The 127148-nt window shown below is 41.7% G+C and overlaps 6 protein-coding genes across 18 annotated transcripts; 3 read left to right on the top strand and 3 right to left on the bottom strand.

The window, feature by feature from the left end:
- Positions 1-24699: 24699 nt before the first annotated feature.
- Positions 24700-40680, top strand: NFYB (nuclear transcription factor Y subunit beta). 5 transcript variants are annotated; one of them, XM_054631934.2, is made up of 7 exons: positions 24700-24854; positions 33024-33117; positions 33594-33724; positions 35424-35621; positions 37371-37452; positions 39729-39808; positions 40030-40680. In XM_054631934.2, the coding sequence occupies exons 2-7, from the start codon at positions 33024-33026 to the stop codon at positions 40060-40062; spliced, it is 618 nt and encodes a 205-aa protein (XP_054487909.1). In that variant the 5' UTR covers positions 24700-24854; the 3' UTR covers positions 40063-40680. The 5 variants fall into 5 exon arrangements, with proteins under 5 accessions (XP_054487909.1, XP_077034575.1, XP_077034574.1 ...); XM_077178460.1 differs by lacking the exon at positions 24700-24854 and adding an exon at positions 24864-24882; XM_077178459.1 differs by lacking the exon at positions 24700-24854 and adding an exon at positions 25171-25611.
- A 6515-nt stretch (positions 40681-47195) lies between these two features.
- Positions 47196-66363, bottom strand: HCFC2 (host cell factor C2). Of its 3 annotated transcripts, XM_077178456.1 has the most exons (16): positions 66155-66363; positions 64245-64393; positions 63703-63863; positions 62456-62664; positions 61859-61943; positions 60700-60803; positions 59929-60117; positions 58686-58871; positions 58140-58243; positions 56973-57171; positions 55832-56032; positions 54596-54666; positions 53209-53346; positions 51726-51911; positions 51030-51315; positions 47196-50111 (listed from the first exon to the last, which is right to left on the bottom strand). In XM_077178456.1, exons 1-16 carry the CDS (start codon positions 66318-66320, stop codon positions 50086-50088), a joined length of 2460 nt encoding a protein of 819 aa, XP_077034571.1. In that variant the 5' UTR covers positions 66321-66363; the 3' UTR covers positions 47196-50085. The 3 variants fall into 3 exon arrangements, with proteins under 3 accessions (XP_077034571.1, XP_077034570.1, XP_054487875.1); XM_077178455.1 differs by having other exon boundaries at positions 50053-51315; XM_054631900.2 differs by having other exon boundaries at positions 50053-51315; positions 57012-57171.
- Positions 66364-66437: 74 nt separating this feature from the next.
- Positions 66438-83614, top strand: GLT8D2 (glycosyltransferase 8 domain containing 2). 2 transcript variants are annotated; one of them, XM_077178454.1, is made up of 12 exons: positions 66438-68143; positions 69639-69915; positions 71180-71301; positions 71807-71861; positions 73808-73903; positions 75108-75276; positions 76936-77053; positions 78417-78501; positions 81213-81325; positions 81760-81926; positions 82384-82496; positions 83044-83614. In XM_077178454.1, exons 4-12 carry the CDS (start codon positions 71843-71845, stop codon positions 83214-83216), a joined length of 1053 nt encoding a protein of 350 aa, XP_077034569.1. In that variant the 5' UTR covers positions 66438-68143; positions 69639-69915; positions 71180-71301; positions 71807-71842; the 3' UTR covers positions 83217-83614. The 2 variants fall into 2 exon arrangements, with proteins under 2 accessions (XP_077034569.1, XP_054488079.1); XM_054632104.2 differs by lacking the exon at positions 71180-71301.
- A 130-nt stretch (positions 83615-83744) lies between these two features.
- TDG (thymine DNA glycosylase) lies at positions 83745-93439 on the bottom strand. Of its 6 annotated transcripts, XM_054632102.2 has the most exons (11): positions 93093-93168; positions 90964-91063; positions 90703-90851; positions 89672-89901; positions 89127-89196; positions 88414-88549; positions 88252-88334; positions 88076-88170; positions 86423-86594; positions 86018-86146; positions 83745-85918 (listed from the first exon to the last, which is right to left on the bottom strand). In XM_054632102.2, the coding sequence occupies exons 3-11, from the start codon at positions 90794-90796 to the stop codon at positions 85779-85781; spliced, it is 1149 nt and encodes a 382-aa protein (XP_054488077.1). In that variant the 5' UTR covers positions 90797-90851; positions 90964-91063; positions 93093-93168; the 3' UTR covers positions 83745-85778. The 6 variants fall into 6 exon arrangements, with proteins under 6 accessions (XP_054488077.1, XP_077034568.1, XP_054488074.1 ...); XM_077178453.1 differs by lacking the exons at positions 90964-91063; positions 93093-93168 and adding an exon at positions 93325-93439; XM_054632099.2 differs by lacking the exon at positions 90964-91063 and having other exon boundaries at positions 90703-90796; positions 93093-93316.
- On the top strand, positions 93232-95347 carry UQCC6 (ubiquinol-cytochrome c reductase complex assembly factor 6). The gene is made up of 2 exons (XM_054632105.2): positions 93232-93562; positions 95167-95347. Exons 1-2 carry the CDS (start codon positions 93338-93340, stop codon positions 95260-95262), a joined length of 321 nt encoding a protein of 106 aa, XP_054488080.2. The 5' UTR covers positions 93232-93337; the 3' UTR covers positions 95263-95347.
- Positions 95348-98694: 3347 nt separating this feature from the next.
- Positions 98695-108588, bottom strand: HSP90B1 (heat shock protein 90 beta family member 1). The gene is made up of 18 exons (XM_054632092.2): positions 108428-108588; positions 107854-107953; positions 107145-107286; positions 106936-107052; positions 106232-106563; positions 105170-105281; positions 104356-104475; positions 103660-103776; positions 102876-103013; positions 102709-102786; positions 102561-102626; positions 102043-102312; positions 101579-101824; positions 101158-101294; positions 100709-100787; positions 100458-100613; positions 99816-99914; positions 98695-98960 (listed from the first exon to the last, which is right to left on the bottom strand). The coding sequence occupies exons 1-18, from the start codon at positions 108474-108476 to the stop codon at positions 98931-98933; spliced, it is 2388 nt and encodes a 795-aa protein (XP_054488067.1). The 5' UTR covers positions 108477-108588; the 3' UTR covers positions 98695-98930.
- Between the last annotated feature and the right edge of the window lie 18560 nt (positions 108589-127148).

Below are 127148 nucleotides of genomic sequence, written 5' to 3'. Positions count from 1 at the left end.
TTTCACCATGGGCTGCACCACAGCCTGCAGGGGAATCTCAGCTCCAGCTGAGATTCGTTCCCCTCCTTGTCTACTGACCTTACCATCTCCAGAGTTGCTCCTCTCACATATTCTTACTCCTCTTTTCTCTGTCTGCAGAGGAAATTACATCTATACAATAACTTTTTTCCCTTCTTAGAGGGAAAGCTTCTGGCATCTCAGAGATCATCCTTGTAACCTCCCATTACCAAAACCCAGACACACAAACCCAACAAAACACTTCACGTGGAAAGAAACGTGTGACATTACATCAAACAAGGCAATTTACCTGGTCAGTATTCTTGCTTACCACAAACACTTGCACTTGTTCAAAAGGTTTTAAAATTATGCAAACCTAACCATTGACAGTTTTGCTGGATGAGTCTTCAGTTGCACTGGTTGACTGCTGGGATCTGTGGCTGAGCGAGCGTGAAAGATGCTGTCCCACCAACACATGACAATGAAATGAATGTTGTAGACCAAGGAACTCATAATCCTAGTGACCACTGGGTTCCTCTGTGGCTCTGCATAAGTCCTCAGTGTTCCCCAGTGTATACAGTGTGTCATGTCTACTTCAGTACTCTGCCACAAAAGAAATAATGAGCAGCCACAAAGGATCAAAATAAAGGGAAGCAAGAGAACAGGATAATAACTTTGAGTCTTGATGTTTGAGGCACTGCCTCCCTGTCCCCAATTTTTTGCTCAGAGGACTTCAGCAATGACTATTTGTGTTTCTGTATTACTCTTTTACTCTGCAATGATATCCCCAGTGTCAGTTGGGGTTTCAAACACAGAAAAAAACCCTAAACTTAAGACTATTAAGTGGAAATACCTCTCTGAACTTATGAGAATGACCACTGTAACTTTAGAAGTTATGTCTTCAATATGGCTATCTGTAACAGCAAAAATTATTATAATAATGAGGATAATAATTGTTGCAGGCATTCATGGATCATTATGGCTTCAGAAATACAGCTATTAAACTAATTTGCTGAACAAGCTTAGGGAAGGAACCCTATTCTAACAAACGATCTCAATGTTTTCATTACATGAGGACTACCAGCTGGCAATTCAGGCAATTTGAGAAAAATCAAATTTAAAAACCCCTTGCAGTCCTGTTAATCATTCACGGTGCTTTGTTTTGCTTATTCTTTTGCAATTATGTTTTAATCATATTTCCTTTTATTAAGAAAATGGTCTTACATTGCTCTGGTGAAGATCCACTGAAGTAATAGAAAAAATTTAATTCCACTTTTTAGATGTTTCGTAAAACCAGTGCATACAAAAATCAGAATTACCCAGTGTCACTTATAATCAAGAAGTCTCACTGTAGAACAGTGGTATGTTCACCACCTCTACAAATCACAAAGATTATGTTAAATTAATACCAATTCCTCTAACTTCTAGAAAACCTGCAGTGTATCATCTCTTACAGTCAATGACTCAGCATGGTTCACTTGTGACTTTGTTCAAATACCTTGAGAATCAAATATTTTAAGGACATTACAAACACAAGGATGTGTCCGTATTAATCATGTAGCAAGATGTGACCTGTAAAACCTAAGACATGGGATCTTTCCTTTGATGATTTTGAATTGGTTTGGTAAATGGTAATTTCAAAAGCAGTTGTATACCTCACTAAACACAAAATTACTCCTACAGCTCTGGGGTGTGTTACACACTGGTATTCTCCACATGGCACTTTAAAACGTATGCTTTTTAGACATAAAAAGGGGGGATGCCTGGTGCTATCTATACCCTAAATCACTTGACACAAGGATTATTACAAGGATTATATATATTTAAAGATATGAGGACTTGGAGATTTTATCTCTTTAAGGATATGGACCACAGACCTGAAGTGAGACAGATTGTTTCTCCTATTTGTTGGTTTTCCCACGTTCTAAAGTTGAAATGTTTCCTGTTTGTAGAGTTATGTTGTAAGTTTGTAACTTCCAAGTAATAAGCCTGCGGCATGCTGTTTTGAGAACTTGTATCATTGGTAATCCCCCTGACAGCTCCTGGGAAAGAATGTTACAACTTCAACCATTTACGGTATGCATCACTGGCTGGGAGAGGCTAGGCATGTTGAGTTGGGTGAAATCATTGGTGTCATCATGATGCCTTGTGAAAGCTGCCCTAGAACAGAGGCTAGACAGAGTTAAAGAATAAAGTAGGTTGTTGAGAGCTTTTTGCAGGACAATGGGCATATGTAACATATGCACAGTCCAGCCTTAACAGAAACTGAGTAAGGTCACCATGCCCTTAAATGACATGAAAGGAGAAGAACACGCCCAAAAGCAGACAGTTCAGGATGCAAAGGCAGATGAGAAAACCATAGCAAGACACATGTAGAATAAAGACTAATTAAAATTAACTGAAATATTAAAATGTGCACGTAAAAACGATTTAACCAATCACGTATTAGCTTGAAGCGTGAGCAATAGAGAACAGTACAAATATAGTTTGCTTTTTGTAATAAATCGGCTTCACGTGATCATATTGGTCATGGTGTGATGTCCTGTTACTGATCCTCCACATATTTAGGTGCCCAAATGAGGGACCCGAAGACGGCTATTTCACTGCTGTGAGGGGTACAGTGACAACCTTCGGGAGGTGGAGAAGCCAGTCAAAAGTATCCTCACTTCCTGTCGAGAAGCAAAGGTGGAAAAAGAATCTGCAATTGAAGAAGAATTGTTCTCACCCTGATCAGGTGAGCGGCCGGGGAGGAATGGGGTTGAACCATGAAAGAGATAGGGTCCAGAAATTCCTTCAACATATCCTCTCTAAGAGAGGGCAGAAACATGATGCTTCCACTCTGAAGGGACTTATTTACTGGGCATGGGAACGAAACTTCATACCAGGAGAGCAGATCCCTTTTGAGGTATCAACATGGGAAGCCATGGGCAGCATGTTGTGGGACTGTATTTCTTCGGGAAGATGGGAGGCTAAAGAGGCATCTAAATAGGCTAACCTGTGGAAAAACATCGTAAAGGTATTATGGGTGATGAAGGCGGAAAAGAAAGCCACTGCAGCAGCTTGCATTGCTTTTTCCCCAAACTCTGATCCTGAGCCACAGGCATTTCCTGCTAGCAAGTTATTTTCAACTACATTAGACATTCCTTTGCACTGCCCAGGACCCTGTAGCCTGGTTCCAATAACCAAAGAGGAGCTCAGAACCTCAGGACTCTCAGATGAGAAACAGAGTCAGGAAGCAGCCTCCCTTGGAGGTTCCAGCTGCAAACCCAAGAATAAAAGTATTCAGGAAAAGGGGGCAGCTGATGGTGAAGTTTTAGAAATAATGCACTCACCATCTGAAGATGAGGCTGAAGAAGAAAAGACAGATTCAGGATCTGCCTCAGTAGACAAGGAATTAAAAGCTTTGGTAGACAAGTCGCAGAAGTTAGTAATTCAACAAAGCGATCGAGTTGCTCCCCAAAAGGACTATTCTTTTGAAAGGAGAGAGCTGCCAGCTATTTTGAGCTCTGAAAGGGCTCTTGAGGAGTGGAGGGGGAGGCAGATACCCCCCTCAACCATGGAAGTTTGGGAGTTAGAGCTAAATCCCGAAATAGAAACAGCACCAAAAAGAAAGTGGAAAAGAGTTATTACTGAGGCAACAGTTGAGGGGACATTCTCCCCTAGTACTATAGAAGCCTTCCCTGTGCTAACCCAAGCCACAGGGCGAGGGTGGGAGCCATTTGATTGGAAGATATTAGAAAAATTGAAAAGTGCCGTTACACAATATGGCTTAAAATCTCAATTAGCACAATCGTTATTACAATTCATTTTTACAGCAGATATCTTTATGCCAGCTGATGTTCAAACTTTGGTTAGGGTAATCATGCCTACTCACCAGCAGATTCAGTTCTATAAGAATTGGGAAGGGGCATGTAAAAAAGAGGAAGCAAGACATCAGGCTCAGGGGGACCCATTGTTAGGAATTACAGCACAACAGTTATTAGGAGAAGGTCCCTGGTCCACAACAACTGCCCAAGCCCAAAGAATTGATGAAGTTTTGCATTTAAGCCAACAACTTGCATACAACTCGATCCTTGCATTTCCTGATGGGCTGCATACTCAGGCTTTTAGACAGATATGTCAAGGGGGAAATGAGGACTTCAATAAATTCATAGACCACTTGCATAGAGCTATTTATGATCATCCTGACCTGGATCCAGAAAAATAGCAGAAGCTGTTTAAGATGCTTTCCTTTGACAACACTAATGACAAGACTCAGCAGATTTTAGACATGTTGCAAAACGAGCTGCATGGGTAGCTCAAACCTCTGGAGGACTTTCTCCAATCTGCAACTCCTGGAAGCACCAGAATGGATGTGGAAACCACAGTAGACATTACCATCACTGACTCTGCAGTACATCTGGTAGAGACTAATGTAAAGGGACCTCTGGCAGGTGTGCTTAGTGCTTTCCTGTTAGGAAGGTCATCTGCAAGCAAAAGGGGATTGGATATAATTCCCGGGGTTATTGATGTAGACTATCAAGGGTTTATCAAAATTATGGTTAGGTGTTGTGGTTTGTTCTATGTTTGTCCAGTTCTTCCCCCCGTTATTGTAATGGTTCTGCCCGAAGTTTCCAGAAATTGTCGGTCCCTGCACCCCTCGTTCCCAGTAAATGTCAATCCCTATACCCCTCCCACGTTGTCCTGGTTACCCCAATGTATCTCATCTGTTCCCCTCCCCTGGCTGCCTGCCTGTCATCCAGCACCCCTGCCTCTTCTTCCAGAAGCTTCTGGCTGGGGTGTTGGGTGATTGGTTCAGGGGCCAGGGCCCCACCCGCAACTGTTCCCTGTTGGTTGTTTGATGTTATCAATCTTCCATGTATCCTTTGTACCCCTCTCCCGATTTGTTGTTCCCAACCACGCCTATCCCCTATAAAACCTGAGGCTTTTCCTTGCCTCAGGGCTCAGACTCCAGCTCCCCGACCCACCAACACCCCTTTCCAATAAAACCTCCTACCCCACGGAGACCTGAGTCGCCCTTTCTTCTGCATCCTGCGGCTTTGGAGTCACTACCCGCGGCCATCTGCCCCAAAGCATACCATCGCTTGGGCACAGGGTCTGGGCTTCGCGCCTGGGCAGTGCTCTGTTGGCTGGAGGCTGGCTGGACATTCTCTTCTCTAGCCTGGGCACCTCTATCATCTGGCCACCGCTCCAGTTCTGGCGCCCAACGTGGGGCCCCTCTCCGGACAGCTCCTGACCGGCGTTGGGGTCAGTAGAGCTCGGACCATCGGCGCACGGACCCCACGGGCAGGATTTTAAATCCACCTGGACGCGGAACTACCCCGAGGTTGAGCAGACCTCAATCCTGAGGCGGCGCTCCCCGGGGACCCCGGACGGCAGCTCCAGCACCCGGAGTCGTCCCTGCTGCAGGACCTTCTCTGCCCCGGCTTTCCGTTTGTCACCCCCCGGACTGGTGAGTGTTCCATCACTCTCCCTGTCGCCTTTCCCTTCCCCTGGTGTTTTGTCACCATCCCTTTGGTATCCAGGCAGGGGCCGGTGGGTGGCACCCTTTTTTTCGCTTTTTCGTTTTTCTTAGCCGGTGCGGGGAGGGCTCAGCTGCGGCTGCTGATTTTAACATCTGATAGAGCTATGGGTGCTAAGCTCTCGGCAGCCCAGAAAGGGCTTTACTTCCAAGTTGCGGGTACCCTTGTTGGGGGGGGTGTTTCGTTTGATAAAAAAGAAGTTAAGAAGTTGATTAAATGGATCTCCTCTGAGTTCCCCGAGGTCTCCCCCGCCTTAGTCAAAGATCCTGCCTTTTGGCGGAGAGTCTCTAAGAGACTCTCGGAGTTGGTTAAGTCAGGGGACGCCTCGCTCTCACAATTAGCATTTTTATCCTCTCAAGTTAAAAACATCCTGAGAGCAAAAGGGGACTCAGAGAGACCAAGAGTTACGTTTAGTTGCAACCCCAGTTCAAGTTCGGCTCCCTCTACCCCTAACCCTCCTCCCCGTCACCCTAAAGGCAAGTCGGGGATTCTGAAGGGCGCAGCTCGCCCTTCCAGCCAGGCGCAGGAGGTTCAGCCGTCCCCTGGCCCCCTTCGGAATCCTCCGTCCCCCTGCCCTAGGAGTCCTGGCCAGACTCCTAGGAGCTCCTCGCCTTTCCCCGCTTCCCCTGTTCCCGTCCCGAAATCCCCAGTTTCTAAACCCCCGTGTTCGCCATCCCCAGTTTCTAAGTCCCCATGTTCTTGTCCCCCTGTTGCAAAGTCCCCAGTTTATCCCTGGTTGCCTCCAATGACTCAAAATGGCTCCCAGGGAGCGCAAGATGGAGGCAACCACATGGCTGAGTTGGCGGGAAAACCCCCTTCTCCTTCTTCCCAGAACCCCTTCATACCAAATCCCAACCCCTTCCTGCCACTCAGCCACTCCCCATGTCCCGCCTCTTCGTCCTGCCCCTTTTCTAGCCCTTCCTCCTTCCCAGACCCCTCCTTTCCCTCGGTACCTCCCATTCCTCCTCCCACCTACCCGCCCATCTTTCCTCCCCCATTTCCCACCGTAACTCCTCCCATGGTCCCTCCCAGACCACCTCCCATTGCTCCACCCCCTGTTGCTCCACCCCCTGCCAATCAGTGTGTCCCACCCCTTGACTCCACCTCCTGGGAGGGTCCCGCAACATCGGACCTCCCTGCCCAGGTTCCCAGTCACGCCCCTGCCTCCCTCTCTTCCGGTTCCCACGCTCCTCCTTCCGGTTCCCACGTTTCAGGGTCCGGGGGGGGGGGGGGGGGTCGGGAACCAGGAACCGGGGCCTGCTGCCATACCATCTGCAGCCCCGGTCATTTACCACCCGGAGGGAGATGGTGGGGTGCGCCGACAGTGGGTCCCCCTCAACCACGCCCAGATAAAAGAGCTGGTCAAGGTGCAAAAAGAATATGGCCGGGACAGCGAGTACTTCCAGGGAGTGTTGCAGGCAACACTCTCTGAAGCCGATGTCACCCCCTATGATATCCGGCGCCTCTTCAAGTGCCTGCTCAATCCCAGTGAGCGGGCCTTGTGGGAGGCGGCTTGGAAGAGGGGAGTGACAGAAGCTCTCCCAGGCCTGTGGGGTCAACCCCATACCGGGGTGGACCTCATGGGCAATGTCCTGGCCATCGACCAGCTCTTGGGGACCGGGGGCTGGGCAGATGGGTACTCGCAGGCGAGTACCATACCCCGGGAGGCACTCCGGGAGTCGGCTCGGGCGGCCGAGAAGGCCTTCCTGGCACTGCCGGGGGCGGCTCCTCTTCTCCCCTTTGCTAAGATCTTCCAGGGCGCAGAGGAACCATTCCTCGATTTCGTTGAAAAGCTGCGGAAAGCAGTCGAGCAGCAAGTGGAGGACGAAGTGGCCCGGGAGCACATAATCAAGGAAGTGGCGGCGTCCAACTGTAACAGCGCATGCCGAGACGCCATCCTCAGCCTCCCGGTGCACCCGCCCCCCTTGCTGCACGACTTGATCGAGGTCTGTGTCCGGAAGGTCCGAGCCGTACCACCTAGGGAGGGAGAGAGGAGAAAAACACCACCGCCCCGAGTCAGCACCGCCATGGAACCCGCAGAAGATGCCCTCGTCGGAGCCGCAGGACGTCCATCCGCTCCTGGACCTTCAACCGCCCCATGCCATCTGTGTGGCAAAGTCGGGCACTGGATGCCCGACTGCCCGCTGAGGCGGGAGTTCTATGAATTCAAGAGGGGGCAGGGACAAAAGGGGGTGGTCCCGCCAAAAAACTAACAGCGCAGCGCAGTTCCCCCCTGCGCAAAGACAAAAATAAGGCGGGACACGAAACAACACGCAGGGAGGGGAGAAATCAGGGACCGCCGTCTGCCAAAAGAGACAATTTCATACCGGACTTGACTTCCACCTATACTCCAAAACCGATACCGACTCTAACCACCTTTTCTGCCTTTGAACCCTTCAGGTTGCAGCTGACGGAGCCTCTCCACCTTAAGGACTCCAACTTTCGGCTCGTGTCAGTTGACCCGGAGTGCCCAGGTAACTGGGGGCGGATAAGGTGTAAGTACGTCGTTGTCGGAGACACTAAACACACACCACACGAGGTGAACATAATCCCGGGTCTCCTACCATCGGACCCGGGACGGTTCGCCGTGGGGCTGCACTGTGTCCAACCCCCCATTTTCCTGCCCAAAGGACAGGTGATCGCGCAAGCGATCCCTGTCCCTGAGATGACTTGGGCCATTGAACATCGACCGGCAGAAGCCACCTCTCCAACGGTTGCGTGGGCCCAAGTCCTGGGGCGGGAAAGACCCCATCTCAATTGTTATATCTCAAAGGGGGGAGAGGGCAAGCCCCTTCAGGGCTTGTTGGACACCGGGGCAGATGTGACGATCATTCCCTCCCGGGAATGGCCGTCACATTGGGAGTTGCAAAACGCGCCAGGTCACGTTCGTGGTGTAGGGGGCTTGCAATTGGCAAGACAATCGAAGAGCGTTGTGCAAATTACGGGGCCGGATGGGCAATTGGCTTCAGTACGCCCATTCATTTTGGACTATGCGGAACCCCTGTGGGGGAGAGACCTCCTGGCCCAATGGGGAGCCCGAATTGACCTTCCAGCAGCTCCCCAGGTTTTTCGGGCAGCGGTCACTGATGAGCGCCCTACCTGGAAGCTGAATTGGAAATCAGATAAACCAGTACAGGTAGTGCAGTGGCCGCTCAACAAACAAAAATTGGCGGCGCTCAACGAGCTCGTCAAGGAGCAGCTACTTAAGGGCAACCTGGTGGAGACCACGTCTCCGTGGAACTCCCCAGTGTTTGTGATCAAAAAGCCCAACAAAGACAAGTGGCGGCTCCTTCACGACCTCCGCCAAATTAATAACATCATTGAAGATATGGGGCCTCTCCAACCAGGGATGCCGTCCCCTACAATGCTCCCCCAAAATTGGAATTTGGCTGTGATTGACATAAAAGATTGTTTCTTCCAAATTCCTCTGCACCCGGACGATGCTCCGCGTTTCGCCTTCACGGTTCCCTCCATCAACCGTGAAGCCCCAAGTAAGCGCTACCATTGGCGGGTCCTTCCACAGGGCATGAAGAACAGCCCAGTGATCTGTCAATGGTACGTCGCTTCCTTGCTGTCCCCGATACGTGCAGCCACCAAAGACACCATCATCTATCATTATATGGACGATATCTTGGTGTGTGCCCCGACCAGCGACCTACTTACCCACGCACTTGACCTGACAACCGATGTGTTGATTGGTGCAGGGTTTGAGCTCCAGCATGAAAAGATTCAACGGATGCCACCCTGGAAGTACCTGGGTCTCGAAATAACAAAGCGGACCGTTGTGCCGCAAAAATTGGCTATTAAAACCAACATTAAAAACCTGGCAGATGTCCACCAGCTGTGTGGGTCTTTGAATTGGGTAAGGCCTTGGCTAGGCATTCCAACTGAAGACCTAGCCCCCCTTTTCAATTTATTGAAAGGGGGAGAGGAGCTTAGTTCTCCAAGGTCCCTTACTCCAGAGGCTCAGGCAGCGCTGGAGAAAATCCAAAATTCCATCTCGGCCAGGCAGGCCCACAGATGCCATCCGGGTCTGCCATTTAAATTCATCATCTTGGGTAAACTGCCACACCTCCATGGGGTGATTTTTCAATGGGACAAAACCATCAAAGGCAAGGACCGGGGCTCGGGGGATCCCCTCTTAATCATAGAGTGGGTATTCCTCAGCCATCACAGGTCCAAGAGGATGACACAGCCTGCCGAGCTGGTGGCAGAACTGATCCGAAAGGCCAGATCGCGGATCAGGGAGCTGGCAGGTGTGGATTTTGAGTGCATTCACATTCCATTAAAATTCGATTCGGGCCATCTAAAAAGAAAAATGCTTGATCACCTCCTTGAGTCCAATGAAATGCTCCAATTCGCTTTGGACAGTTACACCGGCCAAATTGCAGTTGATCGGCCGGCCCATAAATTATTCAATCAAGAATTCACATTATCTACCAAAACGGTTCAAAGTAGAACCCCTTTGAAAGCCTTGACAGTTTTTACAGACGCGTCTGGAGCATCCCACAAGTCAGTCATGACTTGGAAGGATCCTCAGACTCAGCGGTGGGAGGCCGACGTCACTGAGGTAGAAGGATCGCCTCAGATTGCTGAGTTAGACGCAGTCGTCAGAGCTTTTGAGAGGTTCTCGGAGCCGTTCAATCTAGTTACAGATTCGGCTTACGTAGCAGGTGTGGTGTCCAGAGCTGAAAATGCCATCGTGCAGGAGGTATCGAACATTTCTTTGTTTAATTTGCTCTCAAAGCTCGTGCATTTAGTCTCCCACCGAGAGCAACCGTATTATGTGATGCACGTCAGATCTCACACCGATTTGCCGGGGTTCATTGCGGAGGGCAACAGGCGCGCTGACGCCCTTGCCGCTCCCGTTCAAGCTGCCCCTCTCCCTGATTTATTCGGTCAGGCAAAGATCAGCCACCAGCGATTCCATCAAAACGCCCCAGGCCTGGTTCGTCAGTTCCATCTAACCCACGAACAGGCCAAGGCGATCGTGGCTACATGTCCCCACTGCCAGTCCCATCAGCTCCCGTCCATACCTTTGGGAGCTAACCCCCGAGGTCTATCCAGTTGCGAGGTGTGGCAGATGGATGTCACCCATTTTCCACCTTTCGGCCGCCTTCAGTACATTCATGTATCAGTGGACACTTTCTCTGGCGCGGTCTATGCCTCTGCCCACACAGGGGAAAGGGCAGCGGATTGCGAGAAGCATCTGCTTCAAGCATTCGCTGTCCTGGGCATCCCCAAGGTTCTTAAAACAGATAACGGCCCAGCGTACAAGTCCAGGGAGCTGCGAAGCTTCCTGCAGCAATGGGGAATAGAACATAAGACCGGCATCCCCTATTCCCCGACAGGCCAAGCCGTGGTGGAAAGGACCCACCAGAGCCTCAAAAGAGTTCTAGAACAACAACGTGTGGCCGTGAAGGTGGAGTCCCCCCATATCCGTCTCGCAAGGGCGCTTTACACTATCAATTTTTTGAACTGCTCGTTTGAGAACTTGAACCCGCCCATTGTGCGACACTTCGGGCGACACGAGCAGCTGCAACTCAGGGCCAGGCCTCCTGTCCTCATTAAGGATCCGGAGACCTGGAAAACGGAAGGGCCCTTCGACCTCGTGACTTGGGGAAGGGGATACGCTTGCGTGTCCACCCCCTCAGGTCCGAGGTGGATCCCAGCCAAATGGGTCAAGCCCTTCCGCCCTGGGAAGGCTCCAGGGGCAGAAAACGTAGGTCAGGTCACAGAAGTGTGTTGGCGGCGGCGGCGGAAACCCTAGGGGGATGGAGCCATCCACATCCTGAATCCCTCCCTGCCCTGGGCAGAACCAAGTTTGAGTTTATTTTGCGTTTCTTACGTTTCTCCCTCTTGTTTGTTTTAGTTATTTATTCACCGACATGGACCTGGCCCGTCGTACCATCGCCCTGGCAGCTATCCTCATTGGGTCGATCGCACCATCTGCGGACCCCTGGATCATCCCCCAGCCAAAGGCCAATGTCTGGCGCACCCTCGCGAGTGCCCTCGGCCAAGAGCACATTTGCCTCAACTTAGCATCAGCAGAGGACCCGATGTCGACCTGCCTCGTGGGGATCCCTCTTTCTCCCGTTCAGATTCCCTACCCTATTGGTCCTCCCCTTATTGCCCTGACCACTAAACCTCTCCACTCTTCCGTTGACCCCAGGTTCGTGTGGCGGGATGCAATTAACAACTTAGCTCCCCTAGACACCGAACCATCCCAACTCGAGTTGCTCGGCTCCGCCAATGCCTCTTTTTGCTTTCAATTTGTTTACTCCCCCACCCCCGGGGACAAACGTTTCGAGCACATGAGGCAGTTCAAAGATGAGTACACCGCCGGCTTGTGGTGCGACTCTGTCTTCCACATCTATAACCCTTCCACCTACGCCGGACAGCCACTGTCTCTGCCCCGGGGGATCTTTCTTATTTGCGGAGACCGAGCATGGGCAGGCATCCCCTCTCGCCTGGTCGGAGGCCCTTGCACCATAGGGCGGCTGACGCTGTTTACACCCAACAACACACAAATTCAAGATTGGAAGGTAAAGAGAGCGCAATCTAATTCGACCCGTGCCAAAAGAGATCTCAAGGATCTCGACCCAGATTGCGACTCTGAAATTGTTCATTGGTCCAAACCCAAAAGTGTGGCTGTCACCCTGTTTTTGCCCTGGGTGTCAATAGCCAAGTCTCTAGGTGAATTGGCCCACCTGGAGTGTTGGGTTGCTAAGCAAGCGAATTTGACATCAGCGACGCTGTCGGACCTCCTAGCGGACGAGGAAACAACGAGAAAGGCGACCCTCCAGAATAGAGCAGCAATCGACTTTTTGCTGCTCTTGCATAACCATCACTGTGAGGAGTTTGAGGGCCTCTGCTGCATGAACTTGACATCACGGGCCGAGGACGCGAGGGTGTCCATAGCCAAGATGAGGGGCCTTGTCCATGATATAAAACACCAAACATCAGACTGGCTGGGGGACCTCTTCCAGAAATGGGGACTGTCGGGCTGGGCGGGCTCCATTTTGAAAACGGTTTTTACTATCCTTTTAGTTTTATTTGTGGTTGTGATTGCCTGCTCTATTGTCTGGGGGCTGGTAAAGAGACTGATTTTACGAGCCATCGGCACTCCCGAAGTCAATCGCCTAGAAGTCCAGGGACAGATGAAGGACTGGGACTCCGATTCCTCGGAGCACTCCGACCCTGATGACTCCTGCCCAGACCCCTGTGACATAGAGCAAGCCCAGACTTCAGTTTAAGTTTTGCTACTCCCTTACCGTTCTTTTTCTTTTTTTTTAAACAAAAAAGGGGGAGATGTTGTGGTTTGTTCTATGTTTGTCCAGTTCTTCCCCCCGTTATTGTAATGGTTCTGCCCGAAGTTTCCAGAAATTGTTGGTCCCTGCACCCCTCGTTCCCAGTAAATGTCAATCCCTATACCCCTCCCACGTTGTCCTGGTTACCCCAATGTATCTCATCTGTTCCCCTCCCCTGGCTGCCTGCCTGTCATTCAGCACCCCTGCCTCTTCTTCCAGAAGCTTCTGGCTGGGGTGTTGGGTGATTGGTTCAGGGGCCAGGGCCCCACCCGCAACTGTTCCCTGTTGGTTGTTTGATGTTATCAATCTTCCATGTATCCTTTGTACCCCTCTCCCGATTTGTTGTTCCCAACCACGCCTATCCCCTATAAAACCTGAGGCTTTTCCTTGCCTCAGGGCTCAGACTCCAGCTCCCCGACCCACCAACACCCCTTTCCAATAAAACCTCCTACCCCACGGAGACCTGAGTCGCCCTTTCTTCTGCATCCTGCGGCTTTGGAGTCACTACCCGCGGCCATCTGCCCCAAAGCATACCATCGCTTGGGCACAGGGTCTGGGCTTCGCGCCTGGGCAGTGCTCTGTTGGCTGGAGGCTGGCTGGACATTCTCTTCTCTAGCCTGGGCACCTCTATCATCTGGCCACCGCTCCAGTTAGGACATTTTTCCCTCCTGTATCTATCCCTAAAGGATCACAAATTTCTCAGTTTGTTCCTTTTAAGTCTTGTTTTCCCTGTACAGGATTGAAGGAGTGGGGAACAGGCAGTTTTGGTTCCACAGGTAACCCAGAAATTTATTGCGCAATGGACATTACGAGAGGTAAACCAGATAAGCAGGTAACCTTTACACATCCCAACGGTAATTCTATTACCAAGAGACTCACAATTGATACCAATCAATCAAGCACTATATGGCCCAAAAATTGGCCAGTAGTCAATCCTGTTTTGGGAATTGCAGGGATTGGTGGAACCCAAGCATCTCGATTAAGCAGGGAGGTGATTACCTTTACTTTCCCAGATGGAGTGAATGTAACAACAAGACCCTATGTCATGCAAACTCCCAGAAATTTGTTAGGTTTAATTGGTAGGGATATGTTAAGTCAACTAAAGCTTATAATCATTACACAGCCTTTTTAGCAGTGGCTGGAGGACAGATCATGGTGATCTGAGTTAGTCTGATACTAGGACTAAGAATTTTTATTGATGCAGGCAAACAGTCTAAAAGGGCTGCTTGTATGTGGCAGCAAAAGGGTTCATGGAATCAGCATATAATTCCTGGGGAAGTAGGAGATACATTGCAAACCTTGGAGTTGAAGGCAGTTATTTGGGCCTTTGAGAACTGGAATGATTAGGCTATTAACATTGTTTCTGATTCACTTTACATGGTTGGCTCTGTACAATGCCTCAAAAGGGTGGTAGTTAAGGAAGTTAATAACAAACATCTGTATTCACTTTTTAGCTGACTACTGAGAAATTTGAACCAACACTAACAAGAGTGTTTCATTACTCGTGTTTGCAGTCATCAAAATCTCCCTGGTCTGTCTGAAGGTAACACTTGAGCCAATCTGTTGGTAGCCATTTGTCTGGCCAATGCCAACTTCCAATAAATTTCAACAAGCAAAAAATTCTCATGCCTTTTTACATCAATCTGCAAAGATGTTGGTTAAACAATTAGGTACCCCTCTTACTGATGCCACTGGCATTGTATGATCCTGCCCAGATTGTCAAAGGGGTGGCATTGGCTTAGGCACTGGTGTTAACTCAAGAGGTACCCAGCCTTTGCAATTATGGCAAATGGATGTAATACATGTAGCAGAATTTGGCCAGAAGAAGTTCGTGCATGTTTGTATTGATACTTTTGTGTTATATGGGCTACCCCTTTAACAGGTGAAACAGCATGTCATGTTGAGAAACATTTGTACAATTGCTTTGCAGTGTTGGGAATCCCTATAGCCATCAAGATGAATAACGGCCCTGCTTATTGTTCTTTAAAGTTTCAACATTTCTGTAATTTGTGGGGTATCCAACATGATACTGGTATTTCACACAACCCTACAATTATTGAGCATGCCCATCAGATGTTCAAGGGCATTCTGCAAAAACAAAAAGGGAGAATGATAGATCCCTGGAAGAAATGACACCTAAGGCTATCTTTGTACTTAATTATCTCAGAACAACAGGAGATAGGGATGAACCACCTATTCTTGTGCATCATGCCCTCATACGTAGGCCAAGTGAGGAATTGCCTAATGGTATTCAAGTCATGTTTAAAAGCCCAGAAACAGGGATGTGAGATGAGCCAGCAACAGTGAAATTAATGGGAAGAGGTTACAAGTGCTTACTTACAGATAAGGGAATTCGCTGGATTCCAGCTAAGTGGGTGAAACCTTACCTAAAGTCAAACCTGCCAGCTAATGCTCTGTCCAGAAGCAGAACATCGGTGACAGCACTGACTCCAGATGCAACTGAACCCTATAGTCCAGCACCTGATGGTTGAACAACAGTTGAACTTTTTTCCACAGCTATTAACAGATGCGGGCCAACTACCTGGACCTGGGGTTATGGTAACCAGTAATGACAGCTTACCACCACCACTTCCAATACAGGTCTTAAACCAAATTGAACAAGCTTGTTCTGTTGATGGCTATTTTTGCAAACCATGGATCAGGGTCCAGTGTGTTAAATGCAAACTGAAGTGGTGGCGACAAGTCCGTCAGGAAAATAATCTCCTTATAGCTCACAGGAAAAAGCTAAAATTTAGCTCTACTAATTTAGCTTGGAATAGATGTTTTAGTATATTTAATATGCTTAATGTTGAGCGCACACTAGAAATATTTTTAGGGCCTAGTCATAGAAGACAACCTCCCCCTGAACTCCTTAGAGGGATATTTTTACAGCATTGGAATTTTAACCAGGATTTAGCCCTTACTGAAACACAGGATCAGCAAAGTTTGCTTTGGATTCAATTTCAATTGGCAAAACAGGGAATAGCAAATCAAATTGTATTGCAAAGTCAGATTACAGCTGCAGAGTGTGGGAGAGAAATAGCAGTGCCACATAGCATCACGTTTCTGACAGTCAGTGGCATGAGGCCAAAGAATATTGGCTAAAGCATAGATGTGATCAGCAAAGGTGGCAACAATGGCAATTGTCCTGCAAATAATAGTGATGATAATCATTACGGTAATAGGAAAAACACAGGGATTGCCTAACACTGATCAGCAAACAAATATGTGGGTTACATGGGCTAATCAAACAGGGCAGGAATCAATTTGCTTATCATTGGCTACACCTTCTGATCTATTTCGTACTTGTTTAATTGGAGTTCCATTAGATTCTATGGAAGAATTTGGACCTTGGACTAAAGCCACAGTGCACAAAAATTTAAATGAGGCTTGGTCAAGTTGGTGCATGGTCCAATGGTGGAATATCCAGGGTGGACCAACATCTGCAAATTGGTGCGACACTTTTGGGATTTCAATGAACCCCCTGGGAGCAAAAGCTTTTACAATTGCCCAGGGATTGAATATCACCGGCATGAAGCCATAGGAGCTAGACAACCTGGCTTCTATGCCAGGCAATTACTGTCTATTTTTTGGGTATTATTCTGTGGGCTCAGATTTGTTTAGCATAAAAGAGGGATGACCAAAAAAATGATAGCACTTGGATATCCCCTGGTTCCTCATGGTACTACAATACCACAGACTATTGTAACAATTGGATAAGGCCTTTACCAACAGAGCAAGGTGCAGCTAAAATGCTACCTCCTGGGGTTTTCCTCATTTGCGGCGATAGAGCCTGGCCTGCAGTGCCCCAGAAAGCGTTGGGAGGACCATGTTATTTCGGCAAACTAACATTATTTGCCCCTAACATCCACCAGATGCTTAACATCAGTCACAAGTGCCAGCATTCAAGATGTAGTGTGCATCAGCTGGGCCCTGAATGTAGAGATGAGGCACAATTATGGGACTCACCATCAGTTATATTGGCATAATTTTTCATACCAGGAGTAGCCTCCGCACAGGCCCTCACACAATTAAGCCGACGAGTGTGTTGGGCAGGGAAACAAATTAATATCACATCCACAGTGTTAGATGAACTCACCACTGATGCTGATAGCATACGCCGTGCTGTGTTGCAAAATAGGGCTGCCATAGATTTTTTATTCCTCGCACAAGGGAATGGGTGTAAAGATTTTGAAGGGATGTGTTGCATGAACCTCTCTGATCACTCTGAATCAATTCACAAGAAACTTTCGCAACTTAAAGAAAACACGAAGAAACTTACAGTTGTTAATAACCCTTTTAATGAGTGGTTAAAATCTTGGGCATTACTGGGTGGCTTAAAGACTTAGTTCGCTTTGGCATTATGGTTTTTTGCATTATTTTAGTAATTTTGCTTATTGTACCCTGCTTATTACAGTGTGTGCAAAGAATAACTGTATGTACTATTAATTCAGTCTGGCTTGTGCAAAAAGACAGGGGAATTGCTGAGAGTTTTGTTTGCAGGACAATGGACATATGCAACATATGCACAATCCAGCCTTAATAGAAACCGAGTAAGGTCACCATGCCCTTAAAGGACATGAAAGGAGAAGAACACGCCCAAAGCAGACAGTTCAGGATACAAAGGCAGACGAGAAAACCATAGCAAGACACAGGTAGAAGAAAGACTAACTAAAATTAACTGAAATATTAAAATGCGTGCGTAAAAAGGATTTAACCAATCATGTATTAGCTTGAGGCATGAACAATAGAGAACAGTATAATGTCTCTGATAATGTCTCTGAATAGATATATAGTTTGCTTTTTGTAATAAATCGGCTTCACTTGATCATATTGATCATGGCATGATGTCCCGTTACTGATCCTCCGCAGTATTAGAAGGCCTCAATGGATACACCTTGGGTAGCACAAGAGCCCAGCCAGGGCTACGCCAAAGATGAACCCAAAATGGTCACAAAATGGATGACTAGTCATGAGGTCTCTCTCACTTTTATAAGTTATGGTCCATTCGCATATTTGAGTTAATTGTCCAATTATAGCTGTTGGTTATGAAGTCCCAGCCTTGTTTTTCTCTCTTCACTCCACCATTGTTTATGCTCTTGGGCCTGAAACTTGGATCGGTTGTCCTTGGTCCCAAGCTAGGAAAGGAATTTTTTTGTGCAGCTACTCTGTGAAGAGAGCTTATCATCCCTTAATTTGAAGCTCAAAACTACACACTAAAGCAGTAAAGGATATCAAAAATATTAAAGCTAAAGCCTAAGGCATCAATCATGCTGTCTTGTCATCCTGTCTGCAAGGCACCTGCAGAGGAATGACGAAGAACACTTTGCATTTTTTAAAACAGAAAGGGGGAAGCGTAACAGTCATAGCTGGTCTATAGCCTCCCAGATAATTTGGCATAACTGACACCAACTCAACCAGCCTGGCTTATCAGAGAGTGGAAGTAAACAAGCCCCTGGGCACAGTACTTATAGGTCAGATTTCAATTCAAACAGGGGACCTCAGCCAAGCCCTCTGAACCACAAATGGAATGCATCCATATCATTGGCCAGTGGAAATTTGAAGCCCCTATAAAAGGCGACCAACAATAAAATCTGGCTGTTGCTGCATGATCTCAGTGTGTTCTTGTCACATTCCTATCTCCATCATCAGAGACAAATATTAATGTAATTGAAATGCCACAGGTCATTTTTGCAAGCTTAGATTCATTTTCTTACCTCCAGATCTCACCTCAAAGTTTGGCCTCTTGTTTAAGCTCTGGATCTAAGATCCTTCTGCAGCCAACATAGAAAGATAGGCATATCCAGGAGTTAACCCATCCTTCTGAAGAAAGGCAGTTCAAAGAGTGACCCTATATCCAGTCCTTAGTCTGGACAAGTTCAAGAGAAAAGAATTTCAGCTTTCATGTTTAAGCTGACAGAAGTCATTTATGTCTCTGCCTACACTGCAAATGCAATGGTGTCAGTCAGTATGTTAGTGAGAGTTCAGGGCCATGGGTAAGATGTTCCCTGTGTGACTAAGTATAAGAGAAGAGTTTTATTTTCATCATGCTGCTGACAGAATGGTAATGTACACAGGCCTTTGAAGCAGTGCAGTTTAGGGCCCCATATCTACAAGAAGGAAACTACAAATATTGACAAATGCCATAGCCTCTGGAAACCTCTGATACCTCTAGGAAGTCCTGAATTCTTCCATTCATGCTGGGTTTGGCTGAGAATGAGTTAGTTTTTTTTTTCCCTAGTAGCTGGCACAGTGTTTTAGATTTAGTATTAGAATATTATTGATAATATATTGATGTTTTAGTTGTTACTAAATTGTGTTTTACTTTAAATCAAGGACTATTTGTCTTCCCAAGCTGTGCCAGTTAGCAGGGGTACAAGGAGCTGGGGGAAGCACATAGTGAGGACAGCTGCCCCAGCCTTGACAAAGGGATAATTCATACCACAGAATGCCATGTTTAGTAAATAAACTATGGGCAGTTATCCAGAAGCTGCTGATGACTGCTTGGGGTCAGCCTAGGCACTGGTCAGTGGGTAGTGTGCAACTGTGTTGCACATCACTTGTTTCTCTGGTGTTTTATTCCTCTCTCTCCTCTTCTTTACTACTACTACTACTACTAGTATCATAGCATTTTATTTTAATTATTAAATTGTACTGATTTCAATCCATGAGGTTTACTTTTTTTGTTCACATTCTCCTCCCACTTGAGGTGAGGGGGACTGAGTGAACAACTGTGTGGAATTTGCTGACTGGGGTTAAACCATGGCACATGCCAAGAAAACCAAGTGATCAAACCTTGCAATTCAACCACATGGACACAGTGTGAAAACATGGGCATTATGTAAGAAAATGTTCATGATCCAGAGAAAAGCTTAATTCTGTAGGCCACCAGGGCTCCTGCTCTGTAAACCCACTATGTCAATGCTGACAGCCTCAGGACTTTCATAACTGTAACTTTATAATCAGAACTGGACTGAGCAAAAGTCCACATTTCCTTACTTCCCATCTTCATCTGACATGCCTTCTGTGCTCCCTCTGCAGTACCCAAAACAGAGCTGTAATGGAACCCAGCTTCCCCACCCCTGGGAGATGTAGGATTTCACTGCATAGCCATTAAGCAGCTGCTTGTTCTCTTCCGAATAGGATTAAATAAGACATCTTTCACCATATTTGTATCACTGAGAAATTTCAATCCCACATGTAATGGGGAGAAAATCTAAAACATAACCATAGAATGCAGCTGAATGCTAGTGATATCAAACAAATCCATGTGAATGACCCTTGCAAATGTGTAATAAATATAGTTATGAAAAATTAATTTGAAGTTTTACCAGAGCTACTTAGCTTTTTCATTTTATACTTTATATTACTTGTCATAAGGTTTGAAAAAGCTAAATTACTTCAACCTTTGCTATTCAAAATAAGCATTGATTTTTTTTCTGTTCTGTGTTTTGAGAAGAGACAAAACCAATGCTAATGGTTTTATCCAGGAGGTTGTAATGGCACAGTTGAAAAGCGACCTCTTCTCAGACTGCATCACAAAATAGTGTCATTCCTTTCTTGAAAACAAAGAAGAGGAGATATTGTTATAGTTTCACCTCCACTTGTTGCTGTATTACTCATGGACAAGTTAAAAGCTTCTGCCAAGATCTCTTCTAGTCCTTCAAGTGGTTCTATCTTGCATGTGTACTTTGAAGTTCCTATTGCTTGTGTGGAATGTCTATACTTGATGTTTTAGACATGTCTTAACATATAAATTACCTGATTATAAGTCAGTGCTATTCCAGCTACCTTTCAAAGGATTGCCGCCAGCCACATTTAACCCCACTGGGCTGAGATTAACTAGCAAACCTAAGCTTCAAGCTGTATCTTTGCATCTATTTGCTTGACTACCCATTCCACTGGTGAAAACAGTAAGTTGGTTTTCCTTTTTTCTAAAGGAACAAGATTTAGGCATTAGGTACAGCCTATCTGTCTTCGCTCCCCCAATAAATTTTGAAACGTTGGTCAATTTTAATAAAATTTACTTAGTGGAATATGTGTCAACAAACTACATTTCTGTGCATCCTGTGAAGGAAAGACAGTTGAGCAGTAGTGACGAAAAGGCTCAAAAATTAGTTCAACTCTCCTTAGGGATTGCCATATAGCAGCTTGATCTCAAGAAGCCTTCAAAACAATAGTTTCGCTTGTCATTTCTTACCTCTGGTACTCCAACCTCCCCTGCTTTCCCAGTATCTGAGCCATTCACAGTTCAGCTCAAGATAGGAAAATGATACTGCTACTAAATTAGCAGATGGGGAATTGAGGCACAATATTATTAAAATTCAGACTTTCACAGACATTTATGCATGTCTCAATTGAAAGCTGATGGCTTGGATTTACAGTAATTTCCCAAGGTCATACAAGAAGCATGCAATAGGCCTGGGAAATTGCATCCAAGCTTGCACTTCGCTCTTTGGACCATACTTCCTAAATGGGATGTAGTAATTTCAGAATTGCACCTTCCCAGCCCCCACTTTGGTGGACACCAGTCTGCTGTGAATAAACACATCCTTTGGTACTTGTGGCATGAGCATCAAAGCTAGCTACTCTTCTGGATCTGCCTTTCAGGCACACTGGCACAGTGCACATGCTGTACATGTCTCCCCTTCAGAGCTGTGGGGATCACAAAGCACAAAGGCCACCTGAGCACACAGCTCCTTCCAAGTGTAGCAAAAATTTTACTGTTAAAGGGGGAACACTATCTAAAAGGAAGGCATGTCTAATTAGCAAAAGAATTTTTCAACACAACAGCAAGCTACTGATCATTAGAAAAATAAAAATGTCTTGAACTTTTAAAATTCCACCTGGTTTCATCCCACTCTGACTTGGTTAATTACCTGTAGCTAATTTCTTCTGGATTTCCACATTTCATCTTTTTCAGATAGCATTGCTTAGCTCTGTAGCTTCAAGCATCTTTTATTTAGGATCGTTGAATACAAATAAGAATTCTCCAATTGACAAAAACAAGGAAGACAATGAACATTAGAATGATCACTATGAAGTATGAATACCAGTTCCTGATGCCCCATGGAATTCACAGTTTGATGACAGACCTATTTCCAGTCTATTACACTAAGAATTTCACAGTTTTGAGAACTCTGGAGAAAGTTAGATGAACAACTCACCCACCCTACATCCAATGCTATTTCTACAAAAATCAGAATTTCTTATTTCAAGTGCTTATTTTCCCAAATGTCAGAGTCCACAACACAAGTAAGGCACATTCTGGAACAAGCTGATATGTCTGTTCTGTTATAAAGAAACATACTTGCTCACCTTAGCTAACACCTACTAAGTAGAACAGAAAATATCCGAAGATTTTTATTTCCTCACTGAAAATTTTAGGCACAGAATGACAATTTCAGGAAGTAGATCACTGCCTCACAAAATATGGAGCTTGAGAATATACTTAGCATAGGAATAAAATAACAAACCGATCGAAGACTGAGTTACATGTGTGTGATAAAAATTTTTACTAATGGAGGAACACAAAATAAATGTGTGTGTGACAGGAATTGTTACTAATGGAGGAACACAAAATAAAATAATTGTAAATGGAAATGCTATCTTGGATCCCCTGGCTCCAGCTGGCTGACAAGTTTAACCACTGAGTGCTGTTCTGTCACCAGTAACAGTGAACACTTGTTCCCATTATGCTGTCCTAAAGAAAAGTGCTGAGTAGAAGAGGTTAAGTAGTTTTTCTATCAACACAACATTGATAAATATCAGTACAAAAACCACAGGATAAACAATATTTTCATTTCAAATTTGAAAAAAATGCAGTAGAAAAATTTGAGGACTGTGTTTTCAAGAAGATTCAAAACTAGAAACTAGCAGCTCAAAAAAAGGGCACTCCCTACTCTGTGCCCTGAAATCCTGCACACTGGTCAGCATTTGTCTTTCTAATCACGTGTGAAATTCTGGGTTGACATGACAAAATCCACCCAAAGATCTTAAGAGTGCACAGATTAATAGTGTATTGTCACAGCATTGTACTTAGTGAACACAAGCTATAAAATAGATAAAGGGGAAAATGCATCCCCTAAGGTCCCAAACTTAGTGAATATTCTTGCATTACTTAACATCTTCTGGGCATTTAAAAAGAAAAAAAATTACTAATTACTTCTCACAGTACCCATGAGGCAGCATTAAGCTGCATATAGCATTTGCAGTAAAAACCCATAGCCATGCAAAATTCTTCTTGCTTGATGTTTCAATTTAAACTCAAAACAATCCAAACACATGAACATTTGGAGTGAATTGAAATCTTTATGATATATCAAAGCACATGAAACTAATGTTGTTCTGTGAAACCATGTGGAAATGAGTTTGCTTTGTGTAAACCCTAGTACCAGAAGAGAGTTAGGAAAGGTGTGTACTGTATTTATCAGATATTAACCAGAAGAGGATGCTAGTAGAAGCTACTGTGAAATGTGAGTTTCATACTAGTTTAGTTAAAATACTTAAGACCTTCAAATAATGAAGCTTATTAAGAATTGCACAAACCAAAAATATTCTTATTACCTCCATTGAGAGATTGCACACACACATGTTGGTGGCATATGTGTGGAATGTCTTTGGCTGCTTTTTGGCCCTTTCTGATTCTAATTAATGGAGGGACTGGTGGATTATGAAGTGTTTCATACAAATGCTTCACAAGAGAGGTTTATAAATCTCAGTGGAGAAGTCAGTCCAACTAATATCTTCACTCAGCAGCCTGTATTTCTTCAAAACAAAGCCTAAAAGTGGAAGAAAAATGTTCTCTTTAAGCCCTGTATCACCAGGGGGAAAGGATCCTTTTTGGTTTCCAGTGAAATTTTACTTTTTTTGGGGGAAAGGGGAAAGTAATACACACCCACAGATCCCCTCACCCAAGGTTCTATTCCACCAAATGGTTGGTTGGACCTCGGTTCCATGAGCCATCCCTCCTCTTTTTCAGGCTGCACAAAATGTAGGAAGTCACTGGGGAGATAACCTGTTCTTCTCTCAGCTGGTAAATCTTGATGCAGGTGGAAGACAGATTAGAATAGATCTAAGGAATTCTCACAACAATGGTGCCTGCCTTGCTGACAACAGGGACCAGGCTGGTGAGGCAACAGGGGCGTGAGGCCAGGGACAAGGCCAGTGGGACACAGCTGGCCACTCTCCCCCAGCCCCCATCTCCCAGGACAACAAGGATGACTGGGGGACTGGAGCATCTCTTTTATGAGGAAAGGCTGGAGGAGCTGGGCCTGTTCAGCCTCAAGAAGAGATGACTGAGAGGGGACCTCATCAATGTCCATCAGTATCTGGAGGGACGGGGTCACAGGATGAAGCCAGGCATTTTTGATGGTAACAAGCAAGTAGAACAAGTGACAATGGGCAGAAACTGATGCACAGAAAGCTCCACCTGAACATAAGGAAGACATTCTTTACTGTGTGGGGACTACACACTGGAACAGGTAGCCCAGGGAGACTGCAGTCTCCCTCACTGCAGATATTTCAGAACTGCCTGGATGCAATCCTGTGCTTGTGCTCCAGGATGACCCTGCTTGAGCAGGGAGGTTGGACCAGCTGTCACACTGTGGTCCCTTCCAGCCTGACCCATGTGTGATTCTGTGAGACCGACGCCGCAGGACGAGCTGCCCCTGGTCAGAGGCCCCTCTATACAATCGCCAGCAGCAGCCCTGCGGGACCGAGCCCTGTGGCAGGGACAGCCCTCTGTGGCAGCCACGGCCGCCGCTGTGCCCCAGCCCCGCGCGAGGGGGGGCGGGATCGGCGCCCCCCGGCCCAGACGCTCCATAAAGGAGGCGGGCAGGGTCTGCCCGGCGGGAGGGGGCGCGCTGAGGGAAGAGCCGACACGAGTGGCGGGGAGGCGGCGCGGAGGGAGGGCAGCCCGGCTGCGGGAAGCGAGGCTCCGCGCTGGGACTGGTTCCTTCGCAGCCATTTTCCGTCCAACCAAACAGCCGATTTGCGGAGGGAGCCAACCAGGGCCGCACTGGAGGTTTGTGCCTGGCTCCGGCCAATGATTGGTAACCGGTTGCACTGCAGGCTCGAATGAAATGTCCGTCTCCCTCCCCGGGCCCCGGCGCTGCCGCCACGCCGCCGCCGCGGGCACCAGGAAGTGCGGGGCTGCCGCCCCGGGCCCCGCACTGGCCGCGCGTCGCTTTATGCGGCCGGAGCCGCAGGGGCCGCGCGGCCGGGGAGCCGAGCGGGATGGGTGGGTGGGCGGGCGGGGAGGGGAGCGGAACGGGCGGGCAAGCAGGGAGGGGGGTGTTGGCAGGGGCGGCGGGGCGGCTGCCCCCGCCGCTGTCCCACTCTCTCCGCGGGGCCCTCCCCGCTACGGCGTCATTTTGCGGCCTAGGGCAGGGGCGGAGGCAGCAGGCGGAGCTGCCCCGCGGCCGGCCGACACCCCTCACCGCTGGCTGAGAAGCGGCGGGTACTTGCGGGGCGTGCGGCCTCCCGCCATCCCTCCGTCTCCGCGCCAGCCGCGCTCGCTGCGCCCCGGGGCCGCGGCTTTGTGGCAACCACGCCGGGCGGAGCGGGCTCGGCGCTCTTTTGTGTCCGCCCACCGAGCCCCCTCCCCTCGCCGCGGGAGCGAGGGGCCGTGACCCCCACCACGCCCACGGTCCCTAGCCGGGCCATGAGCCGGGTAGCGGCGCTACCGCGGCCCGGGCTCTCCTCCCGGTACCCCCCGCGCCGTTGTCGGGACCGAAATTTCCTGAAAGATTTGGCGGTATTTGCAGGATGAGGAGCATAGGGTGAGGATCTGGGATGTGGTGCCAGTACCTGGCTGGCATTGCGGGCGGGAATGTGAGGCCTTGGTGTGCTGCACGGGGGCCCGGCAGAGGCGCCCGGCCGCCCCTGGGCAGGTGCGGGCAGCGCGGAAATCACAGCCAGGGTGATCAACAATAAAGTTGCTGATTAACTGAGGACTCGTCGTCTTGTCTATCGTGACCCCTTGTTTACAAATGACACGAGTTACCTCTCGAACAGATGTGAGCTGGGTACCAGGAAGGCTCAGAGGCCGTTGGTGTGTAAGTAGGAAGGTGTCGTCGTCGTCTCCGTCCCTTCCCGTCCCCTCCCTCCCCCCCGTGCCCCAGCGCTAACTGCGTTTGCATCATTGAAGGGCATGAAATCAGGAAATGGGATCGATCAGCTTGCAGTGGCGCAGAGGCAGCTGGGTGGCTGTCCTGTGACACACATGACAGATGGGAGAGAGACGGGACCCTGCCATTATATGTCTACATAACTTTTTGGTGTGTGGGAGGTGTTCTTGGGCATACCTATGTGTGTTAGCCACTGTGCTGCCTCCAGAAATTATGTAGTTGGTGATCCTGAAGAGTACTGTCGACATATTGACAACAATCCTATAGACAATCATACTGGAAAACTACAAAAATTCATGTGTTCTAGTAATGTTTCTGCAGCTATGATATATATTCTGCAGTACAACAGCAGTAGAAAATCAGTTTTAGCTTTACCAATTTCTTTGAGGCTTAACCAAAAAGATGTGTTCTGAAAAGAGCTGTCAGGTAAAAGCCACCTAGTGTGGTTGGGTTGTTTTTGGGATGGCAAAATGAATGATAACAATGATCTGGACATTTTTAGGCAATGAGGAACACAGAAAGCTGTATTTCAGCCTATTCATCGACTCTATTACATGTAATAACTTTTCCTTGGCAACTTGGTAGATGGCAGTTATTGTCAATGAGAGAAAAAAATTCAGCTTTCTCAAAAACGGCTCTGGAAAATGGTTGGAAAAAGGAAAATGGCAAGTGCCACTTTGGGCAGTATTCAGTGTCTGGCTTTAATTGGCTGGCAGAAATGGAGAAATGGTATCTATATATAATCATTAGCATACTGTTCCTAAACAATAAGATAGTGATTGTTTTCTGTTTTTCTTTGCTTATGTGGCCTGTGGCATGACAGTTGCAATGTAAAGGCAAGATCCATCTGCAGTTCTCTAGGACACCCAAGATGGCTCGATCTGAACCTTTCTGAGGCCTGTGTGAGTTGCTTTTGCGCTATGCATTGAGCAGGTGGTTGTACACAGTCTTGGCTGTTGGGATTTACAGCTATGGCATTATATTGGGAGAAGTTAGAAGCACTGGGTGTTACTCTTTAGACTTCAGGATTTGACCTCCACACAGTTCAAAGCTTAACTCTTATTTGTGGTAATAATTAGATGAAGGGAGGCAATGTTCAGAAATTGAATGAAAAGTAATGTTTAAGATAATGTCAAGATATGAAACATTAAACACTGAAACTTTGAAAGTCTGATACCTTCTTTTGTCAACATTTAAAAAAGGTTTGCAAGGTTCTTCCTTTAGTGCTTTCAAATATAAGTCTAATGGTGCTCCACCTTTAAAATTTTGCTTAGAAAGAAACTTGACTTAGTACAGAGTTTTGCAGTAGTGCTTTGAAGAAACTTAGTATTTGGAAATTGATGTTTTAGTGGCAGGATGCTTGTAAAAAGAGCAAAACATTACTATATATATGCATACTAAACAATATGGGTAAATAACATTGGTAGAATAAAAGCAAGTGTCAGCAAATTCAAGAGTTTTGGCCAAAAAATAGTCTGGTCTGAAACTAGTTCAGTCTGGTCTGAACTAGTTTTGTAAAACTCCTACTTGCCCTGTTGCTTTAGAGGAAAAAAGCTGCTTGGCATACTTGAGTTACTACCTCAACAAAGGAAAAATTACCTACTTATAAATGTTATCAAACTTCTAAAAGGAAAAAGACAGGATTTATGGATTGCTGCTTTAATAAACAGATAAGCTTAGTTTTTTACAAAAAAATACCAGAAAAGTATCAAAAACTTACTATTGAAAGGTAATACGGGGATTTCCGTCAGGTTGCTGAAGGAAGGAGGTGATGGTGTGTTCAGCACTGCTTTCCTTTTCCAGCTTCTGCAAAAGCAATTAAACTGCCTCCATTCCTCTGCTCATCTTGTTTATTTTCTCCTCCAGCTTCTCTCTTCTACTGCCAAAAAAGAGAAAGTGTGGAAACTCGATTTCTCCTGCTTGCTCTGTATCACTGACCCTCTCCTTCTTGATGTGAAAATGCATGAGGTTTTAGTCCAGCCATATATATTGGAGCTAACAGTGCTTGTGGATATTAGCCAGCCTGGGAAGGAGTCACCAGCTGCTCTAGCAGAGCTGGATCCATGTGATGGGGGCCTGTGGTTAGTGGCACTGGAGCTTTTAAGATAAGACATAAAGTTGATAGACTGTTACATGGAGTGGGAAGGTGTAGAGGGGCCAATACCCTCTTTGGATTTCATAAGAGAAAGTTTCCTCCCCATGGGCTAGGGGAAGGATTCTGGTACAGCCCAGATGCTAATGAGCCTTGGTGACACTGTAGTCCTCTCAGCATCAATCTGCTTTTCTCAGTGTTACTCTGCTGTGGGGGGAAACACTGAATGTAAGGGATTAGAGAAGTCTGAGACGGAGAGAGAATGCAGCATCTGGTTTTGTTCTATGTGCAAAGGCATTTAGCATTATATTTTTATGTGTCTGCTGAAACAGTGTCCTGTGAATGCATTCACCAGTTGGTATTTCTTAAATATCTGCAGGTGGGAATTCAGTGGGAAATTAGGATCCCCAGAAGTCACTGAAAAATAAAAGGAAATTAAAGGTGCATTTTTAATGGAAAAATCTTTCTGCTTAACAGGCAAGGGTGCAGAAAGCTCAAATTAAACTTTGTGTTTCTGCTGTTATTAACTGATTCACAGCCTTACATCTCTTGTGACAAAGTGTGGCAAAATGAATGATGTGGTTACTACCTACAGCTTTAGTTATTGTTTCTGTCCTGCTTCTTTGGCAGACATGACTGCATGGAATGTGTACCAAGTGCTTCAGTTCATTGCATATCATTTTCCACTGCCCCTCTCATAGGGTAACAATTTTGGGAGACAGGATGGATGAATACCACATGAAATACTTAAATCACAAGAGGCCTTTGGTTTCCCTTCAAGAGGGCAGTTTGTAAGTCATTGCCATATAACTTCCTCGTTGTGAAAACAAAAATCATGTTTCTTCGAATTTCTTTTTTCTTCTTTGTTTTTCCTTTTATACTGATCTAAGTTTTAGTCCCTTCTTCTCAGTGCTAGCAGGCTTGGGCTTGTATTCTTCTTTAGTTATAATTTAGCTGAGCCACTGATATTGACTGCACTCATAAGGGAGCTTATAAGATTAAACAGGATGCAAGATTTACTTTGAGATACTGATGTTTTATTAGTTTAGTACAGACATATTATAGGAACGGTCTGAGTTATGAGCAGCTGACAGGAGCAAATTTTTTTTAAGCATCCTCAAGAATATACCAAATGTCAGTGTAGACCTGTGTGTTCATTCATGTGCATCTTATCACTGAACCTTCTTTGATGCTCTTGAAATTTTCTCTTATAACATATTTCTTTGGTTGATTTCCATGCATCAAGTAGTTTATATATCCTTAGTAATATTCTTTTATTATTAGAGAGAGAAAAACCAAACAGAAAACCACTAGCAGAAAGCATTGTGCTGCTGCTCTGTATTCAGATTTTAATTTTGTGGTGTAGTGCTGAATGTTTATGTCCTGTACTTGTTTACTCTCCCTGGTTATTGATAAAATCAGATAGTGGCATGGTCATTTTAGAGACTGACATGTCACTTCTGATGTGCTTAGCTCTCAGTCTTTATTCAGTCCAGGTGTATCCATGGAGGAGCTTCAGTGTCTTCCTAGCACTGGAAACTGAGGATAATGTACAACCTGTAGTAATTGCTTCCTGCAGATATGCACTGCACTTGCTGCTGGAGGACTGAGGTGTTGGAAGCCCTCCCTTGTGCAATTTGGCAGCCACACAGAGGTAGGAGATGCTCTTGTATTAAAAAGCACTGCAATGTTTGCAGGCTGAAACTGCCATGCAAATGTGATGTATAATCTGCAAATGGCTACTTCTCCTTAAAGCAAGTTGTAACAATTTGGCAATCTAAAGCAAAATCTGAGAGGAAAATTCTTGCTCACCTGAACCTTTTAGGATTAGATCTCCCAGGATTTTGCCTGTTCTAGCATCTACTTCCATCTAAAGTAGCAGATCTTCCTACTAAATGGGCCAATATAAGAACTGTTGGCCTTTTTAGTCTCCTAGTGACTGCAGTTAGTGTAGGCGAGGTGTTGTTTCTATGCTATATTGCACTGCTGCCTTTTCCAGAGCAACTTCACGGACACAGAATTTAGTTTGTGTCATGGTTTTGGAAGTGTTTTATTGGTTGTTTGGGGTTTTTGTTTGTTTGTTTAAAGGAGGGGGATTAATTAGCAACAGTGTAGGGAGAAGAAGACTGTTTTCTCATTTTCTGAACATTGCTGTATGTGTTACAGAACTTGTCCTGAGCTTGACAATCAGATAATGTGGGGATTGACTGGAGTTTTGAACATCTGAAATTAAAACTGTAATGTGTGAGCATATAACTGTTTGTTATGAGATGGCTGGGATAGCTGTGGCCACATTTTCCTGCAAGGTCGTGTTTGTCATCCATCGGGCTCAAAGAAATACTTGTAGAGTGACTTGCATGGCACATTAATTACAGTTGCTATATTCAGATGCCTGGATCTAGATTTGAATTGAATGACAACTCTGGCTGAAATTCTTCCATCAACTTACTTCGATTGAAGTAATGTGCTGAGATCCCCTCCTTCCCTCACGGTGTGGTCAGCTGGAGGAGGCATGTGGAGCAGCTGGGCCAGCTCTGTCTGTGGTGGCCTTCAAGATGTGGCTGGAAAAAACCTTGAGTGCTCTGCTCTGAGCTCAGAGCTGACCCTGCTTTTAGCAGGGGCTGGAGTAGAGACCTCCCACAGCCACTTCCAACATGAATTATCCTTTGGGCCTGGATCAGGACCTGGTTATGCTGAGCATTATGCAGAAGGGTGTTAGTGCTGTCCCTAATCTCCTGTCCCAAGGTTGTCCTGGCAGCTAAAAATGTTTCTTCAAGTAATACCAACAGAAGTAATTTCAGTTGATGTTAAGCTGTCAGTACCTCTTTTCTTTATCTGAGTCAGATCTGTCTTTTTCTGTTGCAAGCCGTTTCCTGTCAATTTTGCTAATTACTATTTTAGATTCATAGTGCTGATAAATGTCCACACAAATGCCCAATAATTGTGAAATAATACATCCTGTAAGTAGATCTGGAAATATGTGCACAGAAAAAAATAGAAGCAAAGGTATTACCTTGAGGATGCATTAGTTTAATATGACCAAAATGTCTGTAGATGCAGCACAGGTTTGAAAGAGATTCAAGCAGGAATTGTCTTTTGAAAGCAAGCTGGGCTAATGAAAGTAAGATGATTTCTTAGTGTTGCTGGGTCTTGGCAATAAAGATTCAGATGGAGTAGCCTGCAGGAGAGGTGAGCAGAAACCAGTTAGTTATCACATCATGGCAGAAATTTGAAGAATATTGCAACCCTGGAGGAAGGAAATAATTTAGAAGAAATGTTTCACAGAAGATTGAAAAAAGAGAGGGAAAGAAAGATCAAGGTATTAAAAATACCTTGTATTGGGGCTGGTAAAGATTGAGATCCTAAATTAAATTCCATCAGGGATCAGAGAGCCGAAACTGCGAAGACTACCAGAAAACTCTAACATAATTTTGGAGGTAGCTTTTGGGATTTACCAGACTGCAATTTTAATTCTTTCAAAGTGCAGAAAGGAGAGGAAGGCACAATTCTCTTAATGATGTGTGATGTCAGTTTTGGTGATAATGACATGCAGGATTGTGATATCCTTGCATTGTCATTACAGTAAGCTGAGAAAGCAAACTGCAGACTCTTTGGGAGATTGAAAAGCAAAGTTAAATCTCCCAACAAAGAATCTGCAAAATGTGGATAAAGTGAATTTATGTTAAGGTTGGCACATGGAAGGTTAATGCCCAAAATACTGCCCTTCCTTTGGGTAGAGCTACTGTGTAAGAAGTGAACCTTCTTTTGCTTTGCAAAAACCCAGCAAAAGGGACCTGAAATTCTTTATAGAAGTGTGTGTAATATTCTGTTCAATGAAGAAGAGCTGGAATAGTCTTTTTCTCTTGAACAGCTCCTAAGGCTCTGTCCAGCTATTGTTGGAATGTGAGCAGCGCTTGCGTTATTTGTGCATCTCTGGCCAAATGTAACACCGGACATTGCTGGAAGGTTTCAAAGTGAAACTCAGCCCTGTGGCCACAAGCAAAGTGCAGATTAGCGAGAGGTTAAATGCTCATATTTCTGGGTAGATGTAAAAAAATCACAACATTGCTTCTCCCTCTCTCCCTCCCTTCTCTCCCTCTTCATGGATATGCAAAAAAGTGAGCTCTGTGGTCTCACTGACAACAACCATGAGATCCTTCAAAGACACCAAGGTACCCACACAGTGGGTGTGGGGTCAATGAGTGAAGTCAGCTGGGCTCTGTCTCTCCAGGGGCCATGTGTGTAGTTTGTCAGTAAGAAGGAGGGAAGCACAGGCTCTTTTGGCTTCCCTTTTTCTCCTGGCATTTAAGCTACCTATTAAACTGTGACTGCCCCCATCTCCAAACCCTCATGAAGAAGTCTTCTTGTTGGCCACCACATCAGAACCGTGAGAGAAGAGCACCAAAGGATGCCCAGAGAGTGAGGCAGGGCAGGACCAGGGAATGCTAAAATGTGACTCAGAAGGCACATAGGAGTAACTGGTGTCTCAGGGAGGATGAGGATGCAGAGCTGGTCCCGCGGTCTGGCTAGAAGTTTGTCAGTGGGCTTGACAAACCAACACGAAGAGTAAAGGTGAGTGAAGGATACATTCTGTGTAGGAACTAATAGGTAAAGCATTCAGTGAACAGGGGCTGGTGTAAGTTTTGAGGGTTGTTCAAGACACCTTGCACATTCTGGTCAGACTTTCACAGGAGCTATGTGCTACATAAACCAAATGATTCTGTCATGGCCTGTGCTTCTGTCCGAGTTTTTTGAAAAGCCTCACAAAACAGTTGAACTATTTCCACACAAAACAGTTGAACTATTTCCACTGTCAGTACAACTCATTAATGACGGTGGGGATGCTGTTCTCCAATAGCAAAATATTTATGCTTTGTATAAAGTGATCTCATAGTTTGTGCTGGGTTTGAGTAATAGCTGCACTTAGTGATGTAACAATCACACCTGAAAGGTTTCCTTCTTCTGGTTGTAGATGGATGGTGACAGCTCCACAACAGATGCGTCTCAGTTAGGAATTGCTGGAGATTACATTGGTGGCAGTCACTATGTCATACAACCTCACGATGGTAAGAAGTGAGAGAGCAAATGCTACTATTTCTCTGCATATGTGTGTATACATAAATTTTCTTCCAGTTCTTATATCATTCTCTGCTATCTTCTCTCAGGCTAAGAATTTGCCATTGTTTTTGTAATGCCTCACTGCATTTTCTACAGTCTGAAGGGGGGAGTTGGATTTTTTGATGTTGGTACAGAGACCTTAGGGGGATTTCAAAAAAATTTATGTTATAGGAAGCAGTTTGTATTTTGGCATGGCATTAATAATGGTTGTTGATCAGCAGCCATGTACACTTCTGTGCATAATGTGATTAAATGCTATCTTTATAAAGGTACCCTGATGTTGCATCTATTTTTAAAATTATTTCTATGATGTTAACACATTGTGTTTTCAAAGCTCTTCATCCTTCAGTATAAGATTTTAAACTGAATTATTGCCTGTTGTCTATCAAATATAATTTCTGTTAACTTTTCTTCATTTCATTAGACACAGAAGACAGCATGAATGATCATGAAGATACAAACGGTTCAAAAGAGAGTTTCAGAGAACAAGATATATATCTTCCAATTGCAAATGTGGCAAGGATAATGAAAAATGCCATACCCCAAACAGGAAAGGTAATACTGTTGTCTGGTAAAGACAGTGTGTTAATGAGTTTTACTCCTTCCTCTCAGTGAACTTGAGCTGATTAGAACAACATATTTTTCCGAATGATGCTGGTTTATTGAAGAAAAGCGTTAAAAAAGGAAAGCTAAAAAAGCCCCAGGAGCAGGAAGTGATTGAGACCAAGCCAATCACTAAGAATATTTTCTATGCAATTCTCCTGAGAGATTTAGTCTGCTTTCATTGAGGTGCACAAGATTTGGAATAAGTGAATAATTTTGGCTGAAATAGAAATTCAGTGCTCATCCTGAAGGGAAGAGAATGGTTAGCCTTCCATCGCCCAAATATTTGCATACCCAAATGCCAAAGTGACATAAGAAGTCTGCTTTATATCATGGAGCAGATAAGGCTAGATATTGAGAGCCTTGTTTATTTCTTACTTCTAAGAATAGACTTTTTAATCCATTCTGCTGAGCTGATGATTGTATAAGTACTTCATCATTCTACTGGTTTATCTTAAATCTTTGCAGGGCTCCTATGATTTGCTGTTTCTCTATTGTATTCCAATACAATTCCAGCCACAGTAACATTTCCTCCAGCTAAAACTGATCTCTTTGGAGATCACTCTAAATAGAAGCAAGACATTATTTACTCGCATCTGCTTGTATTTTCATAGTGTTCAGGGCTTACTGGAGATCTGGATGTTACATTTATAACTTTGCTGTGAAAAACTGTACCCTAGTTCATATTGTCGTAAATTTTTAGTGATCAAGATGAGATTTTTCTTTAGAATTTAGCATATGGGATGTGGAGCTATCTTGAAAAATAAGGATGGTTTTTTGTAAAAAACTGCAATGGAAGCTGCTGACTGATGACTTCTTCTAAAAATCTCACCCTACATGTCTGAAAATATCAGAGGAGCTAGTGAAGACTCTGCACACAGTTACTGCTTCAATTTTTTAGGTTCTTTTCATGTGAAGAATCTTAATTATTATAATCTTCTTATTGATTCTTGTCAGCTTCCCCCCGAGTAATCATGAGTAATACTTGCTGTAATTTTAAGTCAGGTAAATTACTTTTGTCCAGCTGAAAACTGTAATCAAATTTACTTACTTCATTCTTGCCAGGGGCATATGTTGCTTCATTTGAATCCTCATTTGGTAAATTTATACCAGAGCATGCATATACATATATATATATATATATATATTTGGTAAATTTATAATAAAGCATTAGAAAGGCTTGCTGCTAGATGTATATTCTAGTCCTTGAATCTAGGCAGGATAAAAATACTTGTCAGTTCTGAATTTGTGGGAATGTGATGGACTGAGGTTGGAGCTACCAGGTCTCTTAAAAAGAAGAGGAAGTGGGCTGTGACATTGTGATGAACAGGTTTGAAGAGACATAGGTAAGCAAAGCAAGAAGCATCTGGGTGTAAGAGCTTGTATAGAGCTTAGGACTTCAAGAGATCCTGGTAGTTGGCTGTGCTGCTTGAAATAGTAAAACATGGGTAAAATCACGTTGCAGCTGGTCTTATGTAGAGGAGTGAGGACATCCAGTGGTTTGCTGTGCAGGTGTTGCCTAAATGGGTATTATCATTGGGCTTTGGGATGTTTCCTCTATTATCTGGTGTACTCTTTGGGAGGTTAGTGGTGAGTTTTTTAAAGTCTTCTGTCTTTATTAATAATTTTATAATACTTTTTTCCTTACTAGATTGCTAAGGATGCAAAGGAATGTGTACAAGAGTGTGTAAGTGAATTCATCAGCTTTATAACATCAGAAGCAAGTGAGAGGTGTCACCAAGAGAAAAGAAAGACCATCAATGGAGAAGACATTCTCTTTGCCATGTCTACCTTGGGGTTTGATAGCTATGTTGAACCTTTGAAGTTATACCTCCAAAAATTCAGAGAGGTTGGTATATATGGGTATTTGCTCATTTATTTAACCAGGTTGCATTTATCCTTAGCTCTCTGTTGTTGTAACTGTACAATGGCTAACTTGCACAGTATCTCACAGCTCTTGGTTAGGGAGTAATGTAATGTTTAAAAGCATTCCAGAGAACTCTTGACTCCCAGAGGATGTTGACAGAAAAAGGAGGAAGTAAGCATTTTGATTAGACTTGCTGATTCAGAGTAGTTAAAGCTTTCAACTGAATAAATTCTCTAATATATTGGTGGTAGTAAATTGCTCTGCTCTTTAAGGTGCCTATTAAGAATGTTTAATTTGATCTTTGGGTTCAGTCAGTATGTACTGACTGCATCCTCTGAGGAACTGGCCTAACGTCTATTATTTGTCTGGACTTCAGGTCTGCAAAAGAAAAAAGCTGTTTTTCTCATTTTGGAATAATGATTCACATGGAAAACTATCTGCTTCAATGGGGTTTTTTAAATTATTATTTTAGCCTGTCCCTCAGTTTGCTTTTGATATGCAGTACATGCTAGATATGTGATCCAAACAGTTAATTTAATTTATCCCTACTGTAGCAGAAAGTGACTTTATTCCTTTCAGCAGTTTAGACCTTTTCAAAAAAGGAAGTTGCTTCTGCTTCGTTTTTTTTTCTCTGGTCTGCCTCCTCCTGTCTAAATTGCCAGACCAGTAGATAAGGATGCTCTTCTGAGTTTCTTTGTTTTGTAAACCTAAGATTTTTTTAGTTCAGACTTGCTAACCATATTTGTTTTGCTGACAGCACTTGAAGCTTCCCTTTCCCAGAAGGTCATTTGCTGAATAACTGAGTAACAGGAGGTGTAATGTAAAGTTGGAGTAGTGCTGTGTGCTTTTTCCAGTTCTGTGTAGCAGTTGCACATGCTGTGATAGGGCTGTATGTGCTTTTAAAAAGGCAAGTATTGCCTAACTAGTTCCAGTTCTTACCGAATAAGTCTGAAGTGGGTCTGTGATACTTTCATTCTTAATTGATCATTTTTGCAGATTATAGATACTGTGGTAGCAGAGTAGTTAGATTGGGTTTTAATTGCATGGATGGGTTAAACAGCTTTGCTCATCAGTTTTAAATCTCCCTTCCAGCAAGGTTGTCTTCAGGGTGAAATACTTCAGTTTTGTAATTGAGCATTTTGTCTGCAGCAAGCAGTTGCAGAGAATCTTTTTTTATGCCCACATTATTTTTCTAGACATTCTTATGTAACAGCATAGAGCATCAAACTTCAAACTTGTAAAACTGCATGCAGATGACTTAGGGCCTTGGCTTTCTATGCTGATATCCTTTCTGGCTGTAGTCCTTGATGTGGGAGAAGAAATTCCACATCTTGGTTTTAAATGTCAGCTCTTAGTTTATGGTGATGGTGCTTGTGTGTGGTTGGTAAGCAAATGTTGAACATTCTTGGTAGGTGAGACTCTGTGATTTCTTGAAAATTCTCCTTCTGGATTACCACAGATTTTGAACTTTCTGCAGAAGGCGAAAAGCCTTTCTTAAAACCACACAGTCCTAGTTTCACAAGTTTTTGTTTCAGGAGTATGGTTAAGATGAAAAACACTCACGTAATATGCACATTCTCAAATCCCATAGAGTTTTACAGTTCTTGGGATTTCAAGCTCCAGCTGTTGCACGGTGACTCTTCTGCAAGTTTCAAACCTTGGCTAGAGTTCCTGGGGCTTTGAAAAAAATCTGAAGCTTTTTTCTGCTTTTTTTGTGCTCTCTCTTCTTAGGCAATGAAAGGAGAAAAGGGAATTGGGGGAACAGTTACAACTGCAGATGGTCTAAGTGAGGAGCTCACAGAAGAAGCATTTAGTGAGTAGTACTTTTTAATTTATTATGTTCTTACTACAGCTTTTGTAAATACAGCACTTCTGGCAACATTCTTACTTGAGGAATATATCTTGGACTAGTAATAGCTCATGTTAATTGTGAAAAATTTATAAATGCATATATTAGTCCTTGTATACACTTAAACACAGGTTGTAATGAAAGGTGCAAACAGTTTTTTTCCTTTTCCCCCAGTAGCTACATATTTAGGCCCCATCCATTCTACTTGCAAGACTCTTGGGGGGAAAAAAGTAAAACTGACTTGAGGAGCTCATCTTTGAGAAATGAGGCAGAGAAGAAAATCATCTTTGTCTAATTCTAAAGACCTTAATATTTCTTACATTCAAAAGAATGCACAGATTGGCAGCTAGAAGGTGTAGCCATTCAATGTAATTTTCTTCCTTTTACTGTGGATTAAAGCCTGACAGTTTTTTGGAATTTACACTGATTTTGTTTGTGCTGATTCTTGCATGTAGTCTCCACCTTAGCTTTTAAATATTATGGGCTGGTAATGTTGAACCTGATAGAAGACGAATTAGAAAGGACAGCTCTAGTCCTATCTACTGACAAGCTTTAGGTTTTTAAGTTTGTGATAAAATCACTGGTAAACCACCAAACTAGCAAAAATTCAAAGCCTGAGGGCTAAAATGACCTATTCAGGATTGGAAATACACTTCGCTCTCAGTTTGACTTTGGCTGCATAAAACAAGGCAGTCTTGTTGGGTCTCTTCTAGCCTGGAAGAGGAGCTTATAAAACTGGCTGGAAATTAAGAATCTAAATCTAAATATTGCAAGGGTCCCTTCTAATATTTAGATTTAGATTCTTAACTTCCAGACCTAGGAGCCTCAGAGTGCTCTATGAAAAAACTCTAGGTTGCTGTGACTTGAAAAGAGCAACCTTACAAATGTCCTGGCAGGATTAAGGATGCAAAGGAGCTGTTGCAGTATTAAAGAAAAGTAAAAAAAAAATTATGTTAAATAACTGATCATGTCAAGTGCTGCAGGTTTTTCCCTTCACAGGGGCAGTTATAGCTCTGTCTGGAATGAATGATGGTGTCACTGCAGCAGTAGCAGTGATAGCTGTCCTTCTGTGGCATAACACTCAGCTCTTTGTGGTGGCCTCATGCCAGGGCCGGGTCAGGGTCTCTCCATTAAACTGTGTTGGATGTGGAATGTGCATATTGAAGGGCAGTGAATTTTGGACCTGCCAGAGCCACTCTCACTAATCTTCATGCATCTCTCAGCCTGAAACTGAAGCAATTGAAATTTTGTTCAATGAAAGAGGAAGGAAAAAAAATAAAAACAACCCCAACCAACTAACCAAAAATCTAATTACAAAACCCTCAAACATCAGCTTTCAAATGAAAACTGTTAGGATTATGCTGTGCTTTCAGAATTTTGTATTGGTTATACATCTTGTTTATATTTAGTAACTACATGAACAAAACCTTATTATTTGTGTCCTAGGGGAAAATGTGCTAGAGTGACAACCTACAGTATAAATCATTGTGCTGCTTTGCTTTCAAATAGCAATTGTAAGGCATCTACTCTGAGCGCGAGAGCTCAACATACATGTTTGTGAAGGTCTACCTTGGAGCATCACTCCCTGTGTTTTCTCTTGGTATCTCAGAAGTACTTTTTACTCCTTTTGTTGGCCTCCTCTTTCCTGTGTGAAATCAGAGCTCTTCTGTGTGCCCTGAAGGACATGCTGAAGTCGACCACTACAATGTCAGGCTCTAGCAGTGCCTTTTATTTTTTGTCATTGCCTGTTCCTGTTCCTCTCTTCTGCCTTCCATGGAGCTGTATTATGGAGTCCCTGATGGATCCCAATTTATAAAGCAGCACAATGATTTAATTGAGTTCCTCCCCCATGGCTATGGTCAAGTGCTAACTTTGTGTTTAAACAAAGCTAACTGAATTCTTCAGGCTTGTTGGGATACTGAGCACTGGAGATGGCCTTTTCAGTGGCCAGGGTGGTGAGCTCCACTCCATTTGCCTGTGTGCAGGTTTGGACATTCTGCTTACTCTCAGAACAAAATCAAGTTGGATTTTATGTATTTCTTCTGAATGGGAATAAACTTGTTCACCTGTAACACTTGGTAACAAGTGTGAATTTACCAGTGTAGGATGGTAACTCAGGAGATTAATGGCTCTGTAGACCTGGAGTGGACCACAATTATTTAATGGTGACAGACACATCAAATAAGGCTCTGTATATCAAGCATTCCTGCCTAATGTTTTTAAAATGCTCTTTCTTTCAGCTAACCAGTTGCCAGCAGGCTTAATAACCACAGATGGCCAACAGCAGAATGTTATGGTCTACACAACATCATATCAACAGGTATGATCCTGTATCTTGTCCCCTACTCTCCCTTCTGCTGCTAAAATCCAAACACTCATTCAGCTGCTCTGTTCTGAAAGATGAGAATTAATTTTATATAGTCCTTTGGTGGTGGCTGTCATGCCATTCCAACGCTGAGAATTCATGGCTGCTTGCTGTGAACTGCTCTGCAGCTTCAGAAAATGTGCAGTGGAATGTAAGCTTGCATTTTCTTTCTCTAGATCTCTGGTGTTCAACAAATTCAGTTCTCATGATTTTGAAGAAAATTTTCCATCTGGGAACATGAGACGGAAAACCTGTGCAACTCTAACGAAGAGGCAGTTTTAATGACTGGTGAAGAGATTTATCTCTTTGTATATTAAATAGCTGTAATGTAGCTACCAGAAGCTTGACTAATTGAGGTGTGAGTTCTGACTCAAATCTTTTTCATGATGATTTTAAAGAAATAATTGGATTTTAAAGGTATTAAAGTATTTTTGTTTTGTACAAGAGTTTGTTGCTCTGTATAACTCCTGTATGCATTGTATATTGCAATTTATTACTGTCAGAGATTTGTAGACAGTTTCTTATTTTCATATTGAATCATGTTACTTTTGTAATTCAGGTAAACAGCTGGGTTAATTCATGCTTACCCTTTGAATAAAATTGTAAGGGTAAAGTTCATTTTTGAATGCAAGTTGCCTTTATTATAAAGATTGAGTTAGTCTTGGTTATGTAACTTGTCTTGCATGACAACCTCAACTAACCTGACACGTCAGCTTATTTATTGAGATTTTGAAAGGGACTTTTCCTCATGAAACTAGCAGCTCAAAAGCATTGCTACAATTGTTTTTTCTAATGTAACTTCTGAATTAAAGGTTAATCAAAACCAATGAATGCTCTACTACATTTAGAGGTTTAGAGCTTATCAACAGTGTTAATGAAAGCACTGACTGTGCAATGCAGGTTTTCTTTTTTTAAATTTTTTCAGTTGCATTAATTCTCATTCAACTTACTTTGATACTTTTAAGGTAGTCTTTCTGCTATTGAAATAACTCCTCCTTTTCATGTATGGTTTTTAGAATCCCAAACTTAGAAATCCAAGGGTAGGGGGGATTTTATAGTCCTTGTGGTAAAAGATCTCATTTTAACTTTTTACTGAAATATTTTAACATTTCTTGTGAGCCTGTGGCAACTCAAAAGTGGTAGTGACTTTCTGTGTCTGGGCTGCATGTTGTGTGGGTGTGTATGGGCATGAGTGGCTGACAGCTGAATAAGTGATACAAATCTGAAATGGAAGACAGACTTCAGGTTTGCTGTCTCTTTCTTGGTTTTGCAATAAACTCTACCTAGGTAATGTAGTTCTGTATATTTAGTGAGCTGTTCTTGGTAATGTTGCTGTTTCTTTAATAATTGGATGGGTAATTTTGTTGCCATGTCTTAGCCTATTAGGGTAGGGATGAGGGTTTTAGTAATAATTTACTCAGACTGGATTTTGGGACCTTCCGTATTTTTACTGTTTCCAGTGGACTGAAATGTAATATATTTATTATCCTTCCACATACCTGTTATTAATTTAGGCAAACCACACCTTGAAACTCTTGTCATATGATTTCTTGCTGGTTTTGTCTTTTCTTAAAAAAAAAAAAAAAAAAAAAAAAATTCAATATTGGGAAATTAACATAACCTAAAATATCCCAGCTCTTTAGCTAAACAAAAACTTCATGTGCAGATTTGAGCAGTGTTTCCTACCAGTCAGCATCCTGCTGGCAGAGCCTCTGGAGGCGATCCAGTGTATTCAGGGCAGTCTGCAGGATGTTCTGGGCTTTGTGGGAGCCTGTTGTTCTTCAGCAGCTATGAACAAATGGAGTTTCTCATTAAATGTAAAACTGAATAACACAATCCCTGCAAGAGCCCCTTCTGTTTCTATTCCATTTATTTCAGGCCAGCATAGCCTCTTCTTGCTGTTCCCAGATTTGCAATGGAAAAAAGCTGTGATACGAACTAAGGAGAAGCTAGGAAAGATTTGGCATTTTGATGTATAGAAAGTGGGTTGAGGTGATCCCACACACTTGCAACAAGCAACATTTTTCAGGCTCCCCTCTCTGCTGTGAGTTTAGGTTGATGTGTGTTAAGTTTGTGGTTTGTATTCCATCATGTGAGCAATGAAGCTGATACTTAGTTTTTCCTTTTTCTTTCTTCTCCCTTTGAGGGCCAGGGACAAAACTGCATAACCACAGCAGTAAAAGTAATAGTACAGCACTTTGTTCCATGTCTCTCTGAAACCTTTCTCCTAATAAAATTTTGCAGGGTAGCCATGGTACGCCAAATAAAAAAAAATGTGGTCTGAAGAAATACTTGCCTAATTTTATTGTGCTGCTGTAGCAGCAGCACAACCAGTGCATTCTTTATATTTGTTCAACAAATCTGTGTTCTCATTTTGCTCTGTTTGGGTGTTTAAAATTTACAAGTAGCTAAGACCTGAACCAAGAATGACCATTCTTGCTACATCTCACCTGCTTCTACAACACTCCTGTCTTTAGTCCTCTGAATGTTTTTTTGAACTAAGATACCCCCAAACTGAGCTTGAGTTCGAGACAGCTGTGGCAGCGTATGTTAAGACTTGGAGAAAGGCTGCTTGAAAAGCAGTGATGTTCAAAAATCTTTTTCCAAGAACAGTGACTTTTTAGGTGCCTTTTCCCAAGACAAGCAAGTTTTACCACAGTAATTTTTTGAAAAATGCATTTTTGTGTAACTTGATCCTTCTGGTATTTCTTTATAGGGTGTGTTTGGTATCTTTAAAAGCACAGAAATGCTGTTATCTCTAGTCCAAATGCAGTTGTGAGAAAAGCTGATTTAGATGATGTTCTTCTATATCCAATTTTCATTACAGGCAAAATGGGAACTGAGGCTCTGCCTTTCCCAGTCTTGTTGACATACACGTGCATGGTTAACTGTTTTATTTGTTCCCTCCTTCTGATCTCTGCTGAATGCTAAAATATGTGGCTGGATGGTACAGCAAGAACACAGATGGAGTTCTGGCATGAGGTGGTACGTCCTAAATACCTACTGCCCCATGTTTATATGCCTGTAACTAAAAATCAGCCTGAATTATATGGGCTATTCTTTAAAGAGCTATCTTCCTTGAACTGCACTTTGGATCACTGTGAATGCTATGGGATGATTCCTATTGTGGAATTTGAGGATGATGCTCATGAACATGTTGTAGGCATGGAGAGGTGATTTCTCTCTAGCCTTTGGCAGGAGAGGAAGCATACGGGCAACTGCACACACAGAAGAGATTGCTCAGTACAAAGCAAGGGGCAGAGCCAAGGGCTAGTGTTTTTCCTAGCACCTTGCTGTCATGATAAGGGTTGGCAGCAGCTTTGCTTATAGCTATAATATTCCTCATTTTGCAGAGCTCTGAATGTGATTAATGGTCCAGGTAAATCATGGAGGCTCGCTGCCTCAGTTACATTTACAGCAGTAAGACAACTTGCCTTTAAGTCACTGTATTACCAAATGGTGCAGGGTTGATGATTTTGGGGTTTGATTTGTACCAAATAGAAGAAAGGAAGTTTTTCACTGAAACTAGTAGTGAATTTTCTTGTATTTGTAGGTGAAAAAACCTCCAAAGCTGGATGTAGATTTTAAGACAAGTAATGCTATAAGGAAACTATATATGCAGTCCTATAAAAAGAAGTTTGATCTAATGGTTCCTCTTATTTTTCCTCTGTTGCTGGTTTGCTGAAAAGAGCAGTTGTGGGAGGATGCCTTTTGGGTGTGGTACACTCTAAGACATGGACCTAGTTGAAAATACCAACCAATTTTTCCTCTTTGAAAATCAGATATGCTGTTGTGGCAAAATAATTCTCACTTTCAACCTTTCAAAGGCTGAAAAATACATTTAAGCAACCAAATGTTGATATATTTGTTTACCTATTGATTTGTGAAATTGGCATGGTAATGGACTGCAATGTTACCTCTGACCCTCAGGATGTAAAAATTGAATGGGAAGCTCCCTGGAAACTGCCAGTTCAGCTTGCAGTGACATTCAAGGCCACGTGCTCTTGGGAGGGAGGGCAGTTTGCTGCTATGTACAATAGTCTTCAAATTGGTGCCAGCTGCACTGAGTTTATTAAACCCAAGTTCCCAAGGATGGCTGTGGAGGCAGGGCCAGAGTGATGCAGTGCACAGCAGGTCTGAAGGAATCAGCTACCCTGCTTTAAGAAATCTTCCAGGCAAATTTCTAGGCTCATTTCCTGGAATATTTTACTGCAGCATGCCAGGCTAGAAGGCCCATTTATCAGAGCAATGGCACCTGATTTGCTTATGTGTGAAAGAATTGAGGGTTTAAATCTGCTGGGCAGAGGAGCAGCTTTTGGGCTGCTAATTTAATGTGTGTGTGCCTGATACTTACCCTTACAGCAACATGAACAGCAAATAAAACCACCTCCAACAACAGAACCAAGACTCAGTTTATGTGCAAGGGCTGTGTCACTCAAAATGCAACTGCAGCCAAAACATTTGCAACAGTATATGCTATTTCTACTCTGCACCCTGGAAGAAGACAGTCCAGCACAGCAGAGCCCATGTCCCAACACTGTCAAGGGCAGCATGACACAGAAAAAGGATGCACAAGTTTGTTTCTGCACTGTTCAACTCTTCCTTGGCCCCAGCCAGGAAATCTAAACCCACCAGACACCTGAGCTCCCTGTGCAGTGTAACATCCTGGGAAAAGCAACCTGGTGAACAGGCAGATGCCAGGAGCCAGCTGACAGGAAAAGCTAAGCACTGGGGGAAAAGGGGAAGGATCAGAAATCTCACCTCCAGCCAGCTGGAGTGCATTTCTGCTACAAGGAAACAGGCTCCAGCACTGTGGGATGAGAATGTGGAGACTGGAGCCTGGGGAGGGCTGCAGTAGAGGATGAGTCTGCTCTCACTCTATCCAAAACCACAAGCAACAGCCACGTTTCACAAGCCAAGCAGCTGAAACTCATACAAAATGTTTCTGGAGTAGATGCAGTGGGACCAAGTTCTGTACACACAAGAAGAAATATTGACAAAACCTGGCCATTTTGTGTCATCTGGCTTGACAGCTCTCATGTTGTTTCAGATGGCTGAAATGTAAGTAGCTGAAACCTCAAGGTGTTAGATTGATATTTCAGGTTTTCTTTTTCAAGACAGTAATTTCAAAGAGCTGCTCCCAGACTCTAAACAGTTTCCTTCTGGAGCAGACAGCATTTAAAGTCTCTTTCCTACTCAGGCAAAATACAATGAAGAAAAAATTAGGAAATTGCTGCTAAAAAGAAGAGTTTGGGATATTTGTTAATACTGCTTAAAGGTACAAGATAACTGCTTGAACCTAATAACTTTTTGTTAAAAGAGAATTACCAGCACTGTGTGCAAGAGTGATGGTTACTCGTAAAGGCAGTTAAACATTTAAATGAGTGAATGGAAAGAAAAAAAAGAAGAGGATGCAAATAAACCAACATTTTGGACCTCCTAAAAGGTTTTGAACCTTTGAAAATGGCATATAGCCAGTGTGCCTCTTTTAAGAATTGCTTTGAAATAACTGTATATTGATAACTTCCATGTGTGGACAACAATATTTTATAATTTCAACAGAGACAGAAATAACTCTGAATGCTAGGACACACTGAAATGCTTCATCTCTTTTTCTCTTTGAAGATACCACATCCAAGCCTAAGTTTTCATTTTAAGGAGCTGCTGTACCAACTTAGCAATCACATCAGATATTAAAAGCAGATGCTTGTTAGAGGCAAGAATCCCCTCAAAAAAAACCAAACAACCACCAAAAACCAAAACAAACAAACAAAACCCCAAAAACAATCAAACAAAAAAAAGACTAAAAAAAAAACCCAACCCCAAAACAAAACCAATGACAGCAAACTATGCCCACTCCCAATCTGAGAGATATTTTTGTTGTTCCTGTCAGGACTGTAAACCCAACAAATACATTAAATACTTCAGGATTTTGAAGGATGTAGGGAACAGACCCAGTTGAAGTTGACCATATTTATAGATGCCAGATTTTCACCACTTAGCATAAGGCACGTATAAGGAGTAAGACCAAGGGGCCCAGTAGCTCGCATGGATCTCTTGGGCCTTCCTGCCATCCTAACTCCCCTTCCAGGGGCTTCAGGTGCTAGACATTCTCTGGCTGAGCCCCACCACCAATCATTCATGCTGGGATTCAGCTGGATGCCCACCCTACCCCCACCTGCCCCACATCACAGGGATTTCCTCTCTGGGGAAAGTGCTGGAGGTGCAGTATCTTAAAGCCTCTATGGATCAAGAGGAATTATTTTAAGCTCATCTTCCTGATACTTTAAGCTGACTTGTTGAAATTCTAATAAAAGGAATCTCCACTTCCAGACCAATGGCAAACACGTCAAAATGAAGATTTCACTATTATTAACAGAAGGAGGAACCCATTGCCCATACAGTGCCAGCAGTCAGTGCTCCACCCCTGTCCTGAGAATCTGGAAATCCTTCAGTGTCAGAACTGGAAGCCACAGAATAAAAGTCCTGATGTTTAGCTCACTAGAAATATTATAAAAATATCCTAGGGACCAAATAATGCTACAAAGAAAAAATAAATAAATCAGAGTTGTTTTTAAGATAAATTCATACAGCAAATTCAAATTTGCCTCTGAGAGAAAATAACTCCCACTCTTAAAATCTTATTAACAGAAAGAAAACAGCACAAGAGGATTCTTCACTGATGTTTTAGGCCTTCCCATTTGTTTTCCACTAATGCAAGCATCATAAATAACAAGACAACAACCATTATTATAATAGCTAGGAACACAATGAAGGAATCAATCTGGAGCAGACAGCTTTTAGCAGTTTATCGTGTGAAGTCTCTTAAGGAGACCTAGAAACAATCCAGTAGACCTTTCAGTTCATTTGCTCCTCTCTGCTCCCCCACTTCTTGCGGACATGAACACAATTCAAATCCTTAGTAGGAGTCTTCTGAGCAGACTTTGTGCTCACACATCTTTTTAACAAACTGCAACAAAGCAACACCAAACTCTTTGAAACTCATTGTCAGCAACAGTGACCCCTGTATAGACAGGGGAAGTAATGTCAGAATTTCAGTTCAGAAGGCCACAGCCTGCAAGGCACATAGGCATGGAAGGAAGTAATGGTGAGTGCACAGCAACTGTAGAAGGTGGGGCAGGGATACTGGAGAACCTCAACTAGGGAGAAAAGCTCATTACATAACCAAGAATTAACTTAGGAGACAATATTTATGGAAGAGTAATAGTACTATGACAGCTTATCATTAAACCCTCTTCCCCAATTTGAGAAATTGACTCTCTGCATCAGAAATTCCAAGTTTGTACACATACACCTCTGAAAAAACAGACACACTTCAGTATTTACAATGTGTTTGATAGGACAACCACTTTATTACAAAGAACAAACAATGCTTCAAAATAAGACTAATCAACTTGTATTGTACAAAATGTCAATTTCCTTGTAGAGGTCATGAAGTAGCAGGCTGTAAGATTAAGTTCACGTCAAATTCGCTATCCTGAAATAATCAGATAACAACAGTAATACTTACTACATCTTCAGAGTTTACGGCATGATCATGCGCTCTACTCCAAACTACATTCAAAAGATATTGCTATAATTACTTTGGAAACACAAAGTGTAAGTTATTCTTCACTTCATTTCCACTTTCACAAGAACATTCTGAAGATGAAGTTGTAGCAGTGCCTGCCATAACAGGGACAACTGTTCTATGCTTACACAGTCACAACTTCCCTAAGAAGTTCAGTAAACCTAGACATTTCTACAATACCGATATAGTAATCTGCTAGATTTCAGCTTCTGTTGCATGTCCTTTAGCAGTATCTGAAATAAATGGATAACATGGAGTCTCAAAGAGCTGGTGTCAACAATCTTCTAAACTTTAAAATCAAACAATCAATATTTGTCTGATATCTAGTTGATAGGCAAACAAGTGGGATTTAGACATTATAAATACAATTCTAAAAACAGACCAAAAAGTGTATTTTACAGTGTGTACCATAATTTCAGTTTAAAGTAAAACTGTGAGCAACTGAAGAGTTGCATATGATCACTATTCAACGTTACCCAACTTGGACAAAAAAGAAAAAGTGACATCTTATGTCAAGTCAGCTGAAAAAAGCACACTCACAAGGAAATTATACTTTCATCGAAAACGCCACAGTTTTACCCTTTGGTAGTCGACACACCCACTGAAAAAAGAAATTGTGCAAAGCATGTGAAACCAAGTGCAAAAAAACTCCACCCAGACACACCCAACAGGTTTTATTCTTAAATAACAACTCTACAATCACAGCTATCAACCAACAAAATCAAAGCCACAAGTATTTTCTCTAAAGGCTTCTTTCACAGTACTAATAAGAAAAACCAAGTTCTATTCTTCTAGTAGACAGTTCATTTGTATGGTACTTTTGTTATCAGACAGTATTGGTAGTGAGATCCTACCTGACAAAATGGGCCATTAAAACACAAATATCTTAAAGCCAGTTAACTTCAGGAAAAGTCCTATACATTCATATTATAAACACTGTTTAAAGTGAAACTCGGATCTGTCATTGTCATAAAAACATGATTCTTCTCTGGAGTCAAACCACATGTGTTACTCCTGTGCCACAATTAACACTATTATAGCCATTTATGGTCCCTAGCACTTTCTTCATGCTATTGGAGCATGTGATGCATTGCGATAAATAAGGCTGTACCAGCACTTTGTTATAACCCTGATTCTCAGGGCAGCCAACACTTGGCTGTTATATCTGCTCTGGGAGACTTGAGCTGCTAAATCTCTACTATTTTAGTGATACTTCTCCCACCAAACCAGGCACATCATTGATTTTAGTTTATATATTTACAAATGTTCTTAAGACAAATTTTACTGGAAGAGGCAAGAAATTCTACCTTGATGTATAATATTTTGGCATTTGGGGCAAAATTAAAGTGCAAAGTATAAACTTCATTGCACAGTAAATAATTTAGATTTTATTTTAAAATAAATCTTATTTAGGTGCCTCAATCTATTCACCTAGTGACCTTGTCCAACTCAGCTTTGGTAAACATAGTTTTATATACAGATACATAAATAGCATTTAAAATGTTTACCTTTATTTTACTACTGTGAACAATTTTTCTCTTTTCCCATAGGAATGGATCAACCTATTCCTAGAAGTAATGCTTGTTGATTTTATCAGCTAGCTAGTTAATGTAAAATGATGCATAGTAAAAGGGAGATACTGAACTTGATTGGTAGAATATATTGGTAAAGCAAACAAGCACTTAAGATTAACTGGAATAAATATGTTGAAAGTTGCCATATAATGTGTGCAAAATTGCTTACCATGTATTCTAAACTTTGGTTAAAATTTTCACATTGAAGTTTTACAGAAACATTATGGAAGCAACACAAGTGATTACTAACACAGGAATGAGGTAAGTTATTATTAGTGCAAAAAGCAAGCATATGCTAAAAGCAAAGCATATGAATTAAAAAAAAAACAACTCATGGATGTTGTAATACAAGACCAGAAAGGTCTCTTGTAAACACTGGTATTTACAAGTTTAAGATTTGTACAGCTACAAAATGATAATTTTAATAGTAGTGCATTTACAATGAATTTATGTTTTTTGTAATAAGGGCAGTGGGTAAGTTTATCTTTTTCCTTTTAAATTTTCAGGGGATATTTTTCAAGATTAAGATATTTGTTACAAATAGTAGAAAAAATCATTTCTTTACAAAAAAAGTATATATTAAAATATTTATACATTTTAAGTTACTATATAATAACTGGAAATTTTTGCCTTGTACTCAGGCACCAGAATGAAGAATGTGATATAGGGAACGGAAACCAAACCGAATTTGCTCATATCCCAAATCTTATGAATTATCTATGCAAGATCTGTAGCAATCCCGGAGACTCTACCTCAAACACTACTACTTGTGCCAATTCTTTTATTCATTTTTGATTTGAAACTCTGTGTTCTTTACATTTTTACTTATCACTACCGAAAAGAGCTGCTGGACAGAGAGCAATCTTCCACCCCACCATCTTGGATATATTTTCTATACGATACTCATACCTGAGCAAGGTTCTACAACATCGATGTGTCAAACGTAAAAAAGGTTATATATTTTTAAGATAAAAACAATGCAAAAATAAAATATTTGTAGCATTTACAAATAGTACAGGAGTTACATTAAACACTACATTCAAAAACTGAGATTTATTAAGTCATTTCTACTTGGAGCCTGATGTTTTCATATCTGCAAAGCAAAGGAGACATTGTTAAATGTTTCATAATTTCACATGGTGTACACACTCAAACATTTTCAAACAAACACTATTTCAGAGTTGTAGGATATAGATAATGGTCAAAACCCCTGCCAAATAAAGTGTTAAAACAGCACTGAATTACTGAACATCACAGAAGACAACTTCTTCATTGTTACGCCCCATCTTAGAAAAGGACATATTAGAAACCAAGCAGTGGAGCATTCAACAGGTGGGTCCCAGCCCAGCAGCTGAGGTCAGCTACCCCCCCACCACAGTTCCTTGCTGCCCAAGGGGATGGGCACTCTGCCCTTTCTACCTTCCTTTGTGCCCACAGTACCTCTTACTGAGCAAAGCCAGCTCCCAACAAAGCTAAGCCAGAAACGGGAAGGAGCAGGATGAGAAACTGGCAAAACTTGAGACCCCATATTGGCTTACTTATAAGGCAGGCCAAAACTGACCACGCTAACACTAATTTTAGTTTCAGTGGATCCATTCCCATCCCCAAATCATCATGAACCTGTACAAATTCAAGCCCAGGGACAAGTTGACAAAACCTTTTCTGGCTGTAACACAGATTTTAAAGTGTATATGCATCACAAAAATGCACCTGATATCACCTGATGGAATTTTTTTTCCATTCAGGAAGGTGAAAAGACTGAAAAAAACCCTGATTACACTGTATGTCATCTACATGATGCACATAACTGGATTGCTTCTTATTAGACTGAAAAACTTCTGAGCTGAAGTGAATTATACAGAATTATTCAGAAGCAACATCTAGAATTGCACAAAACTCCCATAAGGAACAAACGAACATTTCAAGCAGTTCACATGCAGTGCTGTGTTGGTTCTGGAAGAAATGCACAGCTCCTGCTCCACTCAAATGCTGTGTGTGACAGTGACTTTACCTTGGAGCCACCGAACCTGCGTGGCTGGGCCGTAGCCTCTCTCATTCTTGGCTGAAATCCTGAACACTATGGCAGGCCGGGAGGTGTAATCCACATGGGCATTGGAAAGCTGGGCAGCAGTCACTATGCAAGATGTTTTAAGACCACAGTATATCCTCATAAATACAAGTTGACTTGGATTTTCCTGTAGTTGCGTGGAACGGATGGCTAAGTAGGCAGAATATTCTAAAATATTTCCAGAGGGTGAAGCAGGAGGCTCCCAAGAAAGATGAATACAGTCTACACTCTGAAGAAAGAGAGAAACATATGATAGTATATGGCTAACCATAAATATCTAAACAATGCAAAAAACCCCCAAATTCTAAAGATTATGTGAAAATTCTAACCTATCATCACCACTCTGGAGATAAGATGTCTTTTGACTTTTTTTTTAAGAAGTGTGGTAAACCCCTATAGATTTAATGATCCAAGACTAGAAAATCATGGGGAAACTATAATTAGCTCTTAAAAGAATTATTTTTAGCAAATTTCTTAAAGAAATATTGAGCAGAGTTAAGTAAGTAAGCTTTGGACACTATTTTGTATGACAATTTTAACTTAAAAACAAAACTAACTATAACTAAGAGCTCTGAGATTACACCAGTGACGAGAATTTCACACATGAGAACCAGAATCAGAATTACCTCTATTTCTCACCTTGGTGATTTTGACTGTTGAAGGAGCTCCAGGAAAACCTGGAATGCATGTCTTGAATTCACTGATTTTACTGAAAGGCCCAACACCACAGCCATTAATTGCAGCAACTCTGAATCTGTACACTGTGCCTGGAAACAGATCTTGTTTCTTAAGTAATCTGTAGTCTGGTACATCTGCACCTTCCATCTGAAAATAAAGCAACATTTTTGGTAATTTTTCAAATATTATAAACACAATTAGCCTAAAAAGTGTTAAGCTGAGATTAATAAAGTTTAATTGAAACTGAAATCTATTTAATACTGCTGTACTTACATCAGAATTTATGAAAAGGTTTTGACTGACACAGTATTTCACATCAAAAGAGCTGATGTAATATGCAAAGTAAGACTACATGTCTAGACCAAACGATATCCCATTTTTTCAGTCATTTAAATTAAACTGTGCCTTGTGGTTATTTTTACTCAGGAAAGTTAAAACAAAGTAGCATTTACAACTACATAAGTTATGATTTAATTAACATAATCTTCCATCCTAAAAAATATTTTTATTTCAAAAGCAGTTATTTCTAACATTAGGAGCTGCAGTACAATTTGTAGGTAATCAAAATGTTTTTAAGGAAACACCCAGTAAGTTAGTAACAAACAGCTTTCTGAAACATTATGTGCTACCATACTTCCATTATTAAAATATGCATTGATGCATCACTGATCCTTACAGTGGAACCATTTTCCTACTGAATAATGTAAAAGAACCACAATTAATGTAAACACTGTACAATGTACTGTGCTCTTTAAAACTAAGACATAGAATATTTATAGTGAAGTGCTTGCAAAGGAAGGATTACGGTTTTTTTTGTTTCTGTCTCAAGAAGACACAATTTTTGTTTCTAGTTAATGAGGACATCACTAATTTACACTTTTACTGTCAAAACTGTTACACTTTTGCGAGTTTCACACTCATAATTTTCATGTATCCACTTACATGTACCAAATAGTAAGTCAGAAAGATCTAATAGAAAAACCACTACAGTTCCAGATCTACTTTTTTTAAACAGTCTAGCCTATGTCTTACTAGTATCTTTAAAATTTTTATGCAAAGATTCTGGGAATAGAGAAGAAACTGAAACATTTCAATGCTGGACTGAAATAACATATTAAGAAATTGTGGGGGTTTTAGTTTTTAAGAATTTTACTGGCTTGAAAATTTATAAGTTTAAAATTGTTTTCTAAGGCAAGAACAAGCAATAGCAAAATAAGATATTTTGTATTATCATACATAAATAACAAAAGAAATTCATCTAGTTTAGGAAATAGTAAAAAAAAGGTGAGAAAAATACATGAAGAAATACTGGTCATAAAATACAACTCCTACAAGCACCAGATTCTGCTGCAGTATTAGAAAATCCCATATTTTGTTGTGAACTATATAAGCAACAAATTCTGAAACAGGTATATGCAAGTTATATCAGAGAAGCAGCAGCTACCTTGCTATTGATGTTCAGTGTTTCCTCTGGCAGCAAGTAGAACTGGCTCACCACAGCACTGTTGTTCTTAAAAATTCCCACATCATACCACCGGCGGTCCCTGGTTTTCACCGGTGCTGGCAGCCTCTGGGGAGCTCTCTAGTATTTGAAGAACACATCATGTAGATTACCCACACTTCAATGCCATGGAAAAAAATGTCAAGGCTCTAGTATATGTAAGAGACAACCCCCTTTTATACCAGTATTACTTTCTTATACTTCAAATGAATATGCATGTATTATTAAAATACTGTGCAAAACCAACTGGTTCTTATACATTTACTCAGACTCAGTCTATCATTTAAAAAGTAACAGCTGGGATGTCGCATCTGATATTCTGAATGGGGCAGGGAAGAAGCTTAAATCTGTAGAACTAGGTGTCAGTAGCAGCATGTAGTTGAGAGAAGGTCTTGACTTTCTCTCAGAGGTCAAGAAGTTTCCCAAGGTGGTCCAACATCAGCAGCTCCCCCTAGGGCTCAGCTGTAGCTCAGCCCCACACGTGCTCTTTCTCAGGCACTGCGGAACTCGCCTAACCTGAGAACAGCCCTCTGCTGTGGCATGGGGCCGTGGGGATGGAGGGCATGCAAACTGCTCCTGACTGACCCAGTAAGACAAACTGGTTTTCTTGCTGGTCTCCAGACACCAGGGAGAGCACTTGCACAGTCAGATGCCCAGCACAGACAGGCCATGATCCTGCTAGCATGGAAATGGGGCAGGAGCTGCAGCTGCTCTTGGCAGAAGCACCCCCCCCCCCTTTGGTAGCAGCTGCTTCTCCCCATCCTTAGTTCCTCGCTTTTGGTGGCAACAGTGGCACCTTTGGTGGCAACAGTGGCAACTTGTGTATTAAGTTGTAAGCAGGTGAAATAGGAAGCAGTTACTTTTTCAGGCAGTATTTACAGCTTGCATAGTCAGTCCCCATCTCCTCTAGGGAAAAACATCAAGATGTCAGTTCAGTTATGTTTCAAATCTATAGACTCAGCAGCCAACACTAGTCTGATTTAATACATAATTCATTCTAAATTCAGTTGTGCATACAGGAAAAGTTTTTATATTTGCACATCATGCAGCAGAGACCATTCCACTGTGCCAGTTGATGAAAACAATTCAACAGCTGAAACATGAACTTGGATCTCCTCCCAGCTACACAACTGCTACTTAGATTCATATCTAACCCACAAAATGCAATTAGTTTTACAATAGAAATGTTTACCCCTGTATTATTCACTCCAAGCTCAAAATAAACACTGCTTTTCTTTCAAAAATATAATTAAAGGAAAACAGAAGAGCCCTTACAACTAATCAACAGAACAATAGGTATAGCAATTTGATAATACTTTTTCAGACTTACAGAAGAGTGTGAATCATTTCTCTGTCCAGTACTGACCCTTGTTGAAGGCGTGACATAAGCAGTTTCAGCAGCTAAAAACAAAACATGAAATCTTAAAAACATAAGCAATAGACAAAATTTAATACAAAACCCACAGAGTATGAAAGTTGACCTCAATAGCCATTTACAAATATTTGTTGCACAAGAATGTCTCAGACTTCTTTTGCATGCAGTTCTATTTATAACACAAACTAATTTTGGCTTCTATCAAATTTACAGAACAATTCTGAAAGTCTGGCACTGGAGGTGCTACAGATAATACAAACAGAAGGCAGGACTCAGAAAATCGTAAAAAGTGACAGCATTATGAAATCGATATAAAATATTTGTGAACAAATAATCTAAATACCAGATTGAAGCACATACTGGGGACATTGTATGAATAGTCTAAGTGTGAATTCTTAATTTGATTGCATTTTTTCTGGCATCGATACAGCTTGAATTCTGAACATAAACAGTTAAACTGTAAACAACCCTAACAAATGGGAGCAGAGCATTCATTAAATTTAAAATGAATCTTTAAAGAAAAAAAGATTAGGCACATGAGTAACACATGGGAGTGTTAGTATTCTATACTTGTGTTCCTGGGTTCTGCTCTTAAATTACAATACTGCTTGGTAAAAATCACACAACATCAATATGAGAATACAGTTCTTTAGTTAACACTCAAAACAGTAACAAGCACTGCCTGCGGATATTTATCAAAAACAAAACTTGAAAAACTACCCGTTTATGTTCTGCATTGCTGCTTATTTTGGTTATTTCCAGCAGACTGTGAAGAGGCCAGCACATTAGACCAGCAATGAGCTGGCCACATTTATTAGAGATGGTCAGGTGCTTAAAGTCAAAATTATCCAAGGTTACCATTTTAGTCTTTTGCTGACTAAACAGACAAGCACTGAATGAAAATAAATGTGCAATGAGCAGCAAAACAGGCTACCACTGATATTTAGAAAATGGACCTCTGCATAAATGAAGATTTGTCACTTAAAGGAAACAGGGTGATTTACAAATGCATAGAAGGAAGACCCTGATTTTAAAAGATGTATAAATCCAGGCTGCACAAGGTCTTCAATGCCCAAAGCCCTATCTACATCCCAGGTACTACTCAAGACAGGAATCCCACCACACTATAGGAACTCTGATGGCCTTAGAAATATATGGCTCAAAATACAGTATGTGAAACACATTTCAAACCTTCAGATTTTGAATTGAATGTTGTTAGTGAAGTTTCATCTTTAACAACTGCCCCATTTGTACTTGATGATTCAGTTTTAACAGCCTGCTGGGTTACCATAGTTTGTGTGCTGGAGACAGTACTGGATACAGAAGCATCAGGATTTACACTTTGTTTGTCCAAGTCATGTAATTCAGCTACATTTGCTGATGTCTGAGCACCTTAAAAAAGAAGAAAACATTAGCAAGAATTCAATATTGATAACACACCAAATCTCAACTTGATCTAAAGGATTTATTTTCATATAAAGCCTGAGTTTAGCTCAAAATTAGGTTAGAACAGATCTGATTATACTGATTGCTAATGCTTCCTTTAGGTTTATAAATTAACAGGAGTCTGTCTCCAGAGTCATAAATAGGTGTATGTTAACAGTTATTTTAAATTTGCTGGTTTTTATGTATTTGGTCACAAAAAAGTTAATTTGGGGAAAAAAACCCTACTAAAATAAAGCATCCACACAAATCAGTATCACAGATTTCTAAAAATCAATTTAAGATTTACCCCTGTAGAAATCTGTTTCTCACTTAGCAATCAGAACCAACATTTCTTCATTTAACTAAATTACACTGTAAAGAAAATAAAAATCCAACTACCTATAAAATACATTGAGATCAAATATAAACAGATCAGGTGATTAAGCCTGGATTCATTACACTGAACTTAAAGCACTTCAGTGACATGCATAAATCAGAGCCTTGCCATCTTTTACTTCCTCTACAGTCAGAGACAAACATGCTTGTCTCTACACTGCCTGAAATTTTGCATCAGCCAATAGCTAAAAGAGACACAGTGTTGGAGTTTGGAGTTACTATCACCATAATGTTGTAAAATGTCATCTGTCCCTTTTTACTTGATGCTAAAAATGGCTATTTATGTTTAGACAGATTGTCCATCATAATATTGAATATATTGAGAATTTCCTGTACCTTGCAACACTTCAAACAAGTTAAGATTTCAATTTTCTTTGTATCTTCTAAAAATATGTTCAGTAATAACTAACACAAGTTGGGTTTCTAAACTACAAAGGACTCATAAATAATTTTAAACTACAAGACAGAAACAATCTTATTTTATGTTTTTGAGATGAATTTTAACTCTCACTTTTTTTTTCCTCTATTTTTTTTCTTATAGTCATCTTACTTGAAGAAGTACAAACAGGCAAAAGAGAAGGGGCATTTGATTCTTTGAATCCTTTAGCATCTGTGTGGTTTTTCATAGTCTCCTGTGTAACCTTGTTTTCAGGTGCTGCAGCCTTTTCTTTTCCTTCTACTTTTAAACTGGATGAAAGGGCAACTTGGACCTAACCAAAACAACACATTTGTTAATGTTACAATGCAAAGTTCAGAAATTTCAACTGCAAACATGGCATGAAAATGCTTGCTCATAAACAACAATATAAACTCCTCCAATAATTCCTTCTAGTACTTTAAATTAGACCAAGAAATCAATCTCTCAATTCTTATCTTAGTCATTATAAAACAAAGACTCGAACACTGAGTTGACTTGGAAGACTCACACTAAATTATATCATTACATGGCATTTCATTGCTGTGTATATTTAGTCTACTGGGGGGACTTTGGGCAATGGGGAAAATCACAATTATAGAGGCTTTCAACCTTTGCTTTCCTGACATGTACTTGAGATATTTCTACTCTTAGTGAAATTTATGGTATTTCTACATGTGTTTTCTCCAGGAATACATTATGGATCCCATACAGATCTCAGACTTTACACAACTAAGAAATGGTCCAAAGTTCTAAAAATGAGATCCTTTAGCCAGAGTTTGTCCTCACTATTTCTGTTAAATTGGTGGAACGGAGGAACATGTACAACTGCACACCACAGATAATAACTAGATTTAACTTGCTGTAGGAACTTACAAATAAGCAGACTAGCATAAAACTAAACTAGCCTAACAAAGAAGTAATATGCCTTATTCTTTTTGCTTCCCACATTAATGTCACCAGCATTCTGAGAATGAATAGTATTCCTGTTGGTGTCAGACTCAGAGTTGGCACTGTGGAAGACAATACAGTTGCAATTCCCTCCTGCATTAACAAGAAGAGGTCTTGTAAGATTGTATCTCAATCATAAAAGCAAGAAGTATGTAAGAAAACAGACAACTACTTCAGCAGGTGTCTTTCTTTTTGTTTTGTTTGCCAAGACTGAAAAAGTATGCAAGGAGTTTTGAAACTGAGAAATGTTCTGGCAGTTCACTATCTTGCCACACTGTTTTGACACTGAAGCATTTTCCAGCTTATACTTACATTATTAGGAATGAGATTTTTTGTTTGGCTGGGATGATCCACCTTCATTTCTGCATAAGGGATGCTAGGCACTGATTGTGGACTCTGATGGAGAGAACAGCCACCTTGCAGGTAAACAAAAGCAAATTCCCATCAGTTCTGCAAAACTTAGTATTATGATGGTTTTAACATATTTCAGTAAGAAAAAGGGAGGCCAAAGTTGCCTGAAGGAAAACTTTATTGTAAGTCTGAAATGAAACTGTATGGCTAAATAGTCAGATAAAATCCCTTCCTCACTGTTTCCTTTCTCAACTTGTGCCTAGCATTCTACAAATATCTTCGTAATTCAGATACCTGGCCAAAACCAACAGAAACAAGTGAACTTCACTTGTTTGCCATATGGGGGAGTTTGCCATAATTATGATGCAGGCATTTGGAGAATAACCAAAGAAACAGGGTCTCTCTCTCACAGAATGGTTCTTTATAAAACAAACTCATATTTATTACTTATGCAACCCTCCAGTCTGCCTGCGCACGAGCAATAGTGTAATGTCATCTGACTGCTACCTTGTGAACTCAGCACTGATGTCTCAGGAACGCCAGTACCAGGAGTTCCAGCCACCAGTGGCACTGGTGAGTCAGCATGTAATTGAAGAAGATATCCTTCAACTGTAGGTACTTCGTCCCACTTCAATTGAAAAGAGTTGGTTGTAGCTCTGATCAGCTGTACCTGTGATGGTGCTAGAGGTCTCTCTACAGGAAACCAATAAAACACAGATGGCATGTTAGAAATTGCCTTCCCCTACCAGTTTATTAAATAGTTGCATATTGCAAGTAAAATCAGTCGCTCCTTTTTCACTGATGTACAATATATATGAACATATATTCAACAAGAAACCACTGTCAAAGGGGGCAAGTCAAGACAGAGAATTACAAAGTGTCTTTGTAGCTGCCAGTAGGCCTTTAAGTTGTAGCTACATCACTGTAGGGATTACAGAGACAGCAGATCGTTGTGTTTTCCTGAAATGCTGCAGGTAGCTCTTTGGCTCCTAAAGCTCTACATATTCCTCTAATTCACAAATAATTCCTCTTCCTTTTTGCTTGCTCTGTGTAGCTGAAGTGAGCTTTTACTCTAACTTCTTCTGCACAGGCGGTAACCTGGACATGACTAGCCAACGGCTTGCTCCTCTCACATGCCTCTATGCCTGACCAGGCTGCAGTCCTAAGTACACCCCTCCTCCGCTATTTTTCATTTTCTGAGGGAAAAATGAAACAGGAAAAAAAAAAAAGTTCTATTCTAATTCCCTCTCTCCCAACTCAGTGTCCTGCTATCAATGCAGCTACTGAGTGATTAGTGTCCAGAATTCCCTTCATCCCTAGGAACAATTTGGTCCTTTCTTAGATTGAAGAGTATCTTTTTGCAGTCCAAGAGATGAGGAAGCAGCAGCAGCAGCAGCAATGATCCCGAGAGATGGGATTTGGTGAAAAAAGTAAGTAGTAGCAGAAAAGATCACTAAAAAGAGGCCAGGAACCCTGAGGTTAGGCAAAACAGCCTTTAGCATCTTGTATCAACTGACTATGGCATGCAGTGCAGAATTTAGCACATATTTTTTTCAGAGGCTTTAAACAAGCCTTCCTAATTTTTTTTTATTTTAAGTAATAGCCTTTAAGCAACCAGCAGTAAAGCATGATTTAAAAACAAATTTTAAAATGTAAATACTCTTAAAGTTTGCTCATCAGTCATGCAAGCTTTCCATACGTTAATAAAACACAGAACATAGTACAAGTCTCTTATTTATTTCTGACTCACCAGTATCAAGGTACCAAAGATCTTTGCAGCAAACTTGATTGTTCCAAGCTTTTCTGTAACCATCTCTACCACTCCAGATATACAGACGAGTGCCAATAGCTACAGCACAGTGTCCTGCTCTTGGCCCTGGTAACAAGTTACTTTTGTCCTCCTGGCAATCTGAGATCAGACCTATCCATTCTGTGGTATCTAGTAAATGAAACTCAAAGCATTTAGTTTCTAGATGTTCTCCAAAACAAGAAATAAAGATGTTAACACTTAACTGCTCAGAAAAAAAAAGAAAATAAATCACCTCTCTTTTTTATAGACAGTTGCATTTAAAATGGAAATATTATGAAGAGAAGGTCACTTTCCAATTAGTGTGCAAGATAAAATCAATTCATACAGGCTGAATTCTGACCTCTGGTTATCTCTCTCAGGCAAATAGATCAGAAGTTGAGAATTCAGGGATAGTACTAACATGCTTAGAAAAACCTCATTTCAGAATCTGTCTCCTGTGTTCTTCTATAAATGAAAGAGTATTTACATTACTTAGCATTAAAGTTGTATTAACAAAGATTTGTAAAAGCAAACCTGCTAAATCTTCAAAGAAAAATAATAATTAAAATATTTATTTTCAAGTAATGTGCAAAAAATTGGCAACTTTTTTAGTCAGCCAGTATTACAACTATGTATCCTAAACTTTTCTCAACATCTTCAAAATAGTTACTCTACTCTGTTAAGAAAATATTAATTCAAAATACCCACTTCCAGAAAGGCAGAAACACTAACCCAAATTAAGGTAAGAAAAGGAACCGGTGCATTTCCATTCACCATCAGGAGCAGAAATTTCACCTCCTGCTGACTGTGGAACCCATCCACCAAAAACATACATTCTGAAATACAGAAAAAGAGGGAAGAGAGAAAAAGAAAAGAAAAGAAACACCAATTAACAGCTAGATGTGCTGTTCAAACTAGGAAAAAAAGGAAAATTTCCAGTGTGTTACCATTCTCGTTCACAGCAAATTTTATTTATATCTACTGTCTTTATGAAGTACTGTTGTGGACATCTACCTCCTGAAATTTCTGAGTAAGCTGACTGATTGAAAAACCCAACCACACAAAAAAGTCCCAGAAACTTCTCAAACAACTTTCTAGAAACAGCAGTTAATACTGTAACATTTAGCAAACCATCAAACTGCTAACGTTCTCCAAAAATACCACACGTAAACAGAATTTCTACAATCCTTTACTGCAGAGCCCTTAGTAAGTCAGGCTAAAATAAGATGACTAGCATCATATTAAATTTTGATATAATTCAGATATTATAATTTAAAAATACAATGCAGGCTACAAACTACTGACATTTTAAGTAAATAATAAAAAGCTAAGCTGTTGGATCAGAAGATATAAAGCTTTCATACTTCTTTACTTCCTTGCCTCTTTCTCCTCATGCCAGCTTGTAAATTGATACAAAACGGACTGAAACCCATGTTTTAAAATCCATTTTATCAATGCTACCTGCCAAAACAAACCATATTGGCAAGAAGCAGAGTAATGAGGGACAGACTGCAGAAAAAGTCGGGAATAGTTTTGCCTGGAACTAGTTTTACTTTTTGAGAAATTTTTTTGTATAGCTACCTAATCTGTGTCACACACATAGCGGCACTGAAGCTTACTCCTGACAGAGCTCAAGCCCAGCTGAGGCTGCCCCAGAATGCACAAAGGTGCTCCAAGAAGCCCAGAAAGCTGCTGATGGCTTGGGCAGATTGTCCTGCTGGATGGAAACACTGATGGATTGCTACCCTTGAGTTAATAGTGGCACTGAAACAGCAGAAGAAAACTATTCTACAGGGCTGATGTTTATACTGAGTATACAGTAGTGGATAAGCATCATCATTCCCCTACTAGGTGTACCTTTCTAGAGTTGAGCTTTTAACAACAGACATACTTGTTTCCTATTACATTGGCCGTATGGAGACTGCGAGGAAGTGGTACTGTCCCTTTGGTTTCTGGTCTTGACCAGGTCATGGTTTCTAAAAGAAAGAGAATAAAATTCTCAAGAAAAAAAAAAAAAAAAAAAAAAAAAAAAAAAAAAAAAAAAATCTTGTTGCTACATATTTCACTACCTGGATTTTAGGAGGGAACCTACCTCTAATACTCAGCAAAGCTAAATTTCACCTTTTTAAGACGGCTATTTTTAGAAAAAGGGTGCAATAGCAAGCACTTGGAAACTTCTTTTTAAAAAACTATGGGAAATACTGACAAACTAAGTGTTTATCAAAAACATAAATTATGGTTTCATTATGGTTATTCAACTTGGTTTCTTTAGAGTGTTTTAAAGACTATGGTAACTGTGTCATGTAGTACTCATAATCAGTGAGGATAATATATGCAAAAAATCTATTTAATTCCAAATATTACAAAAGGTTAACACTATGGTGTCAGTCTCAATAATATCTGCACCACAGCCTGCCATTAACCATTCTATACTGTAATTTTTCTCCTCAGCCAGTAAGCACTGACTTCTGCTGGCAAACCAACTCACCTATGTCAAGTTCCCAGAGATCATTAAGCCGACAGCCGCACATGCCTCCAAAAATATACATCTTCGGGCTTCCCACATCTTTTCTGCAGTACACTATGGCTGTGTGAGATTCTCGGGGAGATGGCAAGATTCCTTTGGTTACAGGAATACTCCAGCCAACCACACCAGATCCATGTTGCAGCTCCAGTTCATAGAAATCATTTAAATATCTAGAGTATTATTGTCAAAGTATGAAAAACTCACTTATAAGCATGACATCAAGTGCACTTTAAACCCTGACCACTTCCAGGTATTACAAACTTCTGTCTTGGGAGGGTGCAGAGTTCTAAACTCTCAAAACATTTGATGCATTGTGGGCAGTACCAAAACTGAATTCAAAATAGATTTTTAAAAAAATTAACATTTATAACTTGTTGCCTCTGAGAAAACATGCTCTCTTATTTGATACACTGTATTACATAAAAGAAACATGAAAACAACATTTATTGCAAAAATTGCTACATATGGACACACAATAAACCGCAAAGGAGGGGGAAATACATGACAAGTGGTATTAGAGAGAAATTTCTGCAACTCTTAAAGCAATGAAGGTGAAAAGAAGCTGTTGTTTTCTTGTGTCTTCAGGCTGGCCAATACACAATTAGCTATTTGTTGCTGAATCTATTAGCAAGTTGTTTTTAGATAATGGTCTTTGAATCTTGGCATTCACACCAGATACCTTTTGTTTACTGAGCTTGAAATTGCCAGTTTATAGCTCAGCGGATATAAGTGCTCTGAGATGCAGGTGAATGTCGATATAAAACTTCAGCATTATAGCACAGTTTCTTACAATAATGGCACCTTCAGCTGTTATAGTAAAAAATTTCCAGATGAATTTATAACTGTTTTTCACAACAATACAGAAGAAACATCCATCTAAGTCCCTGATGACTCATGAGACTCTGCTGATTGAGGTAATTCTAACAAACAAGCCATTCTTAGAAACATCACCCAAAATACCAGGAGAAATACAAAAGCCTACTCAGGTTGCCCTACAAAAGTGTCAGAGCTGTCACTCAATGTTCCATATTGTGGGATTAGCAAAAGGAATACTTAACCTTATTCACATGTAACCCCTTCACTGCACAAATAATCCAACTTTGAGCACCTGGTGTGCAGGCCAGCCTGCCTAGAATGTTCCTTTTCAAAGCTGTCAAAACAAGTAATTTGTTTTTAAAGCCTTTAAATTCAGAGACAAATCAGCATACCTGGGAACATTATTATTTGAATCTTCACTTTCATTTGCCAGGCCACCAAATAAATAGCACTTGTTACCGTACAAAGAAAAGCTGTGGCCAAGCCGAGGACAAGGTGGTGATCCATTTGAAGGAGCTTGAGGTTTTACTTTTTTCCAGAGCCATCGACTTGCCTTGAAGACAAAAAAAACTATTTTAAAATAATTTCATTGATAGTCTGTCATAACAAAGAGAATTCATATAATATTAACACTTATGTATTTTCTGAATTATTTTAAGGGAAGGCTGAGCTTTTCTTAGGACATTCATTAAAAGGGATATGTAAGAGCTAACCTTAATAAAATATTGAATATATTATACTTTATTTAGACTAGATGAAAGTCTCTATTTCAAAGTTATTTAGAATAAACTTTAGATTCTTAAGATGGAAAAAATCTTCTGAAGAGCAAAGATCATCTAACTTTCCTCTGCAGTTGGTAAAATAAAATGCGTTTCTTCATAAACAGATAAATATAGTAGTCCTGAAAATCAAAACATACTCATTCATTTCCTACCTGCAATTCATATAAATCATTGCTATATCTTCCATATTCAACCATTCCTCCAAAAACTAGTATTCTGGTACCATCACAAACAAATCCATGCGCTGCACAGCCTGGAGGAATATCTCCCCTAACAGCAGGAAGGAACCATTGATTCGTAACTATAGTAGGAAATAAAAAGCCAAAACCCAGAAAAATAGATTAGAAAAACATTTCAAACACTGAAACATGTATTTTTAAATACTTCTGCTTTCTAAAGAATTACCTTTTATCTGCAGATAACTACGGTTATTTGCTTCACACTAAGTTTTAAATTAATTCTTATTTTCTTTAATAACAAGAAAAGCAAACACCTCTATCAAACCAGTGTTACCCAGTATATGAATGAGCCCATGAGGTCACTGTAACTAAGTCAGTCACTTGCCAAGAATAGAGGCTAATGAGGAACACAAGTGCAGTTCCACACAAAAGAGATAACCACACTAACTCAGAGGGAGCTAGCTCTAGAAACAGAATTATTAGAGCTACAGCAGCATGGCACGGTGTCTGGACTTAATAGCCCTATTCAAAAACTAATTACACTGTTCTGAGACTCATTTTAATATCCACAGAGTGGGAGAGGAGAAGCACAGAGTCGAGAAAAAGCAATTGAGACTGATCCAGCAGCAGCATAGTGGTGCCTAAACTGTTCTGAAATTTAAGAATTACAGGGGACAATGTCTTCTTTTTCCTACACATTTTATGAGCACAAAGAGGAGAAGTAGAAAATTAGAAGCTTCCAGTGAACATTGCTGCGGGGGATTAAGATGCTCTCAGTGTGTGCCAGCTCCTCAAAAATCATCACATGCACAGCAAGGGCCATGGATGATATCCCACACTGGGGCAGTTCAGGTCATAACCCTGCATCTTAACCCCAGAACAAAAAATGTCAGTTTGGGCCAAGCACTCATCCAGAAACTGGAGCAACTAAGTCATGATGCTTTTTGTCACTGCTGTAAAGGGGAAACACCTTAAGCAGAAAGTCTGGGAAGAAAAAAAACAAGTCATTATAAGACTCACTCAAAAGGCACTCGTCAGAACCTCTGTTCTGATGGCATAACTATGTTAAGAGTTTTCTTCGGATTACTTGTCAGAACAGAAAGGTTAAGAGATTTTTTTCGTTCTCCCGTCAGAAATCTGATTCAAGCATAGTATATCTTGAAGGTATCCAGAAAAAATCTGCCTGGAAAAACTTCAAGCAGCCAACACTGTCTGACTGAGAAGCACAGATCAGTCACTGAACTCCCCCGTCTCGGCCCAAGCCCTGAAATTACACACAAGTTTTCCAGCCTCATCCAGCATTCAGTACAGTAACTATTTGGGCATCTGATCTTTCACAAATAAAATCGGTCTTGGGCAGCTTCCTGTTTGGAACGGCTCCCGATGCCAACACGTTCACTTTTCCAAACAAGATTCCCATTCCAGGGCACTCGGCTCTCGTGAGCTGCCGCCACCAGAGGGAAGGAGGGGGATCCGGACACTCGTAGGGACTAATCCCGCCTGCCGCCATTCAGCCGCGACCTGCCAGGAAAGAGAGACTCCGCATCCCTGAGCGACGACCGGGGACAGCAGAGCAGCCGCGATCCTTCTGGTCGCTTTTCCCCAAGCAAGGAGCACCAACCCCGCAGCGCCAGCCAGGGCGCAGCACTACCCCACGGAAGACCCCTGGCCCAGGCATATTTTCCGCCCCGCCATTTCGGCTCCGGGCAGCTCCTCAGCCCGGCCGCCGCCCCCTCGGCCAGGCCCCCCGCGAGCAGTGCCGGGGGACGGCGGGAGGCCTTGGGGGGGAGCCCCGGCGCCGTGCGGAACCCGGTGCCACCGGTGGTCGCAGATGGGACAGCCCCGCCGCTGTCTCCCCCGCGGCGGGGCCCCGCCCCGCGCACCCGTGTTGTAGACGTGCAGCTCGTCGGCGATGCCCTCGTTGCCGCCGCCGAAGATGATGAGCAACTCTCGGATGGCGACCGCGCGGTGCCCGTGGCGGGAGCGTGGCACCGGCCCCGTGAAGGAGGACACCCGCCTCCAGCTCAGCCCGGCGGCGGCCGCCGCCATCTCAGTGCCGTTCCCACAACGCACTGCGCGGCTGGGGCAGCCCGCCGGGGAAGGGGGAGTGCTGACGTGAGGGTGGCGGGTCCGTGTCCCGCCCCGCGGCCGCCTCCGCCGCGGCCCCGGCTCGGCACGGCCCCCTCCGCTCCTGCGGCGCCTCCGGGCCCGGCCGTGCTCCGGCGGGAGCCCTGTGATGGGGCCCTGTGCCTGCAGCGTACGCCGTCCGAGGGGTCTCGGGCAGCACGGGGGCGGCGTGGACTCCTCTGCTTGGGGTACCCCCTCTGCCGCCAAGCCCTCAGAAACGTTTTCTTTTTTTTTAAGTTATTTATTTATTTTTAACTGGCTAGTGGTAGGCGAGGCAATGCTGCTTCTTGCGAGGTGTGCAGCGAGAAAGAAATGAGTTCCTGTTTAAACACCGAAGGTTGAGATTAGCAACCGAGGTTTTGGTTCTACAGCTGGCAGCGGGTGCTCTGAGTGAATTCGAAGGTCTCGTTCTGCAGGAGAGAAGCTGCTCTTTCCTGTGTGAGGGGAGTGTTTTATAAGAATATAAACGTATGATGCTGAGGGGAATCCAAAGAAGGTGTATCTGGTGCTAAAAGTCTCTTCTCATTGTTCAGTTCTACACGGTAAATGATGATGCTGAGATATGTAATTGAGGTTGGACATTGGGAGGAATTTCCTCATGGAAAGAGTGATTAGACATTAGAATGGGCTGCCCAGGGATGTGGTGGAGGTATTTGAGGAAGAACTGGATGTGGCACTTACTGCCATGGTCTAGTTGACAAGGTGGTGCTTGGTTGTAGTTTGGACTTGATGGTTTCAGAATGCTTTTCCAACCTGTTTCTGTGATTCTGTGAAGGTGTTACTGCATTGCCAGCAATCCAGAGGGTTCTGCCAGGTGAAGCAGCCATTCCCAGTTCTGCAGGCTCATATGACTGCTGCTTAGATCTGTTCAGATTCACACAGAAAGGAAGGGAAGGTGAAAAAAACATGGGTGGATTTTGGTGAACATGAGCTTAATACAACTTAAATAGCACAACAAAATACTAATAGTTGTGGCCATCTGCAGAAAGCATATATCTGTATGTATAACTCTTCATTTAATTTTTGTTCAAGCAGAAGATAGAGTCATGTACAAAATCAGACACAGATAATACAGTTTGGGCATGTTTGAGGCACATAGTTGAAATCCCACATTTTTGGCTCCCACAAATCGAGCAATTGTCATTTAAAACAGTTAAGATTTTTAAGACTTTTATTGACTACTACTCATAAATCTGGCGCTGCCTCATGATAAAAATACAAAAAATAGTTTAGATTTGAAGATGTTTGTTGTTATTCCTTTCAGTAGTCATGAAATTCTTGTTACAAAACAGTGGTTTATCATTTAGAAAGTTCATTCCTAGAAGAGAGAGAGAGAATTCAAATAAAAGAAGTGCTGTAGAAAGCAAACTGCAAAAGCATTCCAGAAGAGCTTAGGACAGGATATCACCATGTGCTGGTTACCTTGATCCAAGATCCTTTTGAATCTAAATCAAACCTGTGGATTAAATGCTAAAAGATTAGGAAATGGGATGATTCAAGTCAAAATGCATGTTTAGAGTTGACTTTTGCAAGTTTCTCTTAGCTTTTAACTCTCAAGAACTCTGCCAACAGTTAGCTGTGGCTGTCCTGCGGTCACAGAGCATTGGAATGCCGGCTAGCAAGCTCCCTGTGACCGGAGGGACACACAAGAGAGGCTGCCCCTGAGCTTCTACCAAGGCCTTTCAGGTGGCAGTGGGTGTAGCGGCGTGGGTGACACTGCAACAGGATACCACTAGGATCCCAAGGTAAAGAGACGAAGGAGAGGACACTCGTATGCAGTCCAATGAAGCTTTATTCAGAGGATGGGCCAGGGAGGAGTGACAAGGGGATAGTGGTCCGGCTAGAGTTTTTAAAGGAGGCTACTTTAGGGGGTGGGAGCATCACCTAACCAATGGGAGAACACTTGGGGAGGAGCATGGGATCTAACAAGATCAATGGGATTAACATGGGGGAGGGGAAAAGCCTCTAGGACAAATCAACAGTTAGAACCAGGGTAATTGACATTGAACATTCGGGAACAAAAGGGGTGGATCTAGGTTGATGGACTGTCTCTGTCCCTCTGGGAGTCTCTCAGGAACCCTTGGCCAGTCCTGAGTTGGCTGACACTGGGGGTGTGCGGGGGGGGGCAGCCCCGACACGGCTGACAGCGGGGAGATACTCTCCTGTGTCCTGAGGGTACTGAGGGCACCTAGGCTAGTCGCCTTTGCAGCAGAAGAGACCCTAGAGACATCAGTAAAGGGCTGACTCTTAGCAGGGGTTAATCCAAGGTTTCATTCAGGGGCTCTGGGGAGCTCCTGCACCTTAGGGGGCCTCCTGCTGAGAGCCCCGGGACATGTGCCAAGGTTACATTTAAAGGGAGGTGGAAACCAAAAGTAGATAACATTTTACTAACCAAAAAGTGACCCTAAGGGATGGATATTGGGGGATAGACATTTAGGACAGCAAAAAGGGCAAGGCTTGGGGGGCTGACCCCTAGCCTCTGGCTAATCACTTGACATCCTGGACTGAAGCTTCTAGATGGAAGGGATGGGATGCTGAGTGATTGACAGCCAGGGTGGGGGTTTGGGGATGATCTCAGCAAGGAAGAGGGATTACACAGGTAAAGGGAGGTGGGTACAGTCTGGGATAAACCATTTGGGAAAAATATGGGGATACAAAAACAAAACTACTTCAAAGTATTACAAAGTATAAAAACACACTACAATGGACAAGGGAAGGGGATAGCGCAACTTGGATTGACGGGCCCATACAAGGGAAGGAAGGGAGGAGCAGGGAAACAGGCATGTTGAGGGGCAACTAAGTGGCAGGAAAATTTAGGGGTAAACAACTGGGAAAAACCATTATGAGGGGATAAAACGGGGGTACAAGGATCAAACCATTTTTCTTAATTAACATTGAACACTAACTGTTGCAATTGAAATAACTATAGAACTCATAAAACACACTGCCACATTTGGCTTTCTGTTAGACTTTGGCATGTTGTAGTCTGGCTCTGGCACACTAGTTTTCTGTTCACATTTACCATAAATAATGACTAAAAACATAACTTGCAGCTAGATTTTGGAAGTGACTTCTGGAAGGGTTTGTTTCCTTCTCTTTCCCCCACGCCTTTAAGACTTTTTGTCTTATGGGATTTGTTTGCAATCTGCTAGCTGAATCTCGGAGGCAAGTTTGCGAGATCTGGGGCTGTATCGTCACTCTGCACATCTGGAAGTGGTTTATGTGCTCTCATTCCTCCAGCGCAGCGTCTGGACTCTGCACTATTCCTCAGCAGCAGAGAAGGGAAAGAAAACCAGCACAACTCCAAAGTAAACTTTGAAGAGTTTGAAAAAGGAATCAAATCGTAAAACTGTTACTGTGCCCTGTAAGGCCCTTTTGTGGGTGACTTCAAAGGAGGATGGTGGTCGAGGACGCTTTGGCAAGAGTGCTTATGGCTGTGGGCTATCTAGGATCCAAGTAAATAACTACACAGCGCTTCAGGAGAGAAGAGTCCCAAATACTGTGCTGCTTTGAAGAGGTAAACAGACTAATTAAGCAGGAAATATCTGATCAGTAATGTCACTGTTTTTGAGCTTGCCCTTCTGCAGCCCCTTGTTTTGTTATAGGATTTGGCAGCTGAGTTAGGGACTGCCAGGTTCCGGGAAATAATATCTACAGTAAATGAGTAAATATTTGCAGGGGAACAAATATACCTCTCTTTCCTTAAAAATCAGTAGGTAATTAATTGGTGTTTCAGGGGCTTAGGAATGCTGGAGTTGTAGAATTCAGACTTGTGTGAGAGTCTGTCTTTGGATTTTAAAGTTTAAAACATGGTTCAGTTTATGTGGATTTAATAGTTTCTGGAGATAACAGGAAGCTGTGGCTGTGCAGCTTTCATCTCGCAGTGATCATCAGGATTATTTGTGGCTATTGTTACAAATGCTAATTCAAAGGTAGCTCCGTGGAAATCAGGGGAAGATTGTGATCAGCTGAAGTGGGGTTAGAAAATTAGTCCAAGAGCATAGCAGGTTCTGTTGTCCCTCTGCTTACCTAAATGAGTAAAGTTTTTAAGTGTAAAAGAAAGTAATACTTATGTGTAATGCATGAGAGAAAGGTTTTCTCAGCTGTGTTTTTTTCTGACAGATAAGCTTGATTTCCTCTGTGTAAATTAATGCCACATGAAGAGAATGGTCTCCTGGAATGTAGATAAGTAGTGCAGATGTGGAAGAACTTCCAGAGTACTCCTTTCTCACTGCAATTTAGCCATTAGCTGACTTAAATAAATTTGAATATAAGTGGTTTGTAAACAATGCCACATCTTAAATTTCATATATATATATTTTTGTTGTTATTGTTGTTATTAACTTGTTGGTCAAAGTAAAGACTAATTCAATATTCTGCCTGAAGTTGAGCACTAAGCAATTGGAAATGGTCAGTTTTGTGACTCAGATTTCAAGAATTCTTGCTGTTCTGTCTGATTTGTCAAGGAGCTAGAATAAACTTCACTTTTGTGTGTGCATAGAACCTATCTTAATCTGTGCTGTAATGTGTCCATATCTGTAGGTGTGGAAGCAGGAAAAATTGTTTTCTGTTCTATCCCTACATAGTGTAAAGGTTGGATCACACAGTTGGATTTTTCTCTCCCATCCAACTTCTGGTGCTGTTTTTTACTGTTGGTTGTTGTTATTTTGGTTATGTGCTTTGTGTTTTCTTTCATAACCAGTAGTTTTGGGTCCAGAATTCAAATGAATGTTGTATTTCTCATAATCCTGTACTTTAGGGATTATGTTCTGTCTTCTCAGACATGGCTGCTCTCAGGCCTGGACTAGAAGCACAGTTTTAGGGAAGGATACCTCCTTTTGTTCAGCATCACAAAAAATGTGCATAAATACAAGCTCACTACACCCACTGGAAGAATACATCTGTAAGAAAATATTTGCACTATTGTTCTGAAATTTTTTGAGGGTCTAGAAGACACTGCCCTGGTATAAGGTTCCCATATGTTTGGGAATGCATACTCCAGCAAGACATTAGTATTTGCTATAGTTACTATGTTGGAGGTGAAATCAGAGATAAATATATTTATAAATTGCATTAGTGGATGTTTAAATACTTCTTTGCACAGTATCTTAAAATGTACTAAAAACCACCTACTGATGTAGATGATCACATGGGATTTATGAAAATGTTTTTCAAAACCTATTAGTTGCTAAATTATTAATAAAAATATTTCAAACCCATAAAGCTAGTATTTGTTCAAAAACAAAAGGTATTTATAGAGATTAATTGCCATTTTACTTTTACCAGTTCCATAGTAAAATTTGATAATCCAAACCCTAGACCTTTATATAACTAACAAGAATACGCTTCTGGCATTAATGAAATTTCTCACTTTTATTTTTTTTTCTTTTAATTATTTTTTATTTTAGTTTACCATAAATCACAGTTCTCATCCAACAGGACACATGGCTCTTTTAAAGAAAGGTAAGAGAGATTAAAAACATTTGAAAGATGTATTTTTTAAAAGAGGACAGAAATATCAAATCCCATTTCTTATGCAACCGTTTTCAGAGTTGCATACAAATTTATAGTTCTGGTATTGCTAAATTATGCTTAACTTTAAGTATGCAGATAAGTCTTTTCCTGTTCACTGTGTCATATAAGTACCGCCATAATTCACATTAATTTAAAATTACTTACTGCTTTACTTCATGAGACTGGAGATTGTGAAATTTCTCACCAATACTGCAAGTAGCTGCTGTTTTCATGTGAATTCTGCCCAGGGCACTGAAGCTGAATTTTACAGAGCTCTGCACATTAATGCTTGATAAAGCCTCTCCTTTGGCCTTATCATAAAGCAGAGCACTAGGGCTCAGGAGCTCAGTCCCTGAGTAGGGACCGGGTGCCCGAGGCTAGCTCGCTCATGCCAAGGCCGCAGGGCTACCATCTAGCAAGCATGGTGATTATCAGCTCTATAGTGATTGCAAGCTCTCAGGATTTCAGCTCCGCTTGCTAGGTAGTGGTGCCCCGGGCTTGAGGCTGCAGCAGACGGAGAGAGAGGAGAAGGAGAAGGCGCAGGCTGTTCCACGGAGATGGCTTTATTTGGGGAGGTCCGTGAAGGGTCTCTGCTCTTCTTCTTTCTCTCCTAATGGGGTACAGTATGCTTCTTTTATAGGGTTGGAAAGGATCCAAGCTTGACCAATGGTAAGGGGTTAACATGACATTGCCTTATAGGGTTACAGAGGTAGGTTAAGGGGTGGAGGACAGAAAAACAGGAATTTTCTTTTGCTGTTTCAGCATTCCTATTGTTCATATCCTCCATGGTGCTTTTCCTAAATCTATGGGGTTTACTACAAATGCTGATCATACTCAATATTGAGGTGTTACCCCCAGAATTTTGGGGTTCTCATCAGCTGTAAGGGTCAGTGACTGAAAATGGACTTCTGCATTTATATATGTGCCTGAAATTTCTCAGAAGCCAGTGGGCTTTTGCCTCAGCTGTTTAAATTAGTGCAGGTTTGGTTTACCAATTTCAGTCTAGTCTTGTGCCCAGTTGTGGCCAGTTGGCCATTTTGATTAAAATAGATCAAAACTCTGTTCCCTTTGCTCTTTTGAACACCTTAAATACATTTTATGCTGGTACGAAAGTAACAAAGTAGTCTGAAACAAAGAACACCCATTTTGATGAGGGTAATGTATTCCTTCCCTATTATGCTTGGTGAACTGTCCCAACACCTGCACATGCTTGGTTTGTGTTGAATGACTTAAACTTGTACAAGACAGTCTTCTAGGAACTATGAATCAGAACATACAGTCAGGTATTTGCCTTGCTTTGATTTTATTGATTTAAATTACCCTGTCAAAATAAGTATTTTCAAATATTTTGAAACATTCCTGGTTTCACTAGCACGGTGGGTTTGTTTTTCTAGAATTTTTAGGGTTTTGCTCAAATACACCTTCGGATCTGAACATTGAAATAGATATAAAAATTCTCCTGTGTCTGAAGTTTCATCAGGGAAGCATAACAGAATGGAAGGGCTACATAAAAAGAATTAACTCATTAAGTGAGTATAAACAGACAACCGACTAGCCAGGAAAAAAACTGTTCTGAGCTCCTGGTTAAATTCAGAAATATGTGAATTTTCTAGTACGGATAACCCAAATATATTGTGACTCTTATGATTTAGTGAGCAAATTAACCATGAAAATCAGATTGTTGGGGATTATTTTAATAAGGGAGAATTATTGTTATGTTTCTAATGTTTCGAGTTTTTAAGTTGATCAAACAACATGAGAAAAACACAACAGATACAGGTTATCAAATTTTTCTATCACCTGTACTGGTTGCGAATTGGGGGTTTTTTCCTTAGTCAGATACTTGGGAATTAGCTGTTATAGTGATTGTTAACACATTCTCCCTCTTGTTTCAGTTAACCAGATCTTACTGTTACTTCTTGTCTTAACCGTGTGCGCTATTTTGTATAGCAAAGTTCACCAAGTGCCCTTGGCATTAAGAAATGAAACAGGTAAGTGACTCTCACTTCAGTTTCATTTATGTTCCTGTTTTGTATTCCTCATGTTTTAACTTGAACAGCACTTTTCACCTTACTGAATGTCCTGCAGTAGATGAACTACTCACACTGTTGCTTATAGTCTGTAATGAAAAGCATTTTGCTTCTGAATTACTTGAATAAAATTATAGGAGATTGATATTGATGACTAAGAGCTGTAATTCTGATTAAGTTTTTATCCAGCTGTCACTGACGTAGATGGATGCTGGAGTATATCCTTACTTGAGCTGAACAGATTGGAGTTGGCAAGTGGTAATAAACTTTGATCATGCCCTGCCTCTTTGGGAATGTTCTTGGCTTGATTATTCATTTCAGATAGACCATAAAATCTTCATATTTACAGCAGAAGTTTTAGCTGAAATTTTTATAGTGACAAAAACCTGCTAGGTTAATTATGTTGGACTAGTATTAAATGTAGTAAGCTATTTATATAGTATCTATATAAAGAGCTGACTCACTGCTGCCAAGGTAAACAAACTCTATCTTGATATAAATCATTTATTTTCAATATATTTTTGTTGGGGTTGTTATGACTGTAATTGTTATGTTTTAGTCAGTACAGTTATATCTGTTTAAGTTCTGTAAGTTAATCAGTGCTAATCAGGGATATAAATCTTTAGCAGGAATGTGACCTGATTCAGTGTAGTTTAGGGTTTTTTCCCTTATATCATTAGCAACTTCCTGCTGGTATAAATTTTTGCACTCTTCCTTTCAAGCCAGCTTGCCAAAGTGAAGCTCATGCAATTACACTGTCTCTTTGACTTAGCTCCTTCCTTTGATAATTTTGGAACCTATTGTTCAATTTGTACTAAATATAACTGAGAAGTGGAAGTCTCAAAGGTATTCAAACCTCTCCAGATTTCATATGAATAAGCAGCTACATGAAGGACAGGCTAAATTTTGCCCCTGCTGAGTAGAAGATTCTGAGAACTCTTTTATTTATTCTATTTGGAGGCATCCAACAGTCCAGTCAACCTGCAACTGGTTCTGGATTAGCAACAGCTCAAGCTGTGTGCCTTGCGAGATGGGAATGTGTGTAGGATGTGGTAAGGAAAAATGGAGTGGTGATAGAATGATTCCACTGCTTATGGTAGTACTTACTCATTTTTGTGACTCAGATCTGATTGTGGGTCAAACAAAATGGGTTTGTTTCTTGTAGTGGATTTGGAGAACCCTGAGGAAATGGGGGAAGAAATCCCAGTGGTGATCTGCGCTGCTGCAGGCAGGATGGGTGCAGCTGTAGCAGCAATCAGCAGCATCTACAGCAACACAGAAGCCAATGTTTTATTCTACATCATTGGGCTGAAGACAACCATCCCACACATTCGGTACACACCAGCCTTGCTTTGTTTTGGGCTGTAGTTAGAGCCATGTTGCTGTTCCTCCTAGCACAGGCATAACCACTTTTGGACTTCAGAGGACTTTTCAGGGAAATCTAGTAGTATTGGGAGCAACCCCCAGGATTCTGTATGTGATGGAAAAAGGACCACTTTGTCCTCTACAAGGCACTGACTCATGCAAAGAGGTGTGAAATAACCAGACCATGCCATGCCTGTTCTTAGGTTTTGATAGTTAGGCTGCAGAAGAATCTGTAGTGAGGTAAGGATACACTGCCGGCTTGTCACAATCCCACTTTGTGCCACTGCACTTACCTCTCTTCTGGTGCTGAGTCTTCAGAGCAGAAAAAACTTGCTGTTCAAAGCTAATTTCTGTTGATGATGTATTAAAGTTCTAAAAAGAGGCCCAAAAAGTACTGTGATGATTTTCTTTCCATTTCACTTCGTTCCTTAATTTCTCATGTCATTTCCTATCATGAAATAAGAATTCTTTCACGACAGGAAATGAAACCTCAGGATTTCAGTGAATATTCATCTCATTAAATTTCAGTTCATTTCACAGCACTTCATTACATTCAATTTAATTGTTTTCACTTAATTTCAGAATTTTCTTCTCCTCAATTTTACTGCAGTATATTTTCCTTTCCTTTCTATCCTTTTTGCTTTAATCCATCTTTTCTCATTTTATTTCCCTTCCTGAAATGAAAATTCCTCATTTCATGAAAGGAAATGAAATCTCAATATTTCAATGAATATAATTTCTTGAGGTTTCATCTCATTTCAATGCACTTCATTTCATTCTATTCCCTTTCACTTGTTTCACTTCATTACATAGTTTTCTTCTTTTTTCATTTAATTATATTTCATGTCTCTTCATTTCATTTCATTCCTTGATTTGTTATTTATTTTCCTTCATAAATGAGAATTCTTCATTTCATGAGAGGAAATTATATCCTGACATTTCAATGAATGTAATTTCATGAAGTTTCAGTTCATTTTGTTTCAGCATTCAAATTTGCAAACATTGTCTTGAAGAGGACCAAGTTGTGAATGCAAACTAAAACATTTCTTAGCAGTTCTCACCTCTGGCTACTTCACTTCTGTCCCCTTTGTACCCGCACTTTGTGTTAGGAGAGAAAATAAACAGTGGTGATAAAAAATCTGACAAAAAGATGAAAAGAAAATTAGTTTAGTCTAAAGAAAACATAATTAGGAGGTGATGTAGAAGTCATCTGAAAGAACATAAAGCTGTGAAAGGGTGAAGACTAACCTCAGCTTTAAAAGCACTATAGATAGGGTAAGAAATTATAATCTTTAATTATAGCAAAAAAACTTAGAAGAATATAGTTTATTGGAAGTAATGGTGAAAGATTACTTGTTTGGGCTACATATGGAGTCTCTGGTTTGGGGAGTGGTATGGGGTGTTTGTTTTATTGAGGTTTTGTGGGGATTTTTTGTATTTTAAGAACAAGTTTAACAAAGGACTATGTGCAATAGCTGTAGACATAAGGGATTCTGTCTTGGGACAGAATAGATCAAGTGAGATTTTAAGGTCTCTTATTATTCTCCTAAATGTCTGTGAATTTAATGCTGGAAGTACTTGCCATGTACTTGATATTTCTTTTATTACTTATTTTCTTTCCATCACAGAAAATGGATTGAAAATTCTAAACTGAAAGAAATTAAATTTAAGGTTGTGGAATTCAATCCTATGGTACTAAAAGGAAAAATCAGACAAGATGCATCACGTCCTGAGCTACTGCAGCCTGTGAGTCAATGAACACCACAGAATAAATTATTGAGGTTTTTAATACTTATTATGGGCTTAAAAATGTCCTAGATCTGTTCCATTTCATGGAGGAGGTGTGCATATATGTCTCTTCCAATGCAAGAGCCAATGACCATGAGATGAAATTAGTCAGAGTGACAGCATAAACAAGAGATGTTGCACACTTTTCATGCAATGATTACTGCATCTGTAGAATTCCTTGCTGAAAGGTCTGGTGGATGTAAAAATGTACAGACGTTCAGTTAGGATCGAAGTTCATATTTAGATCACACCTAGATCAGAAAATCCCTTGAGCTGAAAATAGTTGAAAGCTAGGAGAATACATGGAGCAACTATTCTGCGTGCTTGCTCTATTTTTATTTTTCACTGAGCATCCAGTTAGGACCACTCTGAAGGCAGGGGCTGGGTAAAATTATCTGAATTCTTATGGTTGTTCTTACATTCTCAGTCCCCTTTCCCTCTGCTCTGTTCTTCATTGCTGTTGTAGAAGTTATCCCATGTCTCTGTCACTAGTCAAATAATTCCTTTATAGTGAATTGATGGTACTATTAAATTTTTAAATGTTTGGTGTGATGTATGCTGTAAAAATGCACTAGGAAGAACATTGGCAGCAGGTCCAGAAAGGTGCTCCTTCCACTCTGCTCTGCACTGGTGAGGCTGCATCTGAAAGTGCCGTGCCCAGTTCTGAGTCCACCAGTATAAGAAAGATATGAGCTTACTGACATGGGCTACAAAGATGATTAAGAGGCTGAAGCATCTTTTATATGGGAGGCTGAAAGAGTTGAGGCTGTTTCAGTCCGGAGAAGACAAGATTCAGGAGGGTCTTATCAATGTGTGTAAATACTTGAGGGGAGCAACAAGAGACAATGGGCACAAATAACATGAAATTCCCTCTGAGCTAAAGAAAAGGCTTTTTAAAGCATGAGTTTAAAAGTCTCAGGTTGCCCAGAGAGACTGTTGGGTCTCCATCTGTGAACATACTCAGAACCCAACTGGGCATGGTCCCTGTCAGCCTGCTTGAGTGGGCTCGGCTGCAGCTGAGCCCACTCAAGGGGGTTGAACAAGAGGATCTCGAAAGGCCCCTTGCAGCCTAAAGGATTCTGTGAGGAAGCAACATATTTGAGTTGCATGGTTAGGGCCACAGTGGATAAGTAATAACAGCAATAATAGTAATAATACCAGATTTGAGAAAGCAGTAAAGCTATGGGAGAAGAAGCAAATGGTCACTGATTAGTGCTCAATAAAGAGAGAAATTCCAACTGACTTAATAGAGACAGAAGCCTAGACTGCTGCAATAAGCAGCTTTACCATTTAATCTTTACCTTTTCTTTCTCTTTAATAGCTGAACTTTGTTCGATTTTATCTTCCTTTGCTTATCCAGAAGCATGAGAAAGTAATATATTTGGATGATGATGTCATTGTTCAAGGTAAGCTGTTAAAAACCAGTTTCTAACAGAATTAAAATCCAAGTTATTGCAGCTTTTACAGCCATTTGGAATTATGAGATAGAAACTGAGGCAGCTGCTAGGAGTGTTGGGGAAACTACAAATAATCTGTTTGTTTAAATGAAAGTTTGAGGAAGAACTTACCTGCATATATTTTGAATAATTTTGATCAAAATTGTATGTGGGTTTCATTTTAATTGATTCTGGACAATTGCTAGAAGATACCATAGATTTCACTCAGAAGCTGCAATGTCTATTAAGTGTGTGACATGCATTTCTTTCTGGTATTTAAATTCCCACAAGTGCTACCAATTCCTTATCCAGAATTGCTGTTCTTGAGAGCAAGAGAAATTTAGTCAAAAAGTGGATGGAAGCTCCAAACATTCAAAATATGGTTTTGAGCATCTTCAGCTCAGAATGTAAAGCAATTTGCAGAATCACAAAGATTTTAGACTTCCTAGTCAAATGGGAGCACTTAGAAGGCATTCAAATCCTGAAAAAATATTTTATTTTTTTCTTATCATCTAAAGTGATCTCTTTTGATATCTTTCTAAAGATTAATTTCCTGTGAGTTTTTTCTGTTCTGTTTCCAAGTCGTTGGGGTTTTTTCTCTGTAGAGCTGTTGTCTTCATATTTGTTTTATCATATTTTCTTGTAACTTTAAAGCACTTTTTAACCAGAGTGTTGTGCTTTAACCCTGGTGGGCAACTAAGCAAAATTTCCTTTGGAAGGAATGAGTATAGCTACAATAAATTTTTGGGCCTTTATTAGTCTTTGCTGTAAGAACACTAAGACCAGTGAATTTGCACATGGCAAAAGTATAATTCTCCACTGCTTTTCTGCACCTTTTTATAGTTTTGTCTCTCTAGAGGCAGATTTCAGACAACCTGCACTTAAATGGGTCACTATTTGCTGCTTTGTAAAAGACAACTACTCTGTTCTGTCTCATTTTAATTTGCCATAGACTTCCTATCACAGTTCTCCAATACAGGCGTTTCCAGTGGCAATCTCTGCTTTTTTTGGTTTTGTTGTTCTATCTGTCATCAATGGGCAGCAGCAATATTTAACTCTTTGAAAGTTTCCAGGTCTTCATTTAGACTCCAGTTTCAAGAGCAGCTCCAGCTGAGCCAACCAGTCCCACGTCACCCCTCCCTGCACTTGTGTTCACCAGCACAGGGCTCTCCCTTTCCCTGAGGGTGTCAGCTGATGATAATTGTGGAGCTGCAGGATAAAGGTGTAGTTTCACATCAAACCTCATGGTAGGCTGCTGCTGACCAAGTGGCCTTTCCTGTCCCCATACAGCTCCTTTTATGTGTGTAAGCTGCAGTTGTGCAGCTGCAGAAGGAGCTGATTCAGCTGTTTGACCTGGCAGAAGACCAGCAGTACAAAAAGTAAAAGAGATAAAAGCAAAAGTAAAACTGGAAGCTGTAAGGGGTTGGGATGCAGGATCACTTGATTGCTGTGGGAGTGTTCTGCTTCCCACCTGCCTTGAAACTATCCTGGCACATCTTGGGTACCTGACAGTCAGGTGATGAGTGAGGTGCCAGGCATTGCAATGTTTCCCTCCACCAAAAAGGAGCTGGGTGGGCTGTGAAGCCAGCAGGGACGGTCAACAGACAGACACATCTCAATCAACCATTGCTGGGAATCCAGGTATCTTCCTAGGAGATAAGTACACCATAACAACAGGAAAAACCTCATCTGTGCAAAACACTGAAGTGGAACTTTTGTGGGACTTGAAGAGGCTCAGAAAAATTGCCTTTGCCCTCCCTCTCCATAGAGAAGGTCTATGAATGCATAAGTTTGTAACCAGGCTTTTTAACAGTCCTGTTGGCTTCTTCTGTAGCTGATTTTGGACAACAATATGAATGTATTGAATGCCAATGATACTATCTAAAGATAGACCTTACGTATCCAAATGCAAATTTGGAAATGGTCCCATATGTCCTGGTTTAGAGCAAATTTGGGAGAAAACCTCCAAAGGGGGCCCCTCCCTACAACTGGTTCGGGAAGGATTCCTCAGAGAGAACTGGAAAGAACCTGTTCATTTAACAGGCAAAGCACTCCCCAGCACACAAAATGAACAATACTGGATGATGAAACTCATTCACTGCTCTGAAGAGACGACAAATTCAGAAAGTCTCTCCAGTGGGTGGTTGCTCTGTTATCAGTCCCTCTGGGGCTGGAAAAGGCTGCAGAGTGGGTCCCGGCAGGCTGGAAAGTGTTCTTGATGTTTTCCCGGGTCCTGGTCTGGAGCAGGTTTGAATGGTTCCGAGAAGAGGGAAAGAAAAACAGTCCAGGGAAAGCTCAGACTGCCTCAGCTAGCTAAACTAACTAACTAAAAAGCAAAAGGAGCACGATGTTCTGCCTCATCCGTGCGCAGATATCAACAGTCCAGCCGAATGTGGAGGAGTGAGTGAGTGAGGCTGATAACAAAAACTTTGTGCTTCTTCTCCCTGCCTTTGCTCTGAGAGCCAGTTTTGAAGGCACAGAATAGAATATCCAGCATGAACAGAACACATGATTGGGGATAAAAGCATCATAAAGTCACCCTAGGACACCATATTACAAAATTCAATAGGGGCTATCCTTAAAACTGGTGTGTTTATAAGATATGAGAGCTGATGTTATCCTATCAGCTCTGCAGCAGTGCAGTGGGTGTTGTCTCATGCTTGTGACCTTTCTGTAATCAGGTGACATCCAGGAACTCTACGATACTAAGTTAGCTCCTGGACATGCAGCAGCTTTTTCAGATGATTGTGATCTGCCTTCTACACATGAAATTGTTAGAAGTGTAGGGATGCAGGTAAGATGCCATTCTGGAATTCTAATAACGGATTTGTTTGCCCATAAAGGTAAGAATGATTTTATGTGTTTTCCCCAAAGTGAAAGTTTTATATATATAGATATAGATAGCTTTTTAATAGTACAGGTAATTAAGGACTTTTTGTACTGGTACAATTGTGATGCTGCATGATTTAATGTGGGCTACCAAAAGACAAACATAACAAGAGAAAAGGCTTATCAAACTTCCATGGTACAATATTGTGGAAAAAGTAATTTAATATCTGGAAGTATCCTGCCTTACAGCCTTGGCATACAGAAATAATGACAGGTAACCACCATCTAGAAACATATCTTGGGAAAAGCATATTTAATCTCCTCAGTGAGAGTGAGGTGCATTTACAGGTATCTTTACAGAGATTCATAGGGGATCAACATACTTTTTTTATTTCTTAGAATACATACATGGGATTCCTGGACTACAGAAAGCAAGCCATTAGAGATCTTGGCATCAGCCCCAGCACCTGCTCCTTTAATCCTGGAGTAATTGTTGGTAACATGACTGAATGGAAACATCAACGGATCACACAGCAATTGGAAAAGTGGATGCAAAGAAATGTAGAGTATGTGTAGAAATCTAGCTTCGCACTTTACTTTTAATACTTGTTTAACAGTTTTACTTTACATTTAAAAGCTCTTACATTTTTTTTTAACTCCAAGCAGTCTTTCTTTTGAGCTCTTGTCAAGTGAAGTAACTCGTGTTCCAGCATTTCCATCTGTTTAAATCTGACCAATTCCAAGTGAAAATGGCCAATTCCATCTGAAAATGGCCACTTGGAATTTTAGTCTTGTGTTCAATCACAAACCACACTTAATCCTGAGGGACATTGAGAACATGTTGTTCTCATTTTGGGTGACCAACTTAGCCTAGGATGAAGCCACTGAATGATCTTCCCTTCCTGAGGCTAGCTTAAAGAAGGAGGAGTATTTCCTTCTTGCCAGATACTTATTTTTAATCTGCCTTTTGTACTAAAGATTCCTTGGGGTTTTGAACATATTCTTTTATGTTTCCTTTTGCAGGGAAAACCTCTATAGCAGTACCCTTGGGGGAGGTGTGGCAACCTCCCCAATGCTGATTGTATTTCATGGAAAATATTCCTCTATTAATCCTATGTGGCACATAAGGCATCTTGGTAAGTTGAATTTCTCACTGTTTGCAACTTGGAACTAAGATGAGTTTGTGAGATTCCAGTGCAAGACCTTAGGTGGCTTTACCTTATGTGCCACTTACATGGAAAGAACATGAAATACCTGAATATAGTGAGACTGAAAAACAGTCAGGTGCAGTAGAAGAAAAGGGGAGACCTGGCAGTGTTTGTTGTCCACATTTTGGAGGATGTAGTTACCTTTCACCTAGGGAGTGGTGAATTACCCTAGGAAAAACATAATGGCTTAGCTGGTATGGTAAAATGAATAGATTTTACTTTGTTTTTAATCCCAGCTATGCCAAGATGTTAAAAGTGTTGAGAGATAAAACTTGCTGAGAGATTTTGCTGATGCAGTATGAGGCATCAAGCTGAAAAAAGCTGCTGTATCATACAACTAGTTGTAAACTAACATGAAAGCATACCAATCAGATTTCTGAAAAAACTCACCTGAATTTGATTCACTCTACAGTGTCTTCCATTATCAAAAATTGCATTTTAAATTTTTTTTTTTTTTATTAATCTACCCATGTAGGTTGGAGTCCTGATGCCCGTTACTCAGAACAATTTCTTCAAGAAGCTAAATTACTTCACTGGAATGGGAGATACAAACCTTGGGACTACCCCAGTGTCCACACTGATCTCTGGGAAAACTGGTTTATTCCTGACCCCTTAGGGAAGTTCAAATTAACTCGTCCTGACAGCTGATACTGAAATACTGCATAACATAGTGTATGGGACGCATTTAATAGTTTGAGATGCAACATGTTGTATGATTGGTTGATTTTAGAAAACAAAGTATTTGTTAAAAATATGAATAACTGACCATCAGTTTTCTGTGCTTATGGCAGCTGAGGGAGGCTGGAGTGACCAATACACAGTTCAGATTATCTTGACTCTCACGTAAGGTGAGGAAACATATGTATTTGACAATGAAGTATTTTCATTAAACACTTACAGAGGTGAAATTCAGTGTTAGAAAGAGTGCTTTAATTTAAGGTCTTTCTAAGTAAGATTCCAGTGTCTTCTAATAGGAAAAAATCTACACAGGAGATAGCTGCGGTGTTATGTACAAGAAGTGTTTAGTTATCTAGCCCACATTAAACAGCCTGAATTGAAAGCCTGGGCAGATGTTACTGTGTTCTGTTGTGGGGTGACTATTTTGTGGCATCTCTGTGTATAACAGATCCTGTAGTGCACTTAGCAAGATGCAAAATACATTCCAATACACTGAAGTACAATTCCCGATTTTATTGTGAAACATTGATAGACTTAAGACAAATTAAGAACTTCTGTATCACTGTAACAAAAAGAGCACCAGTTTTGAGGAAGGACACAGAACTGCAGTATTTAGTGGAATGGTCATTGCACACTCAACTGTATTTTATAGCGAGATAACCAAGTGGGTGATTCCATTAAGGAAGAGACCTTTCCCTTACAATCAAACAGGATAGCCTTTCAGGACTTGCATCCTACTGTGCTACATATGCAGCAGTGCTAATTTCATGCTTCTAATTTTATTGAAAATAAAACTAAATTTAAACAAATCCCTGATGCAAGATACTTCAAGCACCTGCAGGAAAACATCCATGTAAACAGCAATACATGATTCAGTACACTTTAAATAACAGACAAGTCCTATACCTTTCTGACAATATGTGGAATAGCTTTTTGCTGCAACTAATAAACACAATCAGAATCATAATGCACACTCACTTGATTGAAGATTCTCAGAATTAACCCACATAATTTTGGAAGAAACTGTAAACACGGCTGCCTCACAACAGGCTGACAGTGTGTGATCTCTATAAGAGGTGTTACAGCAGGATTAGAACCTACATTAACCAGTTACACACAACTGACAACTGTCACTAGCTGTGAAGAGAGGATAAATCACACTGGTACAGGAATCTCTGACCAGCATGGAATGTGGAGATACTGTTTGTGTCTGTTTTCAAGTATATGAAGCACCAAATGTCATAAGATCATCAAAACTTTAGTGTTTTGATCAGCTTATTGCTTTTACTTCATCTTTTCCTCACATGATAAAAGAGGGAACGAAGATGAGTTAGGCACCAGGATTAATTTTATTTTTCTCATTCACTAATATTGGCCAAAATTGTGTATCATTTAGGTAAGTTCCTCAGAAGAGAGTTATAGTTTCTACAGACAGCTTCTTATTCATGGAACAGCTGTCCCTGTATTCAATTCAGTGTTTTTAAGTAGAATAAAGGGAACACCCTCTAAGAGGTAGAACAGATTGAAGAGAGCTTAATGTTAAAAACTGCTAAACTGAAAATCTATTTCACCCAGTGCTAATTGTACATGATGTAAATAACATAGCTGTACATGACTTTTAAAGAGAAAGCAGTCTTTCACTTCTCTGTCTTATTCAAAGGGGTTGGCTCCTGCTAAAGGTCAGGCAAAGGGACTAACTTTTTGGAAATGATGGAGTTTAATAACGCAGAATTCAAGAACTACCACCGCTCTTTGTTTTTGCTTTTTTTTAAAAGCAATTCTAGTTCCTTACATTGGAATTTAAGGGGGAAAGAGATGGAGTGGTAGAAAAACCTTATCCTAAGAGAGCTCAGCTAGAATATTTAGGCCCTGTCCTGTGTGACACAAGTTTTCCTCCCCAGTGTTGTGACTTGAGATGATGTCTTCACTCCCTTCATCCTCAATTATGGTACACTCACTGAACAGACAAGAGCTCTCTCATTCCACCCAGAAGACAGCACCCATAGCTGCAGAACACAACTTTCTACACTTTTTAAGACAGTAAAAGGCAGTCTTAAAAAGCACCATTTCCATAACTGTGCATGATTAAAAACACTGCTTCACACAAGGTAAGGGTACATTTTCCATTTTCCCCTCTGGATATAAAAGTATTAAGAGATACCCAAATATTGAGGCATCAGTAAAAAGTATACTGCTGCTGTTCCTACCACGTTGCCATTTATGGAATAAAATTAACACCCCAAAGAAATCTTCACAAATGAGAAAGCAATTTGTTAAAACGGAAGAAATGGTATACGTTAAATATAAAACTCATATACAAAAAAGGGCTAACTTTTTTTAAAAAGTTTGGACAGTTCCTTAAAATTATCTAGTTCATTGATTTCAGCCTACCACACACTTACTTTGGACTACAATAAAATAACTAGGGGAAATAATATACTATTGAGATGCTTCAGTTGGAGAACTGAGGTACCAATCTTGATCACTGCATTAAAACTGCAGCATGTGTGCATAGCCGAGAAGAAACAGCTCCTACACGCTGCTTCCCTCTTCTTCCTGTGTCATGCCAGCATTGAACTCTGGAATCTGGTCTGCAAAGGACTGTGTCATCCACTGTCCATTAGGAACCTCACTGAAGGACAACCCTTTGCAGTACTGTGGATTGCATCCTGCTGAACAAACAAAAATCACACAATTTTTAAAGGCAGTTGACACCATGGGCTCTTTGTTCCCCAGCAATGGCTGCAGACTGAATGCCCCAAGTACTTTACCAGTTCCATTTGAAGACAAGCTGCACTGGTCAGTGTCATACAGCGCACGGTCACAGTAAGCTCCTCCATACGCTGCTTCATAGCCTGGGTCATACTTTTCTTCTTTGACAGCCATCTTTTTAGCATCCTCTGCACAAACAGAGCAGCTCAAGCATTAATATTTAGAATAAAAACTATCAAAGAGGACTTTTATTGGAAAAGCCACAAATTCTACAAGATTCTACCTGCTCCCCTTAAAAAATGTAGGCTGTACTATAGAGAATGGAATCTATAATTCTATACCACACAGTTTAGTGAATCACATCTCCCCATTAAAAAATTCTTTATTTCTTTCTGCTTGGGAAACTGCTAGTATTGTACACTACAATACGTTTTAATGAAGTGTTAACAAAATAAAAACAATACCTTGTGCAAGTTGCAAGTCAAATGTGTACTGCACTTCCTGGACCTCCATGTTGGGTGCGATGCCTTTCAGTTGATCCCTTAAGTCTTTCAGCTTAATGTAATAATGGACTTTATCTTGTGCCCGAGGAAACTGAGCACATCTTGCACTGGAAGATGGCATAACGTAGCAGAGCTTGAGACAAAGACCAAGAAAAAAAGCATTACTGATCCCCGAGCTATGAGTTAATACTTAGTGCATTCAGAACAATTTAACTGTTCTAACTATTTGTACAAACTTCAACTAATGCCACAGGTGGTTGTGGAAGGGGCTAAAATGAGTTTTCATTTTTCTTGGCCAGCCATCTGTCTTGCCCTGAAGACAGGGCTGATTACCAGCTGCTAAGGGCGCAATTTTCACCAGTTATTTATGTGCTGCAGGAGAAGCAACAACATGTGTGTTACAAGAGAGCAGAGCATACTCTAGAACTCCCTTAACAAGCAGAGCTCTGAGCCAGGGCATAGAGGAGTACATGATAGCATGCAAAGATCCCAACGCAGTGAGGGAAGCACCACAGGTTAATTAGCCTGGCTTACTGGCAAAGTGCATCTGCATGATGTACGCCAGGGTGTGAAATTGTTGTTAAGTGTGGTTGGAGCCAGCTTCAGTGTTTCTACCTCTGCCTACAGCCCTAACTAAAGATATCAAGTTAGTTCAAGAAAAATAAACTGTATTCAATACTTCTATTACCATTCAGTCTTCATGAACAAGTACCAGTAAAGGGGATTATTTTTCTTACAAATACATCTACTGTAGAAGTCCTTAAGAGCTACCTAAGGAGCAATACTTTATCCAATGATTTTTCATGCTCTAATGGCAACACTTCCACCTTTACAGAAAGGCAGCTGAAACTTGCAGCACTAATAATTGAGGATAAAAATAAGAAGAAAAACAATCCAAACTTTTGAACTGACAAGGTAATGAAGCTTTAGAATAAGCTACCTTGGCAAGCAGTGTAATCACCTTTGCTTTAACTTGTTTATAAGAACACATTAAACAATCCAATTATTAATAATACATAGCTGGTCTCTTGAGATATTTTCCAGCACTAGAGTTCTATGACTAATGCACTCTTCATCAAATTGCTTGTTTTATCTTAAGCACCAACTTTAACTTCAAACTGCAGGAAGTTAAGGAGACCTAGTCTGACAGAAGAGCTTGGGCATGCCCAGATCCAGCAATGCTGAAGGGTCATGTGCAGTAGCATAAGGATGGACTTGCTGTTCTTTCTCCCCCACTATGGCACTGCATGGTCACGGTCAGTATCAAAATCCAGTAATACAAATACCCAGGGAATTGGACACAGGGGATCAGATGAAAATTATCATAAAAGCAGGCATGTATTACTTGTATTTTACGCAGTCCTCAGAGAATGCACCAACCTACGAACCATAACAAGCCATTTCTCAAAAGAAGTCTGCAAGGCTGAAGAAGCTGCATTAAAGATGTGTCCACAAACTGCATTACTCCCCCTTCTCTAAGTAAAAACCTTTCACACCTCTTGTACTCTGGTCAAACTGGTATAATCCCAAGTGTGTGCAAAGCCTGAGATTTCATTAATTTTTAAATAATCAATATGGAGTGCCCTAGTTTTGTTTCTCAGTCTCAATACTTACAGTTTCTGTATCTGGCACTTTGTGTGGCTGCAGCCCAAATTCCAAGTTCTTAACTTTAATTCCAAAAACTTCTTTACTAAAAATTTCATAAATACCTAAAATGAAAATATAGGATAAGTGAAAAAAAAAAAAGCTACTGGCAGAAAAAAATTCATTTAAAAGTATAAGTTCCTCACATTTTCCATTAAAAGCTGCTATACGAGGTTTATACTTTTGTAGCTTCTGCATCAGAATTCTCCCTCCTTCCCGAAACTCTTTGCTAAAAGACAAAATATTCAAAATTATAATCACAACTATTAATTCATTAACAAGCCTGATATTTCCTTTTATTATCTTACCTGGAGAGGTCTTTGCTTCCAGGTGTTGTCCTTTCAACCATGTTTGTAAATCCAATCCCATATTTATGTGGCAAGGTGTGGTCATCCATGTGGTTCAGCTGTTCATTACTTAGACCAGACATGAACAGACACTTCCCTGTGAAGTAGGAAGATAGATATGCATTTACCTTTTTCCAAGGAAAAGAAAACAGAGTCAAAAAATTCCACTTGACTGCTGCAGTACTGGAATGCTAAAGGAAGAATCTATTTTAACAAAGTATCAGTTAATTTGCGAAGACTACTGACCTATCCGAAAGTTTTAAAATAGCCAATATTACTTTACCTCCTCCAAAGGCCCCAGTGAACAGGAATTCCTTATCATGATCAGGCAAACCAGTCTTTTATTCTAGAAGCTCAGTACAGAGCTTTAGATTTTGTGATTCATTTAAGCAGTGATCAATATGGATTTGGGGGAAAGAGTGTGGCAAATACTATGTGTCAGCTTTCTTTGACAATTTGCCATTGCTTCTCCTTTCACTGGGCCTCTCTGACAGAACTCACTGTCTTGAACTCATATTTAGCATATAAAAATCCCTCTCTGAAGAAAAAATACCCAAAAATCAACAAACCAAAACCCAGGAGAAAAATAAAAACCATACTAGTTTAATTAAAATGCCACAAGTTCTAACAAAGTTCTGCAAATGTTAAAAGAAGAAAGAAAAACAAAAACGTACAAAAATGGTTTCCAGGTCCTGGGTAATGATGTCCTTTGTAAGCTGCCATCAGGCCAGGGTTTATGCCAATCTACAAAGATACCAGTCCATTTTAACAATGACAACATGGCTTGCTAGTCAAGAATTTAATCAAGTTACAGTAAGGATGCTTATTCAATTCTCACAAAATTACTGTTAATAAACAAAAATGTATTAATGGCACCTTCCATCACTATTTAAAAAACCTGACAATTTTGCAGCAGTGCCTCATTTAGATGTCCAAGGTCAAAAGAGCAGCTCAGAGGGTGCAGAGCTTCCAGGAAATAAAGCACCATGTTATGAGCTCTCATGAATCTGTACTAAACATGAGCCTTAGACTCCTCAGAAATTAGGACTAAGTTTTAACATAAAATGCAAAGCAGGCTCTACACACAGGAAACAGTTTATGTACTTTATCTTGCAAGATTTTGCCATATAAGCAATGTAGATGAGTAAGCAGAAAGAATGTAAATCATAACAGGTAAATACAAGACTTTTCTACCTAATCTTGAAATTGAATTACTCACTATTACAATATCCAGATCAAAGGTCAAAATATCTGGCAAAGTCTTGGTCAGAAGTTCAGCTTCAGATACACCATTAAAACGGTCCACTTTTCTTTTGACTTTAAAAGTATCTGTGATCTTTTCTTGTTTGCCTTTTGACTTGGCTGGTTTTTCTTTTTTAACAGCAGGCTTTTTGGGTTGCTTTGGCTCAGTTGCTTTGGCTTTTCTTTTCCTTCCCCCTTTTTTAACTTCTGAAACACACAACAAATACTCTTTTTGTACATTTCCCATGTTGCAGTGTGGATATTCAAATAGACTCAGCTAAATGTATGGACACAGAGAGAAAGCAAAGAGGTAAATTTACCTTCAAAATTCATTAATTTAAGCAACACACCTGAAGCTTTCTCATCTTCTGGTTCTTAAAAGTTTAGAGATTCAGGCAGCACAGGCACTGGCCATGACATGACCACCCAGAGATTGCTCTCTCTCTCTCTCTCTCTCTCTATCTCTATGTTCATTAATAATGTTGAGCTGTAGAACAGTGTCACTTTCCAACAGTTAGTCTTTGTTTAAATAAGCCACACTATACAAAACAATTCCTAGTAACCAATTCCCTACCTGTGATTACTACACAAACTAAGCAACCATTCAAACAAAAATATTTCAAATAAATTATACTGTACTTCTCTTGCAGAAAGTTAAAAAAACATAGGTATTTTGAAGCCAGAATCTTAAAAAAACCTTCTCTAACACAATGCTAAAACCCATTACTTCAGCTAAGATAATGCATTTACCTATTGAAAAAAAATCTGCTTTTCTTGGAACAAGATAATTATGTGAGACTGAACAATGTGCATACATTCACATGCATTTACTTCCTCTCTTTTTAATCGTCTGTTAGAACATGTTTCTTAAAGAATACAATTAATCAATACTTCCAAGGAAAGGAAATCCAATAGGTCCAAGGAAGCAATTTAAGAGCAATATTTTTTTCCCAATCAATCACGTGAGAGCGATTGATTCAGCTTGCTCACACAACCCAATCAAGCTACCTTTTGGAGGCTCCTGAGCAATGTTTGGCTCTGGAATGCCCTCTAGAGTTGGCTGCTCAGTCATCATTTCCATGTTGGGCACTGCAGTCATCATCTGATGGAATGGAAATGAGTAAAATGCTTGAGCTTGCTGAAGATATGCGTAATATCTTAGAGAGGAAGAAAGAAAGAAATAATTTATCAACAATTTAGAAACTTACCGATGTACCAAACAGAATGTAAAGGTCAAACTTTATCAAGGCTGGCATGTACTGCACTTACATTCTCTGATGACTCTGTTAACCCACAACATCAAAGCAGTCTGGCTGCTTAGCTGGTATCAGTTCACCCCAACATTAACAGCACAGTTCTCTTGTAATTGCTATGATGTGGAATTAACACAGCATTTGTAAGGGAAGAATAGAACTTTTATCTTTTTTTTTTTGTCAAATCACCATAGCACACATTTCCAAAGCAAACTGTCTATCAAACAGACCAACAATTTATAATGCATGTTGAACTAAAGCTCTCTGGGCTTCCAGTTCCCCAAATTTTAGATCTTTTTTATGTGGTGTCAGTTGCTTGATCTGATAAGACACAGAATGGATGAATCATTCAGGGCTATAAAGCATTAAGAATACACACAGGATTTGTCACTATGCAGATTATTAAACAGCTTTAACAAGCTGAGTGGCAGATGTCCTGCTATCACACACTGGATCCCAACACAAGTATTGCACTTATTCCACATGGCAGTGTTCACATATACAGAGATCCTATGCATAAAGGCATTTTTTCCATAGACAGTTCTCTCTCTCCACATATTTATTAGGCATATACAACCCTCACACCCATTTCTACTTTATTCTGTCACTCCCTTCTACCTACACAGCCACCTTCTTGTCTATAGCTTCTACTGCCTCATAAATACATAGCAAGGACTTGGTAAACAGTAGATTTTCAGGAAATAATTTTATCATCTCAGAGCTATAATTAAAAACACCAAATAATTTTTAGATATAGAGATATTTGTCCAAGAAGGTCAATGGCATCCTGTGTTAGCAATAGCATGGCCAGCAGGACCAGGGCAGGGATTGTCCCCCTGGACTTGGCACTGCTGAGGCCACATCTTGGGCCCTGTGTTCAGTTTTGGGCCTTTCACTACAGGAAGGCGCTGGAGCATGCCCAGAGAAAGGCAACAGATCTGGGGAAAGGTCTGGAGCAGCTGAGGGAGCTGGGGGTGTTTACCCTAAAGAAAAGGAAATTCAGGGGTGACCTTATCACTCTCCACAACCACCTGAAAAGAGGTTGAAGCTGGGTTGGTCTCAAGCAACAAGTGACAAGACAAGGGGAAATGACCTCATATTGTGCCAGGGGAGGTTTAGATTGGATATTAGGACAAATTTCTTCATGGAAAGGCTTGTCAACTATTGGAATAGGCTGCCCAGGGAACTGCCCAGAGTCACCACACTGGAGGTATTTAAAATATGTTATAGAATGTGTAAATTTATGGACAGGGTTTAGTGGTGGACTTGGCAGTGCTGTGTTTATGGTTGGATTCAACGATTTTAGAGGTCTTATCCAACCTAAATGATTCTGATTTAAAATTTCTCAAAAGAAGGGAGCATTCCCTACTACACACTGAGTTTTTAAGAAACCCACAGTCTTGTGATCAAGACACTAATTTTAACCCAGATATCTATCCTGAAACAAGGAGAATAAATATGAACATATATCTGTCAGATTCCAGGGAAGTTGCCTAACAAAGCTATAGGAGATTTTCTGAGTACAGGGAATACTTTAAACCCTCTGCTAGAAGAGTTCCATTTTACATAAAATACTTGTACAGTTAACGAACCGAAAAAAACTGATTTTCAGATTTGTATATACTTTAGGCCAGATTTCTTGCGTGGGTTCAGAAATATTTTTTTGTAATGATATATACATATTATAGAACATTTAATTAAGTACTTTTAGTATCACCATGAAAAGGTAGTGATTTGTTCCTCTCCCCTCCCTTCAGTTCATTATTTTTTCCTCTCCCTGCGCCCCCCCCCCCCTTCCGTTCACGCTAAAAAACAAAGGAAAAAAAGAAAAAGGTAAAAGAAAAATATATGCTCACTGCAACAAAACCAGGTATTAAGTAATTTTCAAATCCCCTTCGGGACAGAGACACGATCGCGCTCACGCTCCCTACGGCCTCCGCGCTCCCCCAGCCGCGGGCCCGGGAGCCTCAGAGGCCCGGGAGACTCAGAGCCCCGGGAGCGCCTTCCCTCCCTCTTTGTGCCCAAGGAGGGAGGCGGCCGTCACAGCGCGGCCCCAGCTTCCCGTGGGATGAGGGGAAGGAGGAGAAAGACAATGGGTGATCCCCACCGCAAGGCCCGAGAGCGGCTGCGGGGGCCCCCCGGTACCTGCCCAGCTCCGGGCCCTCCATGCCGGGCGAGCCCGACGGCCCCGTCGCTGTCGCTGTCGCCAGGGTCGCCGCCGGCTCCCCCCACGATCCCAATGACCTGCTGGGCGCGCCGCTCACGTGACCACGCCGGCCAATGGGGGCGCAGGGCGGGGCCGCGGCCGCCCCGGGCCGGGGGCATGAGGGGGCGGCCGGCGGCCGAGCCGAGGTGTGGGTGGTGTGTCGCGACTCACCCCGCTTGACTCAATGTTCCCCGGTAAGGGCGGGCCTTCGCACCTTCTTCCCGGTTCCCTTCCCCTCCCGGCGGCAGCGGGGATGACGCACGTCCGGCGCGGTCCGTGCACAGGGCCCGCCCCCGCAGCCATGCCCGCCGGCGCGTCGTGGCCCACCTACCTGCGGGCGCTGGCGGCCAGCATGCTGGCCATGTTCGCGGGGGCTGAGGTCGTGCACAGGTACTACAGGCCTGACCTTGTAAGTGCTGGGAGGGTCCTGTTCGCTGGTAGCGTGTGTGCGGGATGGAGGGTCTGCTGGAGAGGCTGTGCCTCAGAAAGGTCTCTGGCCTGGCGGTGGGCAGAGATCAGCCTCTACAGAGGCATTGGCGAGGCCACCAGGGTTTCATTGTGGCCGGTTCTGGGCTCCTCAGTACAAGAAAGACAAGGAGCTGCTGGAACGGGTCCAGTGAAGGGTCACGAAGATGATGCAGGGTCTGCAGCGTCTCTTGGGAGAGATGATTGAGAGGGGATCTCATTAATGCTTATAAATACCTCAGAGGTGGGTGCCAAGAGAGTGGTGCCAGACTGTTTTCAGTGGTGACCAGCGACAGGATGAGGAGCAAGGGCCATAAACTAAACGATAAGGAGTTCCACCTTAATATGAGGAAGAACTTCTTTCCATTGAGGATGGTAGAGCACTGGAACAGCCTGCCCACGGAGGTCATGGAGTCTCCCTCCCTAGACATAATCCAACCCACCTGAACACATTCGTGTGTGATCTGCTCTAGGTGACCCTGCTTGAAAGGGGGCTAGGACTGGATGATCTCCAGAGGATGATCTTCCAACTCTTAACAATGCTGTGACTGTGACACTGTGGACATAATACTACCATGTGTCGAGAAGGGGTCTCTGCTGTGGGAAGCTGTGTTTTGAAAAGAGTGTGCAAAAGTGGCAAGAAGGGGCTGTACTAGATTTAAAATAGACTTTATTTCCTCCAGTAATGGAAATGAAGGTGACCAAAAGTTAACATTAGAAATTATGACAGATGAGGATGTAAAAATGGCAGTCACAGAATTAAACTCTAAATGAAATCATCCACTAGGAATAGTAATGGTTTAGTTTAGCCTCCTGGAGGTCGGACTTGAAAGCTTTCTCTCATCCTCCTGCTCACATATTCTTCTTGGGTTTTTTAATTCTCTGGGCTACTTTCAAATGGGAAACAAGTTTTAAAAAATTACCATGCTTGAGCTGTCAGCTCAAAATTGAAGCAATGATGCTTCAGTCATTGATAAATACATCAGAATTTCTGTGTTTTAGTAGTCTCTACTGTAGCCTTCATTACTGGCAAATTGACATATTTATTCAGTGATCAAATTACCTATATCTCTTAAGTAGCATGAATTTTGAGGAGGTGCAGTTCTTCAAATGTCATGTTATCTGGTACCTTTTTAAAATTTTAACTCCAGTTTCAGTGCCTTATTTCTAAATCAGGGCAGTAGAAGCAGTGAAACATTTTCTTCTATCACGAAGAGTATGTGAGGAAACTTCAGCTGTGCTAGAACATCTTTACCAAACTCACTTTAATGGCAAAAATAAGCTTTGTTCCTTTAAAACAAACTGTCTGTTCTTCCTTTTATCTTTTTTTTTCCCAAATTGTATTTTACTACTGAAAAATAAGTCAAGTTTCAAAAAGGTAATAATTCTTAAGGTGTTTTGCATGTAGGAATTATATTCTGCTCAGAAAAAGAGGGTGGTAAAATCACAGTTTAGCTGTCATGCTCTTCCAGAGTAAGCTCATTTACTGTTTTGGGAGTTTAGTTTTTTCTCTGTCACAACACTGATGTCTTTCTCTGTTTTTAATAGAGCATACCTGAAATACCTCCTAAGCCTGGAGAACTGAGAACTGAACTGTTGGGTCTAAAAGAAAGATCAAGCGAAGTTCAGACTTCACAACACTGACCAGAGTTTATTTTTGTTGTGAAAACTAGAACTGATAAAATATTTATCCAACTGTTTAAGTTCCAGAAATACATATGTGAAATACTGTGCTCCTGTCATGTGTCTTTGCTTTCCTTTGAGCAGAGTTGCAGGCAGCATTAAAAACAAACATACAGTGAATGCTGTTGGTAAAAGTCCCATCAGTTGTGTGCCAAAATGCTTGTGAGTTCATAAATCTGGATTACATTTTACGTATACTTCAGAATAAGGCGTCAAACCATGACACAGATGTGTATCACTAACAGGAAATCTGCTTTGGTCCACTGTAAGGCTGGAATCTTACCGTTTGGTCATCTCAGTTAAAATGGGGCAGATTACACTGAAATCAGATTTGTTTGTGCTCCATTTGGGCATCTTCATCTGTCTATGGCTGCTTTTGATAGCTGTAAATATGCAAAACTCTGAAAGTGCAGGTTTACCTTTCTGTTTGGAAATAGAATCACCACAACACTCTTGCACCAGGAACTTGAAGATTCAGTCACCATCCTGTGAAGGTGGCTCAATAACCCAGTTTTGAATGGTACATAGAGCTTGGAAAGTTTGGGATTGTTTTACTTGAGAAAGGTGCCAGGACAAAGCACAGGCTTCATCCTCAGTTGTCACTTAAGTTTAACTTGTAAAAACACAGTCTGACACATTACCTGGTAAGGAAACAAAAAGCTCCCTAATTCCTACTGCCAAAGTACTTGGAAGTCTTGTTAGAGCAGAGAGATCCAGAAATTATCACAGTAAGTGCTACATTTACATCAGTTCTTGCTATGAAGCTATTATTTTATTTATGCCTATGTAAGCTGGAGTGGTTTTCCTAGGAAAAAAGGTTTATAGTTCTTATGCATGTCTGTGTGTCTGCTCTCACCAAGTTTTACAGCTATTGGTGGGATGAGCTCCTCTCCTGCTCTTGTATGCCCATGTGTACACTTTTTATATAACTAAATCACATCCTCTCAGGCATCTTTATTAATGACAGCAGGCAGTGAGAGAGAGGCTCTGGTAAAACACAGATGTTAAGCCCAAACAAAATCTATCAATGAAAAAATCTTAATAGATCGACTTCCAGTGAAAAGACTTTTTCCTTTACTGCACCTAAACAAAGCTGAGATTGTCAACCTTCTAGTTCAGCAGAAGGTAAAGTTTATTGAAGAGAAAATGGGACAGTTCAGTATTTTGTTTCTGTTCTAACTGGACCATGAACAGCAGATTTTGATGATCCCTTTAACAATCCAGCATTCACCAGCCCTTGCAACTGTTACTCAGACTTTGTCAGATTATCACCTCTTATGTTGTTGATTTCTGACATGCAAGATGCATTTTTCTCTATTTTCTAAAGGTTTTTCAGATCTTAAGGCTGCAGAGGGAAGCTTCTGCTAATTAGGCTTAGATTTCTAAGTGTATCCTGCTGCTACTCGAAACTGAGCATCAGGGAGCTCTGCCTTTTCTAGCACTGAGGGAAACGTCCTCATTAGTGCTTATCTCGGAATAGCAAAGCTGACAATGCACCAAGTTTTAACAGCAGAGGTGACAGCCCCAGAATCAGCATAACTGCAGCACTGAAAGAAACAGTGCTGACTGACACTTCCACTACTGCCACCATTTTGCTTCAGAGCTCACAAAAAAAAAGGCAACTTACAAGTGCATTTTGTGCTTATTAATAGCAAACAGTTGTCACAGCAGGGTGTAGAGAAAGCTGCTGGACCACAGCTGTGTTGCACATGATATTCTCAGCTGAAGTATATGAAGAAGCAGAAAGCATAACTCTCAAGTATGCTTCTTTATTTCTGAAATTTAATCAGTTTTGTCACCCTCAAACCAACCAAAGCAATGAGAATTTCAGCTATACAACAGAACTAGGTTTGCTTAAATCTACAAGTAACTTACAGATTAAAAATACTGGAGGAGGCCATCCTTCCCCTTTAGTTTGTTAGGCAAACTAAACTTCCGAATCATACAGGAGGTGGGAGCAACCTTTGTTAACTCAGAAGTCAAATGGAGAGATGTAGGTAGTAATGATACATTTCTGAGTGTATCACTGAAAGTAAGTGATACTTTAGGAGGTTGATTGCTACAGAGCACAAAGTTTCACTGGTAAAGTAAGGGGATATGCCCTTTCTGCCGTTTAGGAACAGTGCCAAAGGCTGCTTCTAAAACTGACAGTGCCAGCTGCTGAAACTCGTGTTAGACCACTCAGGCTGGGCCAGTAACAAAAGGCTTTTCTCTAGGATACCACTGCAGTGAGCAGAAACCAGAGCCCCCCACCCCCCCCAGACTCCCTTGAGAACCCCCAAACTAAGCTCCCTTTCCTTGACGTCTCAGACTTCAATTCAACTCTAAAGTCCTGACACAACAATCACACTCATACATGGCATATTTTGGGCAGTATAGAAGCCTAGTAAATGGAAAGCAAATGCTTCAGGTCAGTGCTTAGTGCCCTCACCTAGTAAGAAAGCCTTTTTTGCTTCAGACTGCAGAAACTTTTAACTTCTAAGAAGTTCTGTTAACAAAACAGAAAAGATTGGTTCTTAAGTAGAATCACTGTGCAGAAGCACCACTCCTACATCCTTCTTCCAGAGGAAGGAAAAAAAAAATCCCCCAAATCCTCACTGTAAACACTTTCTACCAAGTCTGTGAAGATGTTTTCAAGTAGAGGCACTAGTGAAAAAATTATGTAGTGCTTCATCCAACCACTACATAAAGCTAACATGATTGGAAGCTCAACATGTCTAAAACTAACCAGATTTAGCTTCAGTAACATTAAGTAACTAAAGTGCTTTGCCAAAAGAGACCAAGAACAAGAGTGAAAACATTTAGGAGTAACAGCATTAAGAGTATGTGGAAAGAACTTCCACCTTTAAAAAAGCTTGTAGAAAACAGAACTGCTGTAGCTACACAAGTCAAAGGCAGGGTTTCCAAGTGCCATGCAGGATGGTACCAGCTCATAGGTAGTAAGACAGTTCTGGTGGTACTTGTCCACATAGTAAGTTAAAGGAAATGTTTTTTCCTCCCCTCTTTTGTAAAGCTCCTGCTGCCCATCCTATGGAGTCAAGTCAGAGTCCAGCACAAGCTGTCAGCTTCATTTCCAATGCTATTTTTAAACACGCAATCTCCTCTTTCTCAGGCTTGCAGGAGATACCTAACTCAAAGTCTTATTTCAATTAGCAAGTTCAGTACAGCTCTCAGCTACACCTGTATTTGGCTAAGCAGCACAGCAGGTTTGTAAATGTAAATCCCAGCCACAGGCAGATGCTACAAGTAGGTGTGGCTGTGCCAGCATGGGAAGGCCCAAGGATTGCCAACAAAGAGCCTGTTTGCACAGAGGACCTGAACACCCAGGACCATACCTTCATTTCTTTCTGCCAGCCCACAAGATGAGCTGGCTGTGTATAAATTTAGAGTTGGTGGTGTTTGGGAACATTTTATTTTGTACATGACAAGATTTTACACCACGTCAGTTAAATAATACAAATTTACATTCATGAGGAATGTTTTTAGAAAAGTGAACTTAAAAAAAAAAAGACCTCCTTTACCCTTAAAACCCCATACCACCCCTCAACATTTTACAGTGGAAAAAAACAAAACAATCTAATTCACATTCCCTCCTAACCCCCCAATGCAGGACAGTAGTTGAGTGCATTTTACAGTTCATCTTTCACATCTGTGGATTCCTGTGAAGACAAAAAAGAGAATCAGAATATTACTTTTGGAAAGTGGAAAAAGGTTACAAGAACTGCCCCAGAAGAAGATAAATTTGTATTACGGTCACTGCACATTATATTATCCTGCTATGCAAACCTAACAGCAGTCGCATCAAAATTAAGTAGGTATAGTACAATAAATACTGTTTCTCAAATTTATTCTTACCTAATCTTACATTTTATAGTAGGAAATTACATTGCTGTAAGCTATATATTTGCACTAGTCACAGGATATCATCTTGCAGGTCTCTTCCAAAAGCAACCCAAGAAAGCAGGCCCAGTTGGGACCTCATAGCAACTTTACAAGTTAGTACTGTCAAGAAGCGATGGTATTAGAAGAGTTCAGCATATCATCAAGGCATAATTAAAACTGCAGCCATGAGCTAAGTGAAGGCTGACTTCACATGACAGGTGAACTGTTCAGAAGCAATGGTGTTGTCTGGAATATTGTTCCAAGCCTATATTATAAGCATTTCAAATTACACAATTACAAACAATTGTTCATGTTTTTGCCCACAAGCTGTGGAAATACCATGGATAATTATCTTTACTAGAGAATTTGCTATCCTTTTCTTGCCACAGGGCACTGTTACAATCTCTAAAGCTTAATTCTGCTCCAGCTTTGAACCTCAGTCTCATCTTTTCAAAATACAGTTTAATAATAAATTTGTTCTGCAGTTTTCTTCCCCCTCCAAGAAAAGCCTGGAACACCTGACACTAAAATCTAGTGTCATGAAAGGCAAAGTGAACTTTATTGCCAGGTAGCACCCACAGATGAAGGTGCACATAAATATTGGCAAGAAAGCATCAAACCTGAGACCCTACCTTCTGTGTATCACTGTCCTCAGCATCAGCATCCAGTTCCTCTTCATCCTGCTCTGCCTCCTCAGCTGCATCTTCAGGCTCTTCAGGTTCCTCATCCACCTGTACACAAAGGTCACAATCAATTTGCTTTACTTGCTTAGGTTTTTTAATTAGGTGTGCACTAGCTAAATACAGGCTATGGAAGTATTCACTATTATTTCCTAACATTTGCCACCAGCTACCTGAAAGAAAAAGTAAAATCTGTTTAGCACTGCTCTACTCCAGCAAAACAGCCAGCAGAAGTTCTTGCACAGCGTTATGAGAACCTGTATTACTTGTACCCACTTAGGAATTTCTCCATTAGAGAGACAGGAGCCAAAGGCCTGTGTGCCTAGTTTACTCCTGTAGAACCAGCACTTAACTAAGGACAAGAATATGCTTAAGAAGCATAATGAAATAGGAGAATCTCAAGCAGCTACAAAGAGCAAGGAAAGGAGAACATGAGCTTTAAGTACAGATTCATAGCTGGACTTTTGGTGGCCCACTTAACTGCAGGAAGCTGGATAAATTTCATTTTATGCAAGTGAATGAATGAAGCAGCTGCACTTTTTAAGATGGAGCAACAGTAGGTCAATTATCAGTCCAAGTGGAAGACAAACTAACCTTTGCATCCAGGTCAATGTTTAAACTCAAACGAAGCATCCTTTCTATTCTGTCCCCGTATTCCTTAGTGTCTGGCAACATATATCCTGATCTCAGAGTTGCAGTTTCAAACAATACCACTGCAAGATCTGAAAGAGTTTTGTCATCTTCATTTTCCTAACATGGAAGAACACCAGAAAATCAAGAGAGACCTGTTAAAGCAGGTTGTATGCAGCCAAGTCAGCCAATGTTTCACTACTGTATTTATTTACCTTGACCCTCCTCAGCATGTCCTTGATCAGTGGATGCCTGGGGTTAATTTCAAATGTCTTCTTTTGGCTGGCATAATAACTGAGAAGAGAAATTACAGCACTAAGTACAGGACCCAATGATATCTTTAAATCTACATACACTGGTTACAGTCACAGTAACAAGTGAAATCCCCCCTCCTTTAATACTGGTGCAACTATAAAAAGCATTCAAGTTACTAAGTTCATCTTCTTTTGCCAACAAATGGCAGATACCAAATGCCACCGATGAGTCTTGCTCACCCAGCAGTTTTACATACCGGGCTTGAAAATAACAATTTAAGGCTATAATGGAGACTAACTTGGTTGTAAAATGACCTTAAAAACACCCAGGATCATTTGAACTGGGCAGAAGCTTGTTACTGAGCACACCAAGCAATTTCTTGTCTGCTGCTACAGCACTGGAAGCTTACTTTGTAGATATATCCTTCCCAGTCTGGTAAGCTTGAGCCTTCATGATTCTTTCCATGTTACCAGACCATCCATACTGACTAGCCACAAGAGCACATGGAGATTGGGTTAAACGTTGAGATAGCACAGCTTTCTCAATCTGTAAAGAAAAACCCCAAAACACCCTAATGTTAGTTCTCAGAGCTAATAGCTTATTCCTAATAAAGTAAGTAACTTGCACTTCCCTGTCAATTCAAGAATCTCTGAAAAATGTCTAGGGTGACATTCTAACTCATTATCTTCCTGAATAAGGATGTTATCCATGAAGATTCACCCATCAAGACAGAGAAGCTACTGTCAAGTCTGTGCTCAAATAATCTGCAAGGTATGCTGTAGCAAGTATGACAAATAAAAATAATCACTACATATAACACAGTATATTACCTTGTCTTTGAGAGCTTTGTCTTTCATCCAATTTAAGAGGGGCTCAAATTCCTTTTCCAAGGCTTCCCGACTCTCTTTAGACCTTTCACTTTCTTCAAACTTAACTCCTTCTTTTGCTACATTCTGAAACCTCTTGCCATCAAACTCTGGCAAAGCCTGAATACAGTATTCATCTACAGGTTCTGTCAGATAGATCACTTCATAACCCTTTTTCAGCAGACGCTCAACAAATGGTGAGGACTCAGCCTAGGACGAAAACATTTAAGATATGAGTTTAATTGCATTTGTAATAGCAGCTACAAAAACCTGTACAACTATCTGGCAAATACTGCAGTATTTGCCATATAAACATAACAAGGAGTCTCCAGATTTACAGTAAATAGACAATTCACAACATCTATGGTACTAAAATGACAAACTATAATATCCTGTACTCCTTCCCTCTTTCTTTCACTCTTACACACCTCCTTTCTGCTGGCACCAGCCATGAAATAGATTTTGTCTTGCTTCTCTTTCATTCTTTCTACATACTGATCAAGGCTCGTGAGGTTACTTTCATGATGAGACGACTGGAAGCGCAGAAGTTTAGCGAGCCGGGTACGATTGGAGTGATCCTCAATAACACCAAGCTTCACATTAGTGCCAAACTCTTTCCAGAATGTGTCGTTGTATTTTTCCTCTGCAATTTTCTTGATCATATCAAGAGTTTTGCGAACAAGTTTCTTTCTGATCACCTAAAAAAAAAAGCAGCAATACTGAGTTACAACAATAAGTATTTTGAATAGCCCTCAATGCAACCTTACTTCAATACAAATTCCACTTTGTATCCCTCATCTGAAGTAGACAAGTAATCTGTAAACAGCAATAACTGAGTTTCCTTCACATTGCATAGCCATGCAACAAAATTCATCAAGCTGCTAAGTCTCCTAAACCTTGCTGCTGTTGTGCTTACAATGAAGGAATTTAAAACCAATTAGCTTACCTTTAACAATTTATGCTGCTGAAGTGTTTCACGGGATACATTCAAAGGAAGATCATCAGAATCCACCTAATTAAGAAACAAAATTTTCAGTATGTCTGGCAGTATCTGAAGCTAAAAAATAAATTAAAGTAATATTTATAATACTTACAACACCCTTAACAAAGTTAAGATACTTGGGCATCATGTCATGGAAGTCATCAGTGATGAACACTCTTCGAACATACAGCTAAATTACAAGAGCAGAAAGCACCCAAGTTTACTTTAGGGGTTTTTTGCTTTTCCACAAAACCATACCCACACACTTTTCTGTCCTACCTTAATAAAATCACTTTTTTTGGATCCATATTCATCAAACAGTCCACGTGGAGCAGAATTAGGAACAAACAAGATGGATTTGAAAGTTACTTCCCCTTCAGCAGTGAAGTGGATGTATGCCATCGGGTCATCATGTTCCTGTGAAGAGAGAACACTTTCAAGAGTTTGGCAAATAAGTGCAATTATTTTACAACTAATCCATGTAGCTATGCTTTGCTAGAGTCTATCATGGAGACAGAAGTTTAAGTTACAAGAGCAGAGTTACTCATGTAAAAATAACTTTCCTAAGTAACCCTCCTGGAGAGCTTTCAAGTTTTGCTGGATTTTAATAAGGTAGTCACTAAAAAGTTACCAATGAGACAATAACCAATAGTGTTATCATCACACCACAGTTAAGATACAGTGTATGATACAAAGACAACACTTCTAAGAAACTGTCTCCTTCTTTCTTCCACCACATGCAACAAACACCACAACTCTCAGACTAAATACAAATTTCCCTGTAACATTTAAACACATCAGTAAGCTCCCCATGAGCTGCAACATAATACTTTCCAAATCTAGACTAATCAATACTTGGACGGCAGTATCTTCTCTCTGGAAAAAAAATTAATTCCTGACTGAGATGTTATACCTCCCAAGCTCTCTGCAGTTCCATCTACTAATGACAACTAATTAATTCTGCTGAAATAACACATTCTATAAGCACTTAGTTCTATTTACATAGCAAGAGATACTATAGCAAGCCTCTTGCTTTGGAATTATCTTGAGGCCCAGAGCTTACCTTGGAAAAGGTTTTGTAAAAAGCTTTGTATTCATCTTCTTCAACTTCTTTAGATGGCCTCTGCCAGATTGGTTTTATGTCATTCATGAGCTCCCAATCCCAGACAGTCTTTTCAACCTAGGTAAATAAACACAATAGTACTAAAAAGACTCATTCTTTACTTCAGGTTAGGCCAATTAAAGGTACTCCACTGAAGCAAAACATAAAATGGCATGTAAAAATCCCAAACATGCTCTCATTTACAAAATTATGCAATGACCTGGACATTCTCATTTTAAGCATACACACTAGTGCAACACATGGGAACAAACCTTTAGTCTACAATGTAGTGTGTTCCATGTTCATTTAACACATTCACTAAGCACCAGCACTTCTGTTCTAACGTCACTCTGGAAAAATCTTCCCAGCAGAGTATGTTAAATTTAAACTCATCAACAGCATCAGGTTACAGAATTCTACTACCATTTCCAGCGATTCATGCAAGTACTTATAATTAGCTGTGACCACAGCTTCACAAGGCTACTGCCAATCATCTGCCTGACTTCTACCTAGTCGGTTTCATTTAAAACCTTCTATCTCACTTTAAAAGGATTTGCTCCTAGAAAGCACACACTACTGAAATGCACCTCTGCAAGACTACCTAGGAAAATTGCTATCTGACGTGAGTTACAGGACACCAAGGCTAACAAAGCTCACCTTCTTAGTTTTTGGTTTCTTTTCTTCCTCCTCTTCTTCAACTGCTGCTTCATCATCTGCTTCTTCTTCTTCTTTCTCCTTTGCTTCCTCCTCTTCAATGGGTTCTTCAACAGTCTCTGTCTAAAGAGACAACCACAGGTGGAGATTTGAAGACCTTGACTTCCTACCAGGTATGTTGTAGTATTCTCTCAAACAGTTTAATCTTTCACAGCACTAGCCTGATTTCTGCTATTTGTCTGTAGCAAACTTTTCTACAGCTAATATTTTTCAGTTACTTTTTCATTAATACATACTTTCCTTCAATACACTGGGAGATCACCACACTCAATAAGTTTCTCAATGCTTTACAGATAATGCTTATCAGAGACTTGGTGGATTTTAAGTTGGTGCTACACTAAGAAAACATCACAACAAGCTTAAAATCTAAGACACTGCCCTGTTTCCTATAGAAGGGTATCTGGCTATGGCTCTGCTTGAAAACTTAACAGAGCTTCCATCTACCAAAGCCAGTGGAACAAAGATCCTTATTATTAATTAGCAATATTTTCTCTTTGGTAAAGTTGTTTGAGTCAGAATAAAACCAAGCTCCTATCAAGTTTGTGATTTTAGCAACAGACTAGCATTTGGGAAAAAAAAAAAAAAACAACAAGAAAACCACCTAGAAAAATAGTAGCCAAAAGAGTCAGGAAGAGAAGAGTTTTAGAAACTGCACAAGAAGCAGCTCTATGGCAGGCCCTCAGCCTTCATGAAAGATCTGGCCATGAAGATCTTAGCCAAACCTTATACTGAACAATGCTCAGTTAAATACACTTACCTTGCTGCTCCACACATATATGGGGAAGTTTATGAACTGGGAGTATTTCTTCACTAGATTTTTAATAGTGTCCAGCTCAAGGTAATCAGATGCTTCCTCCTTCAAGACAAGGCTTAAGAAAAAAAACACCAAACAAAACCAAACCTTTTTAAGTGCTGGACAAGTATTTGACAGTTTTATAGCAGAATATACATTTCTTATGCCTCTGAGATTGACCAACTGAGCCAGAGCATGGTGCTAATAACCAAGAGTGAGGGTTGATCCACATATGGGATCATTAATTTAAGAGCTGGACTTGATGATCCTTGTGGGTCCCAGCTCAGAACAATCTGTGATTTTTGCTGCAGCCATAGCAATTCAGATTTATGCAAGTGAGCTTTTTTTATTTGTTCAGCTCCAAGTAGCTCTTAAAAAACACAATTCTTACTCAACCAGCAATTGCTTTCACTGACTGAGGCAGAACACAATATTCAAAAGTTTAAATGAAAACATCAAATCATATTGATACTTATCAGGATCTTGATGCACCCTCATGGGCCTTACTTCAAACTAGAGCATCAAGATCAACTTTTTTACACTCAGTGCCTCCTCTGGAAAGACATCCTCTAAATCCAGACCAAATAAATTTACCTACTCATGAAAGCAAAGAGAATAGCATTAGCAAACTACCTCCAGTTTGAACTTTGCATCAGACCAGCCTCACTGATATATCAGCAGCAGCCAGATTCCAAGCAAAGCTCTACAGCCCCTGTATAGGTTTTGCCAGGCCAGAATTGTGCTGAGTGACTGAATGAGCCTGAAGGGAGCTGAACTGTCTGGAATTACTTGCTGACTGTTGTAAAGACATTCATAGTTTTGTTAGCTCATCTAACACAACATAAACTACATTACTACATTTATTTTTGGATGCAGTTTGTATTTTGCATATTTCTATTAAACTGAATAAAACTGTATTACAAGAAGTAAATCAGTCACAAAGCTAAAGTCACTCACATATTCCAATAAACAAAGTGTACCCACACAACCTTTTTTATTTAAAGACTAAAGAAACTTAATACTTACGTTATGGTTGTGCCACGTCCTAAGGTGTTCCCTCTTGGGTCATTGATCACAGAGAATTCATTTGAATCTGACTCCCAAATATGCTGAGTATCATTGTTGTGTTTTGATGTGACAATAACTCTGTCTGCTACTAAGAAAGCAGAATAAAAGCCAACACCAAACTGACCAATTAACTCAGATGTTGACTGGCTATCATCCTGCATTTCAGTCATCTTGTTTAAGAATTCACTCGTACCAGACTTTGCAATGGTACCCAGGTTTTTAACTAACTCCTCCTTTGTCATGCCAATACCCGTGTCTGTAACATGAAGCATGTTCTTCTCTTTATCACACTGAAAAAAATAAAGACAAAAATGCAGTTTGACTTCACTGTGATTCTTAGTACGTGCCAAGGAAAAGTGGTACATAGCAGCTATTCAAACATGCCGAGCTACAATAAACTGAATCTGCAGTAACTATAGAAATGAGGAAGACCCTCCTTCAAAGCAGTCCAATACTTCAGCTGCTCTTGATAAAACCAGAAACATATCTTTACCACTAAAAGAGGAGTAGTCTTTGGTAGAGTTAATTGCAAGGGTCCTCATGTGGTCCTAGTTTGTATTTGCATCGGTATTAAGCCAAAAAAAGAAATTTAACGATAGAGTGTATTTTTACATTCCTCCATCAATTCTTTAAAAGGTATGTTTGTATCTAATCCTTCTTACCTTGATTTTGACTGTAAGTTCCTCATTGCCAGCAAGAGCATTTTCATCAGTTAACGATATCAACCGTATCTTATCTAAAGCATCTGATGCATTTGAAATAAGTTCCCGCAGGAAAATCTGAAATCGGAACCAGTAGTCAGGAATGGCAGGAGAGAAACAGACACACACCTCCCAAAATTCTAACATGATATGAAGACGAAGGCACTAACCTCCTTATTTTTATATAAAGAATTGATAATTAGTTTCATCATTCTGTTCACTTCTGCTTGAAATGCAAACTTCTCAGATTTTTCTCTAATTTCTTTGATCTGGGATGCATTTAGGCCGTCTAGCTGGATAGCTTCTTCCTCTCTGTTAGGACAGTGAAAAACCTATCAAGGAGTCTCATCCACAAACAGCAAGACTAATTTAATCACAAAGCAGCAGCAATAACACTTAATCACTGATGCAGTACAAAATTACATGATCACATGAGTCAAGTGCAAGAGCAGCAATCCTCAACTACATTACCATAATCCAAAAACTTGACTGAAAATTCATGCTTGCAAGTAAGACTTTTTAAATAAAATTTCAGGGAATAATACTGGTAGTCTTAAAGCTACTGCAATCCTCAGCATGTGGTGCACCTCACAGGGGTGAGGCATTTCATGGGTACAGAGCTATTTCATCCGCAGGCACTTAACTAACATGATTTATGATGTGCACAAGTAAACCCAAATTAACAGTTATCGATACTGAACTTTTCTGAATCCAAGTTCTCAAGCTAATTTTTATTTAGAAGGAAACAGTCTTGACAGGAACGTTTTATTTCCCCCAGCTGACTGGATCTCTCTTTTGAACAGCGTTCACCCATTACTTCTGAGGCATTACTGGTGCTCAAATTGACCCTTTCAAAATCAGAGCGCCCCGGGTACCAACCTCTGAACAACTTCATCATCCGTTCGAGACCCTTCTCTGCTTTTGCCCAAGTCATCTTCCACAGTCCCATCCACATCCACCTCATCGGCTCTGACCGACACTGGGAAAACAAGGAAACCAGCGTTCTGAGCCCGACCCCCACACTACGCACTGCCCAACTTCTTCGCTTACCCCTCCCCACGCCTTCAGGTTCAGCGCTGCCCCTCGAATCCTCCTCCCTAGGAGAGTTCAGCCCAACTGGAGACACGGGAGATTGGCAGGGGAAGGCCCCCTCCTACCCTCCGCCCGTGATAGCGCATGAGCGGCTCAGCCCCCTCCCCCCGCCGCCCCATCCCCGGCGAGGGCCAGGCCCCAGCAGGGCATACGAGGGCTCGAGCATCGTTTCCCCTCCCCGTGGGGCAGACTGAGGGGTCCCGCCGGAGACACCACCTCCCCTCGGCGGCCTGCGTCCCCCTCACCCCAGCAAACAGGGCGGAAGGGGGGGGGGGGGGGGGGGGCGGGGGGGGAGGGGGCCTGTTGGCCGGGACCTGGACACCCCTCCGCCAGAACCTTCTAGAAACCCGCAGGCGCTCACCGGCCAGGAGCAGCACACACGCCAGAGCGAGCCCCCAGACCGACTTCATGGCGGCCGCAGTGACAAGAGAAGAGCCCCCGGCGCCGCCGCCCCGTAATCCGGAACCCGTCCCGCGCCGCCACCGATTCTACTGGAGCACCCGCGGCCCTCCCCCTCCGCCTTATCAACCCCCGGGTGGGGGGGACCGCGCCACTCGGCCCAATAGCAGCGCACCACGCCAAACACGCAGCCAATAGAGAACTTTGAAAGGCGGGGCCTTCGACTGTCGCCACCAATCGTAACTTTCCATGTGCGGTTTCCTGCGGTCGGAGCGTGGCCGGCGCCCATTGGCGGGCGGAGCGGCGCTCGGCCAATGGCTTGCGTGGGGAGGCGTGGCCAGCGTGGCCCCGCGCGGCGCTGCAATGAACGATGCGCGGTGTTTAACGGCGGCACAACGCGCGAAACACCGCCTCCGACCGCTTCCGGGGACACCTGGGATGCTCATCCGGTCGCGGCGGCACTCCCGAGTGCCGAGAAGAGCTAAAAGTCATGATTTGAGTCATAACCAGCTGGGCCGAGCGGCGGGAGCAGAGCCAGGCCTAGGCCGCTGTAGCTGCCGGCAGGGGCAGGGAGGCGCTGACGAGTCCAGCTGTCCACTCCACCGAGTAGAGGAGGGAACGCGGGGGGCCGCATGCGCCGTTCTGCGCATTGCATGTCGGGAGCTGTAGTTCGTGCTGTCGGTGTGCCGTGGCGCCCCCTGCCATGGCTGGGTCCTGCCCGCCAGCTGTTCGGGGCCTCACGGCCCCGCTGTTGTCCTTGTGCCCCTGGCCTTGGCGCTCGACTCCTCTCTGCGCGTCTAGCGCCTCACACCGCCTTGAGAGAAACCGGCTGGTCTCTGCCGAGCCTCTCTGGGGACTCGGTACTTCTGGAGGAAAAGTCAAGCCGGTTGGCAGGTTTCTGTCTTCTGGTTTCCGGCGCTCGTCAGGGCAGCCGTTCTCCCGGGAGCTCATTAGCGCTCCTTAGCCTACCTTGGGGGCCTTTGTTTATCCACCCGCGGCCCTCCCTTCTCCCCGGGGAGTGGCGGCTCCAGCAGCTGCCTGTGGTGTGAGGGGACTCGGGACTCGCCGCCCCAGTGCCACCCTGCCGGGCAGGGTTAGTGTGAGAGCAATTGCGATCTGTGGCACGCCAAAAGGGAGCCCTGCTGCTCCAGGGACCTTTCCCATGCACTTCCAGTGTCTCTGGCAGGGGTTGCAGCTTGGGACATGAAATGCAGCCTGTGCAACTTCTGCAATGCACCGCTGTTAACAGCTTATGTTAATAAGTGACTTGAAGTCACTTACAACCCCCCCCCCCCCACCATCCTGAAAAAGTCTGCCCAGGCTTGCATGTGCCAGTCATCTGTTTCATCTTACATGTTTAACTCTAGACTGGGAAAAAAACACCGAATACCAAAAAAGCAAATTTGCAAGCGATGAACTTTGTACTTGGAGAGGAATGTATTTGAAAGAGATTGACCGGCAATGTTCAAGACAAAAAATGAAAGCCCTCACTGTGTTGACAATTTCACAAACAGAGCTTAGTCTATCAGTAGCTGAAAGTCTTGGCAAAAATATGTTTATCATCCTTAGTTATATAATGGGCCAGATAGATTTTTTTTTTAACTTTAAAACTCAATGTTGTACCTTTCTGTTCTGATAACTAATGTTTATAGAACTGAAGGAGCCTTTGTAGTAAAAAATTGGAGTAAAGAATGGCTATCTTTGGGTTCGTAATGAAATGTTGTGCTTTAACCCTACCTGGCAACAAAGTCCTGTGCAGCTTCCTCTCTCCTCCCCTTGGGCTGGGGGAGAGAATCAGAAAAGTGGGAAAACTCATGGGATGAGATAAAAGTTTAATAGGTAAGCAAAAGCCACGCACGCAAGCAAAGCAAAACGGGGAATTAATTCACCATTCCCCATGGGCAAGCAGGTGTTCAGCCATCTCCAGGACAGCAGGGCCTGAGCACACACAGCAGTGACTTGGGAAAACAAACACCATCACTCCCAACATTCTCCCTCCCCTTCCTCCCCCTTCCCCCAGCTCTCTACGCTGAGCATGGTGCCATATGGCACGGAAGGTTCTTTGGGTCAGCTGTTCTGGCTGTGTCCCCTCCCAGCTTCTTGTGCACCTCCAACCTCCTTGATGCTGGGGTGGTGTGAGGGGCAGAAAAGGCCTTGACTCTGTGCAAGCACTGCTCAGCAATAACCAAAAATCCCTGAGTTATCAACACTGCTCCATCCCAAATCCACAACAGAGCCCTGTGCTAGCTACTGTGAAGACAATTAACTCTAGCCCAGCCAATACCAGCACAAGAAGGCAAAATTCAATTGCAACATCTTTAAAAGGCTCATGAAACTTTTCTATATGATTTGCAGTTTTAATCTGTTCCTCACAGATCACAAATTATATGAGAAATAAAAAGGACGGTTACTCTTCCAACATGTATGTGAGAATGACTGTGAAAAATAAATATGAGAGGTCAGTATCAGGGTTGTAAGTAAAAAAATCTGTCAGGTTTCTGTGAAGATTTGTGTGAAGTTGAAGAATTATTTTCTGAAGAGTAGTCTTGTTTGAAAATACAATTTCATTATTCAGGAGTCTAAGCACAGAAAGTTTATTTTTTCTAAGACTCACCTACAAGCAGTTCAGGATTTGATTTCCTAATTGTGCCTCTGAGATTCCCAGAGTGACATATGTTGCTTTATGACTGTGAATAGGCATTTGAAGGACACAGAGATAAACAGAGTAGTTATCTCTGTCTTGTAGAATTCCTGCATTAGAAGATTTTTCTGGCATTTCTGTTTTAGCAGTCATTTGACTGGCAGCAGGAAAATGTAATGCTTTGTGGCAATCATTTTGAATATTGGTAGCTGGAGTAGTAAGAATTCAAACCAATTTTGCTATTGATTGTGCTAAACCAACACAGATTTTCGATTAAGTTTTGTGCAATTCAAATTTTATTGCTTACTTTGCCCTTATGATTATGCAGTGTAGAATGTTGCTTTGGAAGGAAATACAAAACCATATAAATCCATGTTTGTCTGTTGAATTTAAAGGCTAGACTAGTAAGAATTGTAATGAGTTTACCAGCATTGATTGCTTGATGTAGTTTGCTTTCATGAATGCCAATTTTTATTACCCAGGACAAAACTGATAGGCAAGAATGAGGCAGGTGAGTACTTATGCTCTCAGAAAGAAAGTTTATTCTCTCTACAAGGAGGCTGTAAACTGGAGAAAATTTCAGCTTTATTTCTGCTTTAAAAACTTAAGAGAGCTTTTAAGCCCTTAGTTGCACTAACTACTGCTGCCATTCAAAAGAAGTCTGAATATCACCTTTCAGGAATTAATACCAAAGGGGAGATGTAACTGTCAAGTGGTGATAGTTCTTCAGCAACTTAGCTGAATTACAGAGGTCTATAAAGCAATTAGAAATGTTTTGATAATTGTGTGCATAACAATTGAAATAGTCTATTTTAGCACAGTGCTTTTCTTTGTTAAATAAAAATTCAGGGTCCTGTGGTGATAAAAGGAATGGAATAAAGGCAGCATCTCCTCCCTTGCAAACAGCAGAGACAGACCCTTTCCAATCCATTGAAAGCAACTTGATCAGGTCATCCCCGTGTCAGTGTGGAAGTCACCTCTCTGAAGCAGGCCATGGGATTCCAACACGATGTTGGAACTAGCAAGAAGCATAACCTTTACCGAAACAGCTGTGGAGATAAACTGAGAGGAGTCTGTAAGACCTGACTGTGGGTATTGGACTTAACCAGTTAAATTAGCCAGCTAATCTTTATGGGCTCCATCTGTAACAGTCAGCCAGTCCTCCTTTCACTGCCCTACTTTGGCTCTGTCAGATTTTTCCTGAGCTGATTTAACTCTCTAGCCCAGCAAAATACTTGGTAATTAAATCAGCTTATATCAGGTGCAGGCTGAACCAGGCACAGTAAAGAGCAGGAGTTTGTGGCTAAGAGAAGGTGATATTCTGGTTTTTGTGGTGGTGAGCTGAACCTGAGATGTAAATTACATCGGACAAAGATATTGTACATAGGTGCAAACATAAGGAAGCCATAAAACTAAACAGTGAGTTTGCAATTTCAGAATATCACCTCTCTTAGTACACAGTTAACTTGAAATCTGCTACTAACGCAAGTTACATTTTTGTTCATGGATAATTAAAATGGTTTAATTCATATGACTGCTAATCAGCCATTTATGGCCATACTGTACTTGAAAAAGATATGTGAATGATTTTTTGTGAGAATAATTAATACAGTCTGAAGTTTGTACCACCAAATGGAGCCTTATCTTTCCTACATGATAATGCATTGGAAATATGAAGAACTACTTATCTGCATTCTCTATGACTTAAGCTTTAGTGGTATCTTTTAAAACAATACACTGAGAGTTTATATTCACCCTCTCTGCAGTGTCTGCATCAGGGACTAAAAACTGTGTGTACAGCACAAACTGAAGACAAAGCCACTTACATAAGATGTTCTGCAACATCTGGGACTGAGTGTGAATACGAAACAAACAAAAAATATGCTGCCAGTAGCTAGCTTTTCAAGCTGATTATCCAAGTATTAGAAAATTTTAACAGTAACTACATACAACCAGGATTAAACTACTAATGTTTGAAGTTTGGAGGAAAGTATTTGTTTTTCAGGTATAATTTGCCTTTTGGTTGTCTTTATCCCATTTCTCTGGAGGCTGATGAAAAGTCTGTAATCTGTGGTGTGTCCCCCTCATCAAATATTTTCGAAATTTGCAAGGTGTTCATTGATGTTTAATGCTCTATATCTTTATAGTAGAAGAATTCACAGAAGAGAATGGATTTTAAGGATCCCACCACTAAGGGCAAAAATTAGTTAAGATGAATATTTGTATTTGTAGAAGAATCTTTGTACAGATAAAACAACCATGTTTTGATCATTATGAAACTCTCCTTGAGTCTTCAATTACTGAAACCTCTGTAAGTTTCAGTATCACTAGAAATCTGCATCTGCAGCAACATATTTCTGTGGCTAATACCATTTCTGCCCACTGCCACTCGTTTTGCTCAAGAACAGAGGCATGAAGGTATAAAAGGTTTCGAAGAGAAGACATTAAGCTTTAAAAAGCGTGGGGTTTTTTTTGCCCTCCCCTGCCTGACAGCACGGGAGGAGGAAAGAACCAGAGTGGTGGAGCTGCAGGGCTGGGGCTGGATTTGCTGGGTGAGAACTCGTCCTGGTGGTCTGTCGAGGGATCAGCCCTGCCAGGTCCATGACATGCACATGGCTGTGTTGGATTTGTTGTTGTTCCTCCTTTTAGGAAATATTTCATCATCGTATTCTCCTTTTGGCACTGCCTTTATATGTTTATCCCCTTATAGAGACATTACGACCAGAATGAGGCATTTCTCAAATATTTCAGCCATTCTTTGCACATATGTATGCATGCATGTATTTAAAATATTTCTCTGTTTAATAGGGAGAATATTTTTTTTGTGGTTAAACAAACTGCCATCTTCTTGAAAATGTGTCATGATTTCTCTCTTCTTGTGTCCCAGGAAGGCTCTTTGCAGTACTGCTAAAGAAAGTTAACAGTCAACATTTCAGCAGCACTCATTTATGTAAGGGAAAAAACTGCCTTTATTCCTCCATTCAAAGGAGTAAACTGCAGTAGCATGGGAACTTCAGACCTGTTAAATGTACAGAAAGGAGCACCAGGACCTCTGTGAATAGCTGGAGGTGTACTTTAGTTATGTTTGAGTTTTGTTGCTTATATGTTAAGTCAAATGTAATGTACCTGGAAACAGAAGGAGCCAGGACAGAAATGTCTTGCTGGACTATACTTCCCCATGGTACCTTATCAGCCCCCCTACCAACATTGCCACGTTATCTTTAACTTCCCAGGGAAAAGCACTTCAAGTCATTTGGCTTTGCCTTGCCTCCAGTACCATGCCTAGTTTTCCTAGCCTACCCTACCCTAGCTTTGCTTGCTTGCCTGTGTCTGCCTTGCCTAGCCCTTCCAATAACTTCCTGGCTTTGCTTTGCCTTGTCTACCACTCTTTGCCTTGCCTTCCATGCAGGTAAGGCAATGCAAAGCAAGTGTAGGCAATTGTAGGCAAGTCAAGGGAGAGGCTGGCAAGGCTGAAGATGTGAGGGGAAAGCAAATGGAGTGGTAGGTGAGAGAAGTCCCAGAAGTTAGAGACAAGGCTGGGCATAGGAAGTAATGGTAACAGGAAGGGCTGGGCAAGGCAGAGCCCTGTAGGAAAACTGTAGGCAGGTCAAATGTGGGGCATGGGCACGCAAGGGAATACAAAGCAATGGAGAATCAGCATGGCAACGCAAGGAAACTGTTGGGTTGCCAAAAAAAGGCAAGCGGTAGGTCCATTCAAAGATTGCTGGTACACAAAAGCGGCCAGGACAGACCACTCTGTCCAGTCTTGATCTTGTATGGGCCATCTCTAATCTGCACCTAAGACACTTGGGTTGCCTGCCTTCCTTTGTATGCAAAAGAACTGTCATTCTGCTCCTGAAGCCCAAGGGTGAAAGATGAATTTTGTGTCCAAAATTCAAGACATGTAAGGATAGATGTCAGAAGAAAGCTGTTCAGGACAGATAGATGTGCTTGCAGATGACCTCTTCCAGGCTTCCTCTCACATGCTCCTGAAACACTGGGGCCTTGGGGAAAAAAAGCCAGTGGAAGACTGAAGAATCCTAGGAGAAGCAGGCAGGGCAATGCAAGTTGAAGAAATTCCACAAAAAGAGAGGTGGTGAATTCCAGGTGGGGGACAGATGAGCAAGGTAATGCAAGGCAAGGAAGAGGTTCAAGGGCAAGGCAAGACAAGTGGTAGCTTTGCCAGGTAACACAAAAGAGAGGGAGGCAACGCAATAAGAGTCCTAGAAGGAGAAGGAAATGAAAGATTGGAGCTGGACAAATGGGAAGGAAAAGAAGGATAGGTGAGCAAGTCAATGCAAGGCACGCGGTTGGGATGAAGGACAAGGGAAGGACATGCATGAGTCAGGAAGGCAAAGGAAAGGAATGGTCAGCAGTGACAAGGAAATGCAAGGTTGGGTAGGAAAGGCAAGGCAATGTGGGGGAGGGATAGGCAACACAATGGGTATCTTAACAGGAAATGTGCATGCACAGCAAGGCCAAGAGAAAAGTGGTAGAGAGGTCAAGGTGGGAAATAGGTGACTGCATCTAAGAAAGAAAGAAAGAAAGTGCATAGCTCTCTCGTGTGTGTGTGTGTGTGTGTGTGAAGTTTTCAGGATGTAAAGCAAAGAAAGCTGTCTCTTGATTGTGGAGTGAAGGGATGTTTTCGAACATAAGTGGCAAGGTCCAAGCAACCTTTTCATCCTGGTACATCTGTGTCTGTGAGATATAGCCAGAAACTTCTCCATTTAGATTTAGACTGCAAGCAGGACACAGAATGTGACGGTGTGAATAGCTGAGCAGGAAAGCACATCATATAAGCATGTTTCAACAGAAGCAGTTTGTGCGAGAAGGAGAAGGACGCGTGGGACTCCAGCAATATGACAATGCACTCAGCTGAGAAGCAAAGTGCAATGCCTCGGTGTGTGCTCTGAAAATAAAAGGCTGCAAGGAAAAGGCAAGGGGACAGGTCAGTGAAATCTTTCTGTCCTGGCACACTGAGCTGTTTGAAGGTGAACCACTGTTTGGTTTCACTAAGGACTCAGCGACACTGAGAGGATCTGCTTTTTCCCTGTCGCTGACAAGGCAAGTGAAAATCACCACTACATTTGGCAGAGTTTGTAGGCTGTGAGGAGAAGGTGACAGCCAGGCCTGGCTTTTGGCTGTGGCAGTTGTTGCAAGGAAGAAGCTGCTGGATGGTTTAAGCTTTTGGGGATCTGTGAGAGTGAAAGACTATGCTGGTACCTCATTAAACTAATGATTGTTGATCATGACATAAACCAGAAGTCAAATTTCCCCCCATTCACCCCAGTTTTTTCACCTTTTCATCCAGCAGCCTGAGGCTTTTTGAGGCTGCTGTCAAACGCCTTGCCTTGAAAACTAGAAGTGTCTCAGTTCACCTGAGACACATGGAAAACAGCTAAAGTCAATTACAGAATTGCCCTGAGCAGAGCTGTTGTTTCAGTACCTGAAATTACCATTGTGATTATTGCAAGAATCACCATTTTATTAGGCAAACATTTGAAATATGGTAGCAATGTTATTGTTGTTGCAGTCCTTGGAAGTTTTGCTATTTACTGAAGCAGGACACAGATCAAACATGCAAAGCTTAAGAACCAAGCTCCCTGGCCATTGTGCAAATAGCACTTGATGAATTCAAGGTACCATTGTAACCTACAGAATGGGTCTATGCAAGAAAATTGAAGTGTCGTCCTTCACGGGGGCAGAAAACCTTTCTACCATGTGAACTCTGGGAGTAATCCATCATGCCTCAGTGTGCTGTGGCTGGTCAGAGAGCTACACGATGGGTCTCTGTGCCCATGGAACTCTCAGGGCTCAAGGCCGCACATAAACTCCCCACCTTACAGACACGCAAGTAAAGCCCACCAAAAATGCAGTTCTCCAGACAGCTTACTGAAACCAGCTAGGAGTTCCCAGCATGACGCTGGGCACTTCTGCCCACAGACAGCTTTGCTTTTAATGAATCCAGGACAGAGTTGCATTTTTCTAGTCTTTAGCTCTACTAAGGTATTTTATGTAACATGGCAAGAAAAAATTTGTTTCGACAATGATAAATAAGAGAGGGGATAATGTACCTTTTGCTGCTCTCTTCTTTTGCTGCTCCATTTTGCTTGCTTTGCTATCATTTTCTGTCAAATAAATACTAGCAAAATACCTCATCAAGTCTTGGTGTGAAGACAGACTGCCAGAAAGGTAGAGAAACTTTGAACCTTTACAAAACCCTTGTAGCACGTGTCTTGGTCAATTTCTATGCACTGAACTGAGTTCAGTACAAAAGCAGTGAATATAGGAACTGTTCTCTTTTCATTTGAATGGTGATAAAAATGCATATCAAATAAAAGCATTTTAGATCAGCAGGGAGATTTTACATGTAGCTGCTAGCAAATCATAAAAAGATGCATATTTACAGGTTGGGTTCCTTTCAGAATTTACAAGAATTTCAGACAAAAAACATATTTTGTATACTGCAAATCTAAATCACAGTATCTAGAAAGGTGACATGAAAAAGAGCAAGAGGAAGAAAACCAAAAGGAAAACCAAAGGAAGCCAGAAATAAGTCACATCCTCTCCTCCTTTTCTGCTTACTACAGTACCTTACAAGTACCGTCAAGTGTGCTCACAGTCATGTTAGAAAATTGTGCCAAGAACAATTGTGGAAAACTGTGGAAAGCTGTGCTATCCGAACAGAAACATAGGGTTTGCTTTCCTGACGATTAAATCTGGATGCAATGCGTATGGTAAGGGTATGTTTTGTATTTTCAAAAACAATTTTAAAGTATTTCCAATTTGAAGGGACTGCTTTTTATTTCTTTTGAATTACTTGGCTAAACATGGCGCACGTTAAGATACTGCAGACATGTCATTCATTTTAGAGTTACCAACTGCAAAGGAGGGAAGCATTTTGTGTGCTTAAGAAAGTAAAGTATTGGAGAGTACTTTTGTTACTTGTTTAGAAGGTAAGAACATGCGTAAAAGATGCTAGCTGGAGACTTACAATTAATGAATTATTTGCTGTATGTAGGTCAAATGACATTAGCTTTCAAAAAGAAAAAGTAGTCCTATTCTACATGCCAATTCTAAAGTAGATTAATAACCCTAAAGCACAACATGGATATGAAGAGGGATATGACATGAAAGGTTAAGTAACATTGGTGACAGCAAAAGGCTTATCTGCTTCACACAAATACAGGAGATAAAATACTATTTTTACACAAACATTGCTATTCAGAGCTTTCCTTGAAAAGTTTCAATGCCAATCATGACAGTAAAATTCTGAGTGACAGTAAAATTTACTCAATCATGAGTAAAATTCTTCTTGTGAGCTAAGTACCTTAAGCAAAGGATAGCTCAAACATAACTGGGATTTGATGTCAAAAAAGGCAACTTGGCCTGCGTTCGTCACATCTACTCCATTAAATGCTTACTCTGTCTCAGATTCCTTTTGAGGGATACCCACACAAGCCCTGAAACTGCATGAAAATGATGATTTAAAGAAGGATATATGAGAAGAATGGAATAATGGTAGTGTTCTTTTCCTTCCAACTGCTTTGTTTGCCCTTTTAAATTTTTTAAGTCCTTTCTGTTATCACCATGGTAGCACTGCAGCAAGTGTTCAGTTCCAAGCTGCCCATATTGCCAGCTTCTGGACTGCCTTCAGAAAACTTCCCACTGGTTTTGTATAGAGATCACAAGCAGTAGAGGTGACAAAGACTGCAGAAACCTTCTCATCTCCTTCTAGAGCAGGACCATGTCTTTGACCCACTCTTAACTAGACAACTTTCATCAATCCTGAGGGAGTCTCATGTTCAAGAGCTAAGCAATGACAGCTGTAAATGGCAAAAAGCACACTGATATTCTCTTGGGACTCCAGCACAGAGCAATGAAGGAGATTGAATTCACCTTCTTGGGAAGTTTTGAAATGCACATTAACTTTAGGACAGGAGCTAAGCCATTGTAACCTTTGTTGAGTATGTCTGTGTAGACAGAGTTGCCATCACTGGAGAAGGAATGTCAATTAACCCACGTTACCATCACTAGCTGCTAAGCTCCACTTACTGCAGAGTATCTGGCAACATATTTTACAGGGTGGGCTTTTATGTGTAATCCCTGAGTAACATTTCAGAGAGAAGTATTTGGGGGGGGGAACCCCCAACTCTTAACTATTTCAAATAACGGTTACATTTGAAAGTAAAAAAAGATCTAAAACCTTTCATGTCTAGACATATTACCAGCACAAACTGTACCAGAATTTACGACGCTTTTTATTATGACAGCATAACTCTGCCGTGGATGCTCTTGCTCTGGAATATTCCTTAAGATATGAAGTCCTTGCTAGAAATAAAACAAAATTAGCCAAAATACTGGGCTAGATGATTTTGAAGGCTATGTGCTAAAGGCCAAACTCTTTAATGAGTGGACTAAAAGTTAAATTAATACAGCATAAAACAGTTGAAAGATATCTTGTGTCCTAATGTTCTCACAGAAGACTGTAAAAAACCTCTATTTTTGTGGGTTTGTTTTATCCATTTAGATGTACCTTCTGTATAAGAATGTTTATGACAACATTGGATGACCTCATGTAACTTTCTATAAGTAAAGAAAGAGAAGCCAGTAAAGAAAGGCAAAATTAATTGCAGGTGGAAAGAAGGAGGCCTACAAAACAAAACAAAAGGAAAAATAATAATTAACCCCCCCCTCCCTCCAGTTTTCTGTGAAAAGTAAAGGCACAGACAAGAAAGAACAACTGCGAAATTCTCACTAGAAAAATGCACTTTATTTGGCTCAAGTATTTTGTGGTACATTTCCTGCTGTTTTGTCATGCCAAACATCTTAACCACTGAAGGTGTCCCTTTTCTCTTTCTGGAATACAGCTAGGAAGATGGCTGTGTCATTGCTGACAAGCTGCTATTCTCAGAGGTGTCCAGTTGAAAGTCCTAGATCAACTGATTTGCTCTGTCACTTTAATGTGGCATGACCAACCACTTACAGTTTCAGCGCCTGAAGTTGCCAGCCCTACAATTCTTTACCCCTCGAATGGTTATATGAGTTCCTTGGCAACTGGCATTTGTAAGTACATGAAACTATGCAGAATTTGCACTATGAGATGATGCCAAATGAGTCACACCGGTAGATTAACTAGGGCATGCAAAGCAGAGAGGGGGGAATGAGAGCACAAGAAGAGAGTACACAAGAAGAGTACAATCTACTTTTTTTCTGCAACAGGGCTAACACTGCAGAAATCAGAATTAACACAAATCCTCCAAGGGGTAATTCTTGCAAAAGACAAAGACTTCCTTTTGTGTACACAGGCTTGGAATATTTAGCTTTGGAATACCAACTCAGTTACAAATGGAAGTGCAGGAGGGAGCCACAATTCTTACAATGAACTTTGCTATGTGCATAACTTTTCATGGGGATCCATCTTTGTCATGCACATCGCATTTTATAAGAGAAGAGGCATTGTTGAATGGCTTCAGTGAAAAAAAATCTTCAATGCACTCCAAATGGAATTAGGATCCAAAGGAGTGTGCATTTCAAGAAAGCCTGAGATATTGCCTGTGGTGAGATCCCTTGTAAGAGGTTCATTTAAGGTACCAAATTCTCCATCTAATTACTGTCAGATTAGTCAGAGGAGAAAAGCAATCTCTTAAAATGGTCCTTTGGGAAGACAGGGCTTGCAGGGAATTTAGTACTTCCTGCTATATTGCCTACATTCCAGAAAAGAGTATTAAATACTGAAATACAACCAATGGAAGATGAAGTCTTTGTGAATGTGGAAGTCCAGTGCATGGCAATCTCAGAAAGGAACTTATCAAAGTCGTTGAAATGCCAACACACAAGTTGTGAGTTGGCAGTGCATGCCAGTTTTTAGCAAACTACAGCAAAATGCAGATGACAAAACGAGGCCATTAAGTCACCTGCAGTATGAAGCAGTATGAAAGAGGAAAGCAGCTGAGAGTGTCAACCCTGCTAAGTGGTCTCGGTATTATTGACATTAGCAGAATGAAATGAGTCTATGAAAACTACAAATGAGGCAAAAGAAAAGGGAGCAATGACTCCTCTGGCAAAGTGTTTCCTAACAGGGATCTTCAAAATGTAGATTGTATCATCCTTTCAACTGAAGGAAGGTATTAAAACAACAGGAAGGAAATTATGTCAAATGCTAGAAAGACTCTGGGCAGTGTACTTCTAGACTGAAATGCCTCTGATGGAAAACTGACTAAGCTGGCACCAATGCAGCAGCATTGTACTAACCCCCAGAAATGTCCACCCCTTCACTCTCTGCCATTCTGGTAATATGGACACAGCAGCTCTGCAACATTCCTACTGATCATCTGAAGTGGTCAAGCTGGAGAAGGATTGTCCTTCTCGGACATCCCGGCTAGCTATCCAGCATCGCTAGCTGTAGGGGAGCACTATCCCAATCTCCGTGGTTTGGGACAGCACCTAAAGCAAACGCCCTGTGCTATGACAGCAGCGCTACCTTGTCGTAGGACATGGCTTAGCTTGTGGCTACAGTCAGCAGAAAAAGAGAGTGCTTTCCAGCTGTGGTGAATCCAGGCCTACTGGGTCCAAGGGGAACCTACAGCTGAAGACAAAGTCAGTGAGGTTGCAAGAGCTTATAAGGAGGGAGGGAGACAGGGGAGGAGTTGGTCCTCTGGTGAATAGAGTTTTAGAGGGGAGTGGGATACAAAAGATTGACATAGGGAGAACACCAATGGGGATAACTTGAGGGTGGGGCCCTGATCCCTGAACCAATCACTCTATGCTCTAGCTGGAAGTTTCTAGAGAGAAGGGTGGGAGCGCCGAGTGACGGACAGGGCACTGGGGAGGGATTTGAGAAAGGATACATTAGTCTCCAAGGCAGCTGGAGAGGAGTTGGGATAACTGGCAGCACAAGGGAGGGAGGAGATAACCAGGGCAGAACCATTACATAAAAAGGGGAAATGGAACAGTCCAACTTCTACAAACACAACACAGCAATGTCCTTGGCAAACTGGGAGTGAGGGTCCATAGTGGCACAGAGTCCCCAGGCAGATGCAAAGGCAAGCTGCTTTATTGCAAAAACCAGGCTTTTGAAGCAGTCAGGCCTTTATCAGTTACATAGCTTTAAGCCATAACAAACATCATTTAACCAGCCACCACCTACCACGCTGTGAACAGGCATATTCTATAACCTGTTGATCTACCTCTAAGTCTAGAACTTGTTGATCTACCTCTAATACAGCTGCGTCACTTTCCCATAGTCCTTTTCTACTTAGCCAAAGTAACAGGCCTCAGCCGTGGTTTTACAAGGGCTTCCTTTTGTAAAGTTCTACCTATATGCAACAGCAAAAAACTAGTTTCTTCCATGCCCAGAGTTTAGGTAGATGATTTGCATCTGCCCTTCCAGTGAAACATAAAGGGGAGAGAAAATCTTGTCAGAGATGTTCAGTCATTCCATTTTCTAGACAGGCCAAATAAAAAGAAAAGCAAGCTACAGGATTGTGTACTTGCTCTTACAAAACACCTGCTGCCCTCTGACAATGAACTAGCAGAAAACCAGCAAAAATGAGACTTGAGGCAAACAACCCTTTGAAGGGAATAATGACGTGATCAATAAAGACAACACATTTCCAGGCTATCGAGATACTTGAAATGTCAGCAAGGGCTTGAGAGCAGAGGCTGAACTAATGGGGAAAGGTTAAAAGAATCCCAAGAAAAACATGGGCAACTGACCTGTTGAAGCCTTCAGGAAATCAGTGGCCACTGATTTAGATAGGCCATTCAAGTTAATTTACCTGTGCACCTTCCACTCCTTTTTCACCTGTCAGCATCACAGGGTGAATTGTGACCATGGAGTCACGATTATTTGGATTCTATTCTTAGCTTTAAGAGAGGAGTACAGGAGCTGAAGTACCTATTACTGTTGTGATACCCAGGAACACAGAGTTGACAGATTTCATTCAACCCTAACCCTAACCCTAACCCTAACCCTAACCCTAACCCTAACCCTAACCCTAATCACAACTAGCAATACTAAGAGGATAGGATTGGCCTCTTTTCATGACTCTTCTTGTTTTACAGCCTGCTCTGATTCTGGTGAAATTTTTTCATTAGCTTTTCTCTAAAAAGGAGAAAGTCCAATTAAATGTCCCTCCCTACTGGTGCAGGTTTGCCATTCAGTTTGTTGAGCATAAAAATGGCATTGGAACTAGCAAGTATTACTGGATTTTAAGTGTCCAGTCCGTTAAGACAATCACTATTTGATAAAAGCCTACATGTCATTGGCTAAAGAATACTCTGTTTCCCCCAAGCCTGGATACATGCAATTGAATCCAACTTTCTGTAACAAAATCCAGTAATACAAAAGATTCACAAATAAGCAGGATGAATTATTGGACCATTTAGGGAAGCAACCTTGTCACCTTCTTTTGGAGTGAGCATAATCTGCTAGCTGAAGTAACAAACTTGAGAACAGAAATCTCCCTACTACTGAGAAGTTGCTGACAAGGGAACCACCTAAGCTCTGTGACTTTCCCCTTTCCATTCATTGGTCAAGCCTAGTAGCCTAAAATTTACGGGGTCAATCAAAGACAATTGCTAATCTAGTCAGAGGTCTATGAAAAGTCCAAAAATAATCGGAGTTCTTCTTAGACTATGGAAATGGAACCAGAGCTACCAATCTGCTTACTTGCAACATATCCCTAAAACTCATTCCCTTATATCCATAACCAATATAGCAGTACAATCAGGAAAAGATGAAACTTATTGATGTCAGCAAGAGAAGGATTTTAAAGAACTATTCCCATTAATCATCGTCTAGACAGTAACTCTATCATTAAAATCGGAGCCCTTGTAGTAAGTATCACTTGTGGGAAATTCAGGACTCCTGGACAACGGACCAAGAGGATTAAGCAGAAGCCGTATATTGTTGACATGATGCACTTACACATTCTAACTCTCTGCACACTCTAGTCACACATTTCTTATTGGTGCCTTTGTCTTGCCCACACATTCTGCGTGCACCTCTTGGAAGATGTGTTGGGTTACAATCCAGGGGCTTTGCTGCCCCCTGTTATCCAGTTCTTGTGGTCTTGAAATTTGGTTTCTCAGCTTCTCTTTCTTATTTTAGCAGGGCTTATGTCTTAGTAACCTTGATGAATTCAAGAGGGCCCTGAGAAAATTCTGATAAGAACAGTTCCAAGCTGGATGGCTGGTGCACTCTGTAGTCTAAGTGGTTCAGATACATTGCTACAATTCCCCCTTCTTCTTCTTACACCAGCCAGACTCTTTCCACCGTATTTTCTTCCAAGAGGCTCACCAGTTTCATGATGCATGGAATAACACAAAGCAATATAATAGTGACTACTAGTCATAATAAAGCTCCCTTTATGAAATCTTTCAACCATCAAGTTCTTTCCCATCCAAACCATTCATGCATACCACACTTATTTACAGTCAATTTCTTCATGTTATCTTGTCATTGTTTGAGTTCCCTGTGAATGACTGCAGAATGGTCAGAGAGGTTCATACAACACAGTCCTTCAAAATCCTCACACTCCTGCCCATATACTAGCAACAATAAACCGATAGAAGCTCTATTTTGCAGTGTGCCATGTTTAATGGTATCTACATCAGTGAGCATCTGATTTAAAATAGCTGAAATTACATTTAGTTGTTTCATGATCCAGCATCCCAACTTATTAAGCGTAGTCAAAGCTTGACCACAAGAGACACCTGCCGTAAGGAATGGCAGTATTAATCCGCTTGAGCGCCCAGACCTCTACACAACTGTGGCAATTGGGTCAAAAGCTTCTGCTTCTCCTTTCAGTTCCCGGAGGCAAAGAAGCGGCTTCTTTGTGCACAGACAATTGTGCCGGCCGCGGTGCACTCCGGAGCACGGCTTCTGCCGAAAGACTCTTGGGACTGGCGCTTTGCCTCAGAGAGTTACGTATCTCCGTCTTTAGCATCTCTTGTCGCCTACATCTTAGCAAAAAGGTTTTCCATTATGTCTTGCAAAGAGAAACTGTGCCAGTACAGAAAACATCTCCTGATCTTGCCCTAGAATTACAACAGAGTAAATAGTGAATACTGCTTAGCACGAAGAAAAAGAAAGTTGTCCAAAACTCCATCCTGTCCAAAGTAAATGTGAATGGAAAAGGCAGGAGACTGTTAAGGTACTGTCCCCTCTCAGTTTGAAAGCTGCGCACACAATCCCAATGTTGTGCGGCTTTGTTCTTCACCTTTCGAAAACTACCACGCTCTCCATCTCTCAGTGGCGAAAAAGCGGCTTCTTTGCACACACAACATTGTGCAAGCCACTGTGTGCTCCGGAGTGCGCCTTCTGCCGAACATCGCCCGGGACTGGCGCTTACCTTGGGACAGCTCCCTATATTCGTCTTTAGCGTCTCTCGTCGCCTGCATGTTAGCAAAAAGCTTTTCCACTATATCTTGCGAGGAGAAACTCTGCCAGTACAGAAAAGATTTCCTGATCTTGCCATTGAAAACCCATGGAAGGCTGCATAGTGTTTAGCAAAAAGCATAAGAAAATTGTCAAAAAATCCTTCTATTTGATCGTTACCGTTGAATAGAAAAAACAGGAGTGTGGTAAGCAGCTCCCCTCCCTCAGTTTGAAAGCTGCGCACACAATCCCAATGTTGTGCAGCATCGTTCTTTGCCTTTCGGAAGCTGCAGCGCTCTACATCTCTCAGTGGTGAAAAAGACGCTTCTTCGCACACAGAGCACTGTACCGGTTGCAGTGTGCTCCAGAGTGTGGCTTCTGCCGAAAAGCGCCCGGGAGGGGTGCTTAGCTTCGGAGAGCTCCGTATCTCCGCCGGCATGTTATCAAAAGGGTTTTCCACTATGTCTAGCATGAAGAAATTTTGCCAGTTCACAAAACATCCCCCGATCTTGCTCTAGAAGCTGCACGGACGGAGGCATAGCGTTTAACAGGAAACAAAAGTTGTCCAAAACTCCTTCCGTTCCAATGTTAATGTTGAATGGAAAAATCAGGAGAGAGGTAAGGTACAATCCTGTCTCAATTTGAAAGCTGCACAAATATCTTTTGGCTATGCCACTTCATTCTTCGCCTCACGGCAGCTGCGGCGTTCTCCGTATCCAGAAAGCAAAAAGCGGCTTCTTCGCACACAGAGGATTGTGCCGGTTGTGCTGCGCTTTGGGGAGCGGCTTCTGTCGAAAGATGCCTTGGACCCGCGCTTATATTCGGAGAGTTCCATATCTCTGTTTTTAGCATCTCTTGTTGCCTACAACTCAGGAAAAATGTTTTCCACTATGTCTTGCAAGAAGAAACTTTGCCAGTACAGAAAAGATTTCGTGATCTTGCCCTAGATTTCGCACGGAGGGCTGCACAGTGTTTAGCAAGAAGTATAAGGAAGTTGTCCAAAACTCCTTCCATTCCAAAGGTAATGTGAATGGGCAAAAGAGGAGAATAGTTAGGTGCTATCCTCTCTCCATTTGAAAGCTGTGCCCACAATCCCGCTTTTGTGCGGCTTCATTCTTCACATCTCGGAAACTGCCGCTCCCTCCTCCGGTAGGCGAAGAAGCAGATTTTTCGCGCACAGAGCATTGTGCCGGCCGCATGTGCTCTGGAGCGTGGCTTCGACCAAAAAACGCCCAGGAGCGGCGCTTACCTGTGGTAAGCTGAGGGTCGCCGTATTTGGCGTGTCTTGTCACCTCCATCTTAGCAAAAACGTTTTCCACTATGTCTCGAAAGGAGGAACAGTGTCACTAGAGACAAAATCCTCCGTTCAAGCTCTCAAAGGTTCCAGACAGGGCTGGATAGTGTTCAGCAAGAAGCATAAGAAATCTGTTAGAAACTCCTTCTATTCAAGTGTTCCTGTTAAATGGAAAAGGCAGGAGACTGGCAAGTACTGTCTGCTGTCCCTTTGAAAGCAGTGCACAAAACCTAGATTTTGTGCGGCTTCGTTCTTCGCCATTCTGAAGCTGCAGCTCTCTCCGTCTCCCAGAGGCGAAGAAGTGGCTTCTTCGTGCACGGAACATTGTACCACTCACGGTGTGGTCCACAGTGCGTCTCCTGCCG

The sequence above is a fragment of the Agelaius phoeniceus genome, chromosome 5 (assembly GCF_051311805.1).
Source record: "Agelaius phoeniceus isolate bAgePho1 chromosome 5, bAgePho1.hap1, whole genome shotgun sequence".
Lineage (NCBI taxonomy): Eukaryota > Metazoa > Chordata > Aves > Passeriformes > Icteridae > Agelaius > Agelaius phoeniceus.
Note: the sequence above shows the minus strand (reverse complement) of the source record. Positions and strands in the feature narration are given on the sequence as shown.

What these genes read in the sequence shown, in the direction of transcription:
- NFYB (XM_054631934.2), top strand. Translation starts at nt 33,024, where the DNA reads ATGGATGGTGACAGCTCCACAACAGATGCGTCTCAGTTAGGAATTGCT. An exon ending in TGTCATACAACCTCACGATG is followed by an intron (nt 33,118 to 33,593) that starts GTAAGAAGTGAG and finishes TCATTTCATTAG; the next exon opens with ACACAGAAGACAGCATGAAT. An exon ending in ACCTCCAAAAATTCAGAGAG is followed by an intron (nt 35,622 to 37,370) that starts GTTGGTATATAT and finishes CTCTCTTCTTAG; the next exon opens with GCAATGAAAGGAGAAAAGGG.
- HCFC2 (XM_077178455.1), bottom strand. Translation starts at nt 66,320, where the DNA reads ATGGCGGCGGCCGCCGCCGGGCTGAGCTGGAGGCGGGTGTCCTCCTTC. An exon ending in GCTGCACGTCTACAACACGG is followed by an intron (nt 64,394 to 66,154) that starts GTGCGCGGGGCG and finishes TTCCTACTATAG; the next exon opens with TTACGAATCAATGGTTCCTT. An exon ending in CACTGAACATCAATAGCAAG is followed by an intron (nt 51,912 to 53,208) that starts GTAGCTGCTGCT and finishes CTTTATTTTCAG; the next exon opens with ATGGAAGGTGCAGATGTACC.
- GLT8D2 (XM_054632104.2), top strand. An exon ending in TGATGATGTCATTGTTCAAG is followed by an intron (nt 78,502 to 81,212) that starts GTAAGCTGTTAA and finishes TTCTGTAATCAG; the next exon opens with GTGACATCCAGGAACTCTAC. An exon ending in TTAGAAGTGTAGGGATGCAG is followed by an intron (nt 81,326 to 81,759) that starts GTAAGATGCCAT and finishes TTTATTTCTTAG; the next exon opens with AATACATACATGGGATTCCT.
- TDG (XM_054632099.2), bottom strand. Translation starts at nt 93,272, where the DNA reads ATGCCCCCGGCCCGGGGCGGCCGCGGCCCCGCCCTGCGCCCCCATTGG. An exon ending in AGCAGCTTTTAATGGAAAAT is followed by an intron (nt 88,171 to 88,251) that starts GTGAGGAACTTA and finishes TTTTCATTTTAG; the next exon opens with GTATTTATGAAATTTTTAGT. An exon ending in TGACTTGCAACTTGCACAAG is followed by an intron (nt 86,147 to 86,422) that starts GTATTGTTTTTA and finishes CTGTTTGTGCAG; the next exon opens with AGGATGCTAAAAAGATGGCT.
- UQCC6 (XM_054632105.2), top strand. Translation starts at nt 93,338, where the DNA reads ATGTTCCCCGGTAAGGGCGGGCCTTCGCACCTTCTTCCCGGTTCCCTT. An exon ending in GGTACTACAGGCCTGACCTT is followed by an intron (nt 93,563 to 95,166) that starts GTAAGTGCTGGG and finishes TGTTTTTAATAG; the next exon opens with AGCATACCTGAAATACCTCC.
- HSP90B1 (XM_054632092.2), bottom strand. Translation starts at nt 108,476, where the DNA reads ATGAAGTCGGTCTGGGGGCTCGCTCTGGCGTGTGTGCTGCTCCTGGCC. An exon ending in GATGATGAAGTTGTTCAGAG is followed by an intron (nt 107,287 to 107,853) that starts GTTGGTACCCGG and finishes CTGTCCTAACAG; the next exon opens with AGAGGAAGAAGCTATCCAGC. An exon ending in ACAAAGCTCTCAAAGACAAG is followed by an intron (nt 101,295 to 101,578) that starts GTAATATACTGT and finishes TTTTCTTTACAG; the next exon opens with ATTGAGAAAGCTGTGCTATC.